Source organism: Lissotriton helveticus, chromosome 2_1, assembly GCF_964261635.1.
Source record: "Lissotriton helveticus chromosome 2_1, aLisHel1.1, whole genome shotgun sequence".
NCBI classification, from domain to species: Eukaryota; Metazoa; Chordata; class Amphibia; order Caudata; family Salamandridae; genus Lissotriton; species Lissotriton helveticus.
In genome coordinates this window covers 282,656,513-282,800,691 of record NC_136059.1, presented here as the reverse complement: position 1 = coordinate 282,800,691, position 144,179 = coordinate 282,656,513, and the positions used below count along the sequence as shown (strand labels likewise).

The 144,179-nt window shown below is 45.1% G+C and overlaps 1 protein-coding gene across 1 annotated transcript; it reads left to right on the top strand.

Moving 5' to 3' along the window:
• Window positions 1-29,265: 29,265 nt before the first annotated feature.
• Window positions 29,266-131,553, top strand: DYNAP (dynactin associated protein). Its single transcript, XM_078677750.1, has 7 exons — window positions 29,266-29,337; window positions 30,933-31,202; window positions 47,263-47,469; window positions 49,783-50,016; window positions 87,489-87,642; window positions 127,279-127,388; window positions 131,461-131,553. The coding sequence occupies exons 1-7, from the start codon at window positions 29,302-29,304 to the stop codon at window positions 131,551-131,553; spliced, it is 1,104 nt and encodes a 367-aa protein (XP_078533876.1). The 5' UTR covers window positions 29,266-29,301.
• The last annotated feature ends 12,626 nt before the right edge of the window (window positions 131,554-144,179 follow it).

Genomic DNA, 144,179 nt, shown 5'->3' with positions numbered 1-144,179 from the left:
TGGCTATGTGGTGGGTCTACATGTTTCAGACCGCAGGATGTGTAGGAGGGGCTTTCTTCAGGACCGTGAAAATAAGTGAGTGGTCCGCTCTGATGAAAAAAAGTAAGGTTGTGCTGCTGGCCACACTTCCCAGGCATTACATGAGCATTTTCCAATCGCGTAGCTCACTTACCGCTTTTCTCTTCCCAGAGCTTTTCAGAGGAGCGAACTTCTCCCGAGCCCCGAATCGGCCTCCCACACTCAACCATAGTGTAATTATGTCTCCTACATAAGTGCCGCTTTATGTACACCGTGCTTTATTTTTAACTTTGTTTTAATTCATACAGCGCGCCACGCATGACGGCTCAGTGCCGGTACTTCCACGTGTGCGCTCACCTATTTATATACATTATTTTCACTTACACCATGGCTAAACTTGCACCTAGTTATGTTGTGTTAGACCTGGCATCTCTGGCATGGGTTCCCCCTATCCCTTTGCCTCTACCTCCTGTATTTTTGATGCTGTGCTGGATTTCGTTTTTGCTGGTTTAGATGCTTTGGACACTCTGCCACTGCTGATCAGTGTCAGAGTGTAAGTGTTCCCTGTGTAAATTGTTATTGTGATTGGATATACATGATTGGCATATTTGTATCAACAAGAAGTCCCTAGTAAAGTGCATTGGGTGTGCCAGGGCTGGTGATGACAAATGCTACTAGTGGGCCTGCAGCACTGATTGTGCCACCCACATGAGTAGCCCTAAAATGGTGTCTCAGGCCTGCCACCGCAGTGCCTGTGTGCAGTCTGTGAACTGCCATGTCCTCCTGGTCAGTGTCCTCACTGACCAAGCCTAACCCTTTCCTTTCTATGCACATTGGGCACCCCTATGGAAGGCCCATTGTACCCCCTTGGGCAGGGTGCAGTGTATGTGAAAGGTAGAGCATGTACTAGTACAGGTGACATGCTCTGGTAGTGAATTACAGCCATTTTCGTTTTTCACTGCTGCAAGGCTATCTTGCTCCATAGGCTATCATAGGGGATGCTGGCTACAGTGGCTACCAGCATATCTTCCCATAGGAACAAGATAGGACATAAAAGTCTGGTATCCCTGAACTCAGAATTTAATAACACATCTTTTAGGAAAGGTTGTTTTTAAATCCTGTGTTTGCGAACAGCATTTTTATAAAGTTGCTGTTCTCTTGTCTGACCTTTCTGTGTTCCTTGGCCTGTTTGTGAATTGACTGTCTGGTTTGAGAGTGATATGGGCTGGGGATTCCTAAGGAGGCTGGCTGAGTCAGCCCTAGGCTGAAAGGCTGCATTTGCAACTTGAGAGGTCGGAGGAGATAGCACCTGGGCCTGAATAGGGCTATGCCTGCCTTTCACAATGCTGGCTCCACCTCCTGCTGGGCGGCTCACGACCCTGTCCCTCGCTCTGAAAGGAAAGGAGAAGCCAGGAAAACAAAGTGCTCAAGGAACACCCAGAACTGGTTCAGACCGGGCTCAGAGCCCTCCTGCACAAAGGGAACAAAGACTTTTATGGGTGTAAGTACAGGACCCCTGACAACAGAAAATTAGATCATCCTGGAATCAAGAAGGAACCTCTGCCAAGGAGAAAGCTGAATCTGAAGAAGGAAGACTGTCCTGCTGTTGCTCTGCTTGACTGACCTGCTGTTGCTTTGCTGCCAAGGAGAGGGGAATGACTTTGCTTTGTGCTGTGTCCCCTTGCTTGAAGGAATCTCCAAGGGCCTGAGAAGAGCTGGCTCCCTGAAGTCCCGGGAACAAAAGGACTTCACCCCCAGCTTTGCTGAACTCTATTGAGAGAGTTCTGTCCTTCCTGAATTGCGTGGCCCAGTTGTGGTGCCTCGGGAAGTTGTACCTGTGTTGGGAAGCTGGAAACCAAGCTTTTAAAGACTTTCTGCAAGTTTTGTTGCATCGCTCACTTGCGGAGGGCATCCCCGACAGTGCGAGGAAATTCCCGCCGCTACGAAGGTCGAGATCGTCGCATCGCCTGTTGCCGCTGCCAGAGCTGTCGCATCCTTCGTTTGCGGGACGCACCAGACCGGTGCGGGAAGATTACCATCGCTGCGAGTGTCATCGCAGAGCTTGTCGTCGCTGGGTAAGATCGCCGCACCGCTTGCTTGCGGACCGCATCACGTCGCTGCGAGTGTCGTCGCAGAAGCCATCGCATCGAGGAGCTGCGAGAGAGAGATCACCGCTGGTCCATGCATCGTCGCCCCGGAGATCGTCGCAACTCCAAAGATCATCGCATCGTACCTTTGCGAGAGAAAACTTCCTACGGAACCTACGCACCGGAATCCATACAAGTACGCCTTCCTCCCCATACAGACCGGATTCATCGCAACACGCCCGCTGCTGCAGCGGGGTTGTCGCATCGCCTCCCCAGGGTCTCAGGAGCAAAGCATTGCTTGTTTTCCACCGCACCAGCTTCTGCTTTGGAACTTTGTCACTTTTAAAAGGTACTGTTGGCAAAATGTGAGGCAACTGTGAACTTTTCACGCAACTGTGGATTATTTTATCGCAACCTTAAGATCTCTTTTGCAACCATATTCTTGTACTGTGTATGTTGGATTGTTGTTGTTTTGGTCTTGTGTAGTTTAAATTAAATACCTTTATTTTTCTAAACTGGTGTGGAGTCAGTTTGTGGTGTTTTCACTGTGTTACTGTGAGTGCTGGTACAAATACTTTACACATTGCTTTTGGATCAGCCTGACTGCTTGTGCCAAGCTACCAAGGGGGTTAGCAGAGGTTATCTAAAGAGTGTTTCCTCCTTAGCCTGACTAGAAGCAAGGGTCCCTATTTGGACAGTGGTACCTACCTCTGCCAACTAGAGACCTCCAGTTCTAACATTGTTGGTCAGCGGTGGGATTTGAACTTGTATTTGTAATAGACCCATAGTGACAGGTGTACATCACTAGTGAGTGCAGACCACTATGCCACCGCATACTACTGTTTTTTTTTGGTTGGTTCTATTTTTGAGTAACTCTTCTAAGCATCATGTCTGTGAATGGGAAAGCGTCCAGTGTGGAGGAGGCAGAATTGGAGTTTTGCATTGAGGATTTGTATTCCTACAAAGCTGATCAGCTTAGGAAATACTGCCATGAGTTTGAGTGCCCCATAAAGAGCAGCTACAGGAAGGATGAGCTGCAGAGAATCTTGAAGGCCCATTGGGAGGCACAAGAGGGAAATGATGCAAGTACAGGGAATGATTTTCAAAACACAGATCTGCCTGTGGGCAGAGTAGGCTCAAGGGCTGGAAGTCACCATTCCAGTAGGGGTTTCACTCAAGAAAAGTTAGAAGAAAATCAAAGAGCAAGGGACCATGACTTGGAGGTCCTGAAACTGAAAATTAAGCAATTGGAAATGGAAAAAAAAGAATCAAAGAGCTGAGAGAGAAAGGGCGACGGAGAAGAGTAGAAATACTTGTGCCATGGAGGAAAAGAAATTGCTTTTGGCTCATGAGTTGAGCATGAGAGAACTGGATCTTAAAGCCAAGGAGGTGGATGCCAGTTCAAATGGTGGCAGTGCACAGCCAGTGCAGGGGGGTAAAGTATATATTCCCAAGGATCTGGTACAGAATTATAATAGGAGTGAGGATATTTATGCCTGGTTTACTTCTTATGAAATTGCATTGAGAATGAATGGTGTGCCTGAACAACATTGGGGGGGGCCTGTGAAAACATTTTGAGGCTTCTGGGAGGAGTGCTCTAGAGCCCTTAGAGATGGCAGGTGCCATGTCAGAGTTGAGCTTCAGGCAGCTGTAGCTCATCCAGGTCACGATGGCTTTCATCCCTTCTTCAAAGTTGTGCCTGGTGATGTTGGGTTCCTTGGTGAGGGAGAGGATGAGCTGAGTGTCATTAGCGTAGTAGACGATGTTGAGACTGTGGTTTCTGACAATGGTTGCGAGGGGGGCCATGTAGACGTTGAAGAGTGTGGCGCTGAGGGAGGAACCTTGGGGTACTCTGCATCTGATCTCTGTCGGTTCCGAGAGGAAGGGCAGGAGTGTTATTCTCTGCGTTCTGCCTGATAAGAAGGAGCGTATCCAGTCTAAGGCTTTTCCTTGGACGCCTGCATTGTGGAGTCTGGTGGCTAGTGTGCAGTGGGAGATGGTTTTGAAAGCTGCAGAATGGTCCAAGAGGATAAAGGCTGGTGTTTGGCCTTCGTCGAGGAGGGCGCGAATTTTGTCGGTGGCGGCGAGGAGGGCAGTCTCAGTCCTGTACTTTCTGTGGAACCCAGACTGAGAGGTGTCTTGGATGCTGTGGGTTTCTATGAAGTGTACTAGCTGGGTGTTGATGGCCTTTTCGATGACTTTGGCGGCAAAATGAAGCAGTGAGATGAGCCTGAAATTCTTGAGGTCCATCAGGTCTGCGGAGGGCTTCTTTAGGAAGGGGTTGACTTTGACTCGCTTCCAGTTGTCAGGGAAGGTGGCTGTGTCAAGGGAGCAGTTGATAGTTTGGCGTAGCTTGGGTACGATGATAGTGGCGGCCCTGTGGAGGATGTGTGGCGGGCAGGAAGGTGCTCCGGAGTGGATGCTCTTCATTGTCTTTAAGATGGCTTCTGTGGTGAGAGGGGCCCAAGTGTGAAGGGTCTGTTGGGTGGCATCGTTGGGGGTGGAAGTTGAGGCAGTGCCATGGTCTTGATCATCGAGTTTCCCCTTAGTCTGGTGTGCATGCAAATCCTGCATTGCCAATCCCTGGTGAGTTGCATTAGTACTGCTGGAACAAGGGAAATGAAGGCACCAATGGGTGAGGCGGACTGGCCTCAAGGGTCCTGTGACCTCAGTGGCAAAGTCACTTCTGCTCTAGGGTGTGCTGCTTTATAGGCATGCCCTAAGACTGGAGGTGACCTTCATTATGGATTGTGGTGGCAAGGCTTCAAGGTTAACCAACAGTGGCCCCGGTAAGGTCCCCCTGCTGGTACTAAGAGGCCAGGGCATCTAAGGTCCAGTGGGCCTTCTAATGTCTTGTAGGGGTATGTGCTCCCTCAGGAGAGTGGTCTGATGGACTAGTCATGAAGGTTGAATTAGGTTTCCTAGTTCCAAATTCTGTAGCTCTGGCCATAGTGCTACATCCTATCCCCCTGAACACCCTTCTGCCCCACTGAGTGAAACTCGCACTGTCTTCAGCTACAACCCAATTCTGCCCCATTATAAACACCTGAATGGACTCAATTCAAATTATGCACTGCCTATAACAAGTAACAACATTCTGGAAAAGGCAAACACTCAAAGGGAATACAGGATTATGTAAAGCATACGAAATATAAGCAGGAACGACATGTTACCTTAACACTTTTACTCTCATTGTTCAGAAATCAATGAGTATGTTTTTGTCTCAAACATTGAGGACATGAATACAGGACTCCTCCTGTACACATGTGTTAAGCAGGGCTCAGAAGAGAAAGGGCCTCTTCAAGAGAATTTGATCTGACTCATGGAAACTCACAAGGGATCCTTCATAGTCATGTCAGCCAGCTAGCTGCTAAAACATAGAATAGTACATATGTATTCAAGTGTCCTGCAAAGGATACCTTTTGAATTGTCCTGCTTGGCCAACTCTTCTACTCACAAAAAACGAGAGCGATATTGAAAGCAAAAGGCAAAATTATATTTTAATTCGGGAAGTGAACAAAAAGCAGTAACCAACTGAGCTATGAACATAAGATATTGCTCTTTGATATGCATGGTACACTTTCTTCGCAGCAGGCGTATTGACCCTGTGCGCTACATTAGATAAGTCAAAACTAAAAACTGCCAACAAACAAAACTCCAATCTCTCTCCAGCAGGAAGATAAACAATCTTAAGACTTTTATTGTTGCAGAAAAATGACTGGGTTTATAAGGAACTCTGCAGGGATTTGTGTGTTTTTAAAAATGAGTCATTATGCTGCACGACTAATGGCACGCAGATCTCCGCGGTGAGTGTTTAACTCATGGAACCAACCTTCTGAATATCCACACTTGCAACCACCTGCTTAAATTGAGCACTGGCTTCAGGCTTCATCATGAACTGAGCAGGGACAGCGCAGTCACTTTACTGGCTGCCTTGAGCGCAGAGAGAGAAACAATATGGACCAGGCCTCGTGATCTGCACAAGTGGCATGTAGTTTTGCTGGGATGCTGGGAATTGTTTTACCAATAGTTAGACCCTCCGTCTGGTAGAAAAATAAAATGTTATGTTTAGCTGATTTATCAGTGCAAATTTGGATTTGTAACTGGTTGTCAGTGCAACTATCACTGTAAAATGTTGTCAAAACCTGTACTAAATTGTCCAGCAGGTTAATTACACATGTTTTGGCACTTGACCTGGTTCTCAATTAATCTCCACCCCTGTGTCTCTCTCTACCTGAGTAAATGCTCTCTTCCGTATTTGTGCAACCCTTGTGGTAGGGTGTACCATGCATGGCTTCCACCTTGTAACCAACACATGCGGACTGAAATAGCTAGCAGGCACTATGGACAGTATTTCTACGATGCCAACATACCTCAGTGAATTAATACTCGTCATTGACGTCTCATGTGTATGGATTATGCTGACAAAACCAATTAATCCTTCCCAGGTCGGTAAATTTGAGTATCACTAAATTGGATACATAATGCTAAGAAATGGTAGAAGTGGTATAAAGCGCTTTGCAACTAATATTGACTTGTACACAGGTCGACTTGAACTGATGTTGCAATTTACCAACGAAACACCGGCTGGTGCTGCAAAGCTGGCTTTGCAATAGCACGGCTCACATGCTTAGAAACTGATTCTTTTTCATCTTTACAGTGTTTTGTCAGCCCTTGTCAGTCTGACACGTTGCTTCAGAGTGAACAAGGCTGCTACTGAGGGGCTACTGTAGAAGTAGCCATAATCAACATATGTCGGTGCCCTACAAGACTGAAGCTGGGGAACCAGATTCGGGTCTGGCAGGAGGCTCAAGCATCCTTTGATTCTGGGAAAATCACTTAGTCTCCTCGTGCCTAAAAAAGCAAGTATTTGTAATGCAATAGGCCTCACATTACTGAAAGTTTGACCTTTTGGCGGGCATTATTATTTGCAACGCCAATAGGTCAAACTTTCAGTAATACGAGACCTATTGCATTGCAAATGCTTGTTTTAAAAGACCACACCCCTAAACACAGACAAAGGAGTGGTACACATTTAAAAAAAATAACATGAAAAAAAAGCAGATAAGACATCAACATTTTCAAGTTATTTAAAAAAAAATGCACCTGGTATTTCATTTTCCCAACTTGCTTGATGTTTTTGGGGTTCAGAGGCAGTCCTGGCTCCTTTTGCAGGCCCCGGTGCAAAGAAAAGAGCAGAGCTGTTAAGGAGGGGCTGGGGACCACTGATCAGGCATGGCGAACAACTTCCAGGAGAGGCTGGTGGGGCTGGGTCAGCTGAGGGACTCCTGTACAGCAGCCTCCGTCCTCCTATTTTTCAGTTCTGGCTGGGTGGAGAGCTGATTTACAGCAAGCCACGCAGTCCTCAGTGAAGCCCTTTTCTTTAGGTCTCACGTGGCGTTGCAGCGCAAAGCGCTGTCGTTGACTGTGAGATTTTGTAGGAGAGTAGATTTGAGAAGGGGACATGAAGCCCTGCCCCTCATTTTCATTGGCTGGCGTTGGTTGCCTGCCATTGGAAATGAGGGGTTTTTGTTGACACCCTTTGGCCTCCGATCCGGACTGGGTCGCCTTCTTTGCTGATGTCACAAAGCACTTTCTTATCTTTATGGGGCATGTGCTTCTAAATAGAAACACATGCCCCATAAAGACAAGAGATCAATGCTTGTTTTCTTAACCATAGTGGTTGGGAGTAATCATCTGGAAGGTGATGATAGGTCGTTACTTGGGAAGATAAGAGGACGTGCGTTGTAACTAACTTGTAACACTGAACAAAACTGTTGACTATTAGAGAAACCACGAAGCATGTTGTCGTTTTACAGCGCATGCCTTCCCACAGTGATGCAGGACGCCGACTTTGCTTTAGATGACTTGTATGTTGTAGTTTAGGTGTGCCCTCACGTTTAGCAACACCCCCCTTATGACCTAAGCAGTCTAACACGAAACCCTAATGTATTTCTGCACAGAAACCTACATGCACTTTGCGTGCAGAACGCCAGCATTTTTCACCCATGTACACAGCTGAACGGAGGTGCAGGCGCGTACAATCCAACCCGGAGTGTCGCGTATGAAGAGAATTCAAGTATACGTACAGTACCAGATAAAGCTTAAGGGGTATTCGAGAGTTGATTTTAAGATGGGAAGAAGGCTGTATGGATGAATAGATGTAGGTTTCATGTACTCTTTATGCACAGAAAATAGAATTTGAAGTAGAGAACAGAGCAAAATGCTGGCACCCATACAGTCATTAGCCACTCCTTGGTACATCCTTTCACATCTAGTAGTCAAAGGCCATAAAGGGGAGGAATTTTTTTTTAGAACTGGGGGAAAAAACAGTCCCCATGAACAGCAGGTGCTATCCTTGGGCTATCTTGTAGTTTGTGTTTCTATCACCTGGTCCTGTTTGATTCTTACTCGATACTCTCTCTCTCATTCTTTTAGGGCTTCCCACGTGCTTACTGGCAAATCTGAACTTCCGTTTAAGATTACTTTGTTAGGTGTGGCGAATCGGAGTGTCCAAAGGATTACTCAGTGATGTGAACTGTAGAAAAATAAAATAACTCAGTTGTTTTTTAAAATGTTGCTCGTGTCATCCTGTTTCAGTAAGGACTCACTATCAAGCAATATGTAATCTGGGAAAGTTTGAAACTCATCTTTGAGCAAGAGGGATGGAATCCAAAGATTGGGACAAAGAAGACTTGGGGTAATGCAGATTTTCATTCCTGCATTGGGGCGCTAGTACATTTAATACTCAACTGAGCCCATTTGCTGAGAATGAGTAGAATATCAATGCTCATTCCGTCCTTGGCCTCTTATAGTAGAAAACCCTAGCACAGTGTGATAAAAGGCTTTGCTGCAAGCTGAAATTTCAGTGACCCCAATAGGTTTACCTTGGCTCCAGGCTGCAAAGAAAATAAACTGGTGCCTCATAACTCCTCTATCAAATCTTACATAAAGTACACATCTTTTGCGTTGGACAGTCCTGTCAGAGAATGGAATGGATGTTGGTTAGTTTGCCTCGGCCACCCTCCTGGTTAAACACACAACTGAAAACTTATGCCTTGGAATACTAATGGCTTCACCACCATATAAACATATATACCAAATTGAAAAATTACAAGCAAATTACCCACACCAAGCGTAAACAAGCATTTGCAATGCAATAGGTGTCGCAGTTACGCGATTTTCAGCTATTAGCATTGTAAATGACAATGCTTTTTATTCATGTTTCAAAAACATAAAATAAAAGGCATTGTCATTTACAATGCCCATAGCTAAAACTCGAGTAAATGCGAGCCCTGTTGCATTGCAAATGCTTGTTTTTTCCTGGTGGCAGCCGTCAATCTGCGTGAGCCCGAAAATAAAGGGCAGAGGAAGTCAACGGCGGGGACACCAAAGTATCCTGATGTGACCATTGTATTGGTCACAGTGGGTGCAGGCAAGTAGCAACCCTACTAAATGAGGTGTTAATCACGGCAAGCAGCAGGGCCATCAGAGGAAGCAGGTTTCATGCTAATCTAAGACTGATGGCCCTTTTGGTGTTGTTTTGCAGGCCCCTAGACACAGAAGGGAAAGGGGAGGAGGTCGTGGGCACTGCTGAGGCCTTCCTCGAGGTGCACCACACAGGCTGAAAGATAAAGTTGCAATTTTAAAAGTAGCGCTATTCCTACAGTCCCGGGACACTTTTTTAAAACAAAGAAGTAGGGGAACGGACTGACATAATTTTTAAAAGTAAGGGCACGCCGTGCCCTTCCGAACCCGCCCACTTCTAACACTGCCCTGACATTGAGCTGGCAGTCAGATGCTGCTCTTCCACCACTCAGACAGTGCTAACTCTGCACTCACAAACCATTTACATACCTCTCACCGTCTACACACACCTCTCACCCTGAACTCAAACCGCTCATCGTGCACTAATGCTATTGACATACCACTCACCGTATACTGGCAAACCTCTTATCTTGTACAGGGTAACATCTCTCACCCTGTACACTCACACAATTCTCATTCTGCTTTCAGACACTTATCAACCTTCATTCATGTACCACTCACCCTGCACAGAGAGCACTCACACCATTCTCCCTCCACTCATACCGTGCTCCTACAAATCTTAACCTATTATTAATCCCCTAGGAGAAACATAATGCATTTACCAATGCTTGTTTCTTTTGATTTTATGGTCCACCAGACCAAAGAATGCTATTAAAATATGCAGGGCATGACTGTGATATTACTAACCACTAGATGGCGATGTTTCATAACTCACAGAAGGCAGACCTTTCCTGAAGTGCAAGATTTCCCAGCAAAATAGGTTAACAGCTACTGAGAATGAACAGAAATGTTACAAAGAGAATAAAGTCAATTGCTAAAATGTTAAAGTTTTAAGCCAAAGTAGAATTTGAGTATTTAAAATACACAAAACATTTCCAGCTTTTGAGGGTGGCTGAATTTGCAAATTATTTAGGAGTTTGAGAAGGGTCGTCTGCTGCAATGTTTTACAAGCCAGCAGACAATTACAGAGGGCAGATAAGATGTAAAAGACATTTAAAGCAATATTTTTCTCTGTTAAACGTGAAATATTTGCTAGGTAAAGCATTAGAATCCCAGGGAGATTTCATAAGGCTGATAAGATGAGCGAATCTTACGCAATAATTAGATTGATCTTCATATTCAAGTACAATTAAATACAATTTCTACATACTATTACATTCCTTTTTTGAATTAGTCTGAAACGACCATCTTCCAATTAGTAAAAGTGCAATGAGGGCACCTTCCTTTGTATTTGTAAATGTATACGGATATTACAATATAGTTCCATTTTTTATGGTTAGGGGCCATCTTACAAGTGTACTTTATGCATTCCAAACTGTTTAACATTGAATAGAACTTTACTATGTCATCGTCACTGGCCAGTTGGGCAGAAGAAATTAGTGACGGACGTGATGCACAAGTTGGGCGTGGTGAACAGTGTAGCCTTTTAAATAGGTTTACATGGATTCCACCCCAAAAATTACATTACGAAGCAGCAAATGGAGAAAACTGATTTCAGGACTAGTCCTGAGAAGGCCAATTCTGACAAACTCCAGCCTCCGCAAATGTTTGTGCATTGGGATTTTGTTACAATTTATGAAGCTGTGTATATTGGTGTGTGGATAAAGAGAATGTACAGTGCATTGTTAAATCGCACCGCCAACTAAAGGACATGTAAAATATGTGCAAGTGGTATTTCTACCTTATCATCTGGCACTTTTTTACGATACTGAAATATACTTTAGGATAACGTTTGCAATAAAGCAATCCCTTGAAGTTAAAAGAGACTCAATTTGGTGGACGTTTTTGGTGGAGAAAGTGTGCAAACCCTAATCTTCTTTGCTCCTGGGATGACTCCAATCAAGGCCTGGTTTTGCTTTTTTAAATATCGTGCATAAGCATTATCAGGAAGAGAACCACCTCAAACAGATACAAATAAGATTACTTTGAATGCTTCTCTGCCTACTGGAATATCGGAGACCATTTTCTAAGCTTTGCCCATAAGTAAACGACGATAGAGCACTTCTCTAGATCTAGTCGAAGTAAACTCTTTCTAACTGGAAGAACAAAGTAAGCCATGTTCCTCAGGGAACCTCACATCCAAAGTAGGAAAGTGAAGAATGTCCTGAAGATGGATGAAGCGCAGACGGTGAGCCTTGAAGACATTTAGCAGACCAGTTACAACTGGACGTTTTCTCAGCCGGTCATGTGAAACTTCTTCCATGTGCATAGGGAGTAAAGAAGGCCCCGTGGACAGAGGACGATGCAATTACTCTGAATGAGTTGCAGGAATCATTTGTAAATGGTCCTGCGCTGTGGTAAAGAGAAACCTTCCTACAACCTGAACATTTTGCTAAATATCTAAGAAGACTTTCTTGAATGTGTGGAGGTTTTTAGAACACAGTTAGCAAAGTTACCCAACTTTTTGCAAATGTTTGAATCTCTGGATGGCTGGAAACTGACTTAGGGCCTGATTACGAGTTAGGCAGTCCATCGGACCACCAAACTCATGGTGGAGGTACGGTGGCTTTCGGGGACCACTGCACCAGTTGTCCAACCGCTTTATTACAAGTATGGCAGTCGGAGCGCTTTGGGACTGCCACAACCACCAGGAATCCACGATCCCTTGTGGTGGCGCGCCGGTCTGGGGAAGCAATATCCATGGGGTGCTGCTGCGGAACTCCCATGCATATTACTAGTTTTCCCACTACCAGCCTTTTCATGGAGGTGAGCTCGCCATGAAAATACTGGCGGTGGAGAAACAAAGGGCTATTGTTGCTGTGCATGGGGGTGCATGCAGGGAAAAAATATGTTGTGCCGTCCGTTGTGCCCTCACCCCTGTTCCTACATGGCATGAACTGTTCAGTCCATGCTGGGCAGGAGCGGGCATTGTCGGTCCTACTGCAGTTCAGTTCAAAGGCTCTCTTATGAGCCTTTAAACTGCACCGCCGTAGGACCGCCACGCCACCTGCCGGACCATGAATTAACTTGTAATCTAGCGGCTTGACCCCACACCGCCAAACTCGTAATCCGACCCTAATTATTTACTAATACTAACATGGTATTTGATGTAGCCAACATTTCCATTGATCATTTGTGGGCTTTTTAAATGATACCTACAACCTACATCTAATTTTCTTCATTGCATTTGTCTTATGAAATAAATTGATTTGAATATTATAATCTAATTACTTTTTAAATTTAATGTTGACCAGTGCATCAGAATACACTTAAGAATACTAGAGGTCTCACTACTTCCTCGTCAATACCTAGGGTCCCACAGCCCTTCCATGGTAAAGTGAGCTTAAACCCAATTGACACATTTCATTTACTTATAAGTCTCTAGTAAAGTGTTACTACAGATACTTAGGGCCTGCAAACTAAAGGCGACTAGTGGGTCTGCAGCTGGGCGTTGAATAACAGTACATCTCCTGCACAGCCCTGACTATCAGGAAAATTATTCCTGTGGCAGAATAACTCAGGAGGATGGTGCTCCCTCGACCTGTGCTTGGCAGTTGGGGTGCCAACTGCCAAGTGCGTGCAAGCATTAATGATGCAATTGCAGAGAAGTAGGTCCCGCTGGGATAAGAGGTGCAAGCGAAAGATCTCAAATGCCTTGCGACATTATTTTTAGGGTTGGGCGTCAAATTCCGTTCCGCTCGCGGAATTTGCGATACTTTGACATTTTCGCGTTCCACGGAGAGCGCGAAAATGTCAAAACTTTCTCAATTTGCCACGAAATGGAAGAATTTTCTTGTTCGTGCTTTAAAAATGCATTCTCGCCCGCGCGGTTGCGACTTACTGGGTCCCTGCGTTCGTCAATTAGTTTTCCTATCCGTTCGCGTGTGCCACGAGATGTTGGATTGTTGGTATGGTCGCGCTATCCCGTGTGAGTTTGCGATCGCAAACACGTCATGCAACCCGGAACAGGAAATAAGCATCGCAAGCAAGATGGCCACGCCCATTAGCGACCGCACGGGAAAGTTAGAGATAAATTACCCCACGAACATGCAAAACACATCGCGAACTGGAGGTAAAAGCAATCTCGGCATCTTCGCAAAAGTTCCGCGTGCTCGCGGAGATTTTGCGCAATTTTGTGATAATTTGCGAAAGTCAATTTCGCAAATTCCACCCCCCCTAATTACTTTTGCTGTATCACTTGACATTCGAGTCTATCGGCTTGTGCTAGGCATTCCTCACTTTCTTTGCTTTCACAATTTCATAGAGACAGCTAAGTCTTTGATTGTCTACTCACACAGTATGTACTTTTTGTGGCCTGTTCCCACTTTTTACATATCTTTTATTGTAGTGCATTCAATCTGGCTCCTTAAATCTGTGCCAAGAGGTCCTAACTAAGCCTGGCTGAAATTTTAATTATGCTTCTGTAATTCACGGTATATTGAGAATTTTGCTTGTAAAATTCTGAATATTACAGCGCTATGCCATGCCACGCAATTACCTGCTGCTGGCAGCATAGGTTTACTGTGGGCACGCTATAATAAAGTAAATGGCCATCACATGTGCAGCTGTAGCTTGCATCACTTGTGTTTTTTGTGCTCTTTTTTACAGCAATATTACTTTTTGCATCAAAAATTGACATGAGGACGCATTTCATACTAAAATATAAAGCTAAATGACAAATTTGTATTTCATGTAATTAACAATAGTTTCATGTAATTTTCCCCAAATTTTGTCTAATTATTCAAAAAGTAAATCACTGAACTTTGCACATCCCTCGTCCCAACAGTCACCAAAACACTACCAGTGGAGTAATAAAGAAGCTTAAATCTCATCCCTACTACAATACATTGCTTAAGCTCCCATTCCTAACAGTATGGGACAGATTTATAAAAAATTAGCACAGCAAGCATAGTCACTGTGCTGCACTGAATTGGGAAAGAGAGCTATGCAGACCCATACCAACTATCTTAAGGCATTGTTGCTCTCTTACCCAGTATTGGCGCACAAAGAGGAGGACTACCACCATGCATAGTACCTGAGTAATTTCTAGCGTAGGTTTTGTTCTGGAAGGGTACTCTTTCAGTGCCAAATATTATGTTTTGGCTAATTTTAAAATTTATCATACACCAGATGTGTGCTGTACCACACAGCACACAAGCAATTTGTGAAACATTTCTCCTTGTTAACGTCTGCCTCAAGAAAGTGTTGTTTTCGGTGCAAAGACCTATCAATTTTATTAGAAAATGTTTCGCATCAAAAGCCATGGGTGGTAACGTGGGAACACCCATGTATCACCAATGGGACGCCCCCTTGACTGCACGACTCATCCTGGACATCCCCCGCCGCAGCCACATCTCCAGACACCTGAGAGACCTGCACTGGCTCCCGGTCAACAAGCGAATCACCTTCCGTCTCCTCACCCACGCACACAAAGCCCTGCACAACCAAGGCCCAGGATACCTCAACAGCCGCCTCAACTTCTACGCTCCCAAACGCCAGCTTCGATCGACCAGCCACGCCCTCGCCGCCGTCCCCCGCATCCGAAGAGCCACCACAGGGGGAAGGTCCTTCTCCTACCTCGCCGCCAAGACTTGGAACTCCCTCCCGACCCACCTCCGCCTGACCCAGGACCACCTCGCCATCAGGAAGCAGCTCAAGACCTGGCTGTTCGAGCAGTAGCGGACCCCCCCTCCCCTAGCGCCTTGAGACCCTCCGGGTGAGTAGTGCGCTATACAAATGCTTTGATTGATTGATTGATTGATTGAGTAACAAACAGCCCTATTTGTGTTACATTTGGCACAACTTTCCAGCGCAAAAAACATTTTGCATTTTTTGCGATAGACGGTAAACACTTATATAGACCTTGCAATGGTTTTTGCCACTTTGCATGACTTTACACCAGGGCAAGTCTTGATAAATCTGCCCCTATGTGTTAATATGCTGCTTCTCTTGACCTTATTCACACTCAGGCTCTTATTTAATGTATGTGAACCCATTGTAAATGACAACATTATTGGAGGACGTATGAACTTTGAAAATGAAAAGATCTTTTTGAGGTCTGATATATAAGGCTGAACTCTTATAAGCAGGTTTGAAGGTACAGAAGCTGCACTGAAAGCAAAGGCATGTCTTTTCGCTCCCAGCATACACAAGCTGAATTCTATTCAGCAAGTCACACATCCTGCTAAGATTGAAATTTAAGAGACCCCAAGTGGGAAAATGTGTATGTTTTTAATGGATAAGTTAGAATTCCCAATATAATAGAGCTGAGACCTGAGTGATTCTGAAAAGAAATGATAGATCACAATCCTTACGCCATAGTCTATTATTAGCCATTTACCCCTTGTTATTTTTTTTTATTTCTTTTTTTTAGGAAGCTTATAGAGCGCACGGCTACCTCCAGCGGGGGTGTCCCGGCGCTAAGACTACTTGTTTATCACAGAGAGGGATGCCTAGTACATGTCTATCTGTCAAAAGAGCAGGTCTGCAGGGATCTTGCTGGCTAGTACTTAGGAAAAAAGCCAAGTTTTCAATTTACGACGGAAAACTTGTTCAGACTCGGAGAACCTAAGGTCTGTAGGTAAGCTATTCCAGAGCTTTGAGGCCGTAACGGTGAAAGTTCTGCCACCAGTGCGGGTGAGTCTGAACCGAGGGACGGACAGAAGGCGTAGACTGTTGGATCTCAGATGCCTTACTGAAGAGGATATCTTAAGCCTTTTGCTCAAGTAGCCAGGGCCAGTGCCATTAATTGCCCTAAAGGCAAGAATCAGAACCTTGAAATCAATACGTCGGGCTATGGGAAGCCAATGTAGTTCCTCTCGGTATACTCTGACCGAGTTGCGGGGAGGGATGTTACCAATGAGCCTTGCTGCCGCGTTTTGTATAATTTGGAGTCGGTCAATGAGATATTGGGGGGCATCGGCATAAAGGCTGTTGGCATAATCAAGGTGTGCAGTAATGAGTGCCTGGACCACTGTTTTACGGGAAGACTGGGGGAGATAGGGAAAGATCTTCCTGATCATGCGAAGTTTATTAAAACAAGCCGCCGGAACTTTATTGACCTTGATTGAGTTTTTCCGGACAAGGTGTTATCAAATATAAAGCCAAGGTTGCGGGCAGAATGTACTGGTATGGGTGGAGGGTTGAGAACGGTGGGCCACCATAACGTTGCAGGGGGAGTAGATTTCTGGCTGAAAAAGAGAACCTCAGTTTTTTCGGTGTTGAGGGCAAGATGATTAGCAGCCATCCAGGTGCAAATGTTGCCAAGGAAATTTCGAAAGTTGGAGAAGAGGGAGTCAGAATGGTCTCTAAATGAGAAAACAAGCTGAGTATCATCAGCGTAAGAGACCACCCTGACTCCCCAAGACTCAACTACCCTGGCAAGAGGGGCCAGATAAACATTGAACAATAAAGGGCTCAAAGCTGAACCCTGAGGCACACCACACAGGAGGGGTTTGTCTTCGGATTGGAATGGATGTAACAATACCCTTTGGGTCCGTCCGGACAGAAAGGATTTGATCCATGCTAGGGCTGTGCCATCAATCCCAAGCTGTTGTAGTCGAGATGTAAGAATGACATGGGAAACCGTGTCAAATGCAGCGGATAGGTCGAGGAGGACCAACATGGCCTCCTCACCCCTATCCACTGATTCCCTGATTGTCTCGGAGACTTCCAGCAGCGCAGTCTCGGTGCTGAAACCGGTTCGAAAGCCGGATTGCGAGTCGTGTAGCAGTTTGTTTGATTCCAAAAACTGGGCCAGTTGTTTCTGAACCACTTTCTCCAACACCTTGGCGGGTTTTGGCAAGAGCGAGATAGGTCGGTAACTGCTGAATAGAGAGGGGTCAGCGTTGGGTTTCTTAAGGATGGGAAGTAGCCTAACCTGTTTCCAAACCGACGGAAAAAGACCCTGGGTCAGGGAGGAATTCCAGATGGAAAGGAGGGGATTGATTAAAATAGGGGCAAGATTGCCCATTACTTTAGCAGGTACTGGGTCTAAAGGTGAGCCAGATTTGACTTTATGAAGTAGTGATAAGGCAGGGTCAAAAGTTAATTCGCTAAAGGAATTAAAGGAGCAGTGTGTGGGGTGAGGAGCATCAGACGGTGAGTTGGGTAAGACAGAGACAAAAGAGGAGGCAAGTTTAATGATTTTGTCCTGAAAAAAATCAGAGAGTCCGTTACATAGGTCTTGGGTAGGAGTGCATTGGGTTTTGGTGGCCGTCGGAGTAACAAAATCCTTCACAATCGTGAAGAGGGTTTTGGACGAGTTATGCGCCTGTTGGATGAGATTTGAGAAATAGGTTCTCATTGAGGAGCGTTTGAGTATTTGAAATTTATTTAGGGCAGATTTGTATGCCAGTTTGGCCACTGGGTCATAGTTCTGGCGCCATTTGCGTTCCATCCTTTTGCATTTACTCTTTTCCTCCCGTAGCAAAGAGGAGAACCAAGGGGCCGAGGGACGAGATCTGGCAGACGCCAGGGGAGCGAGAGGGGCAATGGAATCCAGAGCAGAGGTGAGGGCAGAGTTGTATCTTGCCGTTTCCTTGTCCAGATCTTCCATCTGATTAAAGTTGTACTGAAATCGGGAATCAATCGCCTCACAGGTAACCTTGGTCCATTTGCGACCACTGTCTCTATTAAGGGAAGAGGGAGGAGGAAGGGAAGGCAAGGTAATATGAAAAAGGATGAGGAAATGGTCGGACCAGGTAAGGGGAAGCGAAGGAAGGACAGAAATGCCAGGGTGATTTGAAAAAATCAGATCAAGAGTATGACCAGCTTTGTGCGTGGGGCCTTTAACTAATTGGGACAAGGTAAGTCCATGTAGGGTTTCCAAAAGTGAGGAGGCTTGAGCACAGGAGGAATTGTCAATATGAAGATTAAAATCTTCCAACACTGTAAAGTGCGAGTGTTTAAGGGAAAAGTCCGCTATGGAGTGCGTCAGGGCAATGAGAGAAAATGCAGTAACGGGGGGGGGGGTTATATACCAGGATACCGGCGAAGATAGTGCCTGCGGCGTCCTTAATTGTGAGATACATGGCCTCAATAAGACCGGGGTTAGCAATTTTAGCAATGTTCAGTGTAAGATGAGATTTTGCAATTATCGCGACACCCCCACCAGATTTGGTGTTATCTCGATTAATGCCTAGTAATCGGAAACCAGGGGGAACGGCCAAATTGATGTCAGGAATGGACGAGTCTTTGAGCCACGTTTCTGTGAGAAATAATATGTCCCATATGTGCGTATCAAGCAGCAGCCAAATGTCCAATGCGTGAGCAGGAAGGGACCTGCAATTAATTAAGGCAGCATGTAAGATAGGCGGTAGAGAGCATTGAGCGACCGTGTTGGGGGGAGGAAACCGTTTAATAAAAACAGGAATGTGGTAATTACAGCAAAGACACGAATAAGAGAAGGTATCCAAACTGTGGGGGTTACAACATCTACGTGGATTGCATGCACTACTGCGTAGGTGTACAAGTTGTTCAGAAGACCAGGTGATTAAAGGGGTGCGAGAGGTAGGGGGACTGGCGCTGGGCGCGGGTCCGGCGCGGACGGGCGCAGACGGGCTTGCCTTAGGCGCGCCCGCTGCGCCCGCCCGCTGCGCGGACGGGAGAGCCCCTTCCTTTTATCCATGTCCTGCTGGGGTGGGAGGAGGGTGGGAGGCGTCCAGGAGCTGGAGCACTACCCTGCCTCCCCCCAAGATGGCGGTTCCGCGTTTCCCAGCCGGCGAGAGCACTGTGCTCGGCTGCGCCGGTGGAGAGATGAAGATCGGGACCCCTGTGACGAATAAATCTCGTCAGAACAGGCAGGCGGTCAGTGTCCGATTTTAAAAAGCCACAATTAAAATATATACAGTTTTTAAAAGTGTCAGTCAGTGCGTCTGTATGCTAGTCATAAATCACCACACATACAGTTTTCAAGTTTTCAATTCACACACACTCTCGTAAGTATTCCGCTTCAGAAATTAGAGATAAGGAAATGCCCCCAGCTTCTGCCTCAGGGGAGAAACAAGTAATCGACTTGACTTTAGAGCCTTACCAGGTAAGCACTATAAATATGTGTGAGCCTATATCTTAGTTGTAGAAGGTTCAAAAGTCTTCCAGTGTTTTATCATGACTTTAAATGCCCTCCAGTTCCTGTGTGCTAATGAAGAACTATTCTTTGTAAAATACATTGCTCTGACTGGACTTTGAGTCAATTATTTGACATCTCTTTACAATATTATCAGTTCTATACCCTCCACAACCTCAACCTCATAGAGTTGGCCTTAACTGTTCGACTTACCTACGCTTGGAGTGAAGTGTACAAGGGAGTAACTTTTTATCGAATTGAATTGCAATAATATCAGAGGCCCTGGATCACCAATAGCAAATTAAGCACCCATCGAGGCTACAGTCCTACAAGCACAGCATTCTCTAACCAGGACCTAGTAAAAAGGCCTCACCCATGAATAAATATTTTGCACGATGCCAAGCAACATACTAAGCCTTTTTCCTGAAACACTGGTAGAGATATGTTTTACTGCTAAACATGCACAACACCAATGATATGTCAGGACCGGATTCTCAGCGTATGCTTCTCTTTACTATAAAACACTGCAACCAATCAAACAGCAAAATACATAAAACTACAAATTCCATTATTTTATGTCATCCCCCAATCACCATGAATCAAGCTTCCAAATGTGACAGACACCATCTTGCTGCCTGGAATGGCAGAGACACCTTTGGTTGCCAGCCGGAGATACTTATAGAATCAAACACCAGCAGGTGGGGCTGGGGAGGAAAATATGGCTCAGTCTCCTCAGGCGGCAGATGGTCGGAGACAACATTAGAACTTCACATCATTTGTTTGGATCTGCTAGAGGGTTAATTTGCCATTAAAATGGACTCCTCAAAAGTAGAATTGTTGCATTCTTCCAACGACGGGCAGTTTATTTATTTACGGTCTGCTACATCAACAACCCAAGGGAAACCAGGTAGTGGATGCTAGTGGAAATAGCCAAGGATTTTTAGCATTTCTGATTGCAACACCAGGTTTTGGTGGTGGCAGGGTATATTCTGGGGCAGCAGAATGTCATAGTGGACTGGAATTTCAGACATCTATGAGACAGCTGAGATTGGGAATGCACTATATGTATCCAGGGCCTGTAAATTAAATGCTTCTAGTGGGCCAGTAGCACTCACTGTGCCACCCACTTCAGTAGGACTCTAAAACTTGTCTCAAGCTTGCCTTTTCAGACTGTAATGTAGTTCTAAACTGCTATTTCGACCTGGAAAAATACACCTTTTGCTAGGCCTATCCCTTCTTTTTTAATACATGTCATATGTAAGGTATGCCCTAAAAGTTCATAATGCAGGGTGCATTGTATAGAAAAGCATGGAATTAAGTTTATATGATCTGGAAGTGAAAAGTTCCCAAAATAGTTGTTTAACTACTGCATAACCTTAATACATTTAATGTGTGCTAATGTTTGATTGGGAGAAGGTAGAAATGTCATTTTTAGACTCAAACAAATTGTAATTAAAAGTCACGTTTAATGGTCAAATCTGATTTTATGTCACAATTTTAAAAATGCCACTTTTGGAAATTTTGCATTTTCTTATCCCAACCATATGTTACTTCTGCCTGTGTCCTGGTTCACATGACTGTGAATGGCTCTGCTGTTGGGCATAGTGTATTCCTACCAGACAGTGAGACAGTGAAGGATTCGATGTGGGCTCATCTCTTGTCTCAGCTACCAGCATACAACAAGCTCCAGAAGACTTTCGGCAACTGCCTGCTCATCTGCAGCACTGGACGTGCCTGAATCCTGTTGGGCTCTATTGGAGTGTGTCTCTGATGCCCAAGAGAAGTCTCCCCTGGATCCTTAACTGAAATCAGTTGCGTTCCTCCTGTGAAAAATTGTGAAATACGGAGGTTTTGGGATCTTCGAGTCAATGAACAGGCCCATTCGTGCAGGTACTTTGCCTTCTGTAATGACCACCAAAGTAAAGAACCCAAACCTTTGTGCTACAGGCACCACCAGCAACAACCAGCAATGCAAGATCTGCACTTCGTGCTACAGCAATGTCAGCCCACTTTCACTGCCAACGCAAACCTCTAGCATCAGGATCTTTGCGCTACAGTGATGACCGCTTGCAACGCTCTCCCTGCTCCTAGAAGCCACCTCCACTGTGAATCGGACTCTTAGGGGCTTATGTACAAGCCGCTTGCCCAGCCGGTGCGTCACTTTTTGTGACGCACCGGCAGTGCATTATGCTGCCCCATATTTACAAGGACACATAAAGCCACCCTGCAGGGCGATTCCTTCCCTTGTTAATACTGCCCGTTTATACGCATCACTTTGCGTGAAAAGGGTGTTTCATGGGTGCTGCTGTGGGTGTTCCATGGAACCTGATACCTTTCCAGATTTACGAGAAATCGTAAACCTGGAAATGCGTCTCAATGCTACACCTCCTCAGGGGAGGCGTAGGGTTGCACAATAAGGAGAAATGTATTCATTTCTCCTAGTTTTTCTTCCTCTTTCTATGCTTGCTGCATTCGGCTGCACACATAGAAGGAGGAAATCACCTCTTGTGATTGTTTATGTGCAGGAAGGTGTCCCTTCCTGCACATAAACAATCAGTAAAAAAAATGACATTTTGCAACTGCTATGTGTGCTAATGCGTGTAGAAAAACAAGTACCCACACTTCCTATCGTTTAGTCTCAAATGATTTAAAGCAAGAAATGAACCAACTTTATCATGTTCATCTCGGCAATTACTTATGCCTTTTATTAGTTTTTTTGGAAAAAATGGTATTTTTTAGAAAGAGAACAAGGAGTTCTCCACAAACATAGCCACACGTTTTTAGTGAGTGATTTTTACAACAACATATGTGCAAACATAGAAAAACAAATAGTCAATACATTTCATTTCATGATATGACGTGAGTTTAAAACAAAACGGTTGGAAAAAAGAATAGTGCAATCAAATACGATGTCAAAATTATTATTCAATAGACATCAATGCATACATGCGATCATATCCAAAATACTAAAGTGCCAACAGATATTTTTAAATCAATAAGGTTCAGTTCCCTTTGTCAACAACAAACTTTTTCAATATTTTAGGATTTTATCCTTTTTAATCCTTTTATGCCGACGCGTTTCAAGCGTGGGTGTCCTGTACCCACACTCTCATCAGGGCTGAGTGAATCTTTTTCCAATCCTTATCCTAGTGATAAAAAACATATATGTGCTTATTAAAACCCACTTCCTTAGGTTTTCAATTTTTTTAGAATTGGTAAACAAAACAAGGCACCTTACCTCTGGGTTGTAGAGGTAAAAGGCCACACTTGAATCTTTAGAATGAAGCGGTGTGCGTGCTTCTAAAAATATAAACATGGGTTCATGTTAAATGAATCTATCCAACATCATTAAATGCTGATGCTCAGCCGTTATGCGAAGCCTAAGGCAAGGTATTTACCTTTCTGGATGTCTCCTGGAGGGTCAATATTATTTGTTGTTTTCCGTCTATCGGTTGCACGGAACCCCTCTTCACACTTGTTTCTCTGAAAATACAATTTTTTCCCAAAAAACTAATAAAAGGCATAAGTAATTGCCGAGATGAACATGATAAAGTTGGTTCATTTCTTGCTTTAAATCATTTGAGACTAAACGATAGGAAGTGTGGGTACTTGTTTTTCTACATATATTGGGCCCAACCCCACTTCAGTCCACAGGGCCATACCCCCCAGTTTCCAAAAAAAAAAAAAAAAAAAAAATGTGTGCTAATGCAGCACACACAGAAGTTGAAAAACACCATTTCAGATTGTTTATGTGCAGGAAGGAACACCTTCCTGCACATAAACAATCATCCCTGTGACGCAGGCACCCTTGCAACATGGTGCAAGTGTGCCTGCGTTGGCGCATGGCAGCTAATTGTGTGCCAGGACAGCGGAGAGCATTGGGATCCGTCATATTGTTGTAGATATGATGCATCCTTGTGTTTCGGAATTAATGGAGCGCAGCGCATCCAAATCGCTTGCAGCAATGCGCTCTGCTAATTCTTTGCAAATAATGCCTTTAATGTTGGACTTTGAGAAGCTAACTTTTTCAGCAGGACTCACCATCGTAGTCGGCCTGAACTTGTGACTTTCCCTCGGTCTAGCACCACCAGATGACGCCGAGTGCTGATTTGTGGTTTTAGGCACTATATCTATTTTAAAGTTGTAAATATGCATATTTCCGGTTCTACCGATTAGGTTTTTATTATTCTGGTATCATTTTGTACATTACCTTTTACTCTATTTTTCTAAATTGGTTTGGGACTTTTCTTGTGTTGTGTTTTCACCTTACTGTTTGAGTGCTGCATAAATACTTTTTACACCAGTGCTCAGCACTGTTACTTAACTGTTAGCACCACCACTTACTTGTGACCTGGTGACCGCAGAGCACATCAGTTTAACACTTGAATACAGTTTTAAATACACATTTTAGAGTGTCTAGGCTATTCTAACTGCTTTGGTTGGCATTAAATTGTCAGAAGGGTCACATTTAGAGGAGTGTGGTATTCAGTAGAGAGGTCTTATGCTAGCAGGTGGCAGTGATTGCATTTCCTGTTGGTAGACAACCTACAGTGGCTTCCGAGGCAATGCCTTGGGCTCTAGCACTTATTAAGCAATGATCTATATTTAAAACATTTTATTACAAAGCTATTGCAAATGTTGCTTCTGTTGTGGTAGTAAAGCTTTGAACAAGCAAAATCAGAGCCTCTGGTCCTGCTACAGAATACCATTTTGTCTAGCTATCTTGTTAAGAAGTGTAATTCTTTTATGGACTCACAGGTGACAACTATGCCACCCGTGAGTAATGTGGTTTAGCACATGATATCATGTACTTTTACAGTGGAAGGATGTTTTCCCTATCTCAATACATGTGCTAATTAGACTGAGGCAGATGTTTTTGTTGAGCAGGGGTGTTGTGAAGCCCCGCTTTAGCAGCTGCAGTTGGTGTGGGGTAGGGGGTTTGATGGACCTCTTCTGCCAGTAACTTGGCAGACAAAGGCTCACAATTAACAGAGAAGGGTGGGAAGGTGAGAGAGTGAAAGGATGATGGATGGATGTGGGTGAAATTGTGGATGGGTGGATAAGTGAAGGGGTGGACGGATAGATGCATAGATGAATGAGTGAAAGGATGGATGTAAGTAGGGATGATGGACAGGGAGGAAGGATGGATGGATGTGTAAAGGATGGATGATGGATGTGGGAAAAGGTGGATGAATGATGAGAGAAAGGATGGATGGATAAATGAGCAAAATGATGATGAGTGCAAGGGTAAATGGATGGTGGATGAGAGTATAAATGGATGGATGGAGTGACAGGCTGGATGGATTGATGGATTGAAAGGGTGGGTGGATGGATGAGTGAAAGATCGATGGATGAGGGAAAGGATAGATGTAAGGATGGATAAGGGAAGGAATGGATGAATGAGTGAGTGAAAGGGAGGACAGATGGATGGTTGGATGAATGGGTGAATGGATGAGTGTAAGGGTGAATGGGTGGATGGGTGAGTGAGTGAAAGGATAGATGGATGAGTGGAAAGGTAAATGGATGGATGAATGGATGGGTGGGTGGGTAAATGAAGTGGTGGATGGATAGATAGATGCATGGATGAATGAGTAGAAGGATGGATGTAAAGGTGGATGAGTGACTAAGCAGGGCTGGATCAATGCATGGATGTACGGACGGATGATGAGAGAATGGATGGATGGATGATGAGAGAAAGGAAGAATGGATGAGTGAGTGAAAGGTTAAATTGATGGTAGATGATTGGATAGATGGATGATGGAGTGAAAGGCTGGATGGATGGACAGGTTGAAAGGGTGGATGGATGAGTGAAAGGATGGATGGATGAGCGAAAGGATAGATGTAAGTATGGGTGAGTGAAAGAATGGATGAATGTGTGCACTGTAGGGTAGATGGATGGCTGAAAGAAAGGGTGGATTGACGGATGCATGAAAGGGTAAATGGGTGGATGGATGGGTCAGTGAAAATGTGGATGGATAGATGCATGGATGAATGAGTGAAAGAATTGATGTAAGGATGGATGAGTGAAAGGGAGGAAGGATGAAAGGCGGATGGGAGAAAGGATAAGTGGATGAGTGAGTGAAAGGGTGGATCAAGGATTGAAAGGGTAAATGGATTGATCAATGGATGGATGGACTGAAAGTGTGGATGAATGAGCGAAAGGATGGATGGATGGATGAGTGAAAGAATGGATGTAAGGGTGGATGAGTAAATACTGAATGAATGGATGAAAGGATGGAGTAGGTGGATGGCTTGATAACAGGATGGACAGATGGGGTGATGAATGGATGGATGGATAAGTGAATTAGTAAATGGATAGATGGATGGATGGATGAATGGGTGGATGAATGGAAGAGTGGGTGGATGGATTGAAGCATGGATGGATGAGTGAAAGGATGGATGGCTAAGTGAAATAGTGAATAAATGATGAGGGAAACAGGATGGAAGGATGATGTGAAAGGATGAAAAAGAGAAAGGGTGGATGGATGAGCAAAACAATGGGTGGATGACTGAAAGATGGATGGATGGATGGATGAATGGATGAAAGGAGGGATTGATAAGTGAAAGGATGGATGACTGAGTGAAAGGATGGATATGTTTGATGGATAGCTATGAATGGGGTGACAGACTGAATGTTGGATAAAGATTGAATGGATGACAGAATTTAAAGGTGGATATCAGTGGGTGGATGGAAAGATGAAAAGATGAATGGATAGATGGATAGATGCTTGGTTGGAGTAGACAAGCAAGCACTTCTGGGGTGGGTTGTTATAACTTGCTTGGCGCCATAAGAGCTTTGGTTCAAAGTGGGGGGTATTTTAATTTTCTGTCGACTTTCCTTTTGTACAGTTTCTACTTCAGGAAACGAACAGAAGCAAGAGTAGATATGATGGTAAACAGAAGAGGATTACTGAAGGATTGTGATTTTAATTCAACAAAGCAGAGTTCAAAGACCTGTTTCTGCAGACATGGAAATGAAGATTGAGATGAGTTTGTGTTGAAACATGTCCACAGACTTTGTTTTCTACTGCAGGCCATTTGAAGCACTTGATTGATGGTGACTAGTGGACAACATACTGATGGGAAATGTAGTTTTATGTTTTGAATTGTTTGATTGTCTTCCTTGTTTTGCAGCACAATCAAGAGAACCATACTCCTCTTCTCCCTGTTCTTAATAGAATTGAAAATTCTTGAGGTGATAGCTAGAAATTATTTTATTCTCTTCCGTATCCAAGAAAACGTAATAAATTGCCAAATATTTAATCCTTCTCTCAGTTCACAAGAGAAAATCGTGACATACATTCTTTGTTATCACTTCATCTACTGGTAACACAGTAACACTATCACTTTCATATGGCTCTGGTGATCTAGTATACAATCACATCCTTCAGAGGAGTTCATACATACAACATATGAAGACATCTTTTGAAATGCATTCCCTGTTCCTCAACGCATTTCAGGCAAATCTGTGCCCTCAACCAGGGGATAAAATGTCTCACAATCGTGTTTGAATGTTGTTGCCAGTTGGTGACAAGTACCCCCAGAAAGGTTTGTTCCAGGGTATATAAGATAGGCATGATTACCCACCATGCCACCAGAAGAATCCCCATCATCCACAAAGAGGCCACCCACTGCACCACCACCACCACACATGACACCACCCAGATCATAGAACACCTCAACTCCCAACTCCACACTGACGGCTAAACCACCATCAGAGGCACCCTCACCTACAGACTCCCCCAGGACTTCACCCCAGCTTCTGTGACGCCATTCCCGAATCCTGAGAGAGACAAAAAGGAGCACCTTTGCCGACCACATCAAAGCCAGTTCTAAGCACAGCAAATAATTCTTCAACATTGTCATAGAGTTCTCCAACCCATCAGTCACCCAAAACTTCATCACCCCTTCCCAGGAACTCTGCAACACCCTGGCAGAATTCTTCCATGACAAGATCTCCATCATCTATGAAAACTTTGAACCTCAACCTACCACCACCGACACCGTCAACCTCCTTGCTCCCACAGATGGAAGCCCCAACCACCTGTTAACCACCTGGAATGAACTCACCACTCAAAATACCACAGCCATTATGAACTCCATCCACTTAGGACCACCCATGGACCCCTGTCCCCACCACATCTTCACCCTTGGGAGGAAGATGATCAGCTACAAGCTCACCACGATCTACAACACATCCATCACCATGGCCACCTTCCCCAAAGAATGGAAATACGTAGAAGTCAAACCCCTCCTCAAGAAACCTTCCACTAACTCCAAAAAAACTCAAGATCTATCATCTCATCTCACTGCTCCTCTTTCTCACCAAAGTCCCCAAAAAGACCATCATTCACCAACTCAAGGAACACCTGGAAAGGAACAATCATCTAGAATTCTCCCAATTCGGGTTCCGCGCCGAACACAGCACTGAAACCGCCCTGATCGCTGCCACCGATGACATTCGAATCCTACTTGAATGAACCTCTAATCCTCCTTCACCTCTCAGCAGCATACACCACTGTGTCTCACCACCCTTATCAAGAGGCTTCACCACATTGAAATACAAGCTGCTGCCCTCAAATGGATCTCCTTCTTCCTCACCATCAGAACCCGGAGAATCCGCCTATCTACTTTCACTTCAGAACCTAAGAACTTCAGCTGCGGCATCCCTCCCGCCTCATCTCTCAACCTTACTCTTTTCAACACTTACATGACCCCCTTGGCCAACATCGTCAGAATCCAGGGTCTAAACCTCATATCCTAGCTCATTCTCTCGCTATCAGATGACCCCTCCACCAAGATGGCCAACTTCCGCAGGTGCACAACGAGTATCGCTGACTGGATGAAAGATAGCCACCACATGAGAAGATAGGGGCATATTATCATGAACGGCGATAAAATTATCGCCGCTTTAGCGGCAGGAAACTGCCGCTAAAACGGCGATAATGGGCTTGATAATATGTCCTTGTGAATTCCCATAGCAGCCCAGGTTAACGCCAGAACCTGGGCTGCAATAGGATTTCACAAGGACATATTATCAAGCCCATTATCGCCATTTTAGCGGCAGTTTCGTGCCACTAAAGCAGCGATCATTTTATCGCTGTTCTTGATAATATGCCCCATAGTCTGTAGAGCCAGGCCAGCGCTGCCGACTTTGGAGCTGGGAAGTCAGGTTTGAGTCTATGGGACAGCTCAACATTTTGTGATCCTGGGCAAATCACTTCATCTCCCCGTGCCTACCAAAAAATATAATGTGTCCTTGTGTAACATAACTGGTGCTCATGTAATGCACTCCAATACCTGCAGGTCGATTTCGCGCAAAATAAAACAGCAACAACAAAAAAACAATCCGAAACACGCACACTGACTTGTCTCCAGCAGCCAGTGCTGAAAGCCTTATAGGTTTATCGCGTTCTTGCTGATTCATCTATACATCATCATGAAAGGATGCATACAGCATAGTGAAGTGTTGCAGTTAATTACAGCGGAATCCTAAGGAGCTCCTCATTATGCACGAGTACTTAAGCTCAAATCCAGTATTTCTTGATTGGGCAGCTACAAAAAGGCAGCGCTTCAAAATGCAATGTCCATTCCCAGGCTGTGAACTCTCGGCGGAGCTTCGGTGAACTCAATGTGGGCGGAATGGGGACAACTTCATCTGTCTGCGAAGACAACCGGGTGAGCACCGTACATCCATCTCTGGACGCACAGCTGCCGTCTGCTGTCCGTGTGGGTCATCGTTTTGAGTTTGGCGTGCTCCATGTTAGTTTAGTAGCGTGAATATATCCGTCACTTAAATAGGAGTCAGAAAATACCAATGTGCATTAAATAGAAACCACCAGTCAAGCGTGGCAGAGTGTAGCAAGAATTAAAGAAACACACCCTGTAATATGCTACATTCACTGCTTTTTAAAGGGGATAGATAAACGTATTTGCTGCTTAAACTATTTACATTTAGTGTAGCGACTTTCCAATTACAGTATCATTTCTGGCACTGCATTTTGACAGAAAGATACAAACTGAGCCGGGCACCATCATCAACTTCTCTGCCCGTGATATACTGATCTAAGACCGGGAACAGCCATCTGAAATATTGTTCCCACCAGCCAATACTGCATGCGTTGTTCTGCAGCAAAAACCGCTGCTGGAGACATTTCTGAGATTATTGGGAGGAGAAATGGCATTATTGCACATTAATATTTAATATTAAAATATGTTTTATGAACATTCTTGAGTTAATTAAGCTTTTTCTACTTCTCCCTCCACTTTACAATAGGTAGAGTTACTCCCTGGTTGCAGACCTCTACCTTCATTTGAACATTACTAATGGAAACTTTACGCTCACAAATTTGGCTCCACCCACCTGGCCTCATTTATGAGGCCTTGCGTCAGTATTGCGCTTCCTTTGCGTCACTTTTTGTGACGCATCGGCGGCGTAAAACATGCCTCCTGTTGCGCACTATTTACAAAGTGACGCATCTAAGCAGATGCGTCACTTTGTAAACCCCTGCGCTACATTATACCTGCGTCAGGTATAATGTACGCAGAGGGGGCGTTCCCCCGCAAAAAGCCTCGTAATAGTGACGCAGTGAAATCTATGAGATTTCACTGCGTCACTTTTAGGACGCTGTTGCGTCAAAATCTTGCGCCTGCCCCACAGCAGGCGTAAGACTGACGCAAGCCCTTTCACATGGGGCTTGCCCCATGTGAAAGGACGCATTGCTGGAGTTGCGTCACTTTTGTGACACACCCCAGCAATGCGTGACTTTTGCGCTTACAGATACGTCAGAAATACTGACGTATCTGTAACTCCTTGCGACATGATGCGTCATACTGTAAATATGACGCATCAATCATGTCGCAAGGAGTGCGCACTGAGAAGTGACGCATCGCTGCTTTCACGCAGCGATGCGTCATTTCTCATAAATGAGGCCCCTGGTTTCAAGTGGTGGGGACATGTAAGTCTACACTTTGGAGTAACTTAAAACTCAAAAAAAAGATGAATAGCCAAAATTAATAGTTACTTCAAAATGTAGGAGTGAATTCACACATGAGAGAAAAGTATAACTGGGAGGAGATGATCGTCCAGCTAATACTGCCAGATTAACCAATATAAGGATTGTACTGACAGCATGACAGGACACATAAGTAACATGTGAGATGAAATTAGACATTGAAGTGGCATAAATTAAATGTTTACATTTCTTGCATAAGACAGTCTGCCTTGCCACTTTGAGTTATTCTGTTTTTTTCTGATTTCTTTTTACCTACAGGACTGGCATAATTGGTCTGCCTGCAGAATCTTCGTCATTGCCTTACTGGCATGTACAATTGTCACTTCTCTAGGAGTAATGATACTCTGCCTCGTCTATTTTGGAGATTTCTACAACCACCGAATAACGTCAAACAAACCAACAACTGATACCACAGAACCAGCATCCGCTGGAAGGTCATCAAGAGTTTCACCAGAAGGGTCTCCATCAAAAACAGCAATTGATGTTGATCCCAGATACCAATTCCTTTATCATCTTGGGGCTTCCAAGGTACTGATTTACTAATGTTTTCACTCAAACTCATCTCTAAACACTGTTTTGGTCATGTGTCTCTTTATTGGTGGAGTTTTGGTAAATGCCAACTTTCTTCCTTTGGGCCTTCTCTTACTGCTCAGAACTTGTCATACTAATTATTTCATGTTGATCCAATTGATTTTCCAGCAAACTCTAGTGGCAGATAGGTGATATTGTAGAATTATATGAAACTCCACAAACAATACATAAATACATTGCCATCAGAGCGTGCAAGTTTATTTGTAGTCCTGATTTTAAATAGGACAAACAGGTCTGCAAGAACGAGAACAAGAATCGTACTGCAGCAGAAAATCGTGGCGTAAATGTCCTATGACAACATTCTGTGTCCTAAGTAAAAATGTACAAAAATATCGACATTTTGTTAATAGAACATCTACTTCCAATAAAGTGTTATTTTTGTGAATTATATTTATGAAAAAAAAATGTTCTCAAGCAATAATTTTGTTATCGATATTCTGACATGCAACTATGAGTAAAATACCTGGTGGCCTATTCACACACTGCATGTAGTAGTATGTATAGTAGTACAATAGTATTGCTACTTACGTACAACAAAATGTTATTCACAAGTCTACAGATGGAGACCTCTGCCTCTTCTGTCTTTTCTATGTGGAGATTTACATCATGGTTGTGGGGATCTTCGAACACAGAGATCTGTGTTTCTGTAGTACATGTGCAAAGGACCGGGGACAATGGCTAAAACATGAAGAATACTTAGAACTAAATGGAATATGTAAGTAGGGTGTATTGGAGGACATTCTAATACAAACACAGACCAACAAAAGGCCATTGCAATTGACAAACTACAAGTAAAGTTACTTCAGCCGTAAACCCCAATGAAAATAATGGAGAGTAGGAAATAGAATAACATAATATAACAATTATTGTTAAAATTATTGAATTATGTTAACATTTAAACTAGTTTGTGTGGGTGGGTGTGTACATATACATATACAAATACATACATATATATGTATATTGAAGGAAGAAACAATTGCGTCGCAGTCATCCAATGCTTTGTCATCAATTATGTCATTTCAAATGTTGCAGTGACGTCTTCAAAGATGTTATAGAACTTGCTATGAGTGATGTACTATGTTGGATAATTAGGTTTGCATGAAAATGGTGCGAGTTATAGTAATCCTAGGGCATGACTTATAGTTACTAGTGATAACTATAACTGGTCAATGTAAGTGTTTTTTTGTTAATTTTAAATGTTATGTTGAAATTTTCACTTAAATATAACGTCACTTTTTCTGTACATTTCTAGGGCTTTTTTTAACTTAATGTAGTAATTTATCACTATACGTAAAGCCAACCCACATGACCCATCGGCCATGCCGTGCATCCAACCTACAAATATACTTGATATATTAGGTTATGAGGCTGTTGAGACTAAAGCTTAATACGATATTCACACCAGTAGATTTATTTCTGATGTGAAGAGCTATGTGCTACACTTAAAAAAATAATTGATTTCTTGCCACTCCGCATCAACAGGCGGGGGGCCATCAGCTTAATAACAACTGTATCACTTTATTTAATTTGGGATCAAGTACGTTAGCATTCCAGATTAGTTTTTGTGAATGAGTCACCCTTACAATAATTGGTGGCTGTTCATTGCCACTACAAACTTACGTTGAGCTTTCAATGGCAGTGTTGTTGCTTTGCCTCTTTTGGTATTTCTATTTTAGAAGCTTTTGATTGCTGTTAGGAGTATGGGGACAGAGTGAAAATGGTCATTTAGGTTGGAGCAACTCCTCCTACATTGTCTCATGGCTTTACTTCTTGTCACTGGTGTGGGGATGCCCCACTCTTCTGTGTGGTAGAGTTTGCAAACTGGGTCATCTCTCCCATGTCTACCCATATTCCTTATAAATCTCAACAAAAGTGGTTCTAATTCTTTGAAAAAGAATACATTAGTATCACTGACAGTTTCATAAAATAATATACTAACTGGGGAAGAATAATAATTTGGGCTCTTTTCTTCACTGACAGTAGTAACTTGTGGTAGAATTGATTGGTTCCTTTGATGTCAATGCTCTTTTTCCTCAAGATAAAGTCAAGATCTGTCTGAATGGCCTAATGTTTAGATATTTAAAGGTGATGTCACAAATGTTGGGGAGGATCCACTTCATTTAGTTGTTCCAATGACGCCTTTGTCAACAGAAAGTATGATTTAGCACCATTTATTCTGAGGCAAGTGTAGCTGCCTGAATTCATCTATCATGCCCATCGGTTCTTGCAACTGTAGTGCAGAATTGCAAATGTATAGCAGGATTGTTAGACATTGGGTATCTAGTTGGCAGAGGTATGCACCTTATCCAAGTAGGGACCACAATCCTAGTCAAGGTAAGCTAGATAAACACTTTAAATCAACCTGTGATCACCCTCTGGTAGTTTGGCACAGAGAACGCAGGCTTAACCTAAGAGGATTTGTACAATACACAGACACAGTAATACTATTAAAACACCACAAAAAGACTCCAGACAGGTTTAGAAAAATAGAGAAGATTTATCTAAGTAAAACAAAACCAAAACAACAAAAATTAAATCATTACAAGTCAAGATATGACTATTTGAAGAATATTTCCAAAATCAGTGCTTAGAAGTCAACAGCACTAAAAGGTTACTTGAGGTCACGAGGGACCATGATGAAGGGCAGGCCAGCTTCGAGAGTCATGCAGGTCCTGCCGAGACAGTACCTTGGATGGAGCAAAGCTTCGACACAGACAGCACAATGCGTTGATCTTATCTGAGCAGTCGGGTCACTGCCTGGTCGTTGAGCTCTGTTGAGATACAGACAATGGGTCATCATCGAGCCATGCAGAGCATCATCGTCTGGCTGCACAGGCTGTAGAACTACTGTTGTTGAACAGTGTCTGCGTTGGCGTCGAAGGGCGATGCTTCTGTTCTATCTGGTGCAGTGGTGAAGATGCATCGGTTTTGTAACAAAACAGCTACGGGACCCATTTATGAGGCACAGGACTCGAGGGGCCACCTCAGGCAAGGGTAGGATTCACGGTTGGCAGAGCCCAACACCACCAGCAGAATTACAGGAAGTCTTAGAAAACAGTAGACAAGTCAGCCAGGCCTGGGAGTCACTTTGGGTTCAAGTGAGATGGGTTCTGTCCTTAACTTCAGCAGGGAAGAAATCAGCAGGGGAGCTCATCAAAGAAAAGAAGCATTTATTCAGAACAGTCAGTCAAGGAAAAGTGGTTATCCACAGCACCAAATAATATAACAGCTACTGAATTTTCCTCTATACCACAACCTTTTGAAACATTAAAACAACAGTAATTTACAAACAAGCAGGGTTGGTATGGGATTTTCCATAGCTCCCAGATGCAAAACGTTTCATTGCAAAGTCTGAATAAGATCACAAATACACACAGAAAGAGTTGAATGGAAACCTATACTCTTATATGAGATTTATGGATGATATATTTTTTTGTATGGAGACGCACAAAGGAAGAATTGGCCAACAAAATTATGCAATTGAACCACAGACATGAACATGAATGAATCAAGTTCATCAGCAACATACTGAAAACTCTGAAAACTCTATGAGTTTTAAGATCTTTGTGGACAGGTTACTCCATCACAACGGCGACCGATATCCTGTCCGCCGAAATATAAATCCCATAATATCCAACGGGATTTATATTTCGGCAGATGGGATATCTGTCACTTTTGTGACGGAGTAACCCCTCTGCCTGATTCTAAATCTGGTTCTTAGTACTTAAATCCAAGCTACAAATATCCATAAAGTCACAAATGAAAACAAAAGTAAAATAAAAACTGAGCATATGTAACTTCAGACTCCACACAAAGCAGATAGTTCGAAATAACTCTATACTAGAACATTAACTTTTTGGATGAGTCTAATTTCTAAAATATGTTTGAATACCCATCTCTCTTGGCATTACAAAGGAGCAAGAACATTAAAGCTATAGCCAAACTGTTTTTTAAATCACCAACATTGTACTACCTTAATAAATGGTGATGAAATAACAAATCGCAGATAGGGCAAAAAGAAAACTTTAAATAAGGAGCTGTGTAACTTGCATAACGAATAATTGTCTTTATCTTATATGGGTCAACATTCAACAACTTTACCCACAGAGGAGCCCAATTAAAATGTGAAATTAAAATCTTTCCAATGATTTTCAAAAAGTCACTGTGCTTGCTACTAGTTTAGACAAAAGCACAATTGTTTAACAAAACAAGATTAGTAAAAATATTTTTTAGGTTACAAATTAATATAAATTCATTGTATATATAATTGTAAAGGTAGAAGAAAAGAAAAAATGATAAAGGCACTATTAACTTAAGTTTGAATTAGATCTTCAATTAATTTGCATATATTAAATTGAATAAGAAATATTTTTTCAAAGTGTAAATGAAAACTAAATTCCCACTTAAAAACAAACTATTATTTTCCTTTTGCAATAATAATAATTGAGTTATGTGTGGAATTAATTAAATGCAATTTTAATTTTATGTTGATAACGATTAATGTTACATTGATTAATAAAAATTTGTTTTTTAATTAAAATATGTAAAATTGTTGGTGACTTTGATATAGGCCTAAATCATTGTATGTATTATAAGAAGAACATTGTAGGTAAAGAACAGTTTTTGAACATCCCTGACACTCACTTCACTGCTGATGTGTTCTTTGATATACAACAATGATTGTCTATAGGATAAGTGTAATGGAATTCCAACGATGGGTTCACTACCAAAATCCTTGTTTTACATTGCTAGAGCAATGCTTATTAACTATGCTATTCCTTGACCTCTTAAATATAGACTACCCTACGCTGTAAAAACTTTGCCCAAAGCAACCCTCTCCATCCTAATGAACCTGAAATTGCAGCTAGATTTTCTTCATCCACAAATTGATATTTTTAATTGATGTTTTCTTTTTCTAAAACGTTACGACATAACATATTTTATTCCTCTGTCTGTTTTTTTTATTATTACATTGTTGTCTATATTAGTAAGGTGGCTTGACAATTTTAATGTGTTGTTTTCTGGACTTTAAAATTCCTGGGATTGCCTGAATTTAACAGCATGTCTCTGAGGAATTGCCTGGTGTTTGTGTCACAACTACCATCAGTTGTGCAGAGAGTCTCTAAGAACTGAGGGGCATATTACCAAGCAATAGTGATAATTATCGCTATTGCTTGGTTAGAGACAAAAATTTACCGCTGAGCTGCGGCGATTTTTATCGCAGATAAACCTTGATATTACCAAGGTTTATCGCAAATGCGATAAAAAAACGGCCGCAATGCATGAATATCGCTGAAAACTCCGCGATATTCATGCATTACCGAGCTAATGCTCTTAGCCATGTTATCCACCTCCCATTGGATAACATGGCTAAGAACTGCTCAGGGCAGGTGTTAGCTTTTGGAGATATTCGCGCTTAGCGCGAATATCTCCAAAAGTTGGTAATAGGAGATAGCGATGTTAGCGACTGTTTCCAGTCGCTAACATCTTGGCACGCCCACTTTGCATGTCATTAGTGATAAATATCACTGACATGCAAAGTGGGGCCCAAGATGGTCGCTATCTCCTACTAGCTGTCGCTAACTGGTGTTAGCGACAGCTAGGTAATAGGGAGATAATTTTATCTCCGCTTTCTTGGCTTTTAAAGCCAAAAAAGCGGAGATAAACCCCCTTGATAATATGCCCCTGAGTCTTAGTCTAACCAGATTGTGTTTATTAAGTAAGCATGGGTACTCGTATCCAAAATTAGTAACCTGACTACTCTGGCCCACTCTTATTCAGTCAATTTATAAATGGATTGGTTGATAGATTTTTTGAAATAGGTAGTTATGGTCCTAGATTGAGATTAGTTTCTTAAACGAATTAAAAGATGTTTGTGTGATGAGAGATCTTCTGATCAATCTCCGAACAACTATGGTTATGATTATGAATCATTTGGAAAATAATTTCAGAAAAGGCTAGCTAGCTACTGCAACTTGTACTTTGACATTAATGCAGTGTAATCCTCACCTTTTTGTGAGGGATGTTGTTGGAAAATGGCGATACCCTTTCTGCAAATGCACGGCATGCAGCACTGGATTTCACTTTAAGCAGCTATTGTATCCTGCATTCTGGTTCCATTCGGTGCTGCATTTACCGTCTTTGATCCGGTGGACTGGCAGACTATCGGATCATTTACATCTGCTTCTCTTCCCCACAGTGTGGGATACCGACTTCCCCATTTTTTCTACTTGGAACAGCTGCAGGCTTATGTATATGTGTCTATACCTCAGCCTGAGGTACCACTTATACCCAAGCACCAGTGCCACCAGTCCATCATTTCTTCAAGGTCAGATGATCCTGTATATCTGACAAGGTTTCTTTACATACATGGATACCTGATGAAAGCGTAACGCTGAAACGCGTGTGGGACATGAAATTCTTCAGCCATGATTAACATGTATACTTTTCCTTCATGAAACCGCTATGATGTAATTTGAACTATAGTTACTCCATTGTTGTTCTTTTTCATGTGTTGCTACTACTTGTACATTAATTGTATACATTATCTTTATAAAATATCCTTGCAGAAATATTTATTTATTTCGAAGTTTTATATAGCGCTTAAAGACCCGGGGGTATCAGAGCGCTTTACAGCATAACATGACAAGGAAACAAAGGCAATATAGTTCAGTGGGTATTATCAGGGATATTGGGGACCAAGAAGAGCGAGGTCATTTGCCGGATGTCTAGAGATGGCTGTTGAGGAGAAGTTCTTTGAGTTGTCACTTGAAGATCATAAAGGAGGGATTATTTCTGATGTGGATAGGGAGAGAGTTCCAGATTTTTGGGGCATTCCCAGAGAAAGAGCAGGAGAGGGCTTTTTGTTTATGTCTTTTTTGGGGGAATTAAGAGGAGAGAGTTGGAGCTTCTTAGGTTTATTGATTGTCTGGCTTTTGTGAGTTTGGCAGTGAGGTATTCCGGTTTGCCTGTGTGCAAGGCTTTATGTGTGAGGCAGGCCGTTTTGAAGGCACAGCGTGCTTCGATGGGTAGCCTTTTTAGGGCCTGTAATGTTGGGGTGATGTGGTCGTATTTCCTGGTACCCGAGACCATTCTTGCTGCTGCATTTAGGGTGGCTCTCATGGGGGCTGTGTGTGTTCTTGCTGTTGCGGTTAGAGTGGCATTACCATAGTTAAGTCTGGACAGAACTAGAGATTGGGTTGCAGTTTTTAGGTCTTTGGAGGGTATGAAAGGTTTGATTTTGTTAAGGAGTTTTAGGTTGAAGAGGGCGCCTTTTGCTGTGGATTTGATGTGGGAACTCATGTTGAGGCTTGGGTCTAGAGAGATCCCTAATAACTTGACTGAGCTTGCTGGAGTGAGTTTGCAGTTTAGGGAGTCAAGGTTGTTTATCCATTCTTGGATCGTAGGGGGTTGTTCGTGATTGGAGAAGACAAGGATTTCGTTTTTTTCTTGGTTGAGTTTGAGGTGGTTGAGAGTTAGCCAATTTTCTACTTTTGAAAGAGTGGAGTTGAGGCGGAGGATGTCATTGAGGGAGGAGATCTTGAGGTACAGCTGGGTGTCGTCAGCATAGAGGTGGTAGGCGATGTTTGCTTGTTTTAGAATGGCGGTGAGTGGTTCCATGTAAATGTTGAAGAGTGTGGGGGAGAGGACTGAGCCTTGGGGGACACCTTGAGTTGAGGGGGAGGTGTCGGACATTGAGTTTTCGATTTTTATGAGTTGGGAGCGGTTATGTAGAAATGAGGAGAACCATTTTAGGACATTGCCATCAGCTCTGACACGTTTTTGTAGGGCGTCTAAGAGTAGGTTGTGATCAACTGTGTCAAAAGCAGCTGATAGGTCGAGGAGGACGAGTAGGCAGCATATGTTGCAGTCGAGGGAGTTGTGAATGTCATCTGTAATGCTCAGTATAGCGGTTTCTGTGCTGCATCCCTTTCTGAATCTGGATTGGTGTGAGTCGAGTAGGTTATTGGATTCCAGGTGTTGGTTCAGTTGGGAGAGAACACATTTCTCCAGGATTTTGGCTATGAAAGGGAGGTTGGTGATGGGCCTAAATTTTTTTAGGTCATTTAGGTCAGCATCAGTTTTTTTTAGAAGGGGGTTGACTTGGCCTAGTTTGAGGCAGTCGGGCATCAGGCCGTTGATTAGAGAGCTGTTGATAATCTTGGTCCACAGTGGTGTTAGGGTAAGGTTAAGGTTCTTAGCTAAGGAGTCGGGTAGAGGGTCTGCGTAATGGTTGGAGGGTTTGGAGTTAGCAATCACATTATAAATGTCCTCTTCGGGTAGAGGGCTGAAGTATTTTCACTGCTTGGGAGGGGATGGGGGACTAGGGTGCGGGGTGACTTTGGGGGTCGATAGAGGAGAGGTCTCAGCTTCCGTGAGCATGCTGTGAGCTGGGGAGGTAGAGTATGAATGTTTTAGCATGCCTGCATACCTAAAAGTAGTGACTGGGGTCCAACAATTGTGTTAAACAGTGCATGATTTTACTATGCAGATTGAGTAACTGTTTTTTATGATATAATGTTTTCATTTTTTGTCTAAAAAAGAAACATAAACTTTCTATAATAAATATATTGTAGTAAACAAGTCCACAACACGGTTGTAAGCTGGAAAGGAGAAGTTTAATGTGGCACATGTGCTGCGCAGCAGCCTACTTCCCAGCCTCATAACTGACTACTCACATTCAAAACCGGGTTCTAAATGGAACAGAAGATCAGAACACATTGCAAGAACATTCCATAAAGGACAAGAACATTACTTCATCCTCTTCTCTACAATAAAACAAAACAAAAAAAAACAAATACAAGAAACAAATACAATAAATAAATAGATAGATAAAAATACATTGAAAAATGGTAAAGGACATATCAACGATATCTGACAGGAATGCAACGTTGACGACTACTCCTGCGTAAACCCTCACTAGAGGGAGAAGAAATAGATGGTCCAATTTCTTCACAAACATCAGTAGGACAAGAAGAATCTTTTCCACAAACTACATCGGACGTAGAAATTAGACTAGATTGTTTGGTAACTTTAACAACTCTGGCAACATTCCACCAGTTCTTGAAATTAACTCTTATAGCATTTCCACAAACTTTGTCTATCGTGAAAGGCTCAGAGAATTTAAAACTTCCTTTGCTTCTATGAACAGGTATTTTATTGCGAACTTTGTCACCAACAACAAAAACCCAGAGTAATGGCCCTTTTTCTTGAATCAAAATCCAGCTTTTGTTTAGCTTGAGCCTGTGTTACATTGTGTCTCACTACCTCATCCACATTTCCCAAAGAATTCAATTTCACCCATTGTGACATCCATCCCGGACAAATCTTTGAACAAGGCTTCCTACCTCGCAGAAGTTCATAAGGAGACACTTTTGTGGAGGAATGAGGAGTGGTACGATAGAACCATAACATGGATCTAACCGCATTTTGCACATTACAATTCAGAGACAATGCCCATTGCACACAGTTGTTTAACACTCTACTAAACCGTTCGTTTGTGGGTGATAAAGAGCACTTTTGTAGTGACTAATACCACTTTGACATAGAAACGAATTAAATTCTTGACTGACAAATTTCACCCCATTGTCACTCACAATTGTGGAAGGAAAACCTTCACGTAAAAATAGATCCTTCATAAAGTCAATGACATTTTTCGAACTAGGCTCACCTATGAAACCTACCTCTGGCCACTTAGAATAATAATCAATGGCGTCTATAGCAAATCTAGAAGTGGAAGGCAACAAATAAAATGGTCCCACTAAATCAACCCCAATTTTCTCCCATGGTCTGTCAGGAAGAGCTATAGGTTGAAGAGGAGGTGAACATATTTTTAAACTCTTTTCAGCACTTAAACATACCACACATTCCTCCACAACCAAATCAATATCTTTATCCATATGTGGCCAACAGAAATGCTCACGAACTCTTCTCTTGGTAAGGGTTTTACCCAAATGACCTTCATGAGCTCCCTTCACGATTCTAACTCTAAGCACATCTGGAGGTATTAACCTGTCTCCACGAACTAAAAGTCCTCCCTCAACAGAAAGTTCATGACCTACTTTCACAAAGGTTTGTAAGGAATAATGAACATTTTTCTCTCTTGGCCAACCATTCCTCATGCATTTAATGACCTCGCCAAAGAGAACATCCTTAGAAAGTTGTTCTCTCCACTCAGCTTCACTAATTGAACACATATCATCCAAACCAAGCTAAGTAACAAAACAATCTTCATCATCGTAATCTTCTTCACCCTCATTCTCACAATCAGTCTTCACCGGATGCCTTGAGAAATAATCAGCCCTAACATTTTTGTTCCCTGGAATATACGTTATTTCAAAGTCATATTGTAACAACTTAGTAGAAAGACTAGCAATTCTTGGGGTATGTTCTTTCAATTTATCTCCAGAAAGAATAGAAACTAACGGGTTATGATCCGTTCTTAACTGGAAATGTTTACCCCAAATGTAAGGACTACATTTTCTTATAGCTTACCAGCACGTCAATAATTCTCTTTCAATAACTGCAAAATTGAATTCTGAACCACGCACAACCCTAGAGGCATAGCCTAAAGTCTGTTCTAAACCTGAGACCTACCCCACTGGCATCAACAGTGATGGTGCACACAGCATTGGGATCAAAAGGTTTGAGTATCTTTGTGCTTGTTAACTGCTGCTTAATCCAAGTAAAAACGGAATCACAGTGTGTATCCCAAACAAAAGAAACCTCCCTCTTGAGCATATTTGAAAGTGGTTGAACCTTTGATGCATAGTCAGGTATAAACCGTGAATAAAATTCACACAAACCAATAAAAGACTTCAGACCAATTTTATCTTCGGGAGGAGAACTATCCACAATCGCCTTAACTAATCCTGGTCTAGGTTCTACACCTTGTTCCGACAATACATGGCCCAGATATTATACCTTCTGAGTCCTGAATACACACTTTTCTTTCTTCAAGACTACCCCACATTCTCATAAAGCTTCCAGTACTCTAAACATAGTGTTATCATGTGATTCACAAGTGGGACCATGGACTAACACGTCGTCTTGGAAAACAACTACACCTTTTATATTTTTTAATAGATTAGACATGATTCTCTGACAGACTGCTGCCGCAGAGGCCAATCCAAATGGCATGCGACAGTATTGAAAAGAACCGATAGGAGAAACAAAAGCAGTGAGATGCCTGGAGGATGGATCTAAAATGACCTGATGATAAGCCGACGCTAAGTCCAGCTTGCTAAACCATTTAGAGCCATTTATCAGGGACAACATGTCAGGTATTTTTTGGAGAGGGTGTAAATCCACCCAAATATTCTTATTTAGGCAGCGTAAGTCGATGCAGACACGAAGATCGCCATTTTATTTTGGCGACGACCAAAGGAGAAAGCCAAAGGGAAGATTCAATTGGCTCGATTATCGCTTTCTTGCAAAGACCAATTAGTTCCTGTTATAGCTGGTCCCTGACACTAAATGGTACATTTCTCAATCTGTGTTTGACTGGTAAAGCATTGTTCTTAACCCTAATGGTATGCTTAAATCCTTTCACCTCTCCAAGTTCATCACCAAAAACAGACGGAAACCGTTCCACTAATATGTCCACAAAGTTATCTGTTTGAACAACCGAAACAGGGTCTTTAGTCCCAGGCCTAAGTACCATCTTAAACAAACCTTGATGAAACCATCCAAGAATGTTTAACCCTTTGATGGACACATAGATTTTACCAAAAATCTTTCTTCCTCGAAACTCAAGTGTGTCCTCAAAATATCCTACCAGATCAATTTTCCTACCCTCATATCACCCAGGGGATCTATCTGGTGGTTGTAATTCACGATCTCCCCAAACTTCATTAAAAAGTTATTGGGTTAGCATAGTTATTCTTGCTCCAGAGTCAACTAACAAACACACAATTGTATCACCTATTCCAATATCAATGTATGGATCAACACATTCTGTAGTTGACTCAGGACCACCACACAAATCTCCAACAACAATTACCATGTCTCTCAAATCATCTTGAATATTACTCAAATCATCCTGCTTAAATTCAGACAGACACATTAGATGCGTTACATCACGTTTCACATTCTGACACACCTTAGCAAAGTGCCCTAATTTCCCACACACTCTGCAAATGAAATTTTGAGCAGGACACGGACGTCCCAATCTAAAATGTGGATAATTACCACATTTAAAACATATATTAGTTTGCTTGAAAAATTTGTTCTCTGTACGTGTAATCATGTAATTTTTCCCTTCCTTAACCTTCACCAGATTCACACAAACATCATTAGATGTAGTTGATGGTGACTTTTCTTCTAGTTCCTTGACAGATAGTTTAGAAAACTCAATGCTTTTAGCAACACGTACAGTTTCCTCAAGGGAAGGATTGCCTAAGGAAAGTAACTTCTGCTGGATACTTTTGTCTGTGCATTTACAAATATATTGATCTCTGATCGTTTGATCTCTAAACGTCTCAAATTGACACTCTGCACTCAGCATTCTCAAAGCAGAAATAAAATCTTCTACTTTTTCTCCATGTCTCTGCTCTCGCTTGAAGAACTTGTGCCTAACTACAACCAAACTCGGTTGAATGTCAAAACGCAATTCTAACTTTTTCACCGTTTCATTGAACTCAACAATATCTTCTTCCTCTGGAGCATGCACTAGAGGTGGTAAGTGTTTGAAAATAGATCGTCCTTTAAACCCAATAGCGTGTAATAGAAGGTATTTTTTTCTCTCAGCTCTATAACGTGAAGCCCCTATTTCCCCCAGCTAGGTGGTAAAAGCATCGCACCATTTTTTCCAAACAATAGGTGGCTCACCAGGCACTTCAAGGAAAGGAGGAGGAGGAGTAACAGCTTGCATGTTTGTTGCTACAATCAATTTTCAGAACAAACACACAAATAATTAAGATTGACTAAAATGTTAAACCTATCTACTTTTTCTTTAAATAAGTTACAAAAATAAGAAAAACACTTGTTCTTTCTATTTGCTAACAAAACCCAACTAAAATCTTCTAAATACGAGCATTCTTCTTCAAAATAGATAGGACAATGTAAGTTTGTATGAAGATTTGCCTGTCACCGACAACAGCACGCAGTATGAATTTTCTTCAAGTGCCAGTAAAATAGCTTACTTCGAAAGTTCCCAGAAATACTGATACTTGGTGTGCGTGTCACCGAAAATGCATACTCCCTCGATTTTATCTCAATGCTGTTAGACGAGCCTCGATGTGTTCTCAATCCTGTTAGACGAACCAAAATGTCGTAACAGTACTATTTGGTGTCACCGTGAACACACTCAATACTTCAAGAATACTAACTGGTGTGCGCGTCATCGTGTGCGCACGTCTGTAGTTATACTCTGTTCACATTAACGTTGCACAACGAAGAAACTAACACATACACCCAAGATGGCGCCTGCGTTGCGTGCGTCAATGTGAATAGATGACGTGAGCTTTAACACATCCAAGATGGCGCTTGCGTTGCTTGCGTAATACGTAACATCGCAAACCTCTGCGCTCCCAGTTCCAAGATGTCCGCCGCTTAGAAACTGGCACGCTAACTTCAAGGATAAGCGCAGTGACGTCAGGATCACTTTAGGCTTTCCTTGACTCTCGTCACGCTGCTGCCGAAAACGTAAAAATATAAACAGTACCTCAGACAGAATATATATGTCGTGTCCTGTCCTCAACGAGCACCAATCTCCTCTCAACAGAAGAAACAGACAGGTCGCCGAAAGTTTCCTTCGAAGTCACAGGTACCTGTAGATATTTTCTTACTTCTGTGGGTTCAGCATACACCTGTGCCCTCGTCGCCATGTTTTTTTTGTAGTAAACAAGTCCACAACACTGTTGTAACTTGGAAAGGAGAAGTTTAATTTGGCACAGGTGCTGGGCAGCAGCCTACTTCACAGCCTCATAACTGACGACTCACATTCAAAACCAGGTTCTAAATGGAACAGAAGATCAGAACACAATGCAAGAACATTCCATAAAGGACAAGAACATTACATATATCCATATAAATAAATATATATTTTTGATACCTCACTATATTTGGTTGTTCACATATTATTCTTGTATATTCATAGGTCCACTCAGCAATTGTATATCCTAAATATTTTTTCACACTTGTATTTAGACCCTGATTTAGGAAATATAGGCAGGGGTACCCCTTTTCTTGCAAAAACAACTTGGGAACCATGTTGAGTGGCCTCAGAGGGAGCAGACATAAATCCAGGTGACCTCTGTCTCCTCCTCCCAATGTGTTGCAAAACAGCAAAAGTTATTAAAGAAACAAAAAATGGCTTTCACACTGAAACTCTGGTCTTACTATAACTACACAGTGGTAACTGCGATAGATAGATAGATAGATAGATAGATAGATAGATAGATAGATAGATAGATAGATAGATAGATAGATAGATAGATAGATAGATAGATAGATAGATAGATAGATAGATAGATAGATAGATAGATAGATAGATAGATAGATAGATAGATAGATACGTTCAATGGTTTTAGGCATGATCTGTTGATTTAAGAAGCACATTGTATTCCATACACTTCGGCCTAGATTTATTAACACTTTGGGGTGGATTATGATGTTGGTCAGAGTTACCTCCAGTCGGCGGTCCTGACACTGCAATTGAAATGCGACGGCACATGGTGCGGTTGCATACTCCCATTTCTCTCTGGGAGTTTGTGGTGTGGGCGTCAACCAGCTGTAGCACAAGCTCCAATAGAGAAATGGGAGATTGTGGTAATCCCTGGACCCCATGGTGCCTGTCACACGGTGCAGGGATTAACAGGGGTGCTCACTCTCCCCCCAACCGGAGGCTGCAAGGATAAGGGTGTCTGTGGGAAACCAAGCATCGTAATCCCAACGGCAGAAACGCCGTCCATTTGTATTACGGGCCATTCTCCAACTGGCCGACAGGCTCTTAGAGTCCTTCGGAATCTAGCCAGATTGACAGACCGGTTTCAATCCGACCACCTAAATTGTAATTAGGAGGTCGGAATTAAAACCTCTTTGAGGCCTGGAAAGCTTTTGACCTGCGGCTGGAGGATTTCCGGACCTCATCATAATAAGGCCCTTTGTGTCAAAAATGTCCAGAGCATTGTGGTGGTATTTCCATTTCAAGGCAAACATGATTTGCATTGGAAAGTTGCCTAAAGTAATACAAACTAACACTATGGGCTACTTTGCATCACAGGGAAATACCGTGGATGATACATGGGTGTTCCCATGCAGTCACATCAGTGTTTTGATGCAAATTCCAATCTAAAATATATGTTGACATGGATTTCCACCAAGAAATGCCTCCTTCTTGAGGTGCAACAGTCAATCCACTTTTTTTAATTTAAAGTCCCTGCATTTTTCCAACTTTGTACATTTGCTGCACTATACTACATACATGCAAAGTGGGATAAGTATTAAGCATGCATTTTATATTGGAACGCCCCCCCCTTCCAGTGTAAAACCTATGCTTGGTAGAATGTGCTGAATCTTGCACTATGGTGCAAAGCTATGTACGTTGGTGCTTGACAGTCCAAAGTGCACCAATACTGGGGGAAGAAAAACAGCCCCATATCTCAGAAGATGTATTGCTGTTTGTCTCTTACCCTTTGATACAATGTAGAGCAGCACCTTTGGTTGTTGTGCTGCATTGCACCAACAGTTAGCAAATTTGCCCTATAGTTTTTATGAATGATATCCAGTAGCTATTATTAACTTTTAAGTTGCTTTTTGCATGTGTTAGTTTGAATATTATTTCCCATGTTGATTTTAAATTTCTGTGTATTCCTATTTTATTTCATCAAGTGTCTTGAACCTTCTTAAATGTGAAAAGTCATAATCCAGATTGTCCATTATTGTTTCAAAATTCAAACACAAGAAAAGTATATAAACTATACTATTCTTTGCTTCCTGTACATGACCAACATAGTTGTTTAAAGATTTCATCATATTGCATTTCTGACTTTTGTAGGAGTACTCCTTCAAAGGCGGTGCCTTACAATGTGGAAGGTACTGGAAAAATTTAACTACATATTCAAGTGCGGAGGAAATGGCATTTGGCACAAGCTTACATTCCCATCAATCGAAAATGTCTGTGTGCATATTGAACATCAAAAGAGGAGGTCTTCGTGTTCCAAACTGGAACATCAATGCCAATGTACATGGGCTTGTATTGAAGGTATAGTCTACAAACTTTTAACAACAAATGCTACTGTTCTCTTTCATTAAAACATTTGTATTTGAACATGTCAGTTGCCTGTTGTAACTGCTCTATGAATAATCACAGGTCATATATGCTGAATAACAAAATAACATTTCATGAAAAACATAGCATCCCTTCGGAGATCACAGAAAGCAGCATGTATGTGTATAGATTTATAGGAATGTATAAAGGACAAAAAAACGAAAAAAGTAAGAAACTAGCAAAAATGCAACAGGAAGAAAGGAAGTCACAAAAAGGAAATAAGTAAAATCCTCCTTTGTGTATTAGAGTATCTTGGCTAAGCCCCAAGGGACGTTCTGGTATATGTAGACAAGAGGAGGCACAATAAAAAGCATTGAGAGATGAAGAAGATGCAGACACATATCTTTATAAAAAAAATAGTAAACCATGAAATTGATACAGCAAAATTTAAAGCTATTGTGATCAAATTTACACTGACTTCCAGAAAGTGGTTATTGTGATAATGATTAAAGGTAAGGCTAGGTGACTTTAAAAAAAAATACTTTTCAGCTATATATTAAAAAAAATATGGGTGTAATGGGTCAGCACACCCAATGAAAAGACTTTTGCGAAAAAAGTTCCGCTTAAAACTCTTTTTGTAGGAAACATCACATGGTGTTACACTTCTACAAATGTTATGTAAATACGAGCTGGGAGTTACCTTGTAACTCTTTGGCAGGTGCGAGTGTGAAGCAACTTAACCATTTCTGGGCTGAGAGAACAGATATGTGATAACTCACACAGACCTCTGGGCTTACCAGGAGATAATGCATATCAGGCATGTAACAATCCCATAGACAGGGCCATACTGGCTGTAACAGGCACCGGGCATTTCCCTGGTGGGTCGGAGGGGTGGAGGTCGGAGGTCAGTTATGTGCCTCCTGGGACGGGTTTCGCAATATCAGCCCCATGTAACAAAAGCAGGAGGGATGCTTCTTGCTAGCCCCCGCCCTCCACATGCTCCCAGGGCCGGTCGAGCAGCCATATTCTAGGGCTGGTTTCGGTTCACCAGTCCAGCCCTGCCCAAAGGCCATCAGTCATATTTATTTCCTGTGGTTGCGAGTTCTGGCATCCATTAACCACAAGTGCACACACTCAAAATACAGATGGTGTTTTTCAGTTGTAGTGTAGAATAAATGAAACTGAATAATTGCAGAAATCAGTAAAATATTAATGCCTGAATTAACAATAAATGTAAATCTAACCAAATTTAATACCATAGTAAACGGTGCATTTTTAGATTCTGTACATAACTAATCTTAAGGCATCAATGTATTATCATAACAAGGGTCAGTATTTTACTAGAAAAACATACATTTATGCTTGCTCTTCAATTATGTTTGCTGGGTTGTCTGCAAAGCAGGGGTAACTTATTTCTCTTCTCTTAAAAATATATAAGACAAATAGGCTCAGATAATCTTAGATGGCTCACCTTGGAGCCGTGCAGCTCTTCAAGCTATAATGTTATTGTAGTCCTGATCTATCTATTGCTCTGAGAATGCTGTGATCACCTATCAAATACTATTCTGAATGTCTGTTTTGAAAACAATGAACCTTATTATCATACTGAAACATGAGAGAAGTAAGATGACAATTCCCGTACACCTTCATCTGAAAATCTAAAGCTATTCTGCTTTCTCCTAAGCACCGTATGTTCACTACATGAATATATGAACATGAAGCATACTATCAAAACAAACATTAAATATATTGCATTTAATGCATATTGTTGTATACTAAAATTAGGTTTTACAAATTAATTACCAATTATATGGCCTGCACAAACGAGCAAATGCACACTATACGGTTGGACCCAAAAGTAAATTAAGGAAAATATATGACAATGGGGAAAACCTGTGGAACCATTCCAAATTTTCAAACTTAAAGAAGTGAAAAGGTGGAAATGTTATTCTTCACCTGCCAAGTTTTAATTCTTCATGCCCTTGGTCTATGGCTTGACTAGTCTCACAGCAGACCACGCAGGAGTGGTTTTCATTCTGGTCTTGATGCAGAAAGCTACATTCACACCCAAGGGGTTTTCTGGATCACAGTCCCAGTCAGATAGGAGCAGATAACAGTCAATGTACAAAGAAAGTTCGGTGTAGTAGTTGAATGAAGACTCATTCAGTACAACTTCATTCAGAAGAAGGCAGTTCTGGAACATAGATGGAAACTTTTAAATACAATGTCATTATGGATAATAAAATATCAAAACTATTTTTAGCCCAATTTCTTAGATTCAATTATGTCTTTTTTTCATTCTACAAGGGTCTAATTTGGAGCGGTGTTGTTGATAGTGGAGGTGCAACAGCAGTGACATACAATGCAACAACCGGTCAGGTGATATTTTTCCCTCAGAACACACTATACTGGATAAAGAATATTGGATCAACAGTTGCTACCATTCTGACCTTCTTCTCAACACATGAAGAGGTGCGTTCTCTGGAACTGGACAATGTTCTGAAAAATACACCAGAATACATTGTATCAAGAACATTGATGGTATGTATTGCTACATATTCTCTATTTCTACGTTATATAGTGACAATGATTTTAATATTCAGTATGGCAATTAGTGGATGAGATAAATGAAAAATATTTACACAGCAATTAATTATTACACTGGAATGCACTAATCATATTATACTGAGAACGACACGATCTACTCAAAAGAATGCAAAAAGCACATTATTAAGAAGGTTTCTACTTCCTATATTATTTTTAGAATAATTATTTTATTCTTACATGAAATGTGTATTTATCAATAAGGCATTCATATGAGAAACAGTCACCTACTTCCAAGTTACAAGGATATGTGACTTCCTCGTCTCACAAATGCAGAAAAATAAATCTTAATGAAAGATTTGAAGGTTGCCTTTCCAAAAATGCTTATCCGGGTCCTACTACTAAATAATCAACTCTGGCTAACACATCCCCTCTCTAACTCTCCTGCACTGTGTTCCTATTCCACATCCTCTTTGTGTTCCATTGCTTTCTATCTATGTGCATGCTTTATAATCCCCTAACGTAAATCCACACACACTGTATTTTGTAGTACGCTTTGCAGCACTACAATAGTACTATTAATATTCTACAAAATGCTGTTCACAAAACTAAGAGCAGAGTTTATGCCTATGACTCCAATTTTGTTATGTGCGAAGACCTCCACCACAATTGCAAACTCTCCGCACACGTAGACATACATTTCAGTAGCAAATGTGGGAGGGACAGTGAGGAGTAGCTGGAAAATGGTTAATATGATTAATGGGGAGGAGGTTGGGGAGGAATTGGAGGGATTTAAGAAGGGTCAGGGAGGAGGGAAGGGCGGACGTCGACCTATCCACAAATGAGTAAGTCCATTTCTATTCACCATCTGCATGTATTTTGTTACTACTGCCAAAACAGTAGGCAATTACTCCAGCTCAGAGCTGAAGTAGGTCTAGCACCACTGGTATTGCAACACCTCTTCATGGAAAATAATGAAGTCGGAGACCTAAAATAAAACCCCAAAAGAAATAATGGTAAATTAAATTACATTATTTTAAATAATTAACAATATAAATAAATACAAGGTAATAATAAAAAAGATATATAAAAATAGCACCTATTTTTCATTTCATTGTAAACTATTTTAATAACCTTTTTTGCATTGAAAATTTAAAGTAGCAATAAATGATATTTAAATAGAAATACATTTTTTCTATACATCACTTATAATATATAATGCTTGATGTAACAATTTGATCTTTTTTAAGTTAAGTGGGAGCTCATTTCTTAATTTAAACTTTAGAAAAATAATTTAACTGAATATATATCATATTTACGTAAATAAATGATTCATTTCAAAATTAGGTTAATAAGTGCTGTAGCATTTATTTATCTAGTTCTACATTTAAAATAAGTACATGACATTAATTTACATCAATAGTTAACATACAAATGTGTGTACTCAGTTTTGAGAGTCAAATAAACTTTTTACATTTTCCCTGCAGGGACACTCCACAGTGAGGGACGATATCTTCGCATATAAATTATTATGATAAATAACTACTGCAATATTCAACTAACAAAAATAAATAATAAATAATTAACAAGAAAATTAAATTGAATATAATTTAACGTCCCACCCTATTCTCCCACAAACCTTACAACTTGCTACTACATTATAAATAACTTTCAATTTTTAAAAATGACATCTTGAAAATTCCTCGCTATATCTTAAAAAATTAATAACAATTATATTAACAATACTAAAACCTAAAATTACCATGTTAGCTAATATATATATATCAAATTATTAAAAACAATATTTATTAGAACTATTAAAGTAAACAATATTAAATAGAGCCATAGTCCAAAAAATGATATTATTGACAAGCAAGATGGCATTCTTACTTTCTATTTTCTGTTACAAGGGCAACCAGCAGCAACCCAGAGAATGGGGATTAGTAGTAATTCTAAAATGGGAAAACATGGTGAGGTCTAAATTAGGTTTTTCCAGGAACTGGGATGATGAAATTCTTTAGATTGGTAAGCACACGCCCTTCCAATAAAAATAATTTCACTGGGTGAAAGATTAGTGGAGCAAACAAAGGAACAAACTTCCTTTATAGGCAGTTAAAAACCTGATTCAGCAGATCATCATTACCTTAAAGTAAGTTACACAGCTCTATAAGCATGATAGAGACAAATCAGTTACTGCATGTGAAGAGAACAGAGGAAAAGCTGCAATGTCTGAGCCTTTGGTCTTCTCAGGCAGATCTGCTGTTATTTTTATAAAGAAATAATTAAAAAATGTTACTGATCCAGTGACGAGGTGACTGGAGGGTAGCACTCAATAGGAGAAATTGCTATTTAACTAATTTGAATAAAACACACTCAAAGTTGGATTCTTTAGCTATCAATTCTGCCCAGCAGTTTATATTTTCTGCCCTAATAGCTGTACTGCTCCTTAAAATAATACAAATGTAATAGGCAAACTGGTGTTTCCTCCACTTGGTTTCTAGTTGGTGCTCTAAGTTATGTTTTTCAGACGCTTACTGATCTACGGATGATGCGACTTATTTCTGGATTCCTGGCTAGTTATTGTGAATGTGATTATGTTTTCAGGGGAGGTGCTATGCAATTAAAAAGCCTCAGGCTAGATGCATTATGAAAGTTGCAGGAAAAAGTGGCCACAAATTGTGCTATTTATTTTGCAAACTGACCTATGTACTAATAGGTTGGTTAATAAAATGATGAATCTTAGGGAATCGCAGAGTGACCCGGCTAATTAACATTCTTTAGGCAGGTCACAATTTGTGACTCTCTGTGATTGACTGGAATAACAGTGATGGTGGCCTGCAAAGGACAGCAGAGCCTGATACCCGTGAATGTATTGCAAAATGAAATACTTCTCTTTAAAGGCATTCAGAATTCCTTTAAAAAACGGGACTGCTTTTGAAAATGAAAATTGTCCTAATTAAAAAAAAAAAAAAAAAAAAAAAACATCAGTGAGAACAGGCAACAGTCCCTTGTGTACTGGCGGAGCCACTCGGCCCGTCCACTCACGCACGCACGCACACATACAACCTAAGGGCGGGGCAGCCCTCGGGTATAAATAAACGGGCGCGAGACCGCTCATGGTCTTCGGCCCTTATGCAGTAGTCAGCCTCTGTGTGTGATTTACTAATAGTGTTAGTTAGGCCCCACTTCGCGGCCTAGGTCATCATTGCCCCAGTTACAACACTACATTGGCGACGAGGCGGGTACTTTGCCCACGCCTCGCCCCGCGGACATACCTGCTGTGTCCCGCGCGCTGCCTGCGCTGGAGCCTGCGGCCGGCGCCCTCATCCCTCGCGGGTGCCACCCCGCTGCGGGTGCCACCCCGCTGACCCTGCCAGGGTCAGCGGGGGTTTCGCGCCTGTCGCGGCGCGCAAGGTGAGCCCCCCCCTCAGGAGGGAGAGTAGCGTCTGCTGGACAGCCCGTGCTACGGCGTCCCCGTTGTAGAGACCCAGCGCTGCCATAACTTCATTGCTGACGTCAAGCCTGATAGCGTGTGGGAGGGGAGATGCGCACAGCGTGGATCGGAGGGACTGGCTCGGCCTTCGCCGCACCCCTGCGAAAGCTCACGCATCTCACGGAAGCGGGAAGGCTGCCTGCCAAAGCTCACGCATCTCGCGGAGCTCCGTTTCAGCCGTTTTGAGGGCGAAGCACGACCAGCAGCACATACGCTGGCTACCAAAGGCCCAAAGTCGTCAGCATCAAGTGGGGTGTACCACTGAACAGCAGCTGCCCAGCAAAAAGGCACGGGACCAACATCGCGCTCCCACAGCAAGTCCCCGAGCGTCACCGTCGTCACCCCACTGCCAGTAGACAGCCCACGCGCCAAAGATGAGCCTGCAAGCAACTGGAGGGGCAGTGGCCAGAGGACCTGCCCAGCGAGTTCCCACCCCACCACCTTTACAGCCACAGAATGCCGGACAGGCGCAAGTGGGTCCGCCACCTCAAGTCCCTGCTCTGAACATTGCACCCGCCGCGCCGGGTCATGCCATGGCGGCCCCGATTCCGCCGTTTAGCGAGCTGGCCGAACCGGCCACCGCAGCAGCGCGATGGCGCTTATGGCTGGGACGCCTAGAACATTACTTCGTGGGTGTCAGGGAAACCGATAGTAAAGTCAAGCGCTCGCTCCTGATGTGTTATGGGGGCGACGAACTATATGAACTGTTTGAAACGCTACCGGACAGAGGAGACAACAACGACTACACGGCGGCAATCACGGCCCTCAACCGCCATTTTGACCCCCGCGCAAACCCGGATTTTGAGTGGTTCAAACTGCGCCAGGCCCGCCAGGCGGAAGGGGAGTCGATCGACGTCTTCTACGCGAGGCTGCGCAAGCTCGCGACGTCACGTGAGTTGCCGGATAGGACACTGGAGATCAGAGCACAACTAATACAAGGATGCAGGTCAGTTCAACTGCGTCGCCTAATCTTACGACAGCCATGAATCAGCCTGGACGAGATCCTTGTACTGGCCAGGTCGCATGAGCTCTCCAACGCAAGAGCGGAAGCGATGCAGGCCGCACTGGACGGACCCGCGGCACCGGCGAAGCACGTGTCGATCAAAGAAGAACACGTGGATGTGGTGCGGAGGCGACCCCCGCCATCCACGCAGAAAAATCAGCCGGCGGCCACATCTCGATCTACATGCAGAAACTGTGGGATGGACCATCCCCCGAACGGACGGTGTTTTGCACGAGGGAAAAGCATGCTCCAACTGTGGCAAAATGAACCATTTCGCGAAAGTGTGCCGCAGCAGCCGCCGTGCCGGCCCCAGTGGTAGGACTGCCACCCAAGGAGTTCGTCAAATCTCTCTCGAGGATTCTGGGCCATGCGGCGACACACATCAGACAGCGTTCCGGCTGGATGAGGATGACGACGACGATGTTTTCTTCGTCTCCTTCGTTGGTCGGGATGGATCTAGGAAGAGGCCGCCACCAATGTGTGATATTGAAGGGTCCCCAGTGAAGGCCCTGATCGACACAGGGGCGTCGGTGAACGTAATGGACAGCATACAATACGAACAACTTCACCCTCGACCACCATTCTTGCCCTCGAAGGCCAGAATTTACACTTAATATAGTGATGAACCTTTGCCTTTACGCGGAGTGATCAACGTGATGGTGTCGTGCAACGACCAAAAGGTGAACACGAAGTTTCATGTGACGGGGGGCAGACGGGGCACGCTTCTCAGCTGCCACACTGCGGAGGACCTCCAACTTGTATTCTTCGCCAACCAAGTACATGAATGGCACGCGCATGCTCTGCTGAGAGACTTTCCGACATTATTCCGAGGCCTGTGCTGCCTGAAAGGGAAGGTGTTTAAGTTACACATTGACCGCACAGTGAGGCCAACAGCACTGCGGCACCGGAGGGTGCCATTCCGCCTACGGCCGCAGGTGGAGGTGGAGCTCATTAAACTCGAGAAACTGGGGGTGATCGAAAAAGTGTCAGGACCCACACCATGGGTGTCACCCCTCGTTGTCGCGCCCAAACCCAAGCAACCAGGCACAATAAGACTATGCGTGGACATGCGTCTGCCAAATAAAGCAATCAAAAGGGGACGTCATCTCACGCCAACTATGGACGACATAGTAGCTGATCTAAATGGGGCCAAATGGTTCTCCAAGTTGGATTTGAACGTGGGTTACCACCAGCTGGAGCTCCACCCAGACAGCCGCAACATCACGACGTTTTCCACCCATGTCGGCCTCCGCAGGTTCAAGCACCTGAGCTTCGGGGTGTCCTCGGCCGCTGAAGTGTTCCAAAACGCAATCAGGGAGACACTATCAGGACTGCCAGGAGTCATCAATCTAAGTGATGATATTCTGGTCTTCCCCAAGACCCTAGAAGAACACCATGGGCACATGAGAGCAGTGCTCCAGCGCCTAGCGGATCACGGACTAACGCTTCACCGGGAGAAATGCTCATTCTACAACGAATCAGTCGAATTCTTTGGATATATCTTCTCTCGGGATGAACTCAGAGTGGACCCTAAGAAGGCGGAGGCCATCCGGTCAGCGCCCAAGCCAACGTCTGCAACAGAGGTCCGCAGTTTCCTGGGGATGGCCACTTATTGTGGCCGGTTCATCCCCAATCTGGCATCCCTGGCGGAACCCTTACGAGCGCTCACCAAAACCGGACAACCGTGGGCATGGTCGGTGAGGGAGGACGACGCGTTTAGAGCAGTGAAAGAGGCCCTGATTGATGACAAGGTCATGGCGTACTTCAGGCCACATCGTCAAATGGAGGTCGCCGTGGATGCCAGCCCGGTAAGGCTAGGGGCGGTCCTGTTGCAGAAGACGGAAGATCACTCGTGGGTACCCACAGCATACGCTAGCCGGGCGCTGGCGGCCACCGAAATGCGCTACGCACAGATCGAAAGAGAGGCTATAAAATGGGCATGTCAGTACTTTCACCTATACCTTTTCGGACACGAGTTCACGGTGGTGACAGACCACAAACCGTTGGTCCCACTATTTGTGGGAACGGCCAGGCTCGCGCCACCCAGGATTGAACGATGGGCCGTCCAGCTCCAGACATATCGGTTCGAAGTCGTTTTTCGGCCCGGAGCAGACAACCCCGCTGATGTGGAAGAATTCGTAAGGATCCTGTCACAAGAAGCTTGCCCCAAAGCTCTCACACTAGAAGAAATCGGATTAGCCACCGACCAAGATGAGTGCCTCAGGAGGGTGAAACGCACCCTGGAGGACCGAAGCTGGAAACACTTCTTGAATGGGGCCAGTGCCGTCACAGTTGAGGAACAGACTTTTCGCCAACAGATGTGGCGCGCACAGAGCGAACTGAGCACAGGACCTTATGGAGTGGTCTTGCGTGGAGCCACCATAGTCATCCCTTTGTGCCTGCAGAGGGAGGTGGTATGCCTTGCTCATCAAGGACATCAAGGCATAGCAAAAACGAAGGCCCGGCTGCGTGGAAGGGTATGGTTCCCCGGCATTGACAGCACGGTGGAGGAGGAGATCCGCAACTGCCACCGTGTGTTATCTCAAGTCAAGAACCTGCGCCGCACCCAGTCATCACGGAAGACGCGTGCGATACTCCATGGTCCAAGATAAGTGTTGACTTTGGATCGTTCCCAGATGGGCGCCACGCCATGGTGCTGATTGACTCGTGCTCACGGTTCCCAGTGGTGGACGTGATTCCATCCACCGCTTTCAGCCACGTCAAGCCAGCTCTGGATCGGGCATTTGCTGTGCTAGGATTCCCGGATGAAGTGAGGTCGGACAATGGACCACCGTTTCAGGGCTCTGAGTTTCAAGCATACTTAGCCAGACGAGGTATACGTCACAGGAGGATCACACCGCAATGTCCTCAGGCCAATGGAGAGGTTGAATGATTCATGAGGACAATGAACAGGGCACTAAAAATCGGTGTGGAGAAGGGGGAAGTAGCGGAAGAGTGTCTATCGCAATTCCTGAATGCCTACAGGCAAACGCCGCACTGTACCACCAAGTGCGCCCCAGCGCACGTCATGTTCAGGAGACCCCCACGAGATTGTGTGCCAGTGAGCCCAGCATGGCAAGCTCCAGAGTTAGATCACGAGGCAACCCAGTACAGGAGACGACGCATAAACGAGAGAGCGAGCCGAACGAGGAGAGCCGGAGTCAGGCCACTCGCTGTAGGGGATCGCGTGGTCCTCAAGACCCGCCATCATCAATGGAAGTACCAAACAACGTTTGAACCCGAGATATGGGAGATTGTGAACATACACAGCACCATGGTGTCAGCATCCCGAGGAACAAGAGTAGTGACAAGGAACGTATCCTGGTTCAAGAGAGTATCCATGAATGAAGTAACACAGGAACAGGCGTCGGAAGACATAGAGATCAATGAGGATCAGCCGATCGCTCCTGAGGTGGCAGCCATCCCTCATGACAGAGAACTTTCACCAATCCAAGGAGACACCAGTTCTAATGCCTTACCGCCAGAACCCGAGAGTGGAGCAGCAGTACCCGCAGGTTATTCCAGGGCCGAGGGACAGCGAAGCCAGAGGTACAATCTACGACCAAAGCCAACTTCCAGTCAGCGGCTCCAGGGCTACGCCTGAATAATACGCGATACAAAGAACTCTAAATAAGACTGGACTAATCATCTGTGAGTTTGGAGGGATGTACTGGCGGAGCCACTCGGCCCGTCCACTCACGCACGCACGCACGCACGCACGCATACAACCTGAGGGCGGGGCAGCCCTCGGGTATCAATAAATGGGCGCGAGACCGCTCGTGGTCTTCGGCCCTTATGCAGTAGTCAGCCTCTGTGTGTGATTTACTAATAGTGTTAGTTAGGCCCCACTTCGCGGCCTAGGTCATCCTTGCCCCAGTTACAACACTACACCCTGGACTATTGCGATTGTCCCTTGAAGCTGAGACCCCAATTCCTAAAAGGGAAGGAGTCAAAAGTGGGGGCATTCTGAATCGCGAATCAGTTACCACTCCAACTTGTGAGTCAGTAACTGATCAATGGTTTGCAAACAGAATTACAATTGAAAACCACTGAGGCATACTTTAACAAATCGCAATTTGGAAGAAATGCCCCAACACACCTCTTTGAAATTATGATTCAATAATGATTTTTAAGACCAAATACTTTTCCTAATTGCAAAACTGCAGTTGCAAACCCTGTGTTTTACCCAATCGGAACATCTTTAACCACATAAGCCTTTTGTACATCTGGCTCTTCATTACATAATCTATTATACTTTATAAGGCATGTTTCATAGTAACATTGGTATTGATCCAACAGGGAGCAATACCTTCTACATGAGCACATATAAAATAGTAAATTGCTCATATTTGCACTCCTTCATGATTTTTGGTTATCACACTATTTGAAATAATAATAACAATGAAATTCGTGGTTTGAACTACCATGCTGGGCAACATTAGTTAGTTTGCTAGCCAGCTGACAGTACAAAGCCTCCCCGGCCATAGGGTATATGAGTGGGATTAGCCGTCTCCTGGTAGAGGAAGGAAGCGGGGATACATTTGCATAGGTGATTATCTGACACTAACACGCATGGGCATGCTCTTCTCACAGGGAAATAGGGGGAATAGGTCAAACTCTGTCATCTGTCACATCCTGGGTTCGCATTGCAGTCTTGAAGGGAAGGAACCAATGTTGCAGTGTCGCTTAGGGATGGAGCTAAGATAGAGATAGAGAGATTCTATAGGCCACTATTGTATTCTTCCAGCGTAAAAAATCCTAGGATGCTGTGAAGAGGGATGGGCCAGACTGTGGACTGGTGCTGTGATATGTATGTCAGTGGGTGGTGGGGTGATCTGGAATTTCTGAACAGGGCAAAGATTTGTACCTCATAGATCTCTTTAGCTCCACTTTTGAACACCAGCATAGGGGCAGAGGTATGCGATAAGAGGGAAATACAGAAGAAGTAGGGTGGACCAGCAGGCTGGAAAACCCCAGACTTGTTGTGATGGATAGTAGAGGGCAGACTTTCTGGTGTCCTGAAGCATAGGAGTCCTTTGTATTTCTGGAGGAAATGTGGCAGCTGGGCTGGACGATGGCCGGGCTAGCTGCACGTGCTTGTGCTTCTATACGTTTTGCACCAAGTTCTACATGGTTACCCTATCTGGGTGAAGGGCACCACATGCTAAAATATAGATCATGCACTGTTGGCAGCAAACATGCCGGTACATACCTTCATTTTTACAATAACATTTTAAAAGAAAAGCCAGGCTGCTTCAACAGGAACACAGCAGTCTGGATTAGTGCACCTCATGACCTCTGAGTAAGACTTGAACTTCTCTGCCTCACTAGGTTGAGAGTCAGCCGCTATAAAAGTGTACGTGGTTCCCAGTGGGGGCGGGGGGCTAGAGTATAGGTATAGGGGGGCTAAAATACACCAGATGTTACAATTAGGGCTGAGTGTCCAGTGTCTGCAAAGGAACCCACTGACCCAGATTTCTAATAATTGTCTAATTTCTCCCACTGCCATTCCAAATTTTAAAATTCTGTTTTCGGTAGCTTAATTGTAGATTTGAACAGCTGGGTTGTTGTAAATAGGCATATCCCCCACATCCAACCCAATATCTCTGTACATTGTATTTGTTTCCTATAGCAAAACAAATTAAGTTTAAGGTGCTTTGCTATGTATTTAAAGCCATGCAGCAGATTGTCCCTATATGTATTCGCTCCTTAATTCACCTCTATATTCCCAAGCAAGAGCTTCGATCAGGAGTTGCCAATTTGGCTGCTATACCTAGAGTAAAACTAGCAAGATATGGCAGAGGTCCTTCCCTCTCTTGGGGCCCACGCTATCAAACTCCCTACCTCTGTCTCTTCATCTTTTAATTCCCATCCCTTGTTCAGGAAGATGCTTAAGACCTGTCTCTTCTGAACAAGGTCTCTGCTGCATCTGCTTTTGATCCACCAGTGCTGGGAAACCCCAGAGTTGATTGTGACGTGTCTGCGTGGCGAGAGAAAATTGAGGAGAATCCTTCATTTAACGGCGTTCCTGTTTGTTTCCCTGCGAGGATTGACTGGGTGAAACAGTAGCCGCATAGCGCCCTGATTGCGAGTGGTGCTTTCTTTCTGTGGAACATTTTGTTTGCCTACCTGTGGGGGACTGCAAGTCCCAAGTCTCCCTCTGGCCAAGCACACCTGGCCAGGACCACCACCACGCCCACAGCTCCAGGCGCATTGAAAACGGCTTGCCGCACCCACGATCGCGGGTGCCGCTGCGCAGAGTTGATTGTGGCGTGTCTGCGAGGCGAGAGAAAATTGAGGAGAATCCTTCATTTAACGGCATTCTTGTTTGTTTCCTTGCGAGGATTGACTGGGTGAAACAGTAGCCGCATAGTGCCCTGATTGCGAGTGGCGCTTTCTTTCTGTGGAACATTTTGTTTGCCTACCTGTGGGAGACTGCAAGTCCCAAGTCTCCCTCTGGCCAAGCACATCTGGCCAGGACCACCACCACGCCCACAGCTCCAGGCACATTGAAAACGGCTTGCCGCACCCGCTATCGCGGGTGCCGCTGAGCAGAGTTGATTGTGGCGTGTCTGCGAGGCGAGAGAAAATTTAGGAGAATCCTTCATTTAACGGCGTTCCTGTTTGTTTCCCTGCGAGGATTGACTGGGTGAAACAGTAGCCGCATAGCGCCCTGATTGCGAGTGGCGCTTTCTTTCTGTGGAACATTTTGTTTGCCTACCTGTGGGGGACTGCAAGTCCCAAGTCTCCCTCTGGCCAAGCATACCTGGCCACGACCGCCACCACGCCCACAGCTCCAGGCGCGATATATATCCGACATTAATTCCCACGTCGCGGGAGCGCGTGGGAACCCCGGGCTAAGCCCGGGCAAAGGGCGGGCCCTCTTAGGCCCTCAGAGGCCGAAGGAGGCCGGGCTGGGCCCCCTCCCTTATCTCTGGTACATCGATGTTTGCCACATGACTAGGACTTGTATCACAACGTCCGAGTAAGCAGTCTCATTTAGAAGAATTGTATTTGGTTTTTTTGTTATAAATGCTTATCTAGTGATTTGTCTAAGATATTCCATAGAGTTTTAATGTGCCTTAACTAGGTCACCACAGCCACTAGTAATTGTTATGATGTCTTCTCTCCCAAAGGACAAGCCTCTACTGGCTGGAGGAGCCAATCGAGGCACACTCGATAATTACATCTTTAGGGTTACCCCAGAAAATTACAGGGAAACTGCGCTTGCAGAGCGACAGGCCGTGAGACGCCGCTCAGTGGAACTCATTAAGAACAAGCGTTCGTCTCTGGGCACGTTACAGCTAGCCATTTCGCCTGCTCCAAGTCCTAATTGTGAAAGGGAAGGTTGTGAGGTATCCCTTAGTGATAGTATCCCACTACTTTTCCAGGACAGATCCCCCACACTAGTTGAAACTAGTGACCCGATTATAAATGTCTCAACCTCTTCTCTTAACCTGATCCCAGAGGTAGAAGTTGTGGCAGATACTCCTCCCCCAAAAGTAAAGTATTTTCAAAAAACTAAGAAGACTCTCAAAACCCCTCAACCTCAAGGTCCACCCCCGAAAAAAAGGAGAAAGAGGGGAAGTGGTCCACAGAAAAATAAGATCATCCATACTAACTTGGGAAATACTATAAGCTCCTCAAATAATGCACCCCTAACACCGGTAGTAGTTACACCACCACATGTCCCAATAAAAGACTCATCTACTACTGACCTGGTGGGCAATATGGAACATTTAATCAGATCACTTATATCGCCATTAGCAGAAAGGCTGAAAAGAATAGCCCAACAGCTGGGAAATTTGGAACAAGCTATTGGGGAAATCAAAGGGGCTACTAAGGGTCTATTAAAGTTCACACCAGCGCCCCCAATTTCTGTCCCAGCTCCAAATACTACAATTCAAAAAGAAACAAAAACTATGAATTCAGCCAAAACAAAACTGCCGAAATTAATTCCTTCTAAAATAATAGGGTCAAATACCAAAAGTAAAGGTAAGGAGGCTCAAGTAGGTGGAAAATCTAACCTGCCACGAAGTGTCCCAAAAGTGAATGACAAAGAAAACGCTGCGAGGGTAATTCCATCTAAGAGGCTTATAGTGGAATTGCCGCCGGAAGCAGTTCCGTATGTGGTGGTTCTCACTGGAGTGCCACCTCTAGAGGAGGGCAGTACAGAAGCTCAATACCAATTGAGAAATAAAGTCATATTCTGGCTAAGACAGAATCGCCCACTACCACCAAATATAAACGGCGAAATTCTACATGTCAGGCGTCTTCCCTGGCTGGGACAAAGAACAAAGGACATAAAGGGAGATATTATAATAATAAATTTCAGAGATGAAAGAGCTGTTGGGCATATTGTTAATTGGTTCCCCCAAAATGGCAGTAATGTAATCACTGCACATGATTTGACATACTTTTATCCTAGAGGTCTACTGGCCCCTGTAAGCAACGTTAGGCCCTTGTTCCAATCCCAGAGTAATTACACAGGGCCCTCATTTCGAAACCAGAATGATTGCTTTAGGCCTCCTTCTCAAAATCTGGAAGGTCGTCCTAGGTTCTTCTCCCAACAGCAATTTGATCATCCTATTCCCGTCTACAACCGCTATGCGGTCTTTTCGGGCATGGAGGGAGTTGATTGACTCGATTCTGGGACTATGCTTAAAAATGCTGATGCCAGTTCACAAGAGGTGTCGCCTATGATCATAGATCCATCTTCTAATGGTATCCCATCTGTCCCGTTCCCAAAACAAATTTGTTTGCAGGATACAGTGATTGACCCTGCGGCTAAGCCCGCGGGTCAGAATCAACCTTGCTCAGCTTTCATCTTCGTACAGGACTTAACTTCTAAATCCACTAACAGACTGTCACCAGATAATGGGGGAAATAAAGGGGTCGAGAAAAAACCTCGTATCACAGCCCTATTCTGGAATGTGGCAGGGCAACGGTCGAAAGTGACTAATGACAAATGGATGGATTTCACTCCTAAATTTGACATTATAGCACTACAGGAGACCTGGGCATGTGACGCGATACATATGGAGGGTTTTAAAACCTACTTTTCACCTGCCCAACCGTCCACCTCAGGCAGAGTGAAAGGAGGTCTAACAATTTACGTTGCAAATCTCCTTAATACAACTGAAGTTGTGCCCATAAAATTAGATCCAAACTTTCAGATTCTTAGGTTATGCCTCAACAACAAGGATAACTTCCTCGTAGTTAATTTCTATAATAATTTGCCAGATGCTGAAGCATTGAATGTGGGATCTCTGATTCGCTCTATATTGTTAGCTCACAAAAGAAAGGCAACCAGGGAGGAGGTAATTATCTGGGGGGGGGGGATTTCAATCTGGGACCATGCATTTTTGGCAGAAATGACATCTGTGGTATCCTGGAGGAATTTGGAAATCCCATTACACACTTTAGGCATTCCACCCTAGGTAACCTTCTCAATGAAACTTTGTTCGAAGTAGATTTAGTTCTAGCAAATAATCTGAACAAGGCAGATTTGTCACTTGCTCCAACATTCCATGGGAGGGGACACCAAACAGTCATAGACTATATTTTAGTCTCAAATGGAGAAAAGTCTGTAGATGCAGTGTTTACCACACACAAAATTGCATTAAGTGATCATAGCCCAATTAGTATCTCAATGTCATTGTCCCAGAACCCAACGAGTGGCTTTAGTTGTGTTTGCAGTTACCGCTTTTAGTTCCATCCTAGCACAAAATAATTTGGCTCTAAGCAGATTAAATGGTTACGCATTAAAATGGGGGAAAGTAGACCCTATAGAAATAACAAAGCGAGTGGTAGTAAGGGCTTTCTCTTCCCTCATAAAATGTCTTGCCTTAGACGCTACAGACCTAGAAATCATTGCCAATTTTGAGACAATTATAAAGACGATTAATGAGGCTTTGTGGGTTGAATTAAAACATAAATCCACACAGAAAAAGGGCTGGTTCAATCATGATTGTACGGTGGCCTATTCTAACTTAAAAACTGCTTTGAGGAAGTCAGTTAGGATCCCACAAGAGGTAAAAAATATGAGGAAGCTATATAACTCTGCACTGAAAATAAGGAAAAAAGAATTAAAAAAGCAATTATGGGACCGACTCCATGAAAGCTGTACTCATAAGAATTCAGCTGCCTTTTGGCAAGTGGTCAAGTCTCAGTTTTTAACTGATAATAATAAGCTCCCAGAGTTAGAGGTAGCAATAGAGGAGAAGGATTGGGTTCTACATTTCTCTAAGATTTTGTCTCTTAGTTCGGACTCTCTAAATCCACAGGACCCCAAATCCACCGATCCAGTTAGCCCCTATCCCATTGATCTACAATTCACACCAAAGCAAATTGCACAGGCTCTGAAAGCTAGTAAAAATGGGAAGGCGCCGGGTCCCGATGGTGTTCCCATCGACTTATTTAAAGCCCAAATGGACCTGTGGACCCCCCTTCTAACTAGAGATCTGAATGCAACTTGCAATGTTGGTCTATTGGAATCTTGGTCAAGGTCCGTGCTTGTTCCCATTTTTAAAAAAGGGGACAGGGGGTTGGTTACCTGCTATCGCCCAATCTCTCTTTTAGACTCCCTTGGTAAGGTGGCTGGTCGAGTCATTTTAGAATTACTACAATATTGGGCAGATGATGGCAGAATCATTTCAGACCTACAGTACGGGTTTCGTCAAGGTTTAGGGACCATTGAACAGGCATTAAATCTCTCACTCCTGATCGATAAGCATGTTTCCATCAAAGGAGGAGACCTGTACATGGTCTATGTGGATTTATCGTCCGCATTCGATTGTGTCTCCCACTCCAAACTTTGGTCATTATTGATCGAAATGGGGGCACCATTGAATGAAGTAAAGTTCCTGAGAAAACTTTACTCAAATGCCACAGCAAAAGTCCGCTATGGGGTGGGGGGGGAGCTGACAGCGGAGTTTCCAGTAGAAAGAGGGGTGAGGCAAGGGTGTGCCCTGGCACCCTTTCTCTTTACATTATATACAAATGGGTTGGAAAGAGAGATGTCGAAGGGGTGCCAGGATCTCCCAATGGTGAATAATCGCTCAATTCCCGCACTCCTTAACGCTGACGACACCGTCATACTAGCTCGTACCCCCCTTGAACTCCAAAAGAACCTGGACGGATACTCCACGTTTATGTCGGGTCTGGACCTGAAGATAAACATTAGTAAAACCTTTGTTATGAGGGCAGGCTCAGGTCGCAAAAATAAAATGAGGGGGATCTACCTCAACAAGGAAAAAATAGCGACAACAGATAAATATCCTTACCTGGGCATAACAATAGTTAATAAACTTTCATGGAAAGCAGCTGTGGAAACACGCAAACTGCTCTTTTTAAGAACTACAGCAGCTCTGATTAATTTTACCAGAAAGTTGGGAAAGAGAGCTCCCCCAGAAATTATCATGATATACAAAGCTAAATGCTTATCTGTGGCTTTATATGGGGCTGGCCTTTGGGGCTTTGTGGCCACAGACAGTATGCAGAGGGTAGAAAACTCCTTTCTGAGGTTCCTCCTCGCAGTACCTAGTAGTACGGGTACTTTTGCTTCCCACACTGAGTTGGGTCTCGCATATGTAACGGACTTAGCAAAAACTGAACCTTTGTTATTATGGCACAGGATTTGGACCTCAGATAAAGCAACTTTTACTCAATCAATTCTTTCTGATTGTCTAAACATGGTTAATGCTAATAACTCTAGGTGGTTGCGGTATATAGCGAGATTCTTTCACGATTTAGGATGGGACCAATACTATTTAAACCCCTCCTCATTTCACGAGGAACCGAGGAAGGTCTTGAAAAAGAAATGCCTGGCTCATCTTGAGGACTTGAGATTGATGAGCGAAGTCACCAAACCTTCCGTTATTCACAGCTTGCTTATACAAGCGGTACCTACTATACAGCCGTATCTCACCTATAACACCACGAGTTATGAGCGTTATCTTGTGGTAAGGTTCAGGATGAATCTTTTTCATAGATTGGTTACATTTCCTACTAGAAAGAACTGGGCCAAAGTGCTGTTGCCTTGTCCTTGTGATGACACCTCTCCTCAATCTACCTTGCACACCATTCTTTTCTGTAAATTTTATTGTGAACTCAGGAAAAAATGGCTCATACCTCTTTTAAGGTGCATTGGTTTTAGACAATGTCGTCCAGCCTTGCTCTTTTTACAGATGCTACAGGGTGAGCATTTGGTACTTATAATGGTTAGCTTTCTTAAATGTCTTGTTCGACATCGTATGAATTTAGACTGTATATTGCACAACAGTCAAGTCTGAAATTTAACACTGCAATAAGAGATGCCAAATTTTTTAATGAATTCATTCTGCTGGTTGCTAATCGTCTTATATTTTAACTAGCAGCCCGTCCCGACGTTGTCCGGGAGCAATCAGGCTTCTGGGCCCCCGCCCGTCCCGACGTTGTCTCAGGCTTCAGGGCCCCCGCCCGCCCCGACGTTGTCTGTGGGTCCCCCGGAGCGCACCCGCCACTTTCAAGGCCCCCATTGAGCTGCACACGGGCCGCTTCACCTACCTCAGCCGCCGCTCCTCCCCGCCTGTCCGCCACTCCTCACCGCCTGTCCGCTGCTCCTCACCGCTCCTCCCCGCCTGTCCGCCGCTCCTCCCCGCTCTCATGTCCGCCGCTCCTCCTCGCGCTCCTGTACGCCACTCCTCCCCGCGCTCCTGATGTCAGCACGCACGTCGCGGCCGGCGCTACTTCCAAGGGACTGCTTTTTTTTAAATCGTAAATATTTTAAAGAACGTATATTTTATTTTTTTATATAGCCTATGTCCATCTGCAGACCCTGACAATTACAACGATGTATCGAGTGTTTGGATTGGTGCTGTGGTTCCTGAGTTTACCCGCCTCAAAGGTTCAAAGTTCTCTCTTTATAATAGTAGTATAGATATATGTATATATATATATGCTGCCGTGGCCTACTAAGAAATAAAAAACTCACTGCATCTGGGTCTTCCGTTTTTCCTCTTGTGTGATGGCTCTGGATTGCGGGCGTGTTGTTGAGACAATAACGAGTATGAAATATATATATATATATATATATATATATATATATATATAAAGCCTAAACAGGAAGCCCCAAATTAAAGCAAAGCCACACGAAGTTCAGATCAGCACGTTTATTTGCATCCATTTCACTGCTCGCTCTTTGACAGCTTTCAGAGCAATCTTTGAACATGTAAAGCCTGACGCGTTTCAGGAAATAATCCTTTCTTCAGAGGCATTGTTCACGAAGGGCTGGAAGAGCAGTTTTTGGCCGCATCTGCTCATATAATCACTGGGACCTGCCACAGTGGGCGTGGCTAAATCGCAAAGCCTTCTGTGCCTTGTAGTACGCTGGCCCTCTTCCCACAGTGGGGCCACTCAACAGTCCTTGCAATTTGAACCAAGTATTCACCAAGTGGAGTAAAGTAAAGCGCTGTAAGCCCTCAGATTGCGCTTTGCAGCAGTGAATTCGTGCTCAAGGCAGCACCACCTGCATTGGAGCTCTTTGCAAGCCCCTTCTCAGAGCCTGCACGAACCCTTCGTAAGGTTGGCCTCGCTTCTCGACTGGGCAAACAGCAGATATCCATATAGTCTAAACAGGAAGCCCCAAATTAAAGCAAAGCCACACGAAGTTCAGATCAGCACAATTATTTGCATCCATTTCACTGCTCGCTCCTTGACAGCTTTCAGAGCAATCTGCGGCCGGCGCTACTTCCAAGGGACTACTTTTTTTTAATCGTAAATATTTTAAAGAATGTATATTTTATTTTTTTATATAGCCCATCTGCAGACCCTGACAATTACAACGATGTATCGGGTGTTTGGATTGGTGCTGTGGTTCCTGAGTTTACCCGCCTCAAAGGTTCAAAGTTCTCTCTTTATAATAGTAGTATAGATCTGTAAATATTGTATTTTTTAAATTGTACTATACAGGGTTACTTGACTGTATATATTCATGCATATATGTATGTTTATTTTTTATGCTTTTATGATTTGCAACCAAAATCGAAATAAAGCAATATTGAATTGAATTGAATTGTATTGTAATATATTGTAGCGTAAGACAGAACACAGAGGCAAAGGTGTCAGGGAGCCATATTTGTAACTTTTGATGGGTAAGCTGTCAGGAAGTTCAAATTCAAAGAAGCTAAACTCTAAAGAGGATACTGATATTGAAGGCTGTTTGTGTGATTGGGTTGTGGAAGTTTGAGATTGAAGTGAAGGATGTGGTGGTCATCCTGCTTAAAGGGTATGTTTGTTGTCATTGTGGTAAGACCTTTCATGGTGGCCAGAGTGTGCAGTCGAGTATGGGGGCCAAGACTGTTTGGTGGAAATTTGGTGCAGTTAACTTAGTGAGGGTGGAGGAGGTCTTGTGCTGATATAGCTTGTTGACTAGGTACTGAGGTCTCCTGTGGAGTATTGATTACTGATCTCAAACTTAATATCAGAAATAAAGTTGAGGAGTGTACCTAGGAATCCAGAATTAGGTAGAGGGATCAGTAAACAGGTAGGAACAAGGTGAGGCAGATAAGGTTGAAGATGATGAATACTATATAGGTACTCTGAAGGCTGAGAATTTTTGGAAGCTGGACCTGACTTAAGAGTTCTGCTGGTCCACCTCCAATCTTCTTCTTTAGCCGTTTTTTGATGAAGGATAGATTGCCTGTTTCCACGTCCTCATGTTATGTAGGTGCTGCATCACCTCTTTGCTGGTTTTGGTAATGAAGAGGAGAGCCATACTGAAATCAAATATAAAACCAAAGAGTATCTTCTTTACAGTATGGTGTTGACAATGATTCACTTGAAAACCACTTGAAAAGCCCTAACTAGTCTAATAATACAACTGAAGATGTACAGTTTGGGATGCACTAGTTAGGGTTAAATCTTATTATATCTTGCACAAAGTTCTTATGTGGTGCTAAAGGAGGACTTTCTATTGTTGTAATGACATTTTTCTTTTGAGCTTTCAAAGCTCAGTATTATATCATTTAGTGAATACATTAGCTTTTTGTTTACAAATTGTTTACAATGCTGTTGTGCACTAACATATCAAAAACCTTGTTGGGGGTTGGATCAATAGATGAGTACTTGTCGGTCCAAGATGTCATTTACTTCTGGAGGCAGTTAGGGGTCTAGCTCGCTGCTTCTGCTGGATAAGGCTCAAAACGAGACCAATGTGCACACACAGGAATAAGACTAAAATGAATGTCAACATTTGGGAAGATAATATATGGCAATATTGTTGCATAACTCATTACTGAGTTGTTGGCTAGCTTCAACTTGCTGCAATTGATTACTCTCCCGATTCATAATGGCAGGTGTTTGAAACATTTTGCCTTCACAACCTTACTTTGCTGAACTTGTTTATGTTTGCATTAGGACTTTATGCACTTTACCCCTGCTGCTCACCAGTGCTGAAGTGCTTGTGCTGGTTCCTAAAAACGTGGTAACATTGGATTACCCCTAATTTATAAGTCCCTATTATATGGTACTACATGTACCCAGGACCTGTACATTAAATGCACTAGTGGACTGCAGAGCCAGTGTGCCACCAAGCAAAGTAGCTTTTTAAAACATGTCTCAGGCCTGTCACTGCAGTCTGTAGTGCAGTTTGTAAGTGTCATTTTGACCAGGCAAAATAAACATTTTGCTAGGCATAAACATTCCTTCTCAAAACCTATAAGTCACCCTTAAGGCAGACCCAAACAGCTCAGAGGGCAGGGTGCTTACTATTCAAAACATTGGGTACATGTAAAACCTAAACCTGGGTTTAGGTTTTACATGTCCTGGCAGTGAAAAACCCCTGAAATCGTTTTTCACTTTTACAAGACCTATCGCTCCCATACAGTAACACTGGTTTGCGTTATTACATTTAATAAGTGCTAATTTCTGTTTGGAATCATAGAGAGAAATACTGTTTACACTCAAATTAATGGTAATTTAAAATCCTCATTAATGGTAAGGCTGGATTTTAAGTTACCATTCTGAAAATGTAACTTTTAGAAAGTTGGCATTTTCTTGCCTAAACTGAATGTGCCTTTTTGTCAGTGTCCAGAGTCACATGACTGTGAATGGCTTTCCTTTGGGGATTTGTTTATTCCTCCTCGACATAGAAACAAAAAGGGCTGTGGGTTTGGGGCAGGGTGTTGCTTCCATGAACAGTATGCCCTGATGGTCTGTACTTAGACTTCCTGAGCCTCCAAGGGGCTTTCCCACTCCCACCCCGATGTCTATGGGCTGCCTGCCTCGCCATTGACAATGCAGCTTACACCTAGGCCTGCCTGTCTTTCGTTACTATAGCCAGTTCGAAGCCAAACCCATGAAAAGGGGAGGTTTGGACAGAGGGGGCATCTCCCACCCACAGTCTGGCACTGTGAATACAAAAGTCACTCTCAGATCCTAGAATCAGAACATACCTGAACCTCTGGAAAATTTAGAACAAGGACTGGCATGTTGCCCTACTGCTTGAAGGACTGTTCACTCCCTGAAGAAAGAAGATTGGACCTGCTGCTTTGATCCCAGGCTACCCAGAGTGACTACAAAGATCGGTTGTCTCACCTCCTATGTGAGCTACAAGAACACAACAAGCTTCCAGAGGCCTCTCTGCAACTGTCCAGATGACCAGCACCAACTGGACTTGTCTGGACCTGCCTGTGCCCTGCTGCTGATCTCTGCTGGGTAGAGTCCTGATAGCCAAGAGGTACCTCACTGCTACTGGACCCATGGCTGGTATCAGTGAGAGCTCTTTCTGAAGTAAAAGGTGAAAATCCTGATGTTTGGGGTCCTCACAACTGCAAATGGGCCCATTCATGCCAAGACTCTGTCGGACACCATGACCGCCAACCCAAAGCTCTGGTGAGACCTGCTCATTGCACCAACAGTGATCGCCTGCAATGGCTGGAAACATGGGACGTGCTCTTCGAGCTACAGCCAAGACAACCCTTGGTGACCACCTGTTCAAAGCTCCATCAACGAACATCCACGATGTCCGGCATGCTCCTTGCGCTATGCGACGATCCCCCGCGACACCAGTTCAGCTCTTCATGCTACAGGGATGACCCTCTGCAACACTTAACCTGCTCCTCCCAGCCCTCACCAGTGCAATGGGAACTCTCTGTGCTGGACTTGAGATGGTAACTCTTCAGCGGGATCAACCTGGTCCCTGTATCCATCCCATGGTCCATCGCGGTCAAACTGAAATTGTGACTGTCCCCCGATCCAGACCAAGTGGCACTTTGTGCTTTTTTATTTTTTATTTTTATTGAACGTATACATCGACATGCAGTATACGATACAGAGGAGAAAAAGTACACTTTTCAGCTGATACAGATTGAAATCGATTTGTGCGACAGTACATAGTAGAAACATTTTATGGGGTGGGGACTCGTCCTGAGCAACACACTGCGGTGGGTTGCAGATGTTCCCTCAGTAACTATTCCAAGTACTCCTTATTCGGGCCCACTTCTTGGGGCAGACCCGGCCAACATAAACTGCCTTTTCCCTGAACATACACCAGTCTAGATCTTCTTTCCATGTCTCTACTCTAGGCGGTTTTGAGGCTCCCCACAGTTGTCCAATGTTCCTCTTTGCTGGCATTAATCCCAGTGAAACCCATTGTTTGTTGTAGGTAGTGAGGTCGGTGGGTTCCCTCACATTCAGAAGGCATCTCCGAGCCTCCAGGTGCAGGTCTATTGTGAGCACATCACTGAGTGTCGTGTACGTTACGCCAATATGCTCGTATGAGGTCGAACTCCCATATTATGTGCATAAATGTGTCTTCCCTCCCACATCTCCCATAAAGGGGTCGCCAACGTGAGTTTTTGGTCCTAGCCCAAGTTCTTATTTACCACGTGCCAAATATGGACCGAGTGTTTAGTTAGCCCAGTTAATGAGTGTTTTCGGGGTCGTGAATAGACGGTTCTATTATAGTTCCCTCCCAATAGGAGCCCCGATCCATGGCATATCCCGGATCGTCCGGGCATCCGTATGTGCCCTGATCAATGGCTGAGAGATGTGTCGCCCAGTAGTATTTTTTGATATCTGGGAGGCCAATTTCCCCATCATACCAAGGTAGTGTTAATTTGGCTAAGGCTATGCGAGGCTTCCCATCCCACAATAAATCCCTCTGTAGGCTTTTGATTTCTTTGAAATATGATGCCAGAACTGGATCTAGAGAGTTCTGCATTGCCAATAGAAAGTGAGGCAAAGCCATCATTTTAAAAAGGGCCGCCTTGCCCAGCAACGAAAGTGGAAGCGTTTTCCAACTTGCTATGTCTCGTTTCAACCTTTGCATGGGAGGGAGCAGATTACGATTAAAACGGAGTGTCTGGTCTAGAGAGATAAAGATTCCTAGATATTTGAAGCCTGTTGTACTGATTTGTATTGAGCAGTTCCGTGGGGGGTAGGGGGATCCCCTTTCAAGACATGGATGAGGGACTTACCCCAATTATTAGAAAACCCTGCATATCTCTCAAATAGGCCAATATATCCAGTACCGCTATTAACGATGCCTTCGGGGAGGTCAGGTAGAGAAAAATGTAGTCTGCGTAGATTGAGATATGGTCCTCCCATTCGGAGGATCAACGCAGGGCGTGGATGACAGGGTCCCTACGAATCCAGGCAGCCAGAGGCTCCAGGGCTTGGGTGAATAGGAGAGGGGAAAGGGGACACCCTTGACGGGTCCCCCGACTCAGTTGAAACACTGTTGATTTCCTATTATTAACTATGACCTGTGCCAGGGGCTCCAAGTAGAGAAGCCCTATCCATTGAATGAAACTCGGTTGAAACCCCATTTTGGCAAGGACTGCAAAGAGATATGGCTATTCGATAATGTTAAATGCCATGGTAGCATCTAAAGACACTATTATTGCTGCCTCTTGGATCGTAGCCACTCTCCCTAGCACTCCATGCACTATTCGTAATTTTAGTGTGGTGTTTCGATGCAGCATGAAACCCGACTGATCGGGGTGTACCAGGTCGCCGATTACCTTCACCAGGCGATTTGCCAGGAGTTTAGCTAGGATTTTGGGTTCAGCGTTGAGTAGGGAGATCGGATTATAGGAGGCACAGTCGGTCTTCAGTTTACCCTCCTTATGATGGCGATAAAGGTGGCCACCCTCTGATCTTCTGGTAGAACTACCAGCTCCCTGCTTTCCACCAACATAGTTCGGAGGTATGGGGCTAATTTATTGGGTCTAAACTTGTACAACTCAATGGGAAGACCGTTGGGTCCTAAGGCCTTGCCTGAGTGTAGAGACCTGATGGCTTGTGCTATTTCGTCATTGGAGAACTCACATTCCATAAAGTGCCGGTTTTCTTCTGTCAGGGTCGGAAGTTTTATATTCCGTGAATGACCCACTAGTATGGTAAATCTCCCTGTAATGGTTGGCGAATTGATTTGCTATGTCCTGTGGATCAAGTATGGATATGTTGTCAGCCCCTCTGAACTCCGGAACTATTCTACTAGCCCACTCCTTCTTATCGAGCCATGAAATTAACTTCCCTGTTTGCTCCCCGAGATCATATATTCTGCTCAGTTTTTCTCTCCCCAGGATTTTAGCTCTATCAGTGGCCAATGATCTGTACTCTTCCTGTTTGAGTTGTAGTGTGTTGAGTGCTTCGTTGGTGACCTCTATTTCTAGCTCTTCCTCCAACTGGAGGATCTCACCCTCAACCTCTACAATGTCTTTCTGTCTATCTTTTTTCTTGCCTTCAATAAATGACAGTGCCTGCCCTCGTATTACTGTTTGAACGATTCCCACAAGGTCTGGGCCAAGTCTACAGTTCCCTCGTTTTCATTCCTTGTAATTATCTATAGCTTGCAGTAATGCTTTCCGGACTCCTGGGTCAAGGAAATACCAGGGGTTAATGGTAGCAATCCTACCTACCCTTAACCGATCTAGGACTATACATGCCCATACCGGAGAGTGGTCAGAGATCCCCCCTTGCCAGATGTCTGATCTCTTGAATGTTGGCCACCTGAGACGCGGTAACCAGGAGGTAGTCTATGCGAGAAAGGCTGTGATGTGCCTAGAGTGGAAGGTATGGTGAATTCTGTCAGGATGGAATGTCCTCCACCCGTCCACCAACCCCATCGCCTCCATAAAGGTAGGCAACTATCTATAAGAAGATCCGATCTCACATGACGGGTATCGGTCTAGGGTGCCTGACACTACTGCATTAAAGTCACCCCCCACTACCAGGAGACCCTCCGGGAGTGATAGTAGGATTGACCTAAAGTCTTTAAAGGTTTCGGTCTGGAGGCCAGGAGGTACATAGACCGACATAAGCATCAATACGTTCCCTTCCCAACACCCCAAGACTCCTATATATTGTCCCCTATCATCCATCCATGTGGAGTTTATGGAAGGGGGAATGAGCTTCTTACTAGTATGCCTAACCCCCGTGAGCTGGTTGTGAAGCCGCCATGTGCTACTAATTTGTAGCCCCATCTGTTTAACGCCTTACAGGAGTTGCCCACCAAATGAGTTTCCTGAAGCAGTATAATGTCTGGGGCCTGTCTCTTAATATATTGTAGGATTACTCTACGCTTGAGCTTATCCCCTAGCCCGTTGACATTCCAACTTAGGATTTTGCCACTTTTATCCCACTGTGCACTCATTAGATCCAACATGACTTCCTGTCGACATAAGAACTACAACATTCAACAACTGTAAACCCCCATCCCAACCACCACCCTCCCTGCGTCCCTGCACTCTGGGCGCGAAACTGGCCATGAATAAACTTGCACAATGCCTGTCGCCCAACAAGTTAACTAACAGAACAAAAGTGAGGTGCGTGGTGCTTCATTCCCCGCACCGCCCCCCTGTTTCCAGTGCAATATGTTCCCCAAGTGAGGTTATATTACAATGTTAAACCATTCATTCACGGAGGGTGCCCCCATTTAGTTCTGGTCTGTCATTGGACCCTGGTACCTGTTCCCGCAATGAGTATATATCCAGCGCCCCTGAGGGACAGGCTCCATAGTTCCATGGCTCCTTCCCCTCCCGCAGAATGACGGTCTGTTCGGCTGTCATGGCCCTTGAGGTTACTATCTTACTCTCTTCGATTCTCCAACCACTCGGCCGCTGACTCCGGGTGGTCAAAAAAACAAACCTTTCCCTCCGCCTCCACTTGAAGTCAGGCGGGAAACAACATTACATACGTAGGCCTCTGTCTCTGAGTTTCTTCTTGATTGCCACAAAGGATCGCCTCTGCTTCTGTACCAGCTGGGTAAAGTCAGGGAAGAAGGTTATGTCTGCATTCTTGTATCAGAGTGGTGGGGCCACTCTAGCGGTCTGATGTATAGCATCTCTATCCCGAAAGTTAAGGACTCCTGCCAGCATTGGACGGGGAGGAGCCACAGGCTTAGGGCGACCCCCGGGGACTCTGTGTACCCTCTCTATCACAAAGAATTTACTCAGTCCTTTAGGCTGTAGGTGTTTAGGGATCAGGTCTTCCACGAAGAGGTCTGGTGACTGGCCCTCTGATTTCTCCGACACTCCCAGGATGCGAATGTTGTTTCTTCTGAGGCGTCCCTCGTAATCATCCAGCTTGGTTTCAGTGAACTTTCGGTAAGTTTGTAGCTCTCAGACCTCGCCCTGAAGCTGTTCTGTGTTATCCACGAAGCTTGCTGTGGTGATTTCCACCTGTTTGACATTTTCGCTAATTATTGTTGGATCTGCTCGAATGAGAGTCACATCATTCGAGTTTGAGTCCATCTTGTGCTCCAGCGAGATTTTGACCCAGTTATTGCCTCCATCACATCTTTTAAGGTGAGTTCTGGGCTCTCATCCCCCATTTCTCCAGTGCGTTTGTCTCTGGCTGTTGGATCAGGTAGCATATCTTTGGCGAACGCATTTCGGTTTAATTTGCTCGTTTGTACTGTTTTAGACCCCCTTGTGGACGTCATCCTGGCCGTTTCTGAAGTGATCCTTTCCGCACCCTGCAGCAACAATGGGTGTCTACACCAACCCCTCGCTTCGTTCAGGCAGTGCAGCAGATGGAACACAGCTGATTCGGATCTCTCCTACTGAGCACTGTAGGCGATTTGGCTGGTGGGGAAATGATCGAGGAAAGTCAAGGGCCACGAGCCCCTGGTCCTCCAGTCTCCGGAATAACGAAGGCGCTCAAGGGACCATTGTGTCTACCACTCCTCTTATCCCAGGTGGAGCTGGTCTTTGCCCCACACTGTGGCGCGGACGCTGGTCCTCACCACTGCAGTCTGTATGGCTGAGGTGGGCCAGTACCCGCAGCCGCTCACACAAGGTTCTTCCGCCCCAGTCTTCCACTATACCAGTCCGCACTCACAGGCCAATCTGGGGGGTCACCCTTCACCTCTGTGTCTCTCCGTTAGTGAGGCCTTTTAATTGCCAGGCTCCGCTCTACGTCGGCCACCATCACATGCCATAGGAGCCCCCACCACTGTGGATGTTGCTGCGTTAATGCGAGCATGGGGGGAGAAAAGGGCCGAGGGGGCCAGGGGCGTCTACGACTTACCCCAGGCTCCCGATCACTGCTGCACCGCCCCTGCGTGTTCTGGGTCCAAGGTAAAAGACTCTGCACCACCGCGTAGGTTCCTTCATGCACTATTGTGCACAGGCTCCTGGCACCCCGCAGTTGTTCTGGTGCCCGTATGCCGTATAACAGGTGTTGCCACCCCCCAGGGCTCTGTTCCCAGTGTCTAATCTGCTGCTCTGGGTGCGCACATGATCGCGTCCATGTGCGTCAGTATGCACTTGGTAACTGCAATTACTCCAGGCCTGGGCTCCGGCGCCCAGTGTAGGCCGCAAATGGTGGAGACTGCAACTCTGGCCGCCGACGGCTAATCAACTCAGCTCTTGCTGGTTCAGGTTCTATGCACCCTCCCATCACTGGAACTCCTCTTGGTTGCCGGATTAGTGTAACGGATATTAGGGTGAAAGTCGGTGTGGACGGAGCTGGTTTAGGCAGCGACCATCACGCTACACTGCCTGCTTTGGGCTTTTTGACGCTATATTCATTAACAGATTTAAATATTCATATCCCTGGTTCTATTGTTTGAATTCTGTTCATTTTGGTGTCATTTTATTTACTAACATTTATTCTATTTTCCTAAATTTGATTGTGCTTGTGTTGTACTTTCACTTTTTTAGTGGTTGAAGGCTACATAAATACTTTACACTTTGCTTCTTATTTAAGCCTAATTTGACTGCTTTGCGACAAACTACCAGAGGGTTAAGCACAAGTGAATTTTTTGTTGTAAAATCAAGACCATGATTCTTTTTCTCCTGAGGAAGTTGGCCATGGTGAAGGGAACTCAAATTTCATAGACCCTATTGAGGGATATGAGCAGAAACACTCCCACTTCAATTCTGTTACTTTGGCTGAATTGGACAATTCATTTATTGATATTTTTTCCATTGTTTCTCCCTCTCACTTCATAAAGAAAGGACCCAGATTGACTCATCAGGCTCTGTAGGAACTTTGTAATGAATATTTAGATTCAGCAACAGTGGCTAAAATATGGAAAAAAGTGGTATTAGTACGGTATGTACCGATTCGGTAAATACCGATTCGGTAAATTCCGAATCGGAAAGCAAGCAAAAGTGAAACTGAATAAAACAGCCAATCAGGTGCTACCACCCTCCCCCTCCCTAGCAGGAAGTGGCTACCCAGGCAGCTGCAACTAATTAGAAGGTTCTGGAGAGGCAGTCAGAGCAGAGCAGAGACACAGAGACACAGAGTAGTAGGATGATTTTCATTGAAACCTTACAAACAGAAAAATGGCAAGCAGCAGTGAAAGCCAGAAGGCAGAAAGAAAGTGAAAAATAAAGTTCAGCAGCATGGAGCTGCAGGTACTTGTGGAGGAGGTAGTGAGAGTGCACACCAAACTTTTTGGCAGGCTATCCCTCACTGTGCCTGAGTCTGCCAAACGAAAAATCTGGCTGGCAATTGCTGAAAAAGTAAATGCAGTGGGAGTCACATCCAGGAATACAGAGGATCTGAAAAAAAGATTTTATGACATCAGGAGCCTCACCAAGAAAAATATGGCTGAAATCCACAAGCAGGCTGGCTTAACCGGAGGAGGCAGGAACCCAGCGCCCCCCCTGACTGACCTGGAGGAGTTGGTGGCCTCAACCACTGAGGCAGACAGCGTCTTGGGACTTGGAGATGTGGACAGTTCTGCCCGAGCTGCAAGAAAAAAAAGTAAGACGCATGCGCAGCATGACACCCCATACCAACCTGCCTCCCTTTACCCTTTGTGGACAAGCTAACCCCAGTCCAGTACTGCTAGAACTATACAGGAGCAATGCGTTATGGGAAATGTAGTCAGCTAATGTAAGACCATGTGTAACAGCGCAGACATCAGCAAGTTAGTGAAAGTAATTCAGATAAATTGAAGTGAAATGTGTAAAGCATTTATTGTAGTGACTGTGACACAGTAGCACTCAATTGATATACGCTTATTTATATCTAGGGCCAAAATCAGGCAGTCGACCCACAGACACAGAAGGGACTGCACCAGCGAGGGAGGAGAGTGAGGAAGCAGGGCCAAGCCAAGTACAAGCCTCGCAGGAGGAAGGCGACACGACAGGCAGCGCCCATGATGATGACACTATACAGACCCCAGAGTTGCCGCACTCCCCACAGCTTTCACAATACCCTCCATTGGTATTCTCACCAGGAACCTCACCATCATTGTTCATGTCCACTCCTGCAACCCCACCAGCCAGGAGGCGTGTCGTGGCCCCACTACTTGTAATGGAGGCAGCTGAGGGTGAGGGTGAGGCACAAGTCACTGTAGATGTGAGTACAGCAGCACTGCAGTCCAAAAATGTTACAGTCACAGCTCGCAGAGGACAACCCAGACCCAGCAGTGCAGGTGGACGTGGTGATGGCACTGTGTCCCGTGGGCTGGAGGGGAGCATGGTGCGCATTCAAAGGATGCAGGGCAAATCCATCCTAGCCTGCCAACGCCAATTCAGAGCCCTGAATTAACAAATAGGAGACATGGGGAAGGGCATGAGAGACCTTGTGGATGCAAATCAAGAGGTTGTAAAAAAACATACAGACATTGCAGCAGGGATGCAGCAGATGAGCAAATCTATGACACAGCTATGCACCAAACTAGACAGTCTAGAACACAAAAGGCGCAGGGAGGCCCGTGTCCACAATGTGGCCATCAATCGTTTGGCCACTGCCACATCCCTGCTATGCAGGAGGGGCATAAATATGCAGGAGGCATTGACACAGAACACAGCTGAGGTCACCATGGGCATGGCCAGAATTACAAGTGCACTAGAGGCAATGCTGATTTCCCAAACAGCACAGAATCCTGCCCTGGACGTGGCAGAGGCTCAGGACACTAGTATCCGGAGCAGCATATCAAGCGCTGTTGTGGAGACACGGAGGAGTAGCAGGCGCCCAGCTGAGGCTGCAGGGCACGCTGAACACAGCGACCAACATCCTAGTGGCTCAGGGAAGCGCGGGCGCAAGTGACATTACCGGTCATGGGTGAAGTAACCCGGGACATACAGTCCCCACGTTCATGATGTTAATTTTTTTGCACTTAAGTGCTTGAACGTTGTGGCTACATTAAAATACGTTGGTCCCCCACACAACCTGTCTGTGTCTCATTACTTACTCAGAAATAGTTGCGTGTAATCTCCTCACATCTGTATCTGCCATCACTTGGTGTTGACACTCCAGCAGGTTGTGTTTCAGGCACAGCAATGTCGTCGTCATGATCCTCGTAGTCTGACAACTCCACCTCAGTACCCTTCTTCACAGCAAGGTTGTGCAACATAGCACAGGCAGCAATGATCTTAGAGCAGGTGATGGGGGTATACTGCTGTGCACCTCCACTTTTGTGCAGGCATCTGAACCTGCTTTTCCAGATACCAAATGTTCGTTCAACGACATTCCTTGTGCTCTTGTGTGCCCGGTTATATCTCCTTTGGCTGGGTGTTGTGGGGTTGAGGTAGGGGGTGAGTATGAAGGAGCGGAGGGCATATGCACTGTCTCCTAAAAGGAAATGGGAATACATTACTCACATGCATACATGTACTTCTTACTGCAATAGGTGTTAAAGGGGTCGCACACTGTGTCTTACCTAGGAGGTATCCTTCACCAAATTCCCCTGCAGTCAGCCGTGCATAGATGCCGCTGTTTTGAAAGATATATGAGCTGTGGGTACTCCCAGGGAATTTTGCCACAAGGTCAGTGATGGCGCACTTTGCATTGCAAATCACCTGCACATTGATGGTGTGGGTGGAGTTCCTATTCCTGTATATATATTCAGTGGCAGCAGGGGGACAAATGGGAATGTGCGTGCCATCTATGCAGCCAATTATATTGGGGAATCTAGCCATCTGGTAAAAGTCAGATTTTGTTTGGACCAGTTCAGCATGGGTTGCAGGAAAAGATATGTAATGGTCCATCCTCTGTAACATGGCGTCAAGGAATTTGAGGAAAAACCTTGACAGGCTGCTCTGGGTCACCCCACCTACCGCAGCAACCACGCTCTGGTAGCTCCCAGATGCAAGCAGGTGTAGGCTGCACAGCACCTGCACGTGGGGTAGAATAGCGTGGGCCCTTGGGGTGGTGTGCTCCAACAGTGGTTGGAGGTCCCTGATGAGGTCCAAGATGGTGTCTGGGGCCAACCTGTACCTCTGGAGTATCTCTGCCTCTGTGAGCATGAACAAGGTGACTCTCTGTCTGTACACCTGCTCCTCTCTCTGCCATTCCCTCTCTCCTTCCTCCTGTAGCCGTAGCCGCCTTGCAATGACATAAAATGCCGCCATTGTGCCAAAAGAATTGCATTTTGGGTCCTTTTTTATAGGCTGCACCTGGTTACCACCTGATTTCAATCCATGGTAAATGCCGACTCTTAAATACCGAATTTCATGCAAATTCGGTATTTAAGAGCTTACCTACATCTCAATATTACATTTTACCACTTCTTATTTACCGAATCTGTAAAATAGCGATTCGGTAACTTTACCGAATCGGTAAATTTACAGATTCGGTAAATTTACCGATTCGCAAACCGTTGCGATTCGGTAAATTTGCCGATTCTGTAAATTATACGATTCGGTATTTTACAGATTCGGTAACTTTACCGATTCGGTAAATTTACCGATTCGGACGATTTTCGGTCTCCTACATCCCGATTGCTCAATACCGGTCGGTAACGGCCGAAAATACCGATTTTCGGCCGTTACCGACCGGTAAAGGGCTACCTACATCTGGCCCTAGGTTCTAAAAATCTAAGAAACATTTGTCGAGACTGGGATCCTAGTAACATCGTATATATATTTGGGGTTTCAAACGTCTGTGTCTGTTCCCCAATCACCAACATTTTCATATTTTGAAGGAGACAAACTAAATAATACAAAGCAAAATTCGGGACCCCCCATCCTCCTATTGAAAGTGGTATAGTCATATATTTAGAAGTGCGGCGAGCAGTCTTCCAACCCCAAATAAACCGATCCGTTATGGATTGAAGCTGCATTAATTGTGCACGTGTTAGCTCCAAAGGTACCGTTCGAAAATAATAAAGCACCCTAGGTAATATAGACATTTTTAGCACATTACGACGCCCCACCAGTCCAGTTCACGAGCACAATCTCCTGGAGCGACATCCTGATTTTTATCCCCAGGTATCTAGCCTCATGTGTCACTCGTGGTTCATTAGGGCATAGCCCAGTAGTACAAACAACCTGGGTTTTAGAGACATTTAATTTATAACCAGAGCATTGCCCAAATTCTTGTGTCACGTGCTCAATTGCAACTAATGCTTGTTTAGGATCAGATGTTATTACCGCGATATCATCGTCATGAGCTAAAACCCGTATGGGATGGTCAGCCACTGTCATTGATTGTATATCCTGGGAAGTTTCAAGCATTTGCAGTAGTGGTTCGATATAAATTGCAAATAATAATGGTGATCATGGGCCTCCTTGACGTGTACCCCGTGTAATACAAACAAAACAAAAGCAGTCTCCTGCCCCATCGCACAAACTTTGGCCCTTGGTCGCGTATACATAGTCTGCAATGCCCCAATCTATGCATTACAGACCAAAGAAATGACCATGCAACACGGTCGAAAGCCTTTTCGGCGTCCAAAAACACCAGGCCAATATTTTTATGATACGCGGATGCATAATCTAGCACAGCATTAACCCTATGTAGATGGTTAACAGTGCTCCTGCCCGGGAGAACCCCATGTTGATGATGAGACACCAGTGCTGGAACCAATTGAATTAAACGGTTAGCAAGTACTTTAGAATATATCTTAGCATCTGCGTTAATTAATTAAATCATCTATATGACCCGGGGAGATTGGGGGGCTTCTCTTTCTTTTTAAACACCACGATGATTGCATCATCCCAGTGACTTCAACAGATTTAAAAATCCACAGCCCACTTGGCTCTGGATTTAGCCAACCATTCCCAACAAAACAATAATGTGTATTTGTAAAGCGCATGTTCTCCCAGAAGGGTATCTTGGCACTATATAACAGATGTTTATTTTTACCCAACTCAATGGTGCTCATTTTATTGACCTCAGTAGGATGAAAGTCCGAGTGGACCCACTGGGATTTTAACCTTTGACCCTGAGTTCAAACACAGGCGCCCTACCGTGGACGCATTAGCCCACTAAGCCACCAGACTCCTCTGCTTCCCAAGCATTAAACACTTTTCATTGGCTCCCTATATCTAAACGGATTGAATTCAAGGCTAGGTGTTACTGATGTTTAAGGCTTTCCATTGATGGATTGCAAAAAACACAGTTGATGGACAGAATGTAGAACAATGTCATACATTCACCCCAGTACAAGGATCTGGGCCTAAATCTATTGTTTTTTTGCACTCCACACCACCCTGGGTTAGACACTGGCTATATGCAAATCAGCTCTGACCCTGTGCCTCATGGGAACAGTCCAGTCCAAACTACCAAGCCATGTCTTTCCCAGACCGGAATCAAGCATCCAAGGACCTGTTTCTGGCTATCAGCCTTCATTCAGCCTGGATAGCTTGACTCCAGTGGTGTGGAGAGCCTGGGACTCACGTCTGAGCATACCCAGCCCACTTGGGGTGAAAATTGCAAAAAACACAGTTGATGGACAGAATGTAGAACAATGTCATACATTCACCCCAGTACAAGGATCTGGGCCTAAATCCATCGTTTTTTTGCACTCCACACCACCCTGGGTTAGACACTGGCTATATGCAAATCAGCTCTGACCCTGTGCCTCATGGGAACAGTCCAGTCCGAACTACCAAGCCATGTCTTTCCCAGACCGCAATCAAGCATCCAAGGACCGGTTTCTGGCTATCAGCCTTCATTCAGCCTGGATAGCTTGACTCCAGTGGTGTGGAGAGCCTGGGACTCACGTCTGAGCATACCCAGCCCACTCGGGGTGAAAATTGCAAAAAACACAGTTGATGGACAGAATGTAGAACAATGTCATACATTCACCCCAGTACAAGGATCTGGGCCTAAATCCATTGTTTTTTGCACTCCACACCACCCTGGGTTAGACACTGGCTATATGCAAATCAGCTCTGACCCTGTGCCTCATGGGAACAGTCCAGTCCGAACTACCAAGCCATGTCTTTCCCAGACCAGAATCAAGCATCCAAGGACCGGTTTCTGGCTATCAGCCTTCATGTTCAAGCGCTCCGTCCATCATCCCCTTTTGTATCCCTTTGTTCGCCCTAAGTGTGGCAGGGTATGCTCAGACGTGAGTCCCTTGTTCACTTGGCCACTGGATTCAAGATAGCCTGGCTGATGAGGATTATGAATCCGAAACCGGTCCCAGGATGCTTGTTTCCTGTCCAGGGAAGACATGGCTTGGCAGTTCGGGCTGGACTGTTCCCATGAGGCACAGGGTCAGACTGATTTGCATATATCCATGTCTGAACTGGGGTGGCTGAGTGAACTAAAGAATGGTGATGGATTAAACCCAGATCAGTTGACTGGGGGTGAGTGTTTGATTTGTTCAAGCGCTCCGTCCATCATCCCCTTTTGTATCGCTTCCATTGATGGAAGCACTTTCAAATCTTCTTTGAGATACTACCACCAAATGATCTGGACCACAAATTGTGTCACTCTGGTGGTCCACATTGATGTCGGAATCAACAAAGACAAAGAATTCTTTGCCATTGTGAAAGACTTCACCTCACCAGCAGCTGCCTCCAACTCAATCATCCCCTGGGATGACATCTGCAAATCTCTCTCAATTCCTCAGCAACAAAATCACTGCTATTTACTGCAACTTTAACCTTCACCCAGACATGACAGCACCAACCACATGGTCCTTCATCAACCCAGAAGAAACGATGGCCACCATGAAGTCAATCCACTCAGGGGCCCCATAGGACCCCTGTCCCTATCCTGCCTACTCCAGAGGGCTGCATCAGCATCATGCTCACACTAATTCTGAATGCATCACCTCTTCTGTGACCTTATCAGGTGCTTGGAAACATGCACCTGTCCTCCCATAGCTGAAGCAACCCTCTACGGACCCTTCAATGCTGGCCAATCACTGAACGAGCTCCCAAGGTCTTAGAGAAAACTATCAATAGATGTCTCACCAAATACTTCCACCACCAACTCCTTGACCCCACTCAGTCTAGTTTCAGCCCCAGCAACAGCCCAGAAGCTGATGCCATCGCTGCCGTTGATGACATCCACACAACTCTGGATGGAGGAGTCAGCATCCCATCAGCATTATGCTCACACTAATTCTGAATGCATCACCTTTTCTGTGACCTTACCAGGTACTGAAGCAACCCTCTACGGATCCTTCAACGCTGCCCAACCACAGACCATTCTCCCAAGGTCTTAGAAAAAACTATCAACAGATGTCTCACCGAATACTTCAACCGCCACCTACTCCTTGACCCCACTCAGTCTAATTGCAGACCCAGAACAGCACAGAAACCTATGTAATCGCCCCCGTGGATGACATCCACACAGCTATGGAGGAGTCTTCGGCAGCGTTTGACATGGTCTCCCACCCCGCCCTCATGCAATGCCTACTTAACATTGGGATTCAAAGCCACTCATTAAGATGGATCTGCTCCTTACTGACAGGAAGGACCCAGTTAATAAGCTTGGCACAATACACCTCAGATGCCCGCAACCTCATCTACAGAGTTCCACAAGTATCCTCCCTGAGCCCGATCCTCTGACACATATGATCCCTCTAGCAAACATCATAAACTCTCTGGACATCAATGTCCTCTCCTACGACAAAGACACACAGCTCATTCTCTCCCTCATGGACTAAACGCCCAGGACCCAGTACCCAGATCAAGTTACAATGCCTACATGACTGAAATCACCCACTCGATGAAGATCAACTGTCTAAAGCGAACACAACTAGAGCAAAATCATGATTTCCAAAAAGAGCACTTCACCGTGGGACTCCACATGGTGGCTAACAGAGCTAGGACCGACACCAACCTCCACCATCTACTACAAGAACCTTGAGCTCATCATCGACAGCAAATTTTATATGACCGCCCAAGTCAAAGCCATTACTGTGCCTCATGCTTCCATATTCTGAAGATGGTAAGAAAGATTTTCAAATGACTCCCGATCAGCACGTGGAAAAATATTACACATGACCTTGTCGCAAACAAGCTGGACTATGAGAACACCCACTATGCCAGGTACAACAAAAACTCACCCAAAGGCTGCAGACATTTAGAACTTGAAGGCCACAGTCAGTCTCAACCACCCATGCCTCACTCACATCAAACCACACCTGAAGGAGTTCCTCATACAAAATTGAGCACAATTCAAACCCCTCACCCACACTTTGAAGGCACTATATAACTAAGGGTGGGCGTAGTTCGCGAAGTAGCGCTACGCGAAGTGCACTTCGCACTACGCGAACTTCACGTAGCACTACGTGAGCTGTGTAGTAGCATGTTCACACTGTGCAAGATGCATTTTCAATGATTGCACAGTGCGAACAAGCATCCGGCACTGTGCAATCATTGAAAACGGCATCTTGCACAGTGCGAGCTGTAGTTTTCTGCCGCTCGAGTAGATTTTTACTCGAGCGGCAGCTTTCTCAACGCGAACTGGTAGTTTCTCATTGCGAGCGGTATCGAGCATGCACGACCACTCGCAATGAGAAACCTGACCTACCCGCGTTGAGAGTCTCGCCAGGATGTCATTTTGCTTGCTCGCGGTCGCGAACATGATGTTGAGGACCGCGAACAAGCAAAAAATGACCGCTGCACTACACTACGCTGCGCTACGCGTGTTCGCACTGTGCTACGTGCAGCTCGCGTAGTGCGAAATTGCGCAAACTTCGCAAACTACGCGAGCGTAGCGTAGTGCTTCGCCCAGGATTATATATAACACTGACCCAGCATACCTCAACAATCATATCTGCTTTCACAAACCTTGCAGACATCTCCGCTAGTCTAGATTCCTATTTGCACACATCACATTCATATGGAAAACCAGAGCCGGTGGTTGAGCCATTCTCCTTCATAAATACCAAAGTCTGGAACGACCTGCCACTGTACATAAGAACCTCCTTCTTACTTCTTGAATTCTGTAAGAAGTTGAAGACCTGACTCATAAAGTAGTTCCACTAGACCACGAGTATGGCCAAAACCTTTTGGTTGTGAATGGATGTCTTTTCTACTTGAAAAAATAGCCAAATTAGATAATTGGCACAAAAGCCAAAGGAAATATGACAGGCACACGAGTATCCACTTTTACAATTTGAAGTCTTTGGGTTCTTTTAAAAACAAATGTGAATACATGTAAATCTATAGTGTACTCACTTTAGCATATTGTTATTGTATTTATATGTTGAATACATTGTGATGGACGATGAACTGTGTTTACCTAAAATGAACATAGATACTCCCTTGTTGTCCATTCAGATTCCATTGACTTGATTTTGCTGCATCAATATTTATTTTGAAATTTGTGTTTCAGCCTATTGATGGACTTGACTGCATTAGCGGCTTATTCAGCCAGCATGGAGGTGATATATTGAGCCCACCTTCTAACTTTTCTGAGTTGACTCTTGATCCTACCTACCCCGAGTCTGCAAAATCACTTATTTGGCAATATTTGTATAACTTTAGAGGTATGTATGCAATTTAATAACACTACGCCAATTACAATTGCAAGTTTTATAGCAGTGATACTAATACTGCTCATAATCATGGTAATAATAGTACTAATAATAATGCTAACAATAATAATAATAATAATAATTGCAACAATAACAAAAACAACAGAATGGAGCCTGCACTTATTACCTCAGAAAGACTGAAGTAATACAGATTTCAACAAAGTGAAATGAACGGACCAATGTTTATGAATAGACAGGTTCAAATTTTAACATTTTGAATTCATGAGACTTAGCAATTTGTATCCTTTACACACTAGGGCCTGAGTCCTGAGCAAGACAGAAGAAGACAGACAGCTGCATAAACTAGGTATAGATACATAGCCGACAGGGCCGGCTTGGCAGGATCGGTGCGGCCGCAGCTGGTTCTGACCTGAGGGGGGGGGGGTGGTGTTGATGTGTTTAGAAATAACTTATAGGTTTAAAAGCACCTGCTGTGGAGTTTCTTGTGTGGGGAGCAGATTTCAGGTACCAATAAAAATACCAAGATAACTCTAGTGATAAATGTTTCTGTAGGAGAGGGATCAGTGTTTTGGCCCGTCTTAAAGTAGAAAAGAAAGTGCAAGTACCATGCAGATCACAGAATTGTATTTAATCTGGATAGCTCAGTGGTTTACTGCTTCTGTCACAAATATCCTTTTGTTACAGTAGTTCATAAGTTACATGCCTAATATAGCACTGTGAGCTATGAACTGTCATGCCTGTTGAAGAGGTGTGGAGCAGCGGCCAGGGTGCCTGACTCCGAACCACAGGGTTCATAGTCCGTTCCCTGGCTCCGGCGGCAGGTAAGCCCAGCACCATGTGACTCTGGGCAATAGCTTGCTTAATCTTCCCGACAGCCCCCAGCGCTGGGACATCTCTCCAGAGGTAGCTGTGCACTTTACAAATTCTGGCATTTACATTTACATGTACATCAAAGAGCTGCATGCAAACTACATGGTATAGGTAAGAATATTGTGTTTTCCCCTAATTGTTTATGATCTATTCCTTATAATTGTTTGGGTAGAAGTACATTCTTATTAGCAAATACAACTCCAAGCAGCACTTTTAAGCAAATAAAACGTATATGATAGAGGGGCTATGAAGAGATGAGGGGCACTGGTGGAGGGTGGTAGTGAAGGAATCTGTGGAGAAGAGGATCATGGGGGGGCACCCAAAAAAAATTGTCGCACTTGACACCACCAGTGCTAAAGCCTGCCCTGTTCGTAAATAACCTGTAGAATTCAGCATAATTCTTGTGAAAGCAGCCTTGCCCCATGCAGGTAAGAGGGGTGGGCGGTGGGACGGATTGGGCAGACGACCATAAGGGAAAATTAAATAAATTATACATTTTCCATTGTCGTCTATTGAAATCCCATCCACCACTCTTACCTGCACGGGCCGCTGTGGTGTCAAAGCAACCAAAGATGAGAGAGAAAAATCTTAGAACTTGGAGAATGAATTGAATTATAACTTTATATTTGTAGCAATATATAAATGCATATATATATTACCTACTGGCAGTCACCAGTAGGTAGTTATAGTTAGGACCTCATTTCTATTCAAAAAGCATTTTTTCTTTTCTCAATAAATTTGGGGCCGGTTGACGAATCTTCATGAAATTTTCAAAACTAGTCGCCCGCTCCAGTCCTGTCTTGAAAGTGATTCGACAAGCGGGCCGAGAAAAAAGGGGGGTCCCAAAATGCATTTTCCCCATGTTAATTTCCTTAGGAAACTTCAGACAAAGCTACAGCCCGAACTGCTGAAAGGAATTATACTAAATTTGGCAAAAAGGTAGGTCTTAGTTCAGAAAGAGCCCTCTTTTTAAATGGTGAAAATCCGTTCACTAGTTTCTTAGAAATTAGAAAAAGAAAAAGTTTTGATATCTGTGGGCACAGTGGATTCGCAAACCCTCCTTGGAACGAGCTTCATTTTGATTAGCTGCCAACACTCCAAACCAGGAAGTGTTGGCAGCCATCTTGTTACTCGGTAGAACCGAGTCACAAGAAAACAGTAAAGCAAAGATAAAAAACAAGAAAAGGGGCCAGGGTAGAAACACCCTGACCCCTAGGCCTGCTCAGGGGGTCCCACAAGGACACCCAGGGCCCAAAAAAACATAAAAAAAAAAAAATGTTGGCACAATTCGTGTTGTGGTCGTGAATCCTGCTGAATTTTTTTTTAAAATGAAGCACAGTCTTCCACGCTTCTTTTTAATGAGGGCCCCGGGTGAGCCAGGTCCCGGGAGCAATGTAAAAAAATAATAGCGTGGGTCCACGGTGCCCCCGCATCCCCGGGGACTGCAACCCCTGATTATATGTGAGGGGCACACAGCCCCCGCAGTCTTGGGGACTGCCACCTCCCCGGGGCTTTTAAAAAAATATAATACGTGGGGGGTACCACCCCCTCACGCTGCCCAGGGGACCGCCACCTCCCAGGGGCTTCATTAAATAAGGGTGTGGTGCCTCGTGGGCCCCTCCAAGTTCCGGGGACCGCCACCCCCTGGGGCTGTACTAAACAATCAGTGATGTCATCAGTGATGTCATTTGAGATGTCATCAGTGATGTCACTGACCATGTCATGAGTGATGTAATATGTGATGTAATCAACCATGCATTGCGGGGGCACAAGTTATAGTTAGCTCTACTAACAATAACAGCCGAATTTCTCTGGTTTTGTACATGTGAAATGTCCAACTAACTATAATGTCCCTGAAACCTGTGTTTTTTCCAGTGAATTTCTAAGGTTTTTTTAAATGCTAATTTCTAACTATAACGTCCCTCAAACCTATGTTTTTTTCAGTGAATTACCCACTCGCGGTCGCCAGTAGGTAGTTATAGTTATGACCTAGTTACCATAGGAAAATCGCAACATTCTATTACCAATAACTTTGGCGACGATTGATGAATCTTCGCGAAATTATCAGAACAAATTATTTGTTGATATCAGCTCCTATTTTGAAAGTTTGGGGGAGATTCGTCAAGGGCGGGCTGAAAAAAAAGGGGGGTCCCAAAACGTGTTTTCTCCATGTTAATTTCCATAGGAAACTTTAGACAAGGCTGCAGGTCGAACGGGTGAACGGAATTACCCCAAATTTGGCAGGGAGAAAGGTTTTGGCCTAGAAAGCACGCTTTTGTTTTTTTGGTGTAAATCCGTTCAGTAGTTGAGAAATATTGAATTTTACAGATATCGATATTTGGGAATTCTGCCATCTGATTGGCTGAGGCGTTACGAGCACAAGCTTGCTGCTGATTGGCTGCGAGCGGTACGACCGGTTTCTACTAGGAAGTGTTGCCCACCATTTTGTGATTCCTTTGAAGCGAGTAAGGGCAAAAAGGGCAGAAAAAAGTGGGAAAGAGGAGGGTAGGAGCGCTGTGAAGTCTGTAGGATGGTTAGGGTATGCTGTAGAGGGAGTGTGAAGCAAAGTATTTACACTTACCAGTGTGAAAGTGCTGTTTTGCCCACCGTGAGATGGTGCTGAGGTGTTGTGCCGGTACATCCCGGGATGAAAGCGTGCGTGTAAACCGTGAGCTGAGTGCTGTAAGCTGATGTGCTCTGGGCGCTGTAGCATACTGGCCGAAGCGAAGTATTTACTCCTACCGATGTGAAAGTGATATTTTGCCCACGGTGAGATGGTGCAGAGGTGAGGGGAGGTGAACTCGGCGATGAAAGCGTGTGCCTAAAATGTGAGCTGAGTGCTCTGTAGCATCCTGGCAGAAGTGAAGTATTTACCCTTACAGGTGTGAAAGTTCTGTTTTGGCTAGAGTGAGATGGTGGTGAGGTGAGGTATCGGAACAGTCGGGGATGAAAGTGTGTGCTTAAACTGTGAGCTGAGTGCTGTAAACTGATGTGCTGTGGGCACTGTAGCATACTGGCCAAAGTGAAGTATTTACTCCTACCAGTGTGAAAGTGCTGTTTTGCCCACTGTGAGATGGTGGTGAGGTGAGGTGCTGGTACACCTGGGGATGGAAGCGTATGCCTAAACTATGAGCTAGTGGTCTGTAGAATACTGGCATAACCGAAGTATTTACCCATACCGGTATGAAAGTGCTGTTTTGTCTAGAGTGAGATGGTGCAGAGTTGAGGTACCGCTAAACTCGGGGATGAAACTGTGAGCCTAAACTGTGAGCTGAGTGCTGTAAACTGATGTGCTCTGGGCGCTGTAGCATACTGGCTGTTGTAGCATATGTGTGCAGGTGGTGTTAGTATGCGTTTAGAGTATAGCGGGAGTGGGAAGCAAAGTACTCACTGGTTCCGGTCTGAAGACTCAGGATGAAGCTGTGAATTTATTGGTGTAAAGTGATGTGCTGTGGGTGCTGTAGGATACTGGCCGCTGTAGCATACCTATGTAGGTAGTGTTAGTGTGCCTTTATACTATACAGGGAGTGGGAAGCGAACTACTCACCCAAACCGGTCTGCAGACTCGAATTAAGTGTTTTAGGAAGCAAGAATAAAGAAATAATCGTGAAGAATATAATGCAGAATGTTGCAATGTCACAGAAGAAAAATGGTGAAATGAGGTGTGTCTAAGGAAGTGACTGTGTGTAATAAAGGGATGGAGTTTGAAAAATATATAGAAAGTGTCTTTATTTGAGTGCCATAATTGCACCCACTGGTACAAGAGCTATGGCATCTACTTGATGCAAAGTTTAACCACTTCTGCTGTATTCAAGCGTAAGCTCCTGCATCAGTGAATTGCATATTACATGTTACAGTTGCGTGTGACATAAGCAATAGCTATTACACTTGAATGACTCTACATTCTATAAGGAAAATAATGGTAGGATACAATTACCACATGTATGCTTTAAGAAAAGAAAGAAAGAAAGAAGAATTTGCAAAGTGTAATCATCAAACTTTTTAGGTACCTTGGCAGTGCTTTTTGTAACAGAAAATTATCAACAGTAGACTAGTTAGCAATCTGTTGGACAGTAGATTCAATGTGGTGCATGTCAGAATTGGTACTAGTTCTACTCACATTGGAACTTTGAGGATGAATGCAAACATTGCGCTTCTGAGAAGCACATTCGGTATCTTTGTAGTCAAACCATACATTATTGTCTTCAGCTGTTTCAAAAAACAAATTCTTGTGTAGAGAGCTAAGGCATCGAGCTGAAACAAACTCCAACCGGTTCTGCTATAGTCAAATCAAAGCTCCTGCATCAGTGAATTGCACATTATATGTTATAGTTCTATGTGAGCTACACAATAGCTATTAGACATGAATGAATAAATTGTATAATGAAAATAAAGGTAGTTTACGATTACCACACTGTTCCAACCAGTTCCTAAACAAAGTCGTCTTTTTTCATTTTTGTTGTGAGGTTCTGAGCAGAGGTTGACTTTGTGTAAATTTGTGTGAAAGGGCTTTGTGAATAACAGGGAGGCAGAGAGGCGTTGGCACAAAGATTAGACGTGGTTTCTAAATGGGTGTCGGGTTTAGGCAAATTCAGGAAGTAAATAGCGTATTTGCGTAGGCCATACATAACCGATCCCTGGTTAAAGTGGAGACGTAAGGGGCAATAATAAAGACAGAGTTCAAATGTCTGAGTATACTTTGAAAGTTGTTATATGAAAGTAGTAGGATTGAAGTGTATTATAAAAAATGTAAAGGAAAAAGTAAAAAAAGATGGAAAAAAATCCATTCAAGAATAACATGAGTTTTTTACAAGTCTTGGAGATTCCAGTCCAGAAGTTCTTCAGCGGCTTGAGATGCGTAATGTTCCAAGAGGGTATTGTTGCCATTGTCTGAGAAAAGTGAAGCGATCCAATTCATATCCTCGAAGGGACAGTAATGTTCCTCGAATGTTGGAGCGGCAATTTGAATTGGCAGGCAATCTGCGATGTTGTGAAAGGTCGCACATTGCAGGAGATCTTTCGCGGCTGCGCAGAAGTCCCATACCGCTGCGATTCCTTTTTGCATTGCATTCGCCATTTCTCCACTGCCAGAACAATCACGTTCATGGTTTTCATGATAATGCATTAACTGCTGGATATTGAGAGCGATTGTTGGGATGTTGGCAAGGCATACATCCATTCGCCAGTCAAATGGGCAAGTTTTGCAATCAAACCATGGTTGTACGCATATTGCATAAGTTTAGATAAATGTTATGTTGTAGCTAGCTCCGATAATACATAGAGGCAGGTAGCCGAAAAGTTTTTCAGTTTTTTTACAGTATTGATGTAGCTTGGCATTGAGGCGTATTCTGTCGGACATAGTTGTTACCACAGAGAGCGTAGCCATTACTAGAAGTAGAATTAGTAGTAGGATGGCCGCAAAAAGAGCGAGAATGGGCACTGTTCTTGTTATTCCAGAGATGATTGAATGAATGTAGTCTGGTATTAAAAGTAGAAAAGTTTGAAAGCATGTTAGAAGGCTGTAGGAGACCGTGTTAAAAAAGTGTGCCAGACCTTGAGTGTGACATGTGTTGAGAATTGTGTAACAATTCACAAAGTTTAATTGGTGGTTCGTATTTAAAAGGGAGTGTATTTTCCTTGAAGTTCGTGGTATCTGCAGTCGATACATTTCTTTTCCAGAAGTGAGGGAGACTTCTGTTCTGAACAAAAGCGATTTTACTTTGGTTTGTTTTCAAACTAAGAATTGAAGGCCAAGTTGAAGTTTGGGAGTTAGTTTGTGTTGGTGGGAATAGACATTGCCACAGGAAGTTACTGTGTTTGATACAGTAAGGGCATGGGGTGTGTCAGCTCACATTCCATAGGAGTGCATGTTATTGAGAAGCAGATAACTGCCATTGGAAAGCTGTGTGAATGTTAGTGTGATTGTGGGAGTTGGTATTCTTTGAAGAAAAGACGCACGGTTTGGGCTGTAAGCTTAGAAGCGCTGTGTAGTTGGACATTCTTGGATAGTAATGAATGACTGTCATTGTGGTCGCACTTTTCACCTGTGAGAAAAACTTCTTTATGCTCTTTAAGACAGCGATATGTAAATGGGAGAAACCACTGCTCGTGAATAAACGCGCTACCTTATATAATCACATACAACATGACAAACAACATGTGCACCTAGCAGACACAACAACACTACGTACTGTGGGAAATCTGGCTAGCCATGTACACAAGCTAAATATGGCATGGCACCTCTGCCTCATAATGCAGAATGCGGGGACAAATGGGAGCAAAGTATGTGCGAAGGTGGTAAGTAATTATTGATTATAAAAGTATATAATGCAAAGTCTTGAGGAGATGCGCCGGACAGAGTTGAGTATGCAGAGCACCGACATGTACATGTCAACATACAATGATGGTCTATTGAGTGAAGTGGACAGTGGACGCATCCATGATAGTACAGTCAGTAGGGAAGATTACGGAATGGTATTGCGTACGTGCCTCCTCCCCCCTAAATGTTTGGGGTAGTGGGCTGGCTCTGCGTACGCAAGGCTAGCATAGGAGTTTGAAGAAGAGGCATGTTTCTCTAGGTGTGGTTCTCTTCCGGATTGGCGACCGTGTCTGCCAGGTCTGCGCAGCTTACACCGCCATGAGGCTGACGCCGTAAGCGAAGGTGGCTGCGTGAATGATGCTTTCAACGTGCTGGTAATGGCCACTGCGACGCATATATGCTCCACAGTTACCCTTTCGACACTGTCGTATGTGAAAGAGGGCCCACCACGTGCCGGCGAAAGCTCCTGGGCCGAGGTCTGCGAGCTCGGAAGGCTCCTGAGATTAACGCTGGCTACCGCGACACAGGCACACACCGCCCAGCCTGAGGCCCATCACCGTGGAGTGCTCTGTATACTTCTAACACAGTAGTACCAACAGTGGAACGGTGTTTTTGATACCATAGTGGGCAATGCTAGAACTGTATCTGAGAGTGGAGATGAAGGTACTCCCTTCGACTAGGTGTAAGAAACTCTAGGTCCCAACAGTGGAACGGTGTGTTGATTACACAATGGACAATGTCTGATATTACCTGTTGCTGGTTTTTCACAGAACTCCCTCTGTTGAGGTGCATCAGACTCTGTGCTTCTGTAGTTAACTGCTGCACATGGTTATTGGGCTTAGTTGACTGCTATCACTGGAATACACTGCGGAACTGCAGTCCAAACAGTGAAAAGGGGTCTTAATTCTATGATTGAGGATGTCAGAAGTGAAAGTATGTGATGATTTCTGTGTACCCTCTCTGATCAGGTGCAAACACCTCCATGCTTTCGAATCCAATGGTATGTGGCTGTGAGGTGTTAATGACCACTGCATCTGGTCTAGACTGCGGTTTGCAGGGTTCACAATTTAGATTTAGTGGTGATTGTTTAATTACAGAATCCAGTAGTTAAGTAATTAGAACGTCAATTGAAACATACACAATATTGTTTTATTAAAACATTGGAATGTTGGGAGATCCATTGAAAACAATGGAGTTATTATTTTTTATTATTATTATTAACTGAGCTTGTAAAGCGCCTGGTTACACTAATCAGTGTGTCCCCGCGCTGAAAGTGGTCGGAGAGATCCCTAATACAGCCAGGAAAAAAGCAATTCAATATTTAGGGAACAGATATGTTTTAAGTTCCTTGCGGAAAGTTTTTTCAGACGGCTCCATCCGGAGTCTCAGAGGAAGAGTGTTCCAACTCCGTGCTGCCAGAAGACGGAAGGATCTGCCGCCCATCCTGGCCCTGCAGGTCTTCGGGATACACATTAGCCCAGTGCCCTCCGACCGGAGGGACCTAGTTGGGTTATACAATGTGAGCAAGTTCCTTAGGAAACTAGGGCCCTTACCATGGGCGATCCGATGGCCTATACACAGGATTTTAAACTGGACACGCTCTTTAATTGGAAGCCAATGGAGCGTCCCCAATGCCTTTTTGGTGGAAGATCTTTTTGGCAATGATAACACTAGGCGTGCAGCAGCATTTTGGATACCTTGCAGACGTTGAATACATCTCACGTTAGCTCCCAGATATAAGGCATTCCCGTAGTCCAGCCTGGAAGTCACCAGGGCATGGACCAGGGCCCTTCTTGCTGACACTGGGAGCAGGTCGAGTGTCTTTCTCAGACAACGGAGAATGCCGAAGCAAGTACCAGCTACACGTCTAGTGTGATGCTCAAAAGATAGTTTTGAGTCCATCCAAATACCCAGATTCTTAACCTGTTCTTTGGGTTGAGGTAAGGGGCCCAGGGACTGGGGCCACCATGCGGACGTCCAAACAGACGGAGACTTGCCTACGATCAGCACCTCCGTCTTGTCTCCATTTAATCTGAGACAATTGTTTGACATCCAGTTAGCCAGGTCTTGCAGGCAGGATGAGAACTGACTGGCTGCCTGCTCAGCTGGCTGAGAAAGAGCTACAACCAGCTGAGTATCATCCGCGTAAGTCACCACAACAACCCCATGTTTCTCCGCAATAGATGCCACTGGGGCAACATAGAGGTTGAATAAAGTGGGACTTAGGCTCGAGCCTTGGGGAACTCCTTGGCTCAGGGCGATAGCTCTGGACCTATGGGGCCCCTGCTCCACACAAAAGCTGCGACCATGGAGAAAGGACTTCAGCCAATGCCACGCTTTGCCAACAACTCCTCCCTCTCTTAAGCGCTGAAGCAGAGAGTAGCTCCGTTCTTATAATGGCTTGTATAAGGCTGGAGCTCCAACATTGCAAAGGTTTTTTGTTCACAGCTCTGGCTGTGAACAAATGCTTCAGGGAGCCTGAAGGGATTCCAATCCCCTTGCGATCTCTTAAGGCTTTGCTTTATTTGATAGAACATTCTACCCTCTAGTGGCAGAATGTTCCAATAGCCATATAGCCCTTTATAGCTGTGCTATAGTGGCTATTAAAGTCCATTTCCCTTGTTAAAGGCCCTCACCTTCAGCTAGAGAGGGCCTTTAATAGCCAGTATAGCCTGCTACGGCGGCCTATAAGGCTATAGTATACTTGTTTGAAGAAGATTTTTTAAATGAGTTATAGGTTTAGTAAAATGACCGAATTCATCTTGCAAGTCGAAAGGAACAGTGAATAGTGTAGACTGTGAACAGATGAAATCCCAATTCGAAGTGTTTTGATTTATTTATTGTAAAGTTTTATGTAATTTATGTTGTTGTATTTTGTAAAGAGGGAGTGAGAAAAAGTATTGATGGTTTTGTGTGAGTTCTGCCTTCAATTAACAATGCAGACAGTAGTGTTCTCTATTCAGATTGAGTCGCTATTGTAGATGATGCAGTCCTGTAAGAGAAGAGATTGCTGTAGTGTGTGCTCTGTCTGCACCACTTATACGCATCATTGCAAGCTCTGCACACGTTTTCTTTGCTTTGCGTATTGCAAACTGTAGAGCTCAAGCCACGTGGCTGTGGGCCCTTGCTGAACACTCCGTCTGGCCGGTACTGCAGACTTCAGTATACACATTTGACATTGAGTCGGTATTGTTGATGATGCAGTCCTGTAGGAAGAAACATTGCTCCAGTGCGCTCTGTCTGCACTACTTATACGCATCATTGCAGGCTTTGCACACTTTTTCTTGCTTCGCGTATTGCAAACTGTAGAGCTCAAGTCAATTCCATGTGGCTGTGGGCCCTTGCTGACTGCTCTCTCTGGCCTACACTGCAGACAGCAGTGTTCACAATTGAGATCGAGTTGTTATTGTAGATGAGGTAGTCCTGTAGGAAAAGACATTGCTCCAGGGCGTACTGTCTGCACCACTCATACATATCATTGCAGGCTTCGCACACCTTATGTACCTGTGGGTCTTTGCTGACCGCTCTCTGTGGCCAACACTGCAGACAGCAGTGTTCACAATTCAGATTGAGTCGCTATTGCAGATGATGCAGTGTTGATGGCAACAGATATTGCTCCTAGTACGGCCTTTTGATGTGGTTATGTGAGTGCACTAGAGCTGATGGAGCATTTATGACATATCTTTTTGTGTATTATTTCAGATCTATTGATTGTGTGTCAGTATACCACAAGTTGTGGTGCTTTTACAATAGAATTATTTCTGTATTATTTCACATCTACTGTCCCTACCTTACTGCAGCACAAATTATCAATTCTTTTAATATTGAATCTATGTGTATGATCCAATGATTACTGTTGTAGTTGATGCTAGCAGCAACCATTTCCTGAAGGCTGGTTTACACTCAGTCTTCAAGCATCCAGCACAGACGTCACTGAATATGTCACCCTGGTAATAAAAAGGAGTCGAGCGCACATGCCCGTACCCACTTCCACTATCTATCTGTGTCCGTGTGTTCATTATCTATGCCTGATACTGTCTCTGGGCCATACTGTATTACGTTGTGCTGTGGACAGCGTATGCAACCATGTTCCCTCTGGTATTGGAGAACATTTTGGTAATGTAACTTTTAGATGTATGGCTATCACTGGTGGAAGGCTACTTTACAGAGCATGAATATTGATGAAAATGATGGTTGCATGTTGTGTGTAGTGTAAGATATGTGTATATTTCTAAAAGTTTAGCACAAAGCTATCTAAGCAGAAGAGGAGTGTCTCATCAAATGTAGTACATATATTCACTAAAATGGGTGGCGTTTTCGAATATTGTTACAATGGGAAATGTTATGAACTAATGACATTTTTTTTATGGTCACATGGCAATCGCGCAGCCAGTGTGCAATGAGATCGCACCGGATGTGATTTTGAGAAAATATATTTACTATAATAGTTTATTACAGTTAGAAATATATAACTGTTTAAAATATTGTTTAAAAAATGTTTAAAATATTTTTAATTATCGCGTGCTTTCATATACACTTTAAAGTTATTTAGATATAGTTTTGAGACAAAAATAACGGAGGGAATACCGTATGTGGTGCGATATCATACGTCTATGGCGTAACACAGGGCGTGGCAGTGTGCATTTGTCGCATTTGGAACGCGCAGCAGGTGCCACCCCATACGTACATGACGTAACACACTGCTTGGTAGTGCATACCTGTGGCATACCACAGTAGCAGCTGACGCAACCTCATACGTATATGTTGTTACATGGGACGTATTGTCACAAACCCGTCAGATACGAAATGCGCATCATTTAAATGTGGTGGATAGGATTCGCCTGCTGATCGAGGTTGGCAGACTACTGGTACAGGACTGTAGGTTTCTCCCCCAAAAAAGTTTGATATGCATATTTTTTGGGGAAGATATAAAACATTACATCATATTTAAAAGTTAAAAAAAGGTAATAAAGTTGCAAGATATTAAAAAACAATTAGGAAAAATGTAGGTTTTATAAATGTTAAAATATAAAATTAACATTTAAAAAAACTTTGAAATTCACTGAAAAAACCATAGGTTTTACAGACGTTATAGTTAGGAATTAGCATTTAAAAAACCTTAGAAGTTCACTGAAAAAAACATAGGTTTCAGGGACGTTTTAGTTAGTTGGACATTTGACTCAAATAAAACCAGAGAAATTCGCCCGTTATAGTGTGTTGAGCTAACTATAACTCGCACTCTGCAATGTACTGATGATGACGTCACATATTACATCACTCATGACATCGTCAGTGACATCACTGATGACATCTCAAATGACATCACTGATGATATCAATGATGACATCATCCATGTGATAATCGGATGCACATACTGATGCCCTAATATAAACTATGATACATGCACTCTAAAATACAGACTACTATTTTTGAAACCATACACACAAGAATGCCAGATACTACATGCCACCAACTATTTCCTAGGTCTATTCACACGTCCAGTGTCTTATACATATAGTTACTCATAAATACAGTACTATAATATGTACTGATACACCTATACATACAGGCACACTCTACCAATCATCCACAGAGTTAGTCACACACCTAGTCAGTCATGCAAAGAATGAATTACTAATTTACTCATGTATACAGTTATATAGACAACTAGGTTATATATACATACACCACATCACTTATTTACAGACATACTAAGCCATACTTAGTGTCTTATACAATCACTGATACAAGCAGATAGTGATATATACACCCACTCATGTATACTTATTTATATGCTCCAACACAGATATATACTGCCTTACAATATATGTAGTTATTTATACATATTCCACTGAGACATTCATTCATTCACCAACACACCCATACACACACTAAGTCACCCATACAGCCCTTTACAGATGCACCTTTAAATCTATACAACTAGGGGGAGGAGCCAAGATGGCGATCGGGACGGCCGCCTAGTCCCTCGGCTCCGAGGACTTTTTCCTCCCGAGCTCACATCCTGCCTGTGATCCTGTACAAAACGGCGCACCTGTGGTGACGAGCACCTCCGACTGCCTACGGGGCAATCCTGAAGCTTGCGCTTGCTTAATTTTGGGGATACGTCCAGCATTGGTTCGCGGCCCGCAGCAGCCCTGAGACCGGAGCCTCGAGTGGACAGGAAGGCGGGTCGCCAAGTGAACAACAGCGGATGCTGGCGACCGAGAAGTGCCGGTCGGGTCATGTGTGTCGGGGAGCGGCCGATTTTCGAACAGCATATCCTGTTGGCTACGGGTGCGACCCCAAGGAGTGCCTGACACTGTGCTTGGTGTACATAGCGCGATCGTAGGAGCCCTGCTTGTTCACCGCCGGGACACTGCTTGCGTGTTGTCCCGCTATCGGCGGGAGACTCCCGTTTTTTTGCTCTCTTCATACCGAGCAGGGCCGGCTTTCTATTTGATTGTTGCTTAATGCTTACACTGGTTTTGGCAAACACGAGAGCGATACGAAGATGCCTGAGACCCCTCTGCCTGCAAATTGGCCCCGAATCTGGGTTGCCCTGCCTGTGAACACGACGGGCAAGATGGACTGCAGCTGCGAGGAGTCTGAGCCCCACAGAGATCGGGGATGTCTGGAGAAGGGAGATTCGGTTGAGATGGGGCTTGGAAGAGTCCTGCAATATTGCGATCTTATGGCTGCTATTGTTGCCCTACGTCACGATTTGGTGCAATCTGCCCGACTCCTGGGTAGTAAGGTGGATGAGATTGTGTTTACATGGGGGCACTTGAGACCGGCTGGTCAGTGGGAATACGCCAATATGCCTCATTCGCTACCCGGATGCAACAAGATGGCAGCACTCAACAACTCTGGCGGGCTTGAAAATCCCATTCCCGGGGCATCTCTTGTTGAAGATCTTGAGTGCCTGGGACGAAGTGTGGGCATTGGTTTGAAATCGCGATGGGTGCGTCCGCCCCAGGCCGTGCTTCCCATCACTCGGGGGCCGCTCCAGCTATGGTTTGAGATTGAGACTTTTTTCCCCGACCCTGCTCTGTTGACTATCGGGGGGAGGATGTGCTCTCGGGCTGGGCCGGGGTCCCCAGTACGACGTGAGAGGGACCTAGCGGATGTCCGGTTGCATCAAATCGACGCTCCTGTGTTGCTGCTCACTCCTGCCTGGACACTTCGACTCCCCATACAGATTGACCTGGGCGCTGATACTTTGGGGCGCTTTGGTAGAACGGATAAGACGGGACAAGGATGAACAGTGCCTACTATGGACTGGTGGTCCCTAGCTGATGACCGACACGGATATGTACCGCGCGGATTTACCTGGTAGCGCAGTAAGCCGATTATGTGCCTCGAGAATCGTTTGATAGTAACGGATTTTGTTTATGGACTCTACACCCTGTGCTGTTTTAGAACTTGCGGGAGGGTGTTGCCGGGGGACGGATGGAGGGCTCCGCTTCGTTTCTCGCCACTTTTGCTGTTGTTATTGAATCCGCCATCTTGAGTGTTTCTCTCCTCCTCCCTTCTTTCCCTTTTTCCCTTCCATAGGGTAATTTTCTGGGGCGACAGACACGCTGTTAGTGGGGTAGGCCATAGCCATTACGGTGATGTAGGGTGGCGGGTGTTGGGTGGGTTTTGTTATTTTAGTTTGTTTTGTTCTATGGTCCCTTTTTCTCTTCCTTTCTTAGTGGCGTTGGCTGTATCTCCTTCTTTCTTCCTTTTCCCTGTTGGGCATTTGCACTTGCCTCCTTTATTGTTTCGGAATGGTGGGTTTTTCGGACGATGCTTTCACTAAATCACTGACCGTTGTTTGATTTATACTCCTGGCCTGCCTTCGGCGGGCGTAGTGTGCCTTTGGCCGTATTGCTCATCACTGATTTTCGCTAGCATGGAGGGATGCGATCCTCCCATCTCTTCCTTTTGTCATGTAGTGTGATGCCTTCAATGATATAGCCTCTGCTGCTTCCTCAAACTATAAAAATGAAACCTTCCACATCCTAGCGTTTTGAGGCGCATGCATACCATGTACTATGATTGCACCGTGATTATTCTTAGAGCCGTCAACATGTGTAACGCTTTTGCTTATCTTTCCTGAGTTTGCGGCCGGCCTCCGTGATTGTTGGCCTGCGCTTGTGCTACTTTACTTGAATCAATAAAGGTTTTAAAAAAAAAAAAAAATCTATACAACTAGTGAATCACCCATTCAGACATCTATGCCTCAAGTAACACACACACCCACCCACCCAGACAGACACCCAGGCACCCATAAAGATACTCAGACAACAAATCAATTACCTATATAGACACTCATGTAGCTACTCACCAACTGAGAGACTAATACAGACTTTCACACAGTTTAGTTACTAGCCCATGCATTCGGTAAGACACGTTTAATCACTCACTTATACAGTCAGTCACGCACCTACTAAATAATCCATTCAGGCACTTGTAAATCCACTCATTCTTCAATACACCTTGGCATAGATATATATGAAAAATATTTAAACATTATAGAAACACACATTCACTGGCTTATGTAATCATCAGTGATGTCACTGACCATGTCATGAGTGATGTAATACGTGATGTCATCAGCAGTGCATTGCGTTATAGTTAGCTCAACTAACTATAACTGGCAAATTTCTCTGGTCTCAAATGTCCAACTAACTATTGGGGCACCCCGGGACACTGCAGGAGCCGGCCCGGGGGTGGCAGTCCCCAGGGCCATCACAGGCTCCAGGAGGGGGACACGGCCCCCTCCCAACACATGCACAGCCCGGGGGGGGGGCGGTGGTGGTCCCCGGGGCTCCGAGGTCTGTAACGGACCACCAAATTTGCATTTTAGTGCCCCAGGGAGGTGGCAGTCCCCAGGCCATGTGGGGGGGCTCGAGCCCCCCCCCCACACATGTTTTTTTTTTAAAACAGGTCCTCGGGGCTTGTGGGGCCTTGGAGGCCCCCATACATGGAAAAAAACAAACCCCGGGGGGTGGTGGTCCCCGGGGCTGCACGGGGGCCATGTGCCCCCGCAAATATTTAAGAAAATATGAAAAGTGATGGTCCCTGGGGCTGCCGGGGTCCCCCTGGGGTACAAAAGGGGGTGGTGATGGACGGAGCATCTGAACCAATCAAACACTCACACCCAGTCAACAGATCTGGGTTTAATCCATCACCGTTCTTTAGTGGCCCCCACGATTATATTTCAGCATGCCCCCGGGACTTGGCCTACCCAGGGGCTAAATAATAATGAAGCGCGGGAGCCAGCAATTTTTTTTTTTTCAGCGGATTCACACACCCAGCGCGAATTTGGCCGATTTCATTCAAAGAAAAAAGCTTTTTTGGGCCCTGGGGGTACTTGTGGGACACCTGAGAAGGCCTAGGGGGTCAGGGTATTTATACTTTGCCCCCTTTTGTCATTTTTTGCGTTTGTTTTTCTGTTTTCTTGGGCCTCAGTTACCGAGGTACAATTACATTAAGTTGCATGGAGCCTGATCTAGAGTTTGGCCCGCGGGTACCCAGGCACAAACGTGATGGGTATCCTTTCTTCCTTAGATTAATTGCCATAGTATGTATTGCATTTGTTATAAGGTAAGCGGGATATCCATTACATTTGTGATGTGGTAGCCGACATACCAAACTATAAATCGGACATTTAGGGGGTCACCTGCCAAATGTCCCCGGTTCACCCCCGCCATATAAGCTTAGGGGGGACACCACGGCGGACGGAAAGCCCGTCTGCACATTTTTCTGTTGGTCGGATTGACGACTGGGCGAAAAAGGGACACAATATGGTGGCGGTGCATTGCAGGCACCACCATCCATATTACTATGGCTGCGGTTGGATGCCTTTCCATGGTGGAGACTCCGCCATGAAACAGCATGCGGGAATTCACTGTTGGGGCCCGTTACAGGCCCCTGGAGGTGTGGAGGGTGGGGGGGCTGCACTTGGGGGGTATCTATGGTACCCCCCTACATTGGCATGCACAAGGTGGCAGGCACCGCGCGGTGCCTGTCAGTTGTGCAGGCCAATGCACAACATGCATATTTGACATTGTGGGGGTTGCTCCACAAAGCACCGCCCGCCACAATTTTAAATGTGCAGGATGCGACCGCCAAGGTGGAGGTCGCATCCTAATGGGCACAGAGGGACCGCCGCACCTCTGGTGAGCAGTCCCGTTTACTGTTACAGTGTCCGCCCGCCATCGTAATAGAACTCTTCGTTTTTTGCATAATAATACTTTGTATATATTGTGTTACAGTCACCTTCATTTCCTCTGAAGCATTGTCCTCTTGTTTTTGCATGTATAATTGAATGAGGCTAGTGACTGTGTGTGAAATATGATTTCATTAATATTATGGGATGATATGATATACAGAGATAAAGCGTGATACAAAACTCTCAGTGTTTGTTTTTAATGGGCATCTCTCTACTATTTTCAGATACGTTGCTTTTCTTTGTCTTTCAATGTATTTATTTTTTATTAAACCAACATTTCCCATTTTAGTGTCTGAGTCATAAAAAGTGCCTGCAAAAAGTCTGTAATTTACATTTGCAGACTTGACTTTTACAAATCCTTAAAAGAATTCCAGTAGTAAGATGGGGATCCTGAGATTGGGTGCTAACATGCATAACAGATGCAGAACTACAACAGGTGTATTTTCGCCATGCAGACATGGTATTCAAAAGCTCATTTACATGTCCAAGCTGTCTTTCAATTCTACACTAGAAAATTATGTTTAACCTGGATTCAAGCAAGCCTGGCTGAAGACGGCTGAAATGCCAGAAACCGGTCCTAGGAAGCTTGTTTCCGGTCGAGGGAAGGCTTGGCTTGGCAGTTCGGGCTGGACTGTTCCCTTGAGGCACAGGGTCATACTGATTTGCATATGCCCATGTCTGAACTGGGGTGGCAGGGTGGGCTAAAGAACGGTGATGGATTAAACCCAGATCTGTTGACTGGGTGTGAGTGTCTGATTGGTTCAGATGCTCCGTCCATCACCACCCCCTTTTGTACCGCTTTATTCGCCATAAGTTGGCAGGGTATGCTCAGACGTGAGTCCCTTGCTCACTTTGCCACTGGATTCAAGCAAGCTTGGCTGAAGACGGCTGAAATGCCAGAAACCTGTCCTAGGAAGCTTATTTCCGGTCCAGGGAAGGCACGGCTTGGCAGTTTAGCCTGGACTGTTCCCATGAGGCTCAGGGTCAGACTGATTTGCATATGGCCATGTCTGTACTGGGGTGGCAGAGTGGGCTAAAGAACAGTGATGGATTAAACCCAGATGCCCCTCACACACAAATTTCTTGGGCATTCCCTCCTGTTAGACCTGTCATCCTTAGGTTGGTCTTCCGCCCAACATTTCACGTTTGCCTCCCATTGTTTTGCTGTATCTTATTGTTAGTGTTAGAACTCGGCACACTTTGCCACTGCTAACCAGTGATGAAGTGCTTGTGCTTCTCCTCATAACTTGGTAACATTGGTATGTATGAACAACAAACAAACATAGAGGTCTAAATCAGAAACCTGATCTGAATATCTTTCAAAATAACTTCATGTCTAAAAAGTACAACAAGATAAAGAAGTGGCTAACAGTTATGAACAACAGACCAGATCGCCAAGAAAAGGGCCACCTGTAATTGCTAATCAAAACCCATTATGGATTCCCATCAATAACTTGTATGGATCAATGTTTTCATTTGGTAATCCCGCCAGGGTATTCTGTCTCTTGATCATTGAGACATACGGCATACCCCCATCTTTGGCATGGGGTAATGACCTACAATTACTAGATTAGACCAAATGATGATGATCTGATGGGAAAGTGCAGTGCAAAAAAATGAAGATGAATGTGATGGTTAAAACAGGATAGGGAGCTTTAACAAAAATTACTTTATTGGGCATAAGCCCCTTCCTTGTTAAAAACAAGAACAGTGCCACAACATAAACGCAGTTTAAACAAATAGCTGCGAGAGGACCAACATGTTTCAGCCTATTATGGGAGGAAACCCAAGGCTTTCGTCAGGGTCTCTGTTCTCAAAGAATGCTACTGCCAAATTAGTGAGAAACGTGTGAAAAAATTATAATAAAAAACACACGAGTGAACTAATAACAGTAAAGGATATATTTCTCCTATATCTGTTTCAATTCCTCCTTGGCACCTGGTGTGATCCAGTGTGCCCGGGGAAAGGACCTCACCTCTTCCTGGACCTGGCTCAGGTAAATGTGAGACCCCGCTCTGTCCGTCGTTGTCCCAAACGTTGACTGAGTCAGGGGGAGGCCTCCCTGTGTGTTTATTATAATTTTTTCACACGTTTCTCACTAATTTGGCAGTAGCATTCTTTGAGAACAGAGACCCTGACGAAAGCCTTGGGTTTCGTCAGGGTCATCCTCATATATTGGCGCGGGAATTGACTAATCCCCGCACAGGGAATATCTTTACAGGCTGTACACAGGGATGAGTCTAGATTGTTAATGTATAATGTAAACAATAGGGGAGCTAAAATACAACACTATCTAGCTCCTCTTGTTATACAAATATACTGTGTACAATTGCCCCTTTGGTCATATCTCACCCTGGCAGTAAGGTCCCTATGCAAGTCAAACAGAAAGTTACCAATATTCCGGTTTATTTCTATGTTAGATAATAATACCCATAATTTGGATCTGTTTACTCGGTCAAAAAAAGCAGAGGACAGATCCATAAAGGCCAGATGTAGTGTCCCCTTCTTAGCTGTAATATATTTCCCTCTTATCAAATCTAGATTTACACACTGATCTGTCATACCCCTGCCTTTCCTGAACCCATACTATACTTTTTACAAAACCTTGTGCTCATCTAACCAGTCCATTAGTTTTTTAAGGCTCACTCTCCCCATTACTTTTGCTACTGAATCAGTCTGCGATATGGGCCTATAACATCATGGATCCTGTCTCTGCCGCTTCTTAAAAACTGGTATAATAATAGATCGCAACCAAGACCTAGGCCGACCATGCAAACAGGCCACATTAAAAACATGTGCTAATAATTTGGAGCATAGTGTCACATTTATCTTATAAAGATCAGCCAGGACACCATCTGGTCCGGGGGCTTTATTACTTGGCATTTGTATCATAGCCTCATTTACTTCATCTTCATTAAAAATCAAGGTGTGTTTTACCTTATCCAAAAGCAAGGGGGATGAGAAGCCCCTATCGACCAGGTGACCATATATATGTGTAAAATGACTGAACCACTGATCTTTGGGTATAGTGCAATCCATGGGCAGTTGCTACCACCGATAAAAAAAGACTGGTTGATGGTCTTCCAAAGCCTAGCAGTATTTATGATAACATCTACAGACTGCAGGTCCTTACAAGCTTCATTTTAATTTATATTTTATGACTTTTTAACATTTTCCTATATTTTTTCCTAAGTATGACTATTTGAACCTTATCTTGGGGGACTTGCTTCAATTCTTAAAGCAACTTCTGGTGGGCATCTGACCAATTATGATCAAACCACCTCTCCCCCCCTCCTTGCCTTTCCTGGTGGGCTTTGTCAGAGCGCTAACCACCCATTGACAGATCCAGTCATAGGCTATTAAGTTTGCTTCCTCCTTGTTCGGACTATCTATGCAAGTTCTAATATTGTCCCTGGAAATTTCTAACAAATCACTGAGGAACTGTTGCGGGACTATCTTATACCACTTGAGTGTACAACCCTGATCTTTTAACTTTACATTATCACTTGTGCCACCCACCCCTAGACTTTCGATTTCCTCAGTGCTCCAGCCCAACCTTAGCTGTATGGGGTTATGATCGCTAAGAGGGGACCATTTAACTGCGTATAATACATATCTTGTTATTAACTTCGGTAACAAGCTTGTCGTAGTAAAAATATAATCAATCGTGGGGTTTACACATATTCCCTTAGAAGAGTGGATACAGTCCTTGGCATTATTAGTACTTGGGTATAAAAGATCAAGAATGTCCTCTAGCAACCCCCATTGCTGTGCAGGTGCAAAGTGCAAATTTGAGCAAATCTCAGGGCCAAGACTATCAACAACATGGCAATCTTTTTGGCACAAATGTCTATGAAAATCCCCTAAAATTATCACTGAATAAGGAGTATTTTGCATATCTTTATATGACTCTATAAAACATTTTAAACTGTACAAATGTTCATTTACAGAGTTTCTCTCAAAGAAATTGTAGAAATTCACAATTAGTAATATTGGCACATTTGCCAATGTTATTTGAACCGCTAAGCAATTGCGGGAACCTATGTCAAGCTTACAATATATACCTGAGTTATATAAAGAAATTAAAGTCAGTGAACCACCCTTAGCTCCCCGGAGAGGAAGGCTATGCAGCTTCACAGTAACTTGAATAACCATCCACTCAAAAAGTGTATCGATCTCTCATGTTTCTTGCAGACCAACCACATCATGCTCCCTTAACATACTAACCCATCTTACATCATCTATTTTGTTTTTTAAGCCTGCTACATTTGAACTAAGAACATTTTGAAATTTATTTGAGCTAACTGCTTTCTCATTAATGATGTAAGGTTCATTAGTTCTTGCATTAGACGTAATCTCTGTTAGTGACAAGGGGGGTGATACGAGTCAAGTTCAAAAAGTACTTTATTCAGTTAAAAGACAATAACCATAAAAGTAACAACATGAAATTTACAAATTTTACACAGGGAAATTTAAAAAGTGACAAATCGATTACATTTCATCATCACCAATTGTTTTCCTTAATTTAAAAACATATTTAAAAAATCTTAAAACTACAGCAACAGTTAAAACTGTGTCCATTCTCTGAAATTCTAAAAAAGCTGGACGACATCTGTTTAAATTAATTTCTTTAAGGAATGGGATTATGAGTTTCCTACGTGGCATAGTATACAATTTACAGAAAAATAAAATGGCGATATCAGATTGGGGCGAGGAATCATCACACGGGCAAGTAGGTAAATTTCGCAACCATGAATTCATTTCTGGGAAGGACAAGAGTCTAAAAACTATGTTTAATCTAAAACGGGTCAAGATAAATCGGTCATGATTAGACATCGGGAGAGTTAAATATGGCTGTACTTTGTTGCCAGTTAATAACAAGATGTGCGAGGTAACTGTCTTTTTACTCATTTCCTCTCGCCTTCTCTTGTCTTCGAGGTATTCCAAACATAGTTTTTTCAGCAGTTTTCTGGGTATATTTCCCATGGTAAGTGGGTCCTCGTAGTATTGTCGGCAGCCAATTTGAATCATAAAACGTTTAACGTAGTCTAGCCAATCAAGTCTACCCACATTTTCCATTTTTAATACGTCCTGCAACATAGCTCGATTCATGACACATTCATTAGTTGTCCATACCCTATGCCACAAGAGGATGGGTTGTGTTCTAATTATAACCGAAATATGAGGTTGTCCCAGTTCAATATGACAAATGTAGGTCGAAACACTTTGTGGTACCGCTAGGACGTCCCTCATAAATTTATTTTCGGCTATTTCAATTGGTTCTACGTTCGAATACCCCCAAAGACCTGCACCATACAGGGCTACCGATGTACACGTGGCATTATATATAGTCAAGATTTCTCTTATTGTTTTTTTGCCCAGCTTTTTTATAAAAGTCTTTATGGCCATTATAGTTTTTTGGAACAAAAGGGTTCTGGCCTTTACAGCACTTGTCCAAACCCCAGATTCTTGAAACAAAATACCCAGATAAGGGAAGGTAGTGGTATTTTCCAAAGGAACGTTATTTATAAACATTCTTTTCATCTGCTTTCTAGATCTTGTGCCACAGTTCATGGAGAAAGTTTTACTACAATTGATTTTTAAATCTAGACTCAACATGAACTTCTCAAATGATAATATCAGTTTTTGTAGGGCCAAGGGAGTACGTGCCATTAAGACTGCATCGTCCGCATACAAGAGTGCAGGGATAGATCTCTTACCAACCCTGGGCATATCCCTGCACTCCTGCAGAAGACGATGCTCAAGTCCATTTATGTAAAGCAAAAATAGGAAAGGAGCCAGAACACACCCCTGGTGTACTCCGCATCCCACTTCGAATTTTCTGGTACATTCTCCCCCCCTACCATAGCAGACTAAAGCTGTAGCTCCTGAGTATAATTCTCTCAGGAAGCAAATAATAAGATCTTCCACGCCCAGCCCTTTCAGAATTGCCCATAATTTTGTATGTGACACGCAGTCGAACGCCGACGAAAGGTCGACAAAACGTAAAGTACAGATGTTCACCTTTTACCCTAGTGTACTTTTGTTGAACAATCATTAAATTTAAACACTGTTCAACGGTTCCAATGCCCTTCTGGAATCCATACTGTAGGTCGCTCATTATCTCATTTTCCTCTGCCCAGCTCTGGAGTCTTGCCAGGATGATTCTTCCAAGGATTTTTACGGATGAGTCAAGAAGGGAGATTGGCCTATAACAGGCACCATTTTGTCTATCTCCCTTCTTATATATAGGTACAATGACCGAGGTGAACCAAGACGGATTTAAACCCCTTGCAAGTGCTGCATTAAAAAGCTGCAACAGCATGGGGCCCCAGATCTCAGTGTTTGCTTTATATAGATCTGCAGGGATCCCATCAGACCCTGCTGCCTTGCCTCCCTTCGTTGCTTTTACACCCATCATGACTTCATCCAAAGTTATTACCAATTTTTCAACCCCTGCTCCACTATTACCCATAGAAAAAGAATCTATAGTGTGGGATTCATCTTGGGACCTGTAAAGGTTTGAGAAGTGCTCCACCCAGTCCTCCTCAATAATTGCTATCTCCATACGGGCCTTGGAATTATCGAAGAGGAAAGGGGTATTAACGGCCCTCCAAAATGCGGCTGCATCCTTGGACTGTGAGGCCTCGCAGAGGGCTTCTAGAGCCTCCTTTTTTATAGCATTTTTTCTATTATTTAGAGCCTCGTTATATGTTTTCCTCAAACCTCTTATTTCTAGCGGGTCTCGGGGTGACCTGTGAATAGCATGTTTCAAGTCAGTCAATGCCCTTGTACATGCATTGTCGAACCAACTTCTATTGCCCTTTATTCTTTTCTTTGCCTCTACCCGCAGACTGTTTTTAATCTCAGAAGCTATTATATTAAAGTGCTCTATTATATTCTCACTGTGAGACATCTCCCCTAGGCAGATTGCGAAAGTGTCTGAACAAACGTTCAGCAGTTTTGCAAGGAACATTTCTGGAACGACCTTACCCCATTTTAGAGTATACCCATTCTGCCTCCCCAGAGCCACATCAGAAACTGTACCTAGGGAGAGCACATCTTCATGATGTTCAAAGAAAAGGTTTTCAACCTCTATTATTTGGTGCAGATGATCACTTAGGGGTAACTCTATGGTCTTTATCCTGTCGATCTTATGACTAAAACTATTTGAGGTAATGATGAAATCAATAATAGACGATGCTCCTCTGCCAATGAATGTAGGACCGAAGGGAGTAGGTTTTTGGGCTATTTCATTAGCATATCCCAGGTCATACATGAACAATAATTCATTTAGTAAATCCCCGATCAAGGAGTGGTCTAAATGTGTTAGCTTGATATCCTGCTCTAACATTAGGCCACAAATCCCCTGTATACCCTTTGAGCAGAGTGGACAATTAAAATCCCCCCCCCATAAAATTATCAATTCCCTATTGTTTTTGTCGATTTCATGTTGTATATCGTCCCTAAGCATTTTGAGAGTGTTGGGAATTTCATTTTTCGGAATATTATTGTAAAAGTTTATAACAACAACGTTAATCCCTTTCTTAGTGCTTAGGGTTATAACTTGATAGAAACTAGATTTAGGGATAAAATAAACTTTCTCGTACTTAAGCTGGTTTGAAAGGAACGTAATTAAGCCTCCCTTTGCTCTTCCATATTGACCCCCCACGACCGGAGTAAAAAAGCTTCTATAACCATTTATATACACTGGATCAGTAGACCAGGTTTCTTGTAGGGCCAAGATATCCCAATCATTTATAACAGTTTCCCAGGATGGGTTTTTAATTGTATTCCTTAATCCTGCCACATTCCAGAATAGGAGTGTGCAAGATTTCCTAATCTCATTTACTACAAGATCACCCAAGGAATTTTTGCCCAGAACCTTTTCAAAAGGGGAACTTACTCCACAATTATCCCCCTCTTTTAACACCGGGGTGCTTAAGGTCTTACAGCAATCCTCTTCAATGTCACCATGACTCATTTTTGGGACCAATTCTGCCTGCCTGGTAACCTCATTACCCTCCCCTAGCATATGTTCTTTTGGGTTCCTCTTGAAATCACCTGTGGTGTCCCCTGATCCTAATATAGTGGTCTGGCAGGTATCCTTCTTGTGTCAATCCACATATTCAAGGCCTTAGAAGGCGTCAAATCGATTATGGGTTGGTATATTATAAGTGGGTGAAGCAGAACCTCTATTGTCCCAAAAATAATTATTTCCATAATTAGGTCCTGGAGTTGATGGATAAAAATGCCTTGGATGGAAATTAAGTGATCTCTGTATCTGGGAAAAAGGAGTCTGACTGTATCCATATTGGTTAAAGCCAGACCTATTTACAGGCTGCCTTACTGCATCCCTATTTTAAGACTGTTGCACTGGGAAATATGGGTAGAAGTAGCTAAGATAATGAGTGGAAATGGAATCGCTACTTCTTGAATCGTACCAATCCCCAATATGCCTGACAGCTCTGTGGTCTTTAAAATTTACAATATTTACATCCCCTTTCTTATCTTTGGGTCGTGAACCCACCCAGATTGAACGCCTAACATTTAAAATGTCCCCATTAATATGGGCAGGCAAGGGTCTATTATTGCGTAACCAATGGGTCACTTTATTTCTTAAAGCTCGGTGATCTTCCCTGGTGCCCATAGGGAGCTCAGGGACCCCCGCCATGACTATTGCGTAGGGGGCAGCTTCTGGCAGTAAGTCGACTATTCTATGTAAATGCCAGTTTGTGTTATGAAAGTTCCCTGTCCCATTCTCCTTAGTAGCCTTATTTTGCAAAGGCTCTGGCCTTTCTTCCACGATCACATTTCCCCCCCCCTTGGTTGCCTGCTTTACTTAAAGTTTGAATTTCAGGCGCAGGCTTTTTTTTCAACAGAGGGGGTGTCAGTACTTTTTTCGGGAGGGGACCGGTTGGCTTTTTCCCAACTTGATTTGTTTTTATAGAGGGAGTGGAGCATAATGGGACTTGTTTAGATGTTGGTATCGTTAGGGCAGGTGTTCCTCTAGATTTTATGATATTTACCCCCTTTTCCAAATCTGCTAATAAGAGTGTATTTTTTCTACCTTTTTCAGGATAAGATCTAGGTGCGTGTTACACAAGTTAATCTTCTCGAACAGGGGCTGTATTAATGTTTTAACCAAACTTTCAATTTTTCCCAAGAAGCCACCTTCACTAAGGGAACAATGAGTTGTCGTTAGAGGAACCATAGGAGGAGTCGGTGAATCAACCACGTCCACCAGTGTTGAAATGGAACCCCTCTTTTTTTGTGATTTTGACATTGGGGGGTGATATATAATTTGTATTAGGAGGAGATGGAGGAGAGAATCTAGGGGAATTTGATAACCCTTCTTCATCGTAACTGTTATACAGACTCGGCAAGGACACGCAGGTACTAATAGGGGTACTCAACAGGGAAACCTCAGTACTAGAATATTCTGACGCTTCACCTTTGTCCTCCCTGCCTCCAATATTTACTAGCCCAGTATGTACTGCAAAAGTATGTGTTTGGGTAGGCGATGGTAATGTCCCTATGTGCCCCAAAGAGGATCGTTTATCTATCATTGAGTCAGGAGGGGGACCCCTTTTAGGATTAGCTATATCTGCTTTTTTCTGATTGTGCTTCCCCCTTCGTCTTAGTTTTGCTTTTTTAAATATTCTAGCCGAACGTGGGGGAGACGGGACGCGCTCTATTTCCATAATAGGGATATCTAGCCGATCATCCAACCTTTCAGCATGCACCTGGGCTATAGCCGTCACAACTTTCCCAAGAACAGTAGGGGGATTGTAGATCATAGGTGTGTCCACCACTAAAAGTGACACCTCTTCCTGTATCATTTTAGGACTACCCTGGCCTAGGGAAGCCCTTCTATCGTTATTGATCTGGTTGATCTTCTTAATCAGATAATTGTCCATGGGACCTAGGCCAGAAGCAATTTCATCACTTTTGTCATTTTTAGCATTTTTATCTTTAGACATCATACCAACTTGGTTCCACCCACAGTCTAAAAGGTTATTGTAACAAAACAGGCCTAGAGCGATCAGCGCTTTTTGCCTGCGGCAAGTACTTAAATTATGAACTCACAAGCAATACATACATACGGGTCTTCCCTTCAGGACCAAAGTCTATGGCCCAGTCCAGTCTCCTCGGGCCTCTGAGGGCCACAGAGGGCCCACCCTTTGCCAGGGCTTAGCCCGGGGCAGACACTCGCGCGATCCCGCGACGCGGGGGCTGCAGTGTTTTAATAGCGCCTCCGTGCGCCAATCAGGCAGAGTTGTTTCCGGTGGTGGGGCGCTGGAGTGCCTGGGACTTGTAGTCTCCCTCCGCTCTGCGGCTGCGGGATGTCGTGCTGCAGCGGCGGGAGGGAGACGCAGTGAAATTTCAGGAACACCGAGGGGCCAGAGATCCATGGCAAGCTGCTGGCGAGTAAGTGAAGTCCTCAGAATAAGTCAAACAACCCGCTCCACCGAGGCTGCAGTGTTTTAATAGCGCCTCCGTGCGCCAATCAGGCAGAGTTGTTTCCGGTGGTGGGGCGCTGGAGTGCCTGGGACTTGTAGTCTCCCTCCTCTCTGCGGCCACGGGATGTCGTGCTGCGGCGGCGGGAGGGAGACGCAGTGAAATTTCAGGAACACCGAGGGGCCAGAGATCCGTGGCAAGCTGCTGGCGAGTAAGTGAAGTCCTCAGAATAAGTCTAACAACCCACTCCACCGAGGCTGCAGTGTTTTAATAGCGCCTCCGTGCGCCAATCAAGCAGAGTTGTTTCCGGTGGTGGGGCGCTGGAGTGCCTGGGACTTGTAGTCTCCCTCCGCTCTGCGGCCGCGGGATGTCGTGCTGCGGTGGCGGGAGGGAGACCCAGTGAAATTTCAGGAACACCGAGGGGCCAGAGATCCATGGCAAGCTGCTGGCGAGTAAGTGAAGTCCTCAGAATAAGTCTAACAACCCGCTCCACCGAGGCTGCAGTGTTTTAATAGCGCCTCCGTGCGCCAATCAGGCAGAGTTGTTTCCGGTGGTGGGGCGCTGGAGTGCCTGGGACTTGTAGTCTCCCTCCGCTCTGCGGCGGCGGGATGTCGTGCTGCGGCGGCGGGAGGGAGACGCAGTGAGATTTCAGGAACACCGAGGGGCCAGAGATCCGTGGCAAGCTGCTGGCGAGTAAGTGAAGTCCTCAGATTAAGTCTATCATTGTTATCCAGCTTACTCAGTGGGGTGAATCTATTTGTTGTTTCTACTCTAATTTCAGAACCCCATCCTCTCTCAGCGACCCCCCTTCCTTTCATGGAAAGGCTGGTCTATGTAGTCCACTTTGATCTCCAGCCTGGGTTACATCCTTGGGGGATACAAGAAGTCAAGGGGCAGTGCTCTAATATCCCCTGGCCCCAGTTCGGGCCTCCATGAAACAACCTCCCTGAAATGTCAGCCTTTTCAAAGTTGATAATAATGCAGTCACCCTCTCCTAGTTTAGGTCTCCAACCTACCCATCCCACCCGCCTAGCCATGATGATATGAGAGGATACCAATGCCCCACTATCTGACACGTTTTTACGCCAGAATTTTCTTTTACAGTGGAGCGCTGAGGTTTTATCTTCTAGAGGTGTTACCCTTATTAATACCACAACCAATGGAGTAGCCTCAGGGGGTAGGTGTAATCTGCAACTGCTACCGACTTTGCGTATTGATATTTTGCTACACACTAAATGAGATGGGTTCTCCAACCAAGGATGGGGATGAGCTCCCAGGTGAGTTGTACTAATTAACATCATCCTCAGTTCAAAAACTTTCTGGGCTGAACCTTTGTCAAGGTTAGACAGACCAGGATGCTGACTGCTATTACACTCCCCTCCAGCTGACCCCACTCTATGTCTACTTGAGATGGTATTTAATACGTTTTTGCAGCGTGAGTGTTATTGTTTAGACATATAGTATTAAGGTCTGCCAAAAGAGTCTATATTCGGGACCATTTCCAAATCTGCCATTCTACGGTAGTCTCGACAAGTTTAGCTAAGTTCTTGTAAAGCGCCGCGAGTAGGGGTTCAAGGCGCAACTGGATAAGGTTATCCATAGCTATTTTGGATACAGCAAATGATCATGATCCAGAGGCTTTTCCAGAGCCTGCTTTGATGCTGGTTCGTCCATAACAATGCCTCTTTTCTTCCTTTTTTAGCAGGGCTATTCTTTTGAGGGAAGGTGTATCCTCTGCCAGGTTACCCCCCACAATTGGTGAGGGTTCCATAGTTCTTGTTGGAGTATTTTTTTCTTTCATCAGGGCACCCTGCTCGTTATCTTGGTCAGCTACCCCCTCTCCCCCCAAGTATGCATTCATCAGGGACCCAGTAGGTAACACATTTGATACAGTTTTTTTGAATCCCAGACCTAACTTCTCCTCTGCATTTTGGATCTCCTCAGTTAGGGCTCCTACGGCTGTTGTTAAATATGATATAATAGAGGCACAGTTCAAAAGCACTTTTGCCTTGTCTGTATCTGAGTTACACTGTAATTTGCACTCACCCATAATCAGATGGCAAATGACATATACAAGAGGGATGGCCCACCTCCCGTGCCTCGAGCACTGCCTGCTCGGGGACCTAGTCCCACCCCAGCTAATGGAGAAGAGCTGCTGAAGGGGCCTCAAGGTATCCTTAATGTATCCCGCACTGTGTGAGAGTGGAGCTGCATTTGAGGCATCGGGAGGACTGATGTCACCTTCAAAGCCGTGAGCACTGCCTGCTGGGGGACAGAGTCCCACCCCAGCCACAGGAGAAGAGCGGGTGCAGGGGCCTCGGACAGCCTTTCAATGTATCCCATGAACCTGCAGAGTATAGCTTCTCTACACACTTGCAACACTCCCTCTGGCAATTCCCAATGTGCCTCCAGAGCCTCTGCACTCTTTCTAGTAACTTGGGTAGTGAGTAAATGCGGAAAGTGTATTTTGGTAATGGGGGTGCCTCCACTGAGGCTCTGCCCCGTGTCACAACATTTTTGCAACTGCCCAATTCATGAGTGCCCCCAAGTTAGGTGGTACAGCAGCTGCCAGCAATTGTGCTGCCCAGCTGCAAAGGGTTGCAGGGACTTAATCCCCCAAAGGTATGCTCTCTGGGGAAGCCTTGGTGGACCCTTCCCTCCTTTATCACAGCGCCTCGCGGCTGCCCGTGTGACAGTGGCTCAACCGGAGTGAAGTCGGGCTGCCCAGCCCCGGTGGTGAAGATGTCTGCTGTTCCTGGTCTCATCAGGTATCACCGCTCGGTGTGCAGTGGGAGCAGAGGCGCTTTCTCTGGCGGCCCCCAGGGAGCTCTCTCGGCCAGGCCTGGAACTCTCACCTCTCAAGCAGCACTCCTCGCGGCTCCTAGCACCTTCCTCATGGTGCGGGATGCTGGCAGGAGCCCACGTGGCTTGGTTTGGTGTCCTCTCTGGCAGCACATATTGCGGCTCCCCTTCCAGAGGGAGGGGGCTGTGCTGCAGAGGGACTTAGTTGGGTAGCCGATATGAAACCAAGCACATCCCTCATGGTGCGGGCTGCTGGTGGGAGCCCACTTTGCTTTGGCGTCCTCTCAGGCAATGCGTAAATGACCTACAGACACCAGGTGCCCAGTTTTCCCAGCTGTGACTGATCCGTTCATACTGCATGATTATCAACCACTCCTGACCACAAGTGTCTGTTTGGCCCATATAACTGTGACTCGGTGTTCCTTTGGCCGTTACAGTTGTCTGTGATTTAAAAAGCACAGCTTTGATCTTTACCTTTGAAAGCGGGATAACCTTCAAATTACTGATTGGATTTGCAATATTTTGGTAATTTTTTACCTACATTAAGGTGATACATTTTTATAAATCTGTATGGAGTAATTTGCAGTGTATTCATTGGGCTACTTGGTGGGTGTATTGCACAAATACTTTACACATTGCCTCTTAGGGTAAGCCTGCCTGCTCTGCACCAAGCTACCAGATGGTGAGACCCAGTTATCATAGTGTGTTTTTAACTTGTCCTGACTAGAGTAGTGGGTTCTGCTTGACTTTGGTGCCTACTCTAGCCAATCAGAAGCCCCATTTCTAACATTGGTGATCAGCGGTGAGGATAGGACTTGTGTTTGTGCAATACCATACAGTAATTCAGTGTGCTCTGCAACTCTATACTTAGACCAATTCAAACTTATGCTTCCTAATTGGCATATTTCTTGTCTGTCCTTTTGCAAATTGGCATTTTCGCATTTTCAATTCTCCCTAATTGACATCTTTGATTTTTACAAACGTCTGTGGTCTTGCCTGGCAAAATGGCATTCGAACTGACCAACTTGAAGGCCTACACAGTGAACCAGCTCCAGGGATTCCGCCAGGAAAGATGGATGTTACATAAGGGAAGCTCCAAGAAAGCAGAGCTTCCGAAAGCCTTAGCAGCATAGGCAGTGGCCCACCAAGAAGAAGTGAATGAGGCGGATGATTCTGAGCAAATTGGAGGTATTGCCCTGCAGCCTACTAATGTGGGGACTAACATGCTCCCAGGGCTGGAACTCTGCTCTAGAGCAGGCAGCAGTGTTTCAACAAGGAGCCTGTTCTCAGAGGAGTTGGAGGACAGTAGGAAGGAAAGAAAAGTAAGATTGGAGCTGGCCAAGATTTAACGGGAGCAGGCTCTGGCCAGGCTTGAAAAGGAACAGGCTCTTGCCAAGCTAGAGAAGTGACAGGAACTTGCTCGATTGGAGAGCAGACTCTTGAGGAAAGGGGCTGTCCATGGAGGAAAGGAAGATGGCCCATGAGTTCAGCCTCAAAGAGCTAAAGGAGAGCCCTCCAAATGGGTGCCAGCAACACCAATGGTGGGAGCATACCGGCAGTGTCCTTGCACAAGCCCAGAGTCCATATTCCCAAGAATGTGGAGCCCATTTTCAGTGTGGGGATGATGCAGATAAATGATTGGCAGCCTATGAAGTGGCTTTAAGAGTGCAGAGGATCTCAGAGGAGCTCTGGGGAGATAGCCTTTGGCGGGACATGCCCCCAGTGGCAAGGGATACACTCCTTACACTAGAGATTAAGGACTAGGAAAACTTCCCTGCTATGAAGGCCATTTTACTCATAAAGTGTAGTTTGACATCTGAAAAGTACAGCAATGGTCCATGGGTAGTCCCAAGATCACCACACAAACATGGGTGGATTTTATGGATTATGCGAGTAAGGCACTGAAGGGCTGGGTGATGGGCAGCAAACTTGATGACTATGAAGGGTTGTGCACTTAGTTTTTGAAGAAGCACTTACTTGATGGTTGTTCTATAGATCTTCACAAATACCAAGTAGATAGCAAGTTGACTGATCCCAGGAAGGTTGATGAGGAGGTAGATAGCTTGGTGAGCCCCAGGGTGTCCAAAAAGGTATCTAGGGGGGGCTCACAAAAGTGTGGTCAAGATTCCCAACAGAGGAAGAAGAGGGGAAATAAAAAGTTCTTTAAAGGCCTCCAGAATTCCCAAGGGAAAGGGTCTGGGTCCCAGCACCAATCTGGCACCCAGAAGTCAACTTAGCCTTACAAAAGTCAGCAGCCCAAAACTCTCAAGTACCATGAGTGTTGTGAATATGAACACTACAAATGGGATCCCAAGGGTCCAAAAATAGCACACTCTTCTACTGGGGTGCTTGAGGAGGAGTTTGACCCAGTTAATGGGGGGATAGTTGACAGGGCTTACCTTAGGGTCCCTGGATGACAGTGAGTTGGTTCCTATTATTCATGTGCCATCAAATACTCCAAAGTATATGGGTCACTATCAACAGCCATGAAGCGGAGGCCCTGAAGGACACAGGTGCCAACATGACTTTGGTAAGCAGTCAGCTGGTTTCTCCAGAGCAGGTTATTCCTGATGCGTTCTACCAAGTTGTGGTGGCTGACAACAGAGAGGATTGCTAAGCAGTGGCCCAGGATTCATTTGAGTGGGGGGGGGGGGGCGTTCAGGTCTGCTAAGAGTTGCTATAAGCCCTGCCAGGCCTATGGACTGTTTGTTGGGTATTGACCTTGGGCACACTATGTGGAAGGAGCTCAGGGCTTGTGGAGATGTAGTTACCTGAGTGGATCTGTGCTATGACACAGTCCATGGTTGCCCGGGAGGGGGTCTAGAGGGGCTGGAGCCTGACATGAGCCCCTGATTATACCCCCATTGGTGTGGAACTACTCCCCTTGGTGACCTACGTACACCTGCTGAATGGCATGTAGAAGGAGGACCCACCAGGGACCAGTTCTGCAGGGCACAGAGGGAGTGCCCAACCCTTGAAAGCATGATGCCCCAGATCGAAGCCCAAGAAGCAGGTAATGTCTCTGGGAATAAACACATTTACTGGGAGGATGGCCTCCTTCACAGTGAGCCAATGGTTCATGTGCATGGGACAACAAGGGCCCAGGAGGTCCCACAATGATACAGAGCCTTCCTACTGGAGCTGGCTTATGAGATACCCCTGGCAGGTTCTTTGCAAGGCTTGCCCCACATTTCCTTTGGTCCAAAATCAGGCCATCCTCCTATGCTGTGCAGGCCCTGTACAACCTGCCAGGCCAGTGGAAAAACAGGGGAAAAGTTTGAGGATCCCCTGTAACCACTACCCGTTGTTAGCATTAGGACAGGTGGGCATTGATAGTGTTGGTCCTGTGGATCCCCAAACCTCTTCTGGTCATAGGTTTATCCTGGTTGTGGTGGATCATGCCTCGCAGTACCCATAGGCAATTTGTGGTGGCAAGGGCCTAATGGGGATTTTTACCCACATGGGTTACCACAAGAAAGTTCTGTTTGACAGGGGCACTAGCTTTAGGTTTGCATATATGCCGTCCATGTGGAAAGAGTGTGGATTTACTTACAAGTTCTTCACCCCTTACCATCCCCAGACAAATGGACATGATCAGAAGTCTGCCTGAGCAAAAAGTGGGATAACCTCTTACCCTGCTTGCTATTTGCCCACAGTGAGGTACTACAGAAGGGAGTGGACTTTAGCCCCTTTGAGGTTCTGTACGATCAACCTGTTAGAAGACCTCTCAGTTTGGTGGAGGAAGGGTAGGAGAAAGCTCCCAGGGATGTTCCTCAGAATGTAGTGAACTACATGTTGGCCTTTCATAGCCAGATGGCTAAGTTGTGGAAGCAAGCTTCTGACAACTTAGATGGTGCCAAAAGGGGCAGAGGAAAAGGAGAGTGAACCTCTTCCTGACCTCTTAGCCTCAGGGGAGAAAGGTGGGTCTGTGTAAGGATTGATCATTTCTCCTACTTTAACGCCTGAGCAGCAGAGTGACTGTCACTAAGTGCTGGAAAAGAACTCCTCTCTTTTCTTCCTTACTGCTTGGATTCCACACCTGTGTACCCATGATGTGGACACAGGCAACAACCTCCCTGTCAAGAAAGAATCGTAAAGGCTGTCGGATAAGGTGAGGCCAGCTTCAGGAGCGAGGTCTCTCACAATGATGGATTTGGGGATGATAGAACCCTCCAGTAGCCCCTTGTCCAGTTCTATGGTTCTGGTACCAAAAGATGCCTCTGTAGGCACCACACTTGAACTGAGTTTCTGTGTGAATTATAGAGGGCTACATTTTGTAACTGATGCTCATCCCCAGGGCAAAAATAACAGATGATGGACTAAATGCTGAACAAATCAAACATTCACCCCCATTCACAGTCTAGACCCACCCATATGCAAATCAGTAATAACCCTGCTCCCGATGGGAACAGTCTAGCCCGACTGCCAGGCAAGGCCCTCCCTGGACTAGAAACAAGCAATCTCAGACCGGTTTTGGGGTATCACCCCTCATCAGCCAGGCTAGCTTTGTAACTGGTAGTAGAGCAAGCACAGGACCCACGTCTGGGCATACTGTTCCCACTTAGGGTCTGGGCCAGTCATGTGCACTGTGCATGTTCTCCACCCAGGATGGATTACAGCCTGGGTGGATAACATGCACAGCCTTCCAGACCCTCTCTGAATGCTGCACCACAGCGCTCAGACCAATCTCAACACTGCTGTAAGGCAGAGTTGTGATTGGTCAGGGGAGTCTGGGAGGCTGTGTGCTTCCTAGTTCCCGCTGCCTTGGAGAAGAGAAGAGGACGGAGGAGTGCGGCCGCTGGCCTGCTGTATCAAGGTAAGTGTTTCCTCCCCCCCCAAACATTTCCCCCACATCCCCATTTGGTAGCAGCCTCTACTGTGACTCTCTTTTTAGAACAAATTGCTATGGCAAAAAAAACTGCCCAGATTGTGGAGTTTGATTCCAAGATTGCCGGTTGAGAACCAATCTGAAGCATAGAACGAAACCTGTAGGCTCAGCACCACCAGGCAATCACAAGATGGTCGAGAATTCAACTGTGACCCAATACAATCCCAAAAAAGCTTGAAACAACCTGATAAATATGGACCATGTCGTAGGTATGAAGTAGCACTCATATTATACCATCCTAGCATGCACAGCATTTATCAAGAGCACGACTACAACCTAGACCACCAGTGCGATAAAACGATTGAGCTAGTACATGAAGTGAGGACCATTAACTCCGCTTGTTCCACAATGACAGCACCAACTTGGCATGCTCCACGAGTATAACAAGGCAACATATAAACCAGAAGCTGCCTCCTAAACATTAGATACCTTTCAACTTTATAACACGCTACCCATGACTTACCTCATTAAAGAGGCCTCTCTCGGTTTAACCTGAACTGGGGCTGCTACTCTCACTCCTGACCTATATGCTGTATTGTCTGTTTCTTTCAGCACTATATGGAGGATTGTGCAGTATAAAGGTAGCTTTCCACTGACAAAGTAATATGGAAATCACTGACCTGTCATTGCCATGTCAACTATTCCATACTGAGGCACTCCAATTACAGTTTTGCTCACTGATTCACACGCACAAGGACTCAAGCTCAAAGAGCCTAACATGAAGTCCCTGCACCCCCCTGTGACAGAGAAAATTAGATACTGAGTGATTGTTATACTGAAAAATGTGGAAACTGTGCAAATTGGGTAATCAACGGCAAAGATCTAAACAAGCAAAGATCAATAGTGGCTATTTACCATCCTGTCCAGCAAAGTACTGCTCCGTATAAAAACTGAAACTTAACAAACATACCTGACCAGAAGGAGAAAAAGACCAAAGCAACAAGGAAGCAAAGTGTGGGGCAGAAATGAACTAAGGGGCCGATTTATTTCTTGGCGGTAAAAATACTCCTTTACGGTTGTGATGGAGTATCTATACCACCAAGATAATGGTCTGCCCATCAATTGTAGGTGTAGGTGGACCTTAGGGTTAATCACAAAGAAGACCACTTCATCTCTGCTGTGATTAAACTTCTCCGACATCCCAGCAAAGTAAGAGCCATTGGAGGCAAACCTCTAATTCTGCCCATTCAATTTAGATAGGCCGAATTAGATGTCAGTTTTCACTGGCCATTACGGCCCGGAAAACCCTGGTGGTAAGGGTCAGTGATAACTGCTAAATTCTCCACGCCCCATAGGAGAGGGCTCCCAAGGAGAGTGAGGCACATTCTTTTTCTGCTTGGCAGACATTTCTAAATTGGGCAAGCAGGGTAGTCTTAGGCTGGAAGACACTGAGTCCTCCTCCAGGCCAAGAGAGATTACTCCATCTGCCAAAGTATGAATCAGGCCCTAGATCAGAACCCCAATTCTGGAATCCCCTGTCTAAAAGAATTCAGATCCCAAGTCTAATCTCAACATTATCTTACATAAGACTTCAGTACACAACCTACCTAAAGTAGTAAAAGTAATACAGAACTGCTGTGAACTGAGAAGCTGAGACTAAGTGATGACTTTAAAATTTCTCAATCAAGGTGACGGAGGCAAGATCAAGGTTAAATAAAGTAGAAGATGAAAGGCTTCGAATGCAGAAACAAACAGACATCATGTCAAAGAAAATTATTGTCATTGTGAGAGAGATTAATTGGAAGTCAGCAATAGAAGTTGGAATTTAATAATATTGGTCTCCTAGACAAATCAGAAAAAGAAACTAAACCATGCATGACTTTCTTAGAAACACGGATTCTGCAAACACTTGGCATATGCTTTGATAAAAAAATTGAGATAGACAGAACACCTAGAATAACCACAAGGCCCATAGCGTTTTCTAAAAGTCCAAGATCAATGATCTTCTAGCCTCTCTGATACTCATGTACAGAAAGGATAATAGAGCTCATGAGAACAGGGAATGTGATCAAATGAAATGCCATGAAAATATGGACTTCACAGGATTTGAAGATACTGTCTCCAGAAGGAAAGGCTTCTTTGAACTGAGAGGAAACTTGTAATGATCATTCCCTTCTCTTTTGTAGGTCAATACAAACTGAAAATCACCCGTAAGGAAAACACAACTGTCTTCAGTGAACCCACTGACTTAGAAAGCCTTTTAAACAAACTGTCACAATCAGAGACAGGTCACTAAATGCCTGTGCACCGCATTTCAAGTCATGGTAACCTTCATTATAAGCTTACTTTGTAACCTATATGCCATAAGTCTCCCCTAATTTGCTTTTAGTTTTTGCTATACTCTCAAGAGGTACAACATGGAACACCATTTCCCACCATTGCTTCTTAGCTCTCTCATTGTTTTACTAAGCCACCACAGATGTACAAATGAATAACACTGTTTCATTAGCTCTGTTGCTGAGCTCCAACAACCTTAGACTACACAACATAGGACATTTTATAAATAGATATCTACACAGCATATACCCAATACACATTCATAAATATAATTACAAGCTCTTACTAACGAGCAATCTCACCCAACTTACTTCCAGTCTTCCATCCTCTACAGTCCATCAATTTTTATTTAAACCCATACTTAAGACTGACTAACAGGCAGGGCCGGACTGGCAACCGGGCGTTTTGGCATGCTGCTGTGCTGGGTGCTGATGTCACTGTGGTGGGGGCTAATTTCTTTGATGGAGACCTGCGTGTGCTACGAAATAAACAAGGCAAAACGAATTTCGTTCAGCACACGCAGGTCCCCATCAACAAAATCAGCCCCCAGCTCGGCAGCATGCCAAAAGGCCTGATAGCCAGTCCGGCCCTGCTAACAGGAGCAGCCTTTGCAGATAAGAGCGGGGGGTGTTGGGGCCGGGTGTTGGGCTAGGATTTTGACACACGACAGATAGGGAAAATTAATTAATCATCTAATATGCCCTTGAGGTCGTCTGTCGAAATCACCCCCATCCCACCCGGCCCCACCACTTTTACCGGCACGGGACGTTCCTGCCGACTAACCTACCTGGGTCAATTTCCAACAACCCTTTTTCTAATAGGAGTTAGCGACACCCTTTCATGAAATATATGTACTGCTGTCTTTCTTAGCTATCTACATCCATTTGAAGCAAAATACACTTTGTAAGCAACTGTACTCTAACATTATATTGTTAGACTGTGCTGTCTAGATTGTTATACTAGAGGTCTTTCACTCCATTCTAGATTGTTTTTTGCATTAACATATTTACTGTTGTAACTTAATAGAAATATATGAGCTGATCATGTAACACTTTGAATGAATTACTTATATAGGAGTCAGCTCTCCTGTTGTAGGCTGAAATTGTTTTGACTTTCGCCACTCAAAGCCAAACACTTTCTGTCCTGTCCCTTCTCCTCTCTATTTGTATACCTTGTACTCCACTACCTATTTGGAAACCTGGGCATATACTATAGTCTTAAAGTAATGTGATATACCATACTCAGTTCTTTAGTACACAATAAATATAGAACTGACAATCTGTTAGATGTACAAATATATTGTTGATCCCACGGTAACCAACTTTGACACCCAACACCCCACGACTACCAGATGCTTAACAACACAGTGAAGAGTCAAGCTTTAAAAACAAAACCCTAAACCACCTTCTGCAAAGAAGGAAAGTAAATGAGAATTGCCATAAACTATGAGACTACTCTACTTTATTACAAGAAAAAGGATTGGGAGCCCAGAGGACCGGGGTATGCTTAGCCAATCGAACAAGCAATCTGTGAGCTGTCTGGAACATAAAAAAAGCATTTGGGTTTATTCCAGAATTTAAGACACAGATAATGATTTTCTAGGATGTAAGGGCCATGAAGGAATCCAGATACAACTATATAGTTAAGTCACCAAAAGTGTAGGTTTTTTATGATGAAAATTATGTGTAAGATTACAATACGTCAATATTGTTTCGTGCTACTAGAATGATGTCATTGTGGTAAATGCTCATTAGTATTGCTAATCAACTCAACTAAAATCTTGCTTTGTAGGTGCCAAAAGGCTTGTGTTTAAAGGGGGGCAATCACAATGGGCCCGCTGCTACACTGACCCAATAAACCTGTCACAGAGAGCTGCCATCTTCAGTCAGTCGCTGCGTAAGGTAAGGAAGTTTCAAATAAAAATGATTAAAATTATCATAGCTGACACATTGGGCCCAATTCCGATCTCGTTTGGAAAGCATACTGAACGACTCAATTTCAGAATGCTTTCCGTATGACTCGGATCGGGTGAGTCTGACCAAACAAGTACGCTGCATCTGTACGCATCCGGATACAATTTGGTTGTGCTCCAATTAGCTTCAATTGGAGCTTGTGTTCCGAACTTGAACACAGGCTCCCATTGAAGAAAGGGGTTGCTTGGGAAAACTTTGCACCCTGTGGCGGGCACCACATGGTGTCTGCCACACAGTGCATTGGGAAGTGGGAACCCATTGGTACCCCCACGGGCCCGGTGCAGAGGGCCCAGGGTAAAGGGGGGCCTGCTAAAGGCCCCCAAATACGAATTTTGGCAGCCGTTTTGATCCAGGTAAATCGAATCGGAAAGGCTGTCCGAATCGCTCATCGTTCTTGCTTGCTCGGAAACCAAGTCCATATAGCTATACGATTCAACTCTGAAATGGCTTGATCTCTCCGAATGCCTTTCAGAACCGATTCGGTCAGTGCTAATGGTTTCCAGGCATAGTACTTGGTCATTCGGAACTGGGAAGGATTCGGTCAGAAACAAGGGATCTGGATCGGTTTAGGCAAAGCCGAAAGCCGAATCCGATTCAGAGCCCTTCTGTCCGAGATCGGAATCGACCCAATTGTGTAAACAGTATATGAAAATGTCTTACTGACAGAATATCGATCACAAAAATAAAGATGTAAAAAATATTGAGGTAAAAATATAGACTACAAAAATATCAACCCTCTATAACAAAAAGTTAAGTGCAAAGGTATTGAGAAAAAAATATTGTTTATAGTTGTATTGAATATCGATTTTAGAATATTATATTAAACATAAATTAAATACTAACTTTCATTTATAAAAAAATATAATTAAATGTATGTTCTAACAAATACAATGAATAAACTTCCTTTTAAAAATGTAAACACACACACACACATATATATGTATATTCATATATATAAATATCTATGTATATATGAAGCGATACCAGTCGTTTGATGCTAGAAGTAGCAAGTATACAGTTCTCTAATTTTCCCATGAAGATATTTGCATAGGATGGAGCCATCTGAGTGGCCATGGAAGTTCCTTGTATCTGCAGATAGTCTTTACCATTGAATGTAAAATTGTTGGATTTAAGGATGCAAAGTAGGTAAGCACATTTGTTGATGGAGTTTTCACTGTTCTTTTATTAAGAGCTTCAGATAATGCCATAAGCCCATCCTCATGTGGTATATTGGTGTATAATGATGTCACATCAAATGTAGCCAGAAGAGTATCATCATCAAATGTGTAGGTTTGGGATGGAGGTGCAGGTCGACAAATAAAGATAGTCTCTCAGTGGCAGTGTCATTGCCAGAGATGATGGGATAGCCAGGATTGTTCATTTTGTGAATTTTGGGAAGCATATAAAATCTCCCAGGTCTTGGTTTGGGATGAACAAGCATACCTGCTGTAGTTTCATCAATGAGGTTTAAGCTCCTGTACCTTACAACCATGTTCTTAATTTCTTTGTTCAAGTCTTCTGTGGGATCAGTTTCCTAAGGTGTGTAAGTATTGGTACCCGTTAGTTGTCTCATTCCTTCCTCAATATAATCACTTACTTTAATGGCAACCACTGCACCATGTATGTCTGCCGGTTTTATAATGACATCCATTCTCTGTTGAAGGAGGTGGAGAGCTTTTCTTTCTTCTCGGGTAATGTTATCAAAAATCCTTTAAGGTTTTGATTCCTTGATCAGTTTGTTGATGGATAAAATGTAAAACTATAGGATTTCTACCACATTGAGGAGTTCATGATTTGGGATGGCGGAACTTCTTAAATGGATTTTGAAGGTAGCTCGGCAGACCAACATTAGAAATATTGTAAAAGTATTCTGCAAGTCTACATCTTCTCTCGAAGGTTTATAGGTCTCTCACCATGTTGGCCGTATTACGGTCCTTCGGTACAGGACAGAAATAGAGGCCTTTGCTCAAGAGGTTCAATTCACCTGGTGATAGGAGCCCCCCAGTCAAGTCTATAACTGGGTTAGATGTCTGGAAGGTTGTAGCTGGCTGATGCTATGCAGCCTTTTTTGTCTTATAAATTTATGCTGTGTACTCACAGGGCTTTCACTGACAAGAAAATCTTTAAAAATAGAATGATTTATGAAGTGATGGGTTGGTAGAGGAGTTATATGAAATCTAAACATATCTCTTTTTAGTTTTCCAGATTTAATTTCAATGGCATTCCTGGCAGTCATCTTGTTTACTACTGCAATCCTCTGTAGTATGTGTGGCACTTCAGAGTCGCTTTTTGTGTTCTTTAAAAGCTCCAGTTCTTTTTGTAGCTTGGCTTTAAGCATCTGCATTTTTTGAATGGTTACTTTAATTGATGCCAATAGTAGGGCCATTGATGAGTTATGCAGTAAAATATTCCTTGCAGTGGACCATTCACAACTAGTTAGTTTAAAAGGTGGCTTAGGGGGGCGTGGCCAAGATGGCGGCGTGGTAGGACGCAAACTCCGGAACTCCTGCCCGCCGTCCACCACAATTAGCTTCAAACAGCTTACCGGAGGGCCGGAGGTAGCAGAACTTGGCGACGGAGTGTCCTCCTGTTCCATTCCAGACCTAAAGGCCTGCGGCAGTCGGACGGGGACATCTCATCTCACCGTCGTAAGGTGCGGCCCGACCCGGGACGCCCGCAGCAGAACCAATGCCGGCATCTACTCCACCAGCCCTGCTCGACAAACGGATGAAAACGGGAGGCCTCCTCCGTCACAGTCAGGAGCCTGCATCCCTGGCCCCAGAGTCACTGGGGGACGGTGACTCTGTGGGAAGCTGCCGCCACGGACCGCGTGGAGCCCGGAGCACGGCAGACGCCCTTTGGGCCCTGTCGCTGACACGGTGCTGCGGGCGGAGATCAAGGTGAGGCTTCCCCCTCTCCCGCCTCACCCGCTGCGCCTTTGACTTCTGCAGCATTGCGGCCACATGCGGCGAGGAATAAAGCTGCCCGGCTGACCCTGCCATTGAATACGGAGCCTGGGAGATCGCCCTGTCGTGGCTACAAGCAGTTGGGCCTGCGCTTTGGCACGGGCATCAGCCCGCTACAAAGGGACACCTCTTGTGCCTAGATCTGGCCCGTTGCCTCCCAGGACTGTCCACCCAGCATCGCGGTGTCCGCGGACCTTTCGTATCGGGCCTGGCTCCCGCCCCCTTGAGCAAGCGGTGTAGGCTGTGACCGGAGGGGAGACACTGTGATGCCACAGGATTACGACCCCTCCACCCGCCCGTCAATCCAGTGCTGCGCCTACAAAGCAAGTAGTCACTGCACACGACATAGGGCGGCGCGATCGGCTGTCTGAGGCAAGCGGAGGAGGTAGGCGCCTGTTGCGCAGCTTAGAGCTGGCCCCTGTCTGCGGAGCGCTAGGGGGGAATCATAGCACACAACGCTCTGTGTGAGGGATTCCTGGCTCCCCGCGGTGCTGGAACGCCCGCGGACTTCCGGATAGGCCGCTGGGAGGCCCATGGAAACAGCAATACCAATTACGACCCTAGAGACACTGTGCCTTGACCTTGCGGGCCTTCCTTTCTTTCCGGCGGCTCCCTGGGGTGGTGCTGCAACCTAAGACGTGTGCCTCCACCCACATCCGGACTTGCCCTCGCGCTGGGAGCTCTCTGCACTCTAGCAGCAGTGGGTGCCGATGAGTACTGCTCTACGTAAGCAGTGGGCTGTTGAGGCGGCCCACTGAGCGCAACAAGCGGGAAGCGAGCCTGCAACTGTGGTTGCTCCTGGTCTACCATGCTTCCGCTTGCTGGAGAGGCACACATTCGGCTAGTCTCCCTCCCACCTGCCAGGCGGACAACACGCAAGTTGCAGCAGCCCTTACTATGGCGTGGCCCCACACTCCCCAGCTGAAAGGAGCGCTTTCTGTCTGGGTGCAAGTGTAGTGGCTGGGGGAATAAAGACGAGTGACCTGCTCCACACTGCAGCCGAAGGTGATACCTGGAGTGTTTATCTTACACAGGGTGAACGTGACAGCAGTACTCCGGCACAGACCTTCTACCCGGGTTCCCACGACTATGTCCTTGGCCCGGACAAGGAAACAGAAATCTCTTAAGGAGAGCTCAGTCCATCCCCGACATCACGACTGCATCCCCCCAAATGGCGACTATGCAACCAACCCCCAGCACCGGAGACGAGCCTATCACTAAGGCATTCCTGGAATCACTCTTCAACACTCTCAGAGCTGATATACACACGGTGAAGACAGAACTAACGGCCGAGAAGCGGGAGATCCGCCGAGATGTGGACGACATGGGGGAAAGTGTCGCAACTCTGAAGGACAAGAGTGATGCTACAGCGACAGAGGTGGCCATGCTCCAGCAAGAGATCATTCGCTTACAGGATCGACATCTGGATGTTCAGACGCACCTGGAAGACTTAGAAAACAGATCACGCCGGTATAACATCCAGATCCGAGGGGGGAAAATGACAAAGGATACCAAGGATCTCTTTGCTTTTACCATGGGTCTCTTCCGCCATATTTTGGCAGTCCCGCCTAGCACTGAAATCATCCTGGACAGAGCACATAGGGTTGGCCCGCCACCCGCGCCCAACGCCCCTCCAGCAGATATCCTGGTATGCTTGAAAGACTTCAAAACCAAAGAAGCCATACTCACGAAAGCAAGAGCGCTCCACCTTATCTCCTATCAAGGACACTCTCCAGTACTTTATCAAGACCTGGCCTTGATCACTCTGCAGCGTCGTCGGCAATTCCGCCCAGTGACGGAGCATGTCAGGCAACAAAAATGTCATACTTCTGGGGACAGCCATTCCGGCTCATCTTTCGCTTGAATGGTAAGCTTCACCAGATGTGCTCTCTTATTGAATCTTGCCGACTGTTGGGCCTGGCAGTGCCCAGTGAGGAGGATGATCGACAGAGCACTAGTTCCGGGCCTGAGACTACACCGTCGGGGTGGCAACGCCAAAGCAGAAGGTGGTGGATCCGAAAACCTAATAAAACGGACATAGCAAAAGTTCAGCAAGATGCCCTACCCTCCGTAACTGATGCCTTAGCCGGAACGAGCTCTACCACTGAGTGAGAAGCTGATACCTACATGTCCCTGACTACGGCTCTTTAAATCCCAGTGGGCGAATGGGGAACCGGACTCCTTCCCTTGGTCACATCATGTGCTCCCACCTGACGTCCTCCTGGCTATCCCGGGTTGGAGGACACTTTTCTTAGAACGTGGTTCTTCCAACTGTTTCGGTCTATTCACTTTAGACATTTGTTTGGATGACAATTTTTGGGGGTTTTGTTTGGTATGGGTTCCCTCGTCCACCTTCCCTGATTGCCCCTTTGAGATTCTTCACCTTACGACTAGTTGGTCAGCCAACATTTATTTAGATGTCTATAGGTTCCCTGTCGCTCATTATAGCCAGCAGCGTGCACCACATCCTGTTATGACCCTGGTCCCCTGATGCCATATGATTCCCTTAAAATCCTCACCCTTAACGTGAGGGGTTCGAACAACCCAATCAAATGCAGGGCTGTCCTCCACTACTTTGAACATTCCAAGGCAGACATATGTCTACTCCAGGAGACCCACCTTCTTTCCAAAGATCATCATAGATTGAAGTCTAAGGCATTTCCCACACAGCTGTTCTCCTCTAACACCTCAAAATCAGCAAGGGTGGCCAGAAGCAGAGATTAGGGGTTGCTTACTCAGGTACCAGTTCATGCTAGGGGGAATGACCTTTGTTATAGGATCTATATATGCACCCAATGATGGGCAGACTAAGTTCCTCCTTAAGGCCTTTCGGGAAGCGGCCGCAGCCTCGGATAGATAGGCCTGTCTTTCGGACCACTCCCCAGTCTTAGCTGCCCTTCGGCTCCCGCGCTCACCGCGCCCTCTCAGACATTGGCGCCAATGAGACACAATGCTACATCTCCCACCAGTGATTGAGCAAATTCAGAAAGCCAACACAGATTATACCACCCTTAATGCTAACTCTGACACCTCCTTGGCAACACAAGGGGCAGCACTGAAGGCAGTCCTCAGGGGGGAATTTATAGAGAGGAGCTGCAAGAGAGCGGAGCTCACCCAGAGCGTTTCGGAACTCAAGCAGCTACACCAGAGAACAGGTGCTCCTCAAGCTTGGCGCCAGCTCTGCGTGGAACGGAAGCAACTCGCAGCCCTGGACCAGGACAGGGCCGAGTATGCAGTTCTCAGGCTCCGTCATTTCTACTATACGGGGGGGGGACAGATGCGGCTGTCTCCTCACCAACAAGTTACGCATGGCCAGACAGAGGCAGGGGGTCCTTACCATTCGAACGCCGGAGGGCGAGCTTGTGACCGACGAGGCAGCTATAGCTGAAGTCATTCATGACTTCTATGCGGACCTCTATATGAGAGATACTCTAGATGCCCAACTTAGTGCTGATTATATAGCTACTGCTTGCATGTCTTCCTTATCTCAAGCACAGGCTGACTACCTAGATAGAGCTATACAGATGGAGGAAGTTATTTCTGCGATCTCCCGTCTTAAATTAGGCAAATCACTTGGCCCAGACGGCTACACAGTCGCCTTCTATAAGACATTTTGCAGCCAATTAGCCCCCATTCTGACAAGACTGTTTAATACTTTTGAGCAAACCGGAGCGATTTCAGGAGAGATGTTGGGGGTGACAATATTCGTTATTCCGAAACCAGGAAAAGACAGGACAGCATGTAGTGCGTATAGGCCTATATCTCTGCTCAACATAGATATCAAACTATACACTAGCATCTAAGCATCCCGATTGGCACCTTACATGGCTCAACTGGTTGAACCCGATCAAGCCAGCTTTATCCCACAGAGGCAGACCAGTGACAACACTAGGCGCATTTTACACCTGATAGAAAAAGCGTCCCTCACCCAAGGTGAGTATATGCTCCTGGCCATCGATGCAGAAAATGCCTTTGATAGGGTGCATTGGCCTTATCTAGAGATGGTTTTGTTGGCCTCAGGCTTTAGCGAGAAACTCCGCACTCAGATCCTGAATTGCTATCGATCTCCCATGGCGACGATCCGCGTCAATGGCCACACATCTTCTTGTACCCCATTGGGAGGGGCACTTTAGTCCGCCCGCCACCCTAGCGTTAATGGGACACCGACCTGCTATGCGATGGTCTTGCCACCCTAAGTATGATGCGACCGCCACCGCGGCGGTCGCATCTAGTGATTTAAAATTGCGGCGGGTGCTGCTGGTTGCAGCACCCGCCAATATGTGAAATGGCCATGTTGTGCATTTCCCTGCTCAACGTGGCAGGCACTGCGTGGTGCCAGCCACCAGTGCACAGCTGACTTTCACTAGGGGCCTGCAATGGGCCCCCAAAGCCAGTCTCCGCCTGCCTTTTTGCGGTGGGGAATCAGCCACAAAAAGACAGGGAGAGACGCCCATTGTAATCACTACGGCGGTGCCTGGAATGATTGCCTGGTTCCAGGTACCGCAAGGTGGATGGAAAAGGGCCGCTTTGCGGAACAGTGGCAGTCGGTCTTTCTGACCGCTGCGGAACAATAGGGATTCCCACCGCCATCATAATATGGTGGTTGGTAAATCATTTTTTGATGGCAGACGGATTGCCACCGCCAAGCCGGCGGTGGCGATCCGCCCGTCATTGTAATCAGCCCCTTGGTCTCTCTAAGAGTGCCCTGGGCATTCACCCCAGCCTTTACTTATAACTTCGGCCGCCCCCAGCTCTCAGAATATAACAGTGCTACAATGTATGGTAGAGTTTGGGTGGCACTCTTCATCTCATCCAACCTTTATTTAGAAACATAATTAAGATGTAATTGTTAGAAATGGCGATTTCTGGTTGGCTAAGGCTGCGCCAAAGCCAGGCAGAAACTACCACTCTACGCCAGGGCAAGGAAGTTACACACCAAAGATAACCCCTGCTCACCCCCTTGGTAGCTTGGCACGAGCAGTCAGGCTTATCCCGGAGGCGATGTGTAAAGCGGTTGCGCGCACACCCAGCAACAACACCCAAGGCCCACCACAAAGGAAACTCCACACAAGGTTATATAAAAATAGCCTTTGTATTGTACCAAACACATTCGATAATAAACACAAAATTTACACTGTGCCAACGGGCATGGGCGGAATTTACAGGGGAATATATATACACAGGACAGGGCCACATGGACCACTTCAAGGAATAAGCACTTGGTAGAACTAGCACTTTGTAGAAATAGCACTTTGTAGGAATAGCACTTAGAACATAGAATAATTGTAGCACCAAATAGCAACTGTAGCACACAACCAGTAACCACTGGTAAAAGGTAAGTACACACTACGCAATCCTAACCACCTTAGGCATATATCACGCAGGGAACCATGAACTCACTAGCATAACTATACTAGTTAAAACAACCTTCTAAGCATATAAACAAAGTTAGAGGTATCACAAGCATAAAGGCATTGCATATTATGCATAAATCACGTTAGGCAAGTAATCACATTTGCGCAAACATCACATAAGGCATAACCATGTACCCCAAGCAAGGGCACAATACATGAAACTGTCCCCAGGCAAATTTGGCTTCTCAGGGGGCTGAAACGCCCTTTGTCCAAAATGTCAGGGCTACCAGCTGCCAATGCAGTGATGCGCAGGGCGCAGGGGCACCACCTAAACATTGCAGCTGCCCACTAAGTGGTGGTCAGCTGGGGAAACAGAGCCTGGCACCAGCGTGCCTCCTGGCTCTCCTCTGGGCTCTTAGAGCAGCAACAGTGCCCAAAACAATGTGGGAGCCTCTCGGGCTCTAGATACAGAATGCCCCCAGGGAGAGAGAGGCTCTGATTACTGCAATGCACGTTGGAGCCTCGTGGGCTCTGAATAACCAAAATGCTCCTAAGTACTGTCGGGCAACACATGGGGCGAAATCACGGGCCCCTCTGGCCCTTTAAATCGAGAATGCACCCCCGGGAGCCCTCTAGGCTCTAGAAATATTTGGGGCTTTGCCGGAGCCCTCAGGCTCTAAAAACAACAATGCCCACCGTTGGAGCGGCCCGCTGCCAAGTGGGGCGCTCGAGGCACCAACAGAGCCAAACATCGGAGCAGCCCTCTGTAGAGCGGGGCTCCTCGGGTAGAGGCACCGGTGGGGTGCGCGACGTCGTACCTTCTCCCCCAGCCGGCTTTCACTCACCGGCTTCCTGCAGCGGGTTATCTCCTCTCGCCGCACGGTCTCACGGCGGCTGTTGTGCGGCAGCGTGGGGCTCTCCTTCAACATGCGGGAGCCCCGGGTGGAGACGCCAGCTCTTCTCCTCATCACAGGAGCGCGGGGTGGGCTCCCGTCCGCTTCCTGTCATCGCCGGAGCACTTCCGGGTCGCCGCAGGCAGCGCGGCGTCCTTCACAGTACTCCGGGCAGGCTGCCTGCAACACGGGGTAGGCACCCGGTAAAATGCACTAGTCCCTGGCGGGGTGGGCACCCGCTAGGGATTAAAGAAAAGTATAAATATGCGGGGTAGGCACCCGCCAAAGTTCCAAAAAGTATGGCAAAGGAGCAGGGTGGCACCCGTGCCGAAAATCAGCAAAGGGGGGACCCCCACGCCGGGGAATCTCTCGAGAAAGGGGATTGCAGCTCCGGACTGCAGTTGAAAACAACAGCGATCCCCTGGAGTAGAAATCAAGCGCTGCCCAGGCGCTTTAGGAAACAAGGTCACAAGTCCAGGCAAAGTCCAGAAAAAGTCCTTAGGAAGGAGGGGGGGGCAAAGGCTGGGCCCAGGTGCCAGCTCACAGGGCCCTCCAAAGCGGTACAAAAGGGGGGTGGTGATGGACGGAGCATCCGAACCAATTAAACACTCACACCCAGTCAGGAGATCTGGGTTTAATCCATCACCGTTCTTTAGCCCACTCTGCCACCCCAGTTCAGACATGGCCATATGCAAATCAGTCTGACCCTGTGCCTCATGGGAACAGTCCAGCCCGAACTGCCAAGCCATGCCTTCCCTGGACCGGAAACAAGCTTACTAGGACCGGTTTCTCGCATTCCAACCGTCTTCAGCCAGGCTTGCTTGAATCCAGTGGCAAAGTGAGCAAGGGACTCACGTCTGAGCATACCCTGCCAACTTATGGCGACAAAGCGGCACAAATGGGGGATGGTGATGGACGGAGCATCCGAACCAATCAAACACTCACACCCAGTCAGGAGATCTGGATTTAATCCATCACCGTTCTTTAGCCCACTCTGCCACCCCAGTTCAGACATGGCCATATGCAAATCAGTCTGACCCTGTGCCTCATGGGAACAGTCTAGCCCGAACTGCCAAGCCATGCCTTCCCTGGACCTGAAACAAGCTTCCTAGGACCGGTTTCTGGCATTCCAGCCGTCTTCAGCCAGGCTTGCTTGAATCCAGTGGCAAAGTGAGCATGGGACTCACGTCTAAGCATACCCTGCCAACTTATGGCGACAAAGCGGTACAAAAGGGGGGTGGTGATGGACGGAGCATCCGAACCAATCAAACACTCACACCCAGTCAGGAGATCTGGGTTTAATCCATCACCATTCTTTAGCCCACTCTGCCACCCCAGTTCAGGGCCCTCCAGGCAGAGAGGCAGTCCCCAGTGGCGGTCTTCCTGGTGCCCGGCAGCAGCAGCAGGCCCCCCTCAAATTAGGACACAGAAGAAGATTTTTTGTCTCTAGGGTGCAGGGTGGGGGAAAACCAGACACAGCTAGTTCTGGAGCACTCTGTTGTGCTCAGCCCTTCTCCCCATTCAGAGGACAGGCTAGGGAGATCAGTCGCACCACAGGGGGTGTAGCCAGCATTGTGTAGGGAAGTCCCAGCCCTATTCAGGTCCCAGGTGCACTCCTCCCTGCCATCAACATGCAGAACTCTCCATTCACCCCCGGGGCAGACCCATCCTGACTCCTGGAGCCAGGCACACCAGCCAGCTCCAGTCAATCACAAGCCAGACTGTCAATTCAAATTTATGACACAGACAAGCCAACTTCTAGAAGTGGCACTTCCACTTTAGACACAATAAATCCGCACACATCATCGCGTAGCATTTAATCTCAAAAGTTTGCACATACCAAACTCGACACTGCAATCCCCACACATCAGGAAATACCATGGACATATACATTCCCCATGCATTCCTATGGGAGGGCAGGACAATCTTACAACATGCACTCAGAGTGCGCACGCACTTTACACCGGGACACAGTGTTAAAGTGCACAGAAGCCAAAAACAACCAACACCAAGTCACATATAAAAGCAAATAGTGTAGGGGTGAACCTGCCTAAAGGGCCAAGTCCAACACAACCCCCTTCCAGCCAAAACGCAGGGTAGACCAATCACCACCTTGATGGGCTTCCCTGCTTTGGGCGATAGAACACGGACGCTGGCCCGCAACTACAGGGACACCCTCCTGTTCTACGCCACGGGGAACCCATGTGGTTCCTTCTAAAAATGCTGTCTGGAACAACTGGCCTACCCCACTGGTACTCCCAAGCTGTCCGCGGCCAGGACCAGGCCCTAGGGGCGAAATCACGGGCCCCTCTGGCCTTTAAATCGAGAATGCGCCCCCAGGAGCCCTCTAGGCTCTAGAAATAATTGGAGCTTTGCCGGAGCCCTCAGGCTCTAAAATCAACAATGCCCACCGTTGGAGCGGCCCGCTGCCAAGTGGGGCCGCTCGAGGCACCAGCAGAGCCAAACATCGGAGCAGCCCTCTGTAGAGCGGGGCTGCTCGGGTAGAGGCATCGGCGGGGTGCGCGACCTCGCACCTTCTCCCCCAGCCGGCTTTCACTCACCGGCTTCCTGCAGTGGGGATCTCCTCACGCTGCCCGGTCTCGCGGCGGTGGCTGCTGTTGTGCGGCAGCGCGGGGCTCTCCTTCAACATGCAGGATCCCCGTGTAGAGACGCCAGCTCTTCTCCTCGTCACAGGAGCGCAGGGTGGGCTCCCGTCCGCTTCCTGTCGTTGTCGGAGCACTTCCGGGTTGCCGCAGGCAGCGTGGCAGCCCTCACTGTACTCTGGGCAGGCTGCCTGCACCACGGGGTAGGCACCCGGTAAAATGCACGAGTCCCTGGTGGGGTGGGCACCCGCTAGGGATTAAAGAAAAGTATAAATACGCGGGGTAGGCATCCGCCAAAGTTCCAAAAAGTATGGCAAAGGAGCGGGGTGGCACCCGTGCCGAAAATCAGCAAAGGGGGGATCTCCACGCTGGGGAATCCATCGAGAAAGGGGATTGCAGCTCCGGACTGCAGTTGAAAACAACAGCGCTCCCCTGGAGGAGAAATGAAGCACCGCCCAGGCGCTTTAGGAAACAAGGTCACAAGTCCAGGCAAAGTCCAGAAAAAGTCCTTAGGAAGGCAGGGGGGCCAAAGGCTGGGCCCAGGGGCCAGCTCACAGGGCCCTCCAGGCAAGGAGGCAGTCCCCAGTGGCGGTCCTCCTGGCGCCCAGCAGCAGCAGCAGGCCCCCCTCAAATTAGGACACAGAAGAACATTTTTCATGAGGTCTCAGCCCCTTCTTATACATGAAATCCCTTGGTGTCTAGGGTGCAGGGTGGGGGAAACCCAGACGCAGCTGGTTCTGGAGCACTCTGTTGTGCTCCGCCCCTCTCCCCATTCAGAGGACAGGCTAGGGACATCAGTCGCACCACAGGGGGTGGAGCCAGCATTGATTAGGGAAGGCCCAGCCCTATTCAGGTCCCAGGTGCCCTCCTCCCTGCCATCAACATGCAGATCTCTCCATTCACCACCGGGGCAGACCCATCCTGACTCCTGGAGCCAGGCACACCAGCAAGCTCCAGCCAATCACAAGCCAGACAGTCAATTCACATTTATGACACAGACATGCCAAATTCTAGAAGTGGCACTTCCACACTAGGCACATTAAATCCGCACACATCATCGCGCAGCTTTTAATCTCACGAGTTCGGACATACCAAACTCGACCCTGCACTCCCCACACATCAGGAACTACCATGGACACATACATTCTCCATGCATTCCTATGGGAGGGCAGGCCAATCTTACAACATGCACTCAGAGTGCGCACGCACTTTACACTGGGACACAGTGTTAAAGTGTGCAGGAGCCAAAAACAACCAACACCTAGTCACATATAAAAGCAAAAAGTTTGGGGTGAACCTGCCAAAAGGGCCCAGTCCAACAGTAATCATATCAGGCATGCATAGCCTCAGAGCAACTGGCTTGGTGCTGGGTTGGAACGAAGACCATATTTCTAGCTCTGGCACACTGCACTGTAATCTACATAACATGTGCATGGGGTACCTCCACAACGGAGAGCGCAACAGTGTCACTCAGTTGCTAACAGCTGCTGGTGGGGCCAGTCTGGCCATCCTATGTTGTGCTTGGCTGATTGCAGACATTCCATCTGGCATTAGCCATCTCAGAGTTAATTGGCACTGCTCCTTCAGCCAGCTCGATATTCCAACCAGCTTGAGCATCACTGGCTTGAACCAGGACACATTCTAGACCATGGTGGATTGCCCCTGCTGCATGGTGACAATAGACCCCTGGATCGCTACAACTGTCCACAAAGCCCTCTTGAGCACTGTGTGGAATTTCCATCCTGGTTGGCAATCCTGCATGACCATTCGGTCGCCAATTGACAGCTCTGGATCAACGGCGTGCCAGGCTCGACTGTCTTGGCTGTTGGTTTTCCTTCTTTTCTCTTGTGTTGCTTTCACATCTATGGCCACTGACTGTCAGCTGGTAGCCGGCTTGATCTGCAGGCTCATTGGAGCACAATGCATGGTGCTATGCGGAGTGTGTCGATATACCCACAGAAATAGATGGAGGCAGCAATGTCCATTATCATCCTGATCCACTACTATGCGGTGTGCTACATTCAACATGTGCATAAAGCACTCCACCTCCTCATTCGGATGGGGCCACTGCAGGGTCACTTTATGATGCAGGATCTTAAGTGACCCCAAATACTCATGGCAGTCTTGCTGCTGAAATGAAGGGCCATTATTTGTCCTGATTTTGTCAGGCAGTCCAAAGATGAAAAATAATTTCTCAAGGATTGGATTCACCTTAGAAAATGTTTTTGACTGTACCAGCTTCACCAACAAATACTTTGTGTGACTGTCCACTAGCATGGTTGTGAGCCCTCCGTCAGGGAAATTCCAAAAACCCAAGCTGAGATGGGACCTGGGTCCAGACAAGGCTTCTCAGTTAGCCATGGGGGCAGGTCGTCTTTCCCCACTGTTGACTGTGCGGGAGTGATTATCCCACACCTTCTCTACTGCCAATGTGTCCATCCCAGGAAAACAAACTTTGCTGCGCAGTTGCGCCTTCGTTTTCACGACTCCTTGGTGAGCTTGGTGTCCGAAGTCAACCACCTTCACCCAAGGGCATTGGGGCATCACAATGCACCTCCCTTGCTGTAGTAGCCCTCACTGCTGGTGCTCAGTTAATCTCTGACCCTCCAAAGATGAGTCATTGTTGTCTGTTCAACAGGAGCCAACGATCCAGCTCCCTTTAGAAAATTCTTCAGTTGTTTCCAGGAGAGAGCTTCCTTGGCCTTGGATAGACTCGTGCCCAACATGGTTGCCTCTGTGAGTTCCTTAATTGACAAAGCTCAGGGTCATCCTTCCACCCCTCTCATCTTCCTTGCGCCGACTGTTTGCTGGCTGCTCATGGGGGTGACGAGACTTATAGTTAGCCGAGTTGTTTACTCCTAGGTGGTACACAGTGTTAATAGTACTGCAGCTGTATGGCCCATCATTCAATGACGGAGGACGCATATTTAGAGGTCCCCGCAAAGAGCTTGACTAGTGGCTTGTGGTCTGTGATAACTTGGAACTGTTCACCGCAGAAATACAGGTGAAAATGGCATCAAGCCCATCTGATCACCAGCGCCTTTCCCCTGATCTGAGTATATCGAACTTTGGTGCTCTGCTGGCATATGCAATGCTGACCCATGATCCTGAGCTTTTCTCCTACATCCACTACAAGTTCTGTCTTGCGCTACAAGTCGAAGAATGCCATGGTGGTGTCAGCCAGAAGTTCATCTTTCTCCTGCCGAAATGCTTTGTTTGTGTTGTCTTTCCATTCCCAGACAGTGTCCAACTTCGTTAGGGATCTCAAGGGTTTAGACAACGTGTATCGGTTTGGAATAAATCAGCCACAGTAGTTCGCCATCCCCAGGAAGCTCCTCCCCTCGGGGCATACCAGTTCCAGGGCCGCCTCGCAGACCCACGCAGTAGTAGGCGTTGTATAGACTGCGTTCCTTTGGAAGCGGATGTGTCGCCGCATCAGCACAAGCATGGGAAGGACCACTCCTCGCCACCAAATGTAGAGCCCTCATGGCTCCCAAAGTAGGTACACCGGAATATAACTGTGCAGTATGCTAGCTAAATGAAATGACAGACACTGGGTATTTGGTCTCTCTGAGAGTGTCCCAAGCAGTCAACCCAGCCTTTAATTATACCTTTAGTCCGCACCAAGCCCTCAGGATGTAACGGTGCTACAATGTATGGTCGAAGCCCGGTGGCACTTCAAAATTATGAGCTCATTCAGGAAAGATGAGCTTGCTGGGCTACATTGTCAAACTGCTACTGCTGTATTTCAAGTGCCTCTCTGGGCCACTTTCCAGCGCCTTCTGTTGTTTCATGGTGCACTCAGCTGAATGACTGGCCCAGGTGAGGGCAGGCAGCTATTTGATTGTTTGCTGTATGCCCATACAAGGTGGTGCTCTTTGACCCTTACAGTGATGTGTGGTTATTGTACTGCTGGCGGCAAAGCACATGATTTCTCCTCTCGCTCTCTCTGGTGGCCCTCCCCTATCCTCCTGGGCATACATCCAGAGCCACTGAATATTAATGCTTATCACTAAATGTCATCAATTTGTAGCCATTATCTGCCCTCCAGTTGTATGTGTATGGGTGTGGGGTGCCAGGTAGTCTGGTAGTCTGGTCCGCTGGTGGCCAAATGCACACTTAAAAGCACCACAGTCTGGCCAGCCTGCCCTGGGTCACCTGCCACTGGACTTTGCCCTCCCCTCAGTGTTGACTGTAGTGTTACACCAAGGTTTGGTGTAACATTACAGTCAACACTGAGTGTGATGTAACACTACAGTCAGCACTTAGGGGAGCGCAAATTGTGGACTGTATGTACAATGATGCAAATGAGCAAACCTTTCTGGGATATGATGCAGTGTCTGGCCACACCCTTTTCCCTGTTCAAACTGATTTTCATGACCTCCTCTACCATTTATCACATGTTCCTAATGTTCCTTTTTGTAAAAATTGCCTCACGGACGATTGATTAAACTTCATTCAGCCCGAGCCAGAGAGTACGGTCAGATCCAGAGAGTACAGCCTGGGTAAGGAGAGAACGGCCCAAGCCGGAGATTCGGCCAACTAGGGATGTAAAGATATGACTCGTAAATGGCCTCTGTGAATACCAAAAGCCATAAAGTTATACTTTTGTCTCAGATTGCCTTTGTGAATTGGGCCCTGAATTTCTCACTTTTAAGAAATATTTATAGAACTGGCTTTCTATCTGTTATACAAAGGCTTGTTTTTTCACTTTACAGCACTTGGGGCTAGATGTAGGTAAATAGGTTTTACCGATTCTAAAATACCGAATTTTAAATGTAGGTAACTATTCGGTAAAAATTACTGAATCGTTAAGATTCGGTAATTACCAATCGGGTATTTACTGATTCGGTAATTGCCATTCATTCCTATGGGCCTTGAGGCCCATAGGTATGAATGTCAA

Excerpts from the sequence above, each read along its gene's own strand:
- DYNAP (XM_078677750.1), top strand. The coding sequence starts at position 29,302 with ATGGGGACAACTTCATCTGTCTGCGAAGACAACCGG. Across the intron at positions 29,338-30,932 it reads CTGTCTGCGAAGACAACCGG|GACTGGCATAATTGGTCTGC; the intron begins GTGAGCACCGTA and ends TTTTACCTACAG. Across the intron at positions 127,389-131,460 it reads TCAGTCAGTCGCTGCGTAAG|GGTGAACGTGACAGCAGTAC; the intron begins GTAAGGAAGTTT and ends TATCTTACACAG.